We start from the raw sequence: 144,179 nt of genomic DNA on the forward strand, positions 1-144,179 counted from the left end.
CCTCGTCATTACGAGTGTCAATTCTCATTTTCTAACTTTCTAAAAGTGAAAACCCTAGTTCAGTGCACTTTCTAAATTTGGAAACTTCCCGATTTAGAAAGTCCACTTCAACGCTCGCCTATTCTTTTCCTTTTCTTATTCTCATTCGTAATTCCAAATTACGAATGTTGGACTCAATCGTATTGACTTCCAATTATGCAAAGATAAACTATTTTATCTCTGACCGTTTATTCAAAGATCTCATGTGCACGAGCAGTGTGACCCTCGATGGTTCAGGTGTAAGCTAGCCGTGGGCCCACAACTCTTTGTGGTCAAAACTCGTCCCTTAGAGTTACGATTAAGATGAAGCTCGTTTCACCTTAATCACCCAACGAATCAAGATTGGCGTCTAGCAACTACGCGCCATGATTCCCTAGATACAAATGAAGTGCCTGCAAGAACCTTCAGATATAGTTAACGTACAGTACGGTCCCTTCGATTCATATGTCCCGATCGAACTAGAGGCATTGGTTCATCGAGACCTCTTTATATGTTCGATGACGGTGTGATGGTTCCAAGTGTTGTAATCGTTACGTGCATGACTTAGAGAATCGAATTCTCTAATCATCACTTAATCAGCTCTGGCCAGAGACTTAGAATGATTACAAACTTTCCGAACACACAGGACATCCAAGACTATTCTAGCGATCGAATCCCCGACTACAATGCACATACCTCCCACTAGATTTCGGACTGCACGAACACTGGCCCTTGGGATGGTCCTCGGTGGAACTCAGGGACAGGTCACGATACAGCTGGTCCTCTAGTGAAGTCACGGTGATGTCTAGGTCATAAGGACTAATGGTGTACAACTATACCATAGATATCTCTACTCGATTATAGGGAACCACTTAGAGATTTCTAGGGTGAGGGAGTTCAGTGAACTTGTCAACTTACGAGCACCCACTTATGCATGCCGATATCACAATACCGTTTACTGATGAGATGCAGTACACATACACTAAGTGCTAGTCTTAATGGGAAAGGCCGATATCCTCATTAGTGGCGTAACCCTTCGACTAGGAACACGTTTAACAGTTATAATACTTAAGTAAATATCTCACGATCCTAACGATCAACTACTAGTACTTTTAATAACTGTAAGGACTATATCTATGCTTGTGACAAAGGGACAAAGATATAGAATGCCAAGGTGTTTTATCATTAATACGAATAAAGGTTCGTTTATTACAATAATAAATACGAAAGACCACAGCCACATGTTGGCTTATTGGTCACCTACTCTAACACTTTAGTCCAAGAAACCCCCAAGCTCGACAGCTCGAAAGACTAGGACGAGGTGCACCCAATGGGTTAAGCTCGAGTCAGAAAGGCTGGGAAATCAGAGCGTGAATCACAACAATACCATATATATATATATATATATATATATATATATATATATATATATATATATATATATATATATATATATATATATATATATATATATATATTTTTTTTATAATATAACAACACAATAACATAACATAAAGACGAAAAGACCATTGATAGAACTTTTAGCCAACAACTCGAATTGTGAACACATAATTCAATTCTAACTCGCCCCCCGAACCTCAGACTATTATACCCCTCAGAAAAGTGCGCTCAAGCTTAATCGGAAAGGATTCGAAAGGCTATCCACACAAGTTGCAAAAACGCAGTCGGAAGGTTCATCTATTATTAGCAGGTTATGCACAATTTCAATTTTAAAATCAATTAGCCAGTCTACTAATTCATTAATTGCTTTGCTTCAACAGAATCCGGAAATGCAACTTACACTCGATCCTAAATGAAATGCATGTGACAAACATAACACAATTACGAAAATCGAAATACATAAAATGAAACTAAATTATATGATATGCATGCAAAAGACCAAATCAAAATAAGCTAAACTCACCCCCAAACTTAAATCATTCATTGCCCTCAATGCGAAAAATAAAAGATATGAGAAAGAAATACGTTCTGAACAGTCGTGCCGCAGATTGATCAGTGTTCTACGGTTGCGAAAGTGTTCTTTGGTTGCAAGGGGTGCCGTGGATTTTGGCACCGAGGGCGAATTGCCGGAGTTGTCTAGACTTCCGAACTTCTTACTCTTCTTTCCTTGGGGACGAGATACCGGCAAAAATCAAGAAAGATGGGTGAAATTTAGATTTAAACCAAAAAATGCAAAAATAAAAGAAAACTAACAAAATAAATGACGTAAAATAAATAATCGGTTGCCTCCCATTCAGCCCATGTTTTACAGTCGACGGCTCGACACAATTTTGACGGATTATGTCCAATCCAAAGCCTTGTAGATTGCGCATCCATCTGTCAGTCTTGATGCATACTTTGCAATCATAGCATGGACTAGACTGCAATCTTGTAATGACCATCCCAACCCATGGTACTTTTCGTTTGCTTGGGAAATCAGTCGGTAGGAGACTAGGATGGGTTGCTTGCCTACCGATCTCTCAAACTCGTATACAAGATATTCGAGCTTTGGAGAAAGCTCTACCTCAAATTTGAAACTCGTCTCCTCGCTCACACTCAAATCCGGGGTAGCAATGTGGATAGGATGTTGTTCGTCAAGTTCCTCTACCATCATCTTCATCCCACTCTCATCACACGCAAAAGTATCTACAGAACTGGGATGAATAATTCCCTCAAGGTGCTCAACCTCATCGCTTATACGAAAATCTGTAAATACCTCGTTGTCTTCATAAAGGATGGTCGGATGTGGTTTGTGAATGTGACATCTCTGAAAATTTTCGAAAATATTTGCCAGAAGGTGGAGTTCGTCTTGTAAATAGCACAAGTGCTCATTTGTTTGTGCAATTCCATTTTCTGGGTTCAACCTTCGATGTCTTTCAATATCCTCCAACTCTAGTTGAATGTAATCAACTCTGGATTGAATCTCGTAAAGAGAGATATCATAAATCGAGGCCATCAATGTATACAAATCTGCTAAAACATAAGAAAAAAAATCAAAACAAAAAAAAGAAAGAGAATTTTTTTTTGTCTAAAGTAAAGCAAGGATAGTTGGTAACGATATTAGTAAATTCAAGATTCACTAATTCCCCGGCAACGGCGCCAAAAACTTGATACGCGTAAAACCTACGTATGAAAAACCGCAAGTGTACAGTATCGCGTTATGTAGAATAGTGAATTCCAGATATCGATCCACAGGGAATTAAGTTCCTAAATTTACCAAGTACCGTAATTATACTATCCTAAACTTTATTTAGACATACGAACGAATGGAGGATGAAATGAAGCTAGAAGAAAACAATAATAAAAACAACGGTCCGCCAGTAAAAGCGAGAAATTCCGACGTGTGAAGGCTTCTAGGGTAAAATCCACCAGTGTACTATAGATAAAGATCTACAGATCCGAATCTATTGTCAATTCTATGTTCGCTAACCCAGACACTAAAATACCCTAACCCCTGTCTCCAGTGTAGTTAGAGTCTACCCACATGTCCGACGTCTCCGTTCAGAACCTGATATTAAGAGAGCATTTAGGTCTAGTCCTTAAGGGCTACCCGAGGTGCATCACGTCTCCGTTTCCACACCCGAGCTATGTTTTCCTAAAATCAAACGAGAAATCCTCTCTCGAGTTCATTCCCATTTACAATCAATTCAACTGTTAGCCAAACAATCGAAAGCATTTAATATAGGAAAACATAAACAGAATCAAAGAACGACAAATAGATCACAGATCTGGAAATCAAAATCAATATATACAAGGTTTCATTTTCCTAAAAGAAAATGCTTAGTTCATTACAAACATAGCATCAAAAATGAAGAACACGAGAAATCATAAACTAAACGTAAAGAAAAAGCTTATAAAAAACCCGAGTCGAAACCCTCGTCGAAACTTCCGCGAAAAACTGGCGAGAACCGAAGAGAAAACCGAAGAAGAAGTCGAAGAGTCGGTCTAAGAAGTTCTCCTTGTTTTATGACACAAGGGGTTTGTATTTATAGTAGGGCAAATTTTCTTGAGGAAGCTTTGCTTTTTTAGATATTTTTTACGCATCCCAAGGCCATATCGCGATATGGGAAGCAATATCGGGCGATATGGTAAAATTGCAAGCTCTCTGTTTCGTTTCTCCCCATATCGCGATATGGCAAAAATGCAAGCTCTCTGTTTCGTTTTCTCCCATATCGCGATATGGAAGGTAGTATCGCGATATGGTCGCTGCAATAACTTCAAACTCTGTTTTGACCCTTTTTTAGCCCGAATTTGACAAAAAATCATTTCACAAAAGTTGTAGCCCTTGAAGTTGGCTTTCTAAATCCACTTGAATCAGATCAATCGGAGGTCATATGAGAGAGTTATACGTCAAATACCGAACCCTTTCCTAGTCCGCTAAAATGCAACTTTGCACTTGTTTGGTTTGATTCTCGGCTTCGCTTCCAAAATCGTTTCGAATCGGCAAAAATAGCTTCTCTTTACCTATAATAGAAATAAAACAAGAAACGCAATAATATGTACAAATAACGCCGAAACTCGGACGAACGAAGACCAAAACTCGAAGATTCGATACGTAAAAAACATGCAAAATGAACACTTATCAAGCTTCGTGCGCACATGTGGCCACATGCCCATTATCTCTAGTTTGATAATGTTCCGGAGGTACACGCCGATGTGGATGTTCTAGAGTCTTCACATAGACGTGGCGGACAAGGGGGCCGACGGGGACAGTCCAGGGTGATTAGGGGTAAATATCAGTAGTTGGTGTCCCGTTTCTTTTCAGTCTATTTCTGTAAACCTAAACTATTTGGAATTCGTGTTTTGAAGTATTTTATTTATTATTGTTGTTCTGTAAACACTAATGAATTTTAAATATTTCGTATTCGTGTTTTCAAGTATTTTTTTTCTTTCCATTTTTGAAATTAGTAGTTCATTTAAGTTTTAGAAAATAATATATGTATTGTTTATATTTTTTTTGTTTTTTTTTTTTTTGCCTTTTTTTCCTTATGGTATTATAGTTGAACTAAATATTTAAAATTATAGTTACGCAATGCGCCATGGTGTTTGTCTACTATTTACGGTTAATTTTGATGGCAATATCGGTTGATGTTGTATCTGCTGAAAAGAGGCATACTCTGGTCTTTAAACAGGTGTGCAGTTCTGTCTGGGTTACAAATCATGCAACACTTATATTGCAAGCAATGCCCAAAGCTGAAGAACTATATGCATTCTATTTGTTACGTTATTTTACTTACATTGATCAATATCGATAGTCGAGTTACATAAGTGATATCGAAAGCCTTTTTTCTTGGCCATATTTGTAATGCTCTTTTTATATTTGGTCATACCTGTAGTACAAGATACAAATAAGGGGAAATAAGTTGTTTAGTGGAGATGAGAGGAGTAAACAACGGTTAGTACTGTATACTGGCGATATTCACGAGGCATACCATATATTGTTTCAGTTACGAGTTTGTAATATTACATATATCACAGTTCATATATTACATTTAAAATTTACACCCTCACAAGTAACCAAAAATCCAACAACCTCAAACGAAACATGTACCGGTATTGCATTTTTGTGCAATGCAAAAATAAAATAAAACGATATTATGAATAGGCGCTAAAACTGTTACACATGGTACGGATATTTGTAGACTCCATCCAAAGGTGATATAATCCAAAATTTATGGAATACCTCCGTAGCAAGAAAAATGAGCATTTCTCGTTACTTTGAAAACAAATGAGAGACAAAATCCTTTTTAATGTAGCTAGTTGTTACCCCCTTAATCGGTGATATCGGTTATGACTTGAGTGTGGCCGAGTCATGACCGATAAATGGTGCAAGTGGGGATTGGCACAAGGCAGCCACACAACCGGCCAATGAGTGGTCGGGTGTTCGGCAAGCATTTGGGGTGCTTGGCCGAGAAAAGCAAGGATCGGCTTGATTCAAGTGGGAACGGTGATCGAAAGTACTTGTGGCTGGCACGGGCGTTGCTCGGCAGCAAAGACGGACAAAGCGTGGGCAATAATCGGCATGCGGCCGATAACGTGGGCAAATGAACGTTCGAGGGAAATCGACCACGACTTGACAAGTGTGGGCAAAATTGGCAAGGCAAGCAAGGCAGCCCGATGAGCGGGCGTGCCGATGACCGTGTAGGCAAAGAACTGGCAAGTAATCGGTAAAGGCAAGTAAACCTGCGGAAAAGGCAAGGCAGATGGGCTGCCTAGCAACTGGCCGGGCTGTTTGGGCCGTTTGGCGCGCACGGGCGCGCCCGGTCAAGTTGGGCTTCGAAAATCAGCCTTAGGGGCGGATTTGAGGGCAGTTATGGAGCGGTTGAGGCCTGGAAATGCAAGAAAACTGCCCCTTATTACTTGTAATAGTTAGCCAAGTGTCATGTTTATATGCTGCCATGTGTCCTTAGGTAGTTTTATGTGAAAACTACCTTTTCCTTGTATTTAGTTGGCTATGAGTGCACAAATCCGAGGTATCTAGCATATGAGAGTTCAGATTGCAATTGTTGGGCAATTCTGAGTGAGGATTTTGTGTGTGCACCTTAGTCTCCTTTGTATTCGTTGTGGGAATTAATATAAAGGTTGGGCATTGCCCGTAAACGTGCTTGTGTGTTTGATTTCCGCTGCATACTCTTGTATTCGTTTACGTGGCTGAAGAGACTTGTGTTTGTGCGTGTTTGTGCGAAGAAAATCGTGAGGAAGGCTGACTGATTTGGTGGGCAAATCAGGCCGTACGGGCGGAAAATTTCGGTGATAAATTAACCCCTGTAACAGTTGGTATCAGAGCCCGGTTCAAGGGTTCGGAACGTGTTGCTGTTCGGCATGGCTGAAGATTTTGGTTCTTCGACAAATCCAAATCCTACTCGTGTGATGTTGCTAGATCTGGAATCAAGGCTGCAACGTCTTGAAGCCTTGGTTGGGCCGCCCCTAGATCCAACGGATCCATCGATCTTACAAAAGCTTGCTGATGGGAAGCGAGATATCGATCGTTTGTCAAGATCGTTGGACGATCTGCCTCAATTTGTGGAGAGCAGATTCACGTCCGTTGCCGAGGAGATGGGACTTCTCGTTGATGCCATTGAGACGAAGCTTGATGGGATGCTTACTGATTTGACGGTGCTTAAGAGGGCTGTTCGAAACGAAGGATCGAGTTCTGAGGGCAGAACGTCCGGATCTAAAGTTCGTGTGCCGGAACCGACTGCGTTTGATGGTGTACGCAGCGCCAAAGAAGTCGAAAACTTCGTGTGGGATATGGAGAATTACTTCGAGGCAGCGAAGGTTCCGGATCGCGAGAAAGTGACCATTACAAGTATGTATCTTGAGGGTGATGCAAAGTTGTAGTGGCGTGCTCGTTTGTCAGACGATGCAAGTGCCCACCGAGTCAAGATCGAGACTTGGGAGGTGCTGAAACGGGAGTTGAAAGAGCAATTCCTACCTTGCAACGTGGGCTGGATCGCAAGGGAATCCCTTCGGCAATTGAAGCACAAGGGAACCGTGAGGGAGTATGTCAAGGAATTCAGTTCTCTGCTCCTTGACATACGAGACATGTCCGATGAAGATAAGCTGTTCAACTTCATGGCTGGATTGCAGCCATGGGCCCAAACCGAGTTGCGGAGACAAGGTGTGAAGGATCTGCCAAGTGCTATCTCGGCAGCGGACCGACTTGTCGATTACAAGGTGATGGGGGCCGATGATTCCGATAATGAAGGCTCGAAGAAGGATAAATCCAAGGGGAAGAAGTTCGGTGGCAAAGGTGGCCGTAATTGGAAGCAAAAAGAGAGCGGTGATGGCGAGGGATCCACGGCACATGCCAAGACCGGTGGACAGCCCGTCGTCAACAAACAAAACCGTGGGTGTTTCCTATGTGATGGCAACCACCGAATGAGGGACTGTCCGAAGAGGAGCAAGTTGAATGCTTTGATGCGGGAGTCGGATAGTGAAGAGGATTCGGACGAGACGAGGCGTGCCAATCCAATTCAATTTTTGAGTGCTTTGGTCGTGGACAAGGCACCCAACGGCACCAAGGGATTGATGTATGCTTCGGTGCTGATCAATGGCAAAGAAGTGAAGGCGATGGTTGACTCGGGAGCAACTCATAACTTCGTTGCCGAGAGAGAAGTCAAGAAGCTGGGCTTGAGTCTCTCGAAACATGCAAGTCAAATGAAGGCTGTAAATTCAGAAGCGGGGCCGGTGAGAGGCAGAACCGATGTCGATCTAGCGATTGGTTTGTGGAAAGGGCAGTGCGGGTTGACTGTCGTACCACTTGATGATTTCGACGTGATATTGGGGCAAGAGTTCCTACTTGCTGCCAAGGCTGCGGTGATTCCGTTTCTCGGTGGGCTGATGATTATGGACGAAGAGCGTCCATGCTTTGTCGAATGCTCGTACGTGACAAAAGAAAAGGCGGGAAAGAAACCGGTGGCTATGTTGGCTGCGGTGCAATTGGGGGCTGAATCGAACGACGAGGAGTCATCGAGGCTAATTGCAGCCGTTCAAAACAAGACGGTGGATTCTCGGGCTGGTTTGCTTGTACGTGCATTGCCGAGAAATGAGTCAAGGGCCGAAGGCAAGTTAAGGTATTCATTTGGGCTTATGAATGGGCATTGTGGCCTTACTTTTGTTCTAAGTTGCTGCCGTGCGTGGCACAACTCGTGGGTTCGAAATGTGGTATTTTCTGAATTTTGGGTGCATGTTGTTGGATTGTTGATGGGCTGGTTTCTGTTGTTGATGAAATGGAAGCCGTGCTTGGGTGATTTCCGTGGGTTGGTGATCTCCTTTCTTGATTGGCTGGGCAATCGAGATAAAATACTAGTTGTGCCAAAAACTAGTATTTTCACTTGTTGTTGGGTGCTGCCGTTTGAACGTGACCGGCGTTCGTTTTTCCGAGGGCTGAAAGAATTTGTGGGAAATTCGTGGGATCAAACTTGGGATATTTTGGGTTTCGATGTGGTGCTGGCGCTAAAGCACAATCGAAGACGGTGGCAAGACAAGTGGAAAGCTGAAGCCGATGGTGTCGGTTCGACGAGGGCGTCGAACACCGTTGGTGGGGGAGGTCTGTTACCCCCTGAATCGGTGATATCGGTTATGACTTGAGTGTGGCCGAGTCATGACCGATAAATGGTGCCAAGTGGGGATTGGCACAAGGCAGCCACACAACCGGCCAATGAGTGGTCGGGTGTTCGGCAAGCATTTGGGGTGCTTGGCCGAGAAAAGCAAGGATCGGCTTGATTCAAGTGGGAACGGTGATCGAAAGTACTTGTGGCTGGCACGGGCGTTGCTCGGCAGCAAAGACGGACAAAGCGTGGGCAATAATCGGCATGCGGCCGATAACGTGGGCAAACGAACGTTCGAGGGAAATCGACCACGACTTGACAAGTGTGGGCAAAATTGGCAAGGCAAGCAAGGCAGCCCGATGAGCGGGCGTGCCGATGACCGTGTAGGCAAAGAACTGGCAAGTAATCGGTAAAGGCAAGTAAACCTGCGGAAAAGGCAAGGCAGATGGGCTGCCTAGCAACTGGCCGGGCTGTTTGGGCCGTTTGGCGCGCACGGGCGCGCCCGGTCAAGTTGGGCTTCGAAAATCAGCCTTAGGGGCGGATTTGAGGGCAGTTATGGAGCGGTTGAGGCCTGGAAATGCAAGAAAACTGCCCCTTATTACTTGTAATAGTTAGCCAAGTGTCATGTTTATATGCTGCCATGTGTCCTTAGGTAGTTTTATGTGAAAACTACATTTTCCTTGTATTTATTTGGCTATGAGTGCACAAATCCGAGGTATCTAGCATATGAGAGTTCAGATTGCAATTGTTGGGCAATTCTGAGTGAGGATTTTGTGTGTGCACCTTAGTCTCCTTTGTATTCGTTGTGGGAATTAATATAAAGGTTGGGCATTGCCCGTAAACGTGCTTGTGTGTTTGATTTCCGCTGCATACTCTTGTATTCGTTTACGTGGCTGAAAAAACTTGTGTTTGTGCGTGTTTGTGCGAAGAAAATCGTGAGAAAGGCTGACTGATTTGGTGGGCAAATCAGGCCGTACGGGCGGAAAATTTCGGTGATAAATTAACCCCTGTAACACTAGCCATAGATGTATCAGGAAATTTGAGAACAAAGTTACCGCATTGGCAAAAAAATAATATGTTTATAAATTGTAGCTGCTAACATTACCCCTGACTATGCATATTTAGAAAGACACCTAAACTAAAATTTAATACGAAAAATTACTTATGTACCTGATGTATTTTTACTGGTTGGTTTGAACCAAAAATCCTCATTGACATTCATAATATTTTATAACTCACGGTCGTAAATCGTAATTGATGTCTATCTTAGTAATACACACACCCATATATATATATATATATATATATATATATATATATATATATATATATATATATTGATAAAAATATAGTTAGTTTGTAGTAGCGTAGCAAGTTATTTATATAATATTGTTTGATAATCTAATTGATTAAATTAGTAGTTGAAACTATAAGAAAAACTATTTCATGAAATCTTGAATAATATATGAAGGGCTTGAGGCTTACAAAATGTGAAATATCAATGTACGCGTGAAAATCGTGAAGGAGCTCTTTCTTGCAGACACCTCTGACAAAATTCCCTTCTAAAAAATACGAGGCCTTGAAATGTTGTCACGGTTTTCCTGTATAAAGACAACCAAAATAATTAAAGCAATGTGTACTGGAAAGAAAATCATAAAATGATACTATCATCACTTTTCCAGTATAGCAAAGGTAAATACGGAATAAATAACTTATTTTAAAAGCTCCAACGTTTGATAAGATGTTTTAAGAGCTGATAAGTTGTTACATCTTATTATTAGAATTAAATTTTAGAGTGTCTGGATAAAGAGTTTATTTCCTGTTTTTACTAGTTATAACATCTTAAATAAAAATGTGGGGTAGAGGTACTTTTTTTAAAAAAGATCTTATTTGCTCTCCAACAACTTATTTAAAAACAAAAAGATTTTATTTTTAAAATTTACCAAACACTTTGGAAGAGCTTATAAGCTCTTAAACATCTTACATAAGTTAATAACGTTTTTTTTACCATGAGTCATATATTTCACCACTTATAAGCTCTAAAACATCTCCAACTAATTTTTTTTTTTTTTTTTTTTTTTTTTTTTTTTTTTTTTTTTTTACCATCAGTCATATATTTTACCACTTGTAAGCTCTAAAACATCTTCAACTACATTTTGTTTTTCTTTTTTTACCATCACTCATATATTTTACCACTAATAATTATTTTTTTATATATAACTCCCACCGCGCACACACACAATCTCCAAATCTTCCTTGCAGGTTAACACCTCTCTCTCTCTCTTTGGTTGTAGTTGATGTTTTTTAGAAGTTACATTTGACTGGTGAGGCTCATTTTCTTTTTGGTTGAAGTTTTATGTGGTAAGCGGTTGGCTCCTAAGTCTAAGAAAAACATCCCAAGTGGATGGGGTTCTAGTTCCAAACAATCGACAAAACCCAATGATGACGTACGCAAAATTTGTCTATAATATATCTATATCATAATTAGTGCTTAATTAATTTATTTAACTAATTCAATTTTCGTTGTAATTTTTTTTTTCATTTCCTTAGGAAATTCGTGTTTTCAGTATGCAAGAGATACTGAATATGACAACTGGTTTTAGTGACGAGTGTGGTTAGTCACGGCCATGGGCCGGTTTTCGGCCAGGAACCGGCCTGTTGACGAATCGGATTGGCCCGTTGACCGGTCAACAGGTCCCGGAACCGTGAACCGGCCCGTGTACCTCGGGACGGGCCCGGTTCTAGAAATAGTTGAAACGTGAACCGCCGGCCCAACCCTGCAGTTCACCCGTATTTAAAAAAAAATAAAAAGAAAAGGTAAAAAAGGTTTGAACCGGCCCGGTGAACCGGCCGTTATTTGTTCTTTTTTGAATTCCTCCCCCCATTTTTCCTATAAAATTAAGTTCAAGTCCTTTTATTTATTTCCTTTTGTTTTTTTCCTATTTAAAAGTAATTCTTTTAATTTATTTATCCATCAAGTATTTTAAAAAAATATATATATATCAATATAAATTTTTGGGCCGGCACGGAATCTGAGTGAACCGGCGGGCTGACCTGGCCTGCCGAACCGTGTGTAGTACGGGCCGGATCCGGTTCCAAAAAAAGTGAACCGCGGACCGGAGTGAACCGGCACAGAACCGGCCCAAACCGGCTCATGGCCTTGTCTAAGTGTGGTGAATGGAGTTACGCACGTGTCTTTAGAGGTGAGGCACTTAGGAAATTGAGACATTGTGAACAAGTAATTAAGTTGATAGGCACGAGCGTTGATAAGAAATTCTATTGCGTTGTCATGGATTACACTCCCCACACCCTAAAACAAGTAATCCAAAATGAAGGTCTGTACATATTTTTAAATTTATCTATGGAATTATATTAGCTAATTAATAATTCATTATTTTAATTTTATATTTTAACCATTATTCCATGAATGAAATAAAAGAACAATAGATTGTAGAAATCCAATTTGTCAGCTATATCTAGATATCAGAAAAGAAGATAGGAACAACACGCAGCAGCTTGGAAAAAGAAATGGGACATAATGAAATAACCCATATCAAAGGCCACAATTCCTGATTTATCCAATTCCGGATGTGATTGAAAAGGGAGAAGTCTGCAATTGGATGAAAAAAGCGGTGGGAAGTCCGTGACGTTATATATATATATATATATATATATATATATATATATATATATATATATATATATATATATATATATATATATATATATATATATATATATATATATATATATATATATATATATATATATATATCTTACAAAATACTTTTCATTACATAACAATAAGTTTTTGAAACTAGAAGCTCAAAATTTTAGAAAATTACGAAAAACAGAAAATATTTATAAAGAAATTAATTAATTAATTAATTAGTGCAATGAAAAACAAATATAATAATACAAACCAGAGCATCATGTGCTATATGGATAATTGTGATTCTCTTAACGGCAACAGGTTTGGAATGAAAATCCCCGACCGCTTCAAAGGAAGTTCACCTCTAAAGACACGTGCGTAACTCCCTTCACCACACTTAGATACGGCCATGGACCGGTTCGGGCCGGTTCACTCCGGTTCGCAGTTCACTTTTTTCGGAATCGGAACCTACCCGTATTACACACGGTTCGGCGGGCTGGGTCGGCCCGCGGTTCACTCCGATTCCGGGCATATATATATATATATATATATATATATATATATATATATATATATATATACACAATCTATCTACGGCAATTTGAGGCTCCTAGAGTACAGATTTGAGATAATTTTTATACTTTTACAAAACTGGAATCATGAATTTGTCGAAAATTAAAAAAAAAAAAAACAAATTTTGTGAGTTCCGTGTAGATCCACACGGATTTAGTAGAATATGTTCTGTGTATAAACGGAACAATTTTTTTTATAATTAATTTCGAATTATTCCATGTGATTCTCAACGGAATGCCTATGTTCTCATATACTGCCCATTGGGACTTTTAGACTGTTTTATCAAATACATACTATGACCAATAGCAGTTTCTTTCGAATAGTTAACGAATTCCTCTCTACTATCGAACACAAATGTAATATCGAAAAATTGATTGTAGTCGGTTAATTCATGCATGTTCCAAGGGCTAGGGTGGACTCAAGCCCCCCATCACTTCCAAAACTTTCCCATATATATATATATATATATATATATATATATATATATATATATATATATATATATATATATATATATATATATATATATATATATATATATAAAGGAAATAAATAAAATGTAAAATGACTTTAACTTAATTTTATAGGAAAAAATGGGTGGGGTGGGGTGGGGGGGGGGGGGGATTAAAAAATAGAGCAAATAACGACAGGTTCACCGGACCGATTCAGCTTTTTTCAGTTTTTTTTTAATTATTTTTTTTTTAAATACGGGTGAACCGCTGGGCTGGGCCGGCGGTTCACGGTTCACCTATTTCTAGAACCGAGCCTGTCCCGAGGTACACGGGCCGGTTCACGGTTCCGGGACCGGTTGACCGGTCAACGGGCCAGTCCGATTTGTCAACGGGCTGGTTCCGGGCCTAAAATCGGCCCATGGCCGTCTCTAACCACACTCGTCATTAAAACCAGTTGTCATATTCAGTATCTCTTGCATGCTGAAAGCACGAATTTCCTTAAATGAAAAAAAAATTACAACGAAAATTGAATAAGTTAAATAAATCAATTAAACACTAATTATGATATAGATGTATTATAGACAAATTTTGCGTACGTCATCCTTGGGTTTTCTTGATTGTATGGAACTAGAACCCCATCCACTTGGGATGTTTTTCTTAGACTTAGGAGCCATCTGCTTATCACATAAAACTTCAACCAAAAAGAAAATGAGCATCATCAGTCACTACAACCAGAGAGAGAGAGAGAGAGAGAGAGAGAGAGAGAGAGAGAGAGAGAGAGAGAGAGAGAGAGAGAGAGAGAGAGAGAGAGAGAGAGAGAGAGAGAGAGAGAGAGAGAGAGAGAGAGAGAGAGAGAGAGAGAGAGAGAGAGAGAGAGAGAGAGAGAGAGAGAGAGAGAGAGAGAGAGAGAGAGAGAGAGAGAGAGGTGTTTTTACCTGCAAGAAAGATTTGGAGATTGGTGTGTGCGCGGTGGAAATTATATATAAAAAAAAATATTAGTGGTAAAATATATGAGTGATGGTAAAAAAAAAATGTAGTTCGAGATGTTTTAGAGCTTATAAGTGGTAAAATATATGACTGATAGTAAAAAAAAGAAAATGAAAATTTAGTTGGAGATGTTTTAGAGCTTATAAGTGGTAAAATATATGACTGGTGGTAAAAAAAAATTATTAGCTTATATAAGATGTTTAAGAGCATATAAGCTTTTCCAAAGTGTTTGGTAAATTTAAAAAAAAAAAAAAGAAAAATCTTATTTTTTTTTTAAATAAGTTGTTGGAGAGCAAATAAGATCTTTTTAAAAAGTACATCTACCTCACATTTTTATTTAAGATTTTAAAAAAAGACATTGTGAACAAGTAATTAGGTTGATAGGCACGAGCGTTGATAAGAAATTATATTCGTTGTTATGGATTACATTCCCCACACCCTAAAACAAGTAATCCAAAATGAAGGTCTGTACATATTTTTAAATTTATCTATGGAATTATATTAGCTAATTAATAATTCATTATTTTAATTTTATATTTTAACCATTATTCCATGAATGAAATAAAAGAACAACTGATTGTAGAAATCCAATTTGTCAGCTATATATAGATATCAAAAAAGGAGATGGGAACAACACGCAGCAACTTGAAAAAAGAAATGGGACGAAAGGAAATAACCAACATCAAAGGCCACAATTCATGAGTTATCCAATTTCGGGTGTGATCGAAAAGGGAGAAGTCTGCAATTGGATTAAAAAAGCGGTGGGAAATGGCGTGATGTTAGCGGCAGGGCAGTGTGCATCAGGCGGTGCGGCAGCAGCGGTCTTTCCTTTGTTTTGGCTTTTTTTTTTTTTTTTAAAAAAAAATTACAAATTATTTTTTATGATATAACAATAAATTTTTTAAAGTTCAAGTTAAACTAAATTTTAGATAAAATTCCTATTGTAATTGAACTAAATATTTATAATTAACTAAGTATATATATATATATATATATATATATATATATATATATATATATATATATATATATATATATATATATATATATATATATATATATATATATATATATATATATATATATATATATATATATATATATATATTACAAAATACTTTTCATTACATAACAAATAAGTTTTTGAAACTAGATGTTCAAAATTTTAGAAAATTACGAAAAACAGAAAATGTTATAAAGAAATTACATTAGTGCTTCAATAAAATTTAAGAAAATTTACAGACAAAATAACGTGCCTTACATGAAAATAAATAAACGCCAAAATCTAGTTAGACCTACTTACTATATGCCACAAATCAAGTCGAGCTTGGTACACATTGGAGAGATGTTTTATATTTGTAGTTGCAAAATATCGCCACTGGGGATAGATGGGAGGTAAATGACCATTCAACATTGTTTGGGCTAAGATGTAGTGATTTCCTTCCAACACAATAGTGATAATTAGTAATAATTTGTTGCTCCCAAAAAGAGGGAGATTCGTAGAACACCATCTTGGAGATAATAATACTACCATTGCATTGTAGTTGGTAGCTATCACAAATCTCAAATCCGAAAAAGCCATCCATTTCCGTTGTGGACAAGGATCTTCAGGCCAAGTGCATCTAAATATAATACCACAAACTACTTCCTCACCTGACGCTCCATCACCATTCATACTCGCGTACAAATCAAAATGCTCATACAACTCAACAATTAAGTCCCTTCTCACTTCAGGCCATCTTTCTTCATTCGTGCACACAGCTTCGGCAATACATCTCTACCCACAGTTACCATCGGGCATGACATTAACATATGCCGTTATGGTGGCCGCGATAAAATGGGAGAGGAATGAGCAAAAATTGATTTCTTGTGTACGTGGGTCCGTAGTGGAAGTTGATTCATTCATGAAATTGTTTTATCATTGCTTCAGTCCTGTCAGGTTGTGACTTAAGTGATTTTTCTTCTTCTTCTTCAATACTCATGGTACTCCAAAATCAATGTATGTCTGCGACGGTAAAAGTATCCTTGTCTCAATTTTTTTTGCAACTTCGCTCGCGCACGGGAGTCCATATGTACGCCTAAGACTGTGTACACAACCAACAACATTTCAATGCATCATGTGTCACATTGCATATTAAACCTTGAAAACATGGATAGCGGCACAATGCAATCGGATTTTGGCTGATAACGAGAAATCCACCTTCAACTGATTGTTTTGACTCGAAACTAGCAAATCAAGCATGGTTTGTGCAGTGTCAACACCTCCAGTCAAAGATGCAAACCAACCTTTGGACGATGAATGGTTTCTCTCCACCCTATTCCAATACAACCACAGTTAATATGGAACAAAAATAAAAATTATATAAATTGATCGTATGTTGATTGAACGTGTACATGTTAGTCGACGTATTACGAAAATGTCAGAAATCACGAGTCCATGCTCGAACAAATTTCTCCTTGTAAATTAACCATGTATCCTCTAGGTACGTTATCAACCTCGTATTTCCAGCAATGATTTTCATCAGTTTGTAGTAATTTTGCGCATACTCTTCTTTGGTTTCCGAATTTACTAAAGCCTCCCATTATTTTTTCCGAAACACTACACCATGCTTCATGTTGCCTCCCATAAATCTCATCGCATTTGGCTCAACGTTTCTGTTTATATGAAATAAACATAATATGTGGTTCGACTACAGAATTATATGCGGCAATGCTTTCAACAACCCAATTCCCGTTCTGACAAAATCACATGTGGATCTACACCATCCAATAATTCTCTCAAACACCATAAAGCCCACGAATACGAGTTTGTGTCTTCATGCGACAAAAATGCAACAACAATCGTGAAGTTCCTTCCAACAGGAGTAACACCAATTATTTCCAATAAAGGCATCAAGTACCTAAATCAAAATACAATAATAGTGTTATCATTGTGAAACACTACACACATTTTATATTAAAAATTAAATACCTATTTCATGTTGGTTTTATAAGTGCAGTCCATCAATATAACATGCGGAAATAAACGTAAAACTTTGATCGAATCGGGGTGCGCAAACGTCACGTCGGTCATAGATGTTTTTTCTATTCATCAGTAACATTGGCCAAAACTTGATGATGTTTGCAGTTAATGCATGTGTAGCAACAAATTCTTATCTACGATTTAGACAAACAAGAAAAACTTGCACAAAGGTAATTTATTGAATTAAAATAAAATATTGCGGGTTACAAACTCTAATTTAATCCTCTGATTCTTCTCTCCAGAACAATCTGTGTTTGACTTTGAATTTCGGAGACGGGTCGTTGACTTGATCTTCTCCGGATTTGATTTGGATTTGAATAACGTCTTCCGAGGGTCTTGCGACTTGAATCTCGGATCGAAACGCTGAAGAACGCCTTGAATTTGATGAAGAACGACTTGAATATTGTAGAGAGAATTTTCTCCTACGGTTTTTCTTCTTCTTGAGTTGTATTTTGAATTGTGTAGAGAGGGTTCCTATTTATAGTGGTAGAATAAGAGTCCTACTTAAAGTCTACTTGATGACGTGGCGCGATTTGATTGGCTCTCTTTAAATTGATATTTATCTCTTATAACTTGGAAGAGAAGAAATAATCCTATTGGCCAATAATTAATTGATAATTATCTCCATAACTTATTTTGTAAGATAAATTATAATTTAATTTAGACACAATTTAATTGGCTAATTTAATTAACCAATTAATTAATTTTATGTGTCTACAAATGCCCCCTCGAGACTTGTTCACGGACAATGCATCTTGGAGTGGATGAGTCTCGATAATTGCTCAACTTTGATTGCAGCTTGATCTAGCAAAGAACATATATCTTTTGAAATCATGACTGAACTTAAGAGATTCTAAATTGCCTACGTACCCTATAAAGGGATCATGTCATAACGTAGTTCAAAATATATCCTTTTGAGGGATGTCGTGCACAGTTTATACTCATGTGGACAAGGAGAAACATTTGCAGTTTAAGCTCGTACTGAAGGAGCATTTGACTTGAATTTGTAGATAGTTTATGCTCGTATCAGGAGGCTTGACTTGATGTGGACATATAGATAGTTTATGCTCGTATCGAGGAGCCTTGACTTGATTTGGATATGTAGATAGTTTATGCTCGTATCAAGGAGCCTTGACTTGATTTAGATATGTAGATAGTTTATGCTCGTATCAAGGAGCCTTGACTTGATTTGGATATATAGATAGTTTATGCTCGTATCAAGGAGCCTTGACTTGATTTGGATATATAGATAGTTTATGCTCGTATCAAGGAGCCTTGATTTGATTTGGATAGTTTATACTCGTATCAAGGAGCTTTGATTTGATTTCAACTTGTCGACACTTTAAACTTGTGTTAAGGAGCACTTCATTTGATTTGGACATGTAGACCTTTTAAACTCGTGTCAAGGAGTATTTCACTTGATTTGGACTTGTAGACCTTTTAAACTCGTGTCAAGGAGTATTTCACTTGATTTGGACTTGTAGACCTTTTAAACTCGTGTCAAGGAGTATTTCACTTGATTTGGACTTGTAGACCTTTTAAACTCGTGTCAAGGAGTGTTTGATTTGGACATGTAGACCTTTTAAACTCGTGTCAAGGAGTACTTGATTTGATTTGGACATGTAGACCTTTTAAACTCGTGTCAAGGAGTGTTTCACTTGATTTGGACTTGTAGACCTTTTAAACTCGTGTCAAGGAGTATTTCACGTGAACTTGAATTTGATATGTGCTCGTAGACCTTTTAAACTCGTGTCAATGAGTGTTTCACTTGACTTGGACTTGTAGACCTTTTAAACTCGTGTCAAGGAGTGCTTCATTTGATTTGGATATGTAGACCTTTTAAACTCGTGTCAAGGAGAATTTCATTTGATTTGGACATGTAGACCTTTTAAACTCGTGTCAAGGAGTGCTTGATTTGATTTGACTTGTCATATTGCATAGGGTGTTGTTTCTTCAAAAGACTTGCCCCCATCCTCGTGATCTTCTTGTTCTTCTTCGACATGTTCTTCATTGAGCTGGTACGACTTTTGGAATGAAGGTTCTTTGACTTCATTTGCAGTTATGCTCAATTCCATATCATGTGCTCGAGTGGCCAACTCTTCAAAACTTTTAGGTTGAATTCCTTGAAGGATATATCGGAGTCCCCATTGCATTCCTTGGATGCACAGTTCAATAGCTGATGTCTCGGGCAGTCGATCCTTGCAATTAAGACTCAAATTTCTCCAACGGTTGATGTAGTGGATGACAGGTTCCTTCTTCCATTGGCGGGAATTGGTGAGCTCAATCATACTGACTGTTCTTCGAGTGCTGTAAAAGCGGTTGAGAAATTCTTCCTCCAAGTGCTTCCAACTATCAATGGAGTTTGCCCCCAAATCGATGTACCAATCAAACGCGTTGTCTTTGAGCGATCGGACGAATTGCTTGACGAGGTGATCTCCGTACGTCCCGGCATCATTGCAAGTCTCGACGAAGTGTGCCACATGTTGCTTGGGGTTGCCTTTGCCGTCAAATTGTTGAAACTTTGGAGGTATATAGCCCATTGGCATCCTTAGATCATCAATCCTTTGCGTGTATGGCTTGACATAGGTTGATGGAGACTTCGAGCTTCCTTCCAACTTGTCTTTGATGGTTCCACTGATCAGTGTCATCACTTGATCTACATGAATCATCCCTTCTGAAGAAACTTGAAGTTCTTGAGCTGGAGCCTTCTCGTTTTCAACTGATTGTTGCTTTGTGGATGTCTCGACTTCGTCTTGAACCTCTATCTGATTCTCCACAGCTTGACTAGCATCGGCTTTGTCCATCTTGTTGATCAACTCGGCAATTTGAGAATCTCGTTGTTGAACATGCTTTGCGAGTTCCTCAATGGCCTTTGTCAAACTTGCAATTTGCTCCTCCATGGTTGTAGCGTTTGTTGTCATGACGGATGCCACCTCTGAGTAGCTTGATGTTGAACGAGGCGTGGGCTGTGAAATCTCTCGTTTTGAACATTCCACGTCTGCGCTTGTGTTGACAAGAGGTGGTAAGCCTCTCTGAATGGTTTGAGGCGTCGAGTTAGTCTCGGAGGATGCTTGCAGCTTCTTAGCCATACTCATTGTACCCAAGCCCACACTGGATGAATCCGAAGTAGCAATCTTCATTGTGAACGTAGAGCAGTCACTGCAACACTTCGAGGATCTTCGAGAGAGAGAAGAGATGAGAGGTAGAGATGTCCCACCGGGCGTGCCAAAATTTGTAGCAACAAATTCTTATCTGCGATTTAGACAAACAAGAAAAACTGAACAAAGATAATTTTTATTGAATTAAAATAAAATATTGCGGGTTACAAACTCTAATTTAATCCTCTGATTCTTCTCTCCAGAACAATCTGTGTTTGACTTTGAATTTCGGAGACGGGTCGTTGACTTGATCTTCTCCGGATTTGATTTGGATTTGAATAACGTCTTCCGAGGGTCTTGCGACTTGAATCTCGGATCGAAACGCTGAAGAACGCCTTGAATTTGATGAAGAACGACTTGAATATTGTAGAGAGAATTTTCTCCTACGGTTTTTCTTCTTCTTGAGTTGTATTTTGAATTGTGTAGAGAGGGTCCCTATTTATAGTGGTAGAATAAGAGTCCTACTTAAAGTCTACTTGATGACGTGGCGCGATTTGATTGGCTCTCTTTAAATTGATATTTATCTCTTATAACTTGGAAGAGAAGAAATAATCCTATTGGCCAATAATTAATTGATAATTATCTCCATAACTTATTTTGTAAGATAAATTATAATTTAATTTAGACACAATTTAATTGGCTAATTTAATTAACCAATTAATTATTTTTATGTGTCTACAGCATGTCTGTAATATCTAAATTCATCGTGGATAACTTTATTCTTAGCTTGTGAAAGCAATGACATATATGGTCTTGGCATTGTTGGAAAATCAGCCAGACCCTTTTTTGTTACTCCATAAAATATTCTCTATTTCTATAAAAACAATTTTTTTCAAATCGTCTTCACTAAGATGCAAATATGTCATATCACAAAGATATAACAAATATTAGATCTAATATAAAATATGATATTGATTATGTTAGATATTTAATATGATCTACTTCACACAAATAAGTAAAACGAAACTTTAATAATATCACCATCAAATATGAGTGTTCTGCTTATGAAGAATATCATCACTCAAGTATCGTCATCTGTTGTTCCAAACAAATTTTGATTTGAGAACAATAAGGTTGCAAATAAATTTCTCAAATAATCAGATGATAGCCGCTGACATGCTTTTCGTTATTCAATCAATGTATTCTTTGTCATCACCCAACAATCATATAGCATAGCAAACATCTCTAAATGTAGGATAAAAAACTCAATCTATTGAGTTCAAATGAGAATAAGAAATATACATCTTTGATGTATTCCGAAATATTCTCAATTAATATATTTCACCACTTTCAGGGCATACGTAATGAATCCTCCCAACCAAAAACCCTTACTTTCTCGGATACCACTCATATAGATGTTCTTTCTATACGAATTTCATATAAAACTGTATATTTTTTATTTGGAGATATTTTTATTTGCTTCTGCCAATGCCAAAAAATTGCCCATAACTGATTCAATGGGATCATTATCTCTAAAATTTAAAATTTGCTCTTCATGCAAATAAAGGATTAAATGTTCAGCGAACGACTTTCAATAATGAATAGCGAAAGAAAATAGTAGTCATACCGCCTCACATAGTGATAAATATTTGCAATCATAATATAATTTTATTTTATATTGACATTGCGATATATCGGTTGTCAGTTGAACTTTGATAAAATTACACAGTGCCCCGATCATGACATTTATTCACATACTTGATCAACTACTCAATTGATCTTGGTTCATTTATATGGCATTGAATTCCATGAGCATATATGTATTAAAGGGAACCACAAATCAATTATCAACGATAACAACACATTTGTTGATGCTTACCCGATTGTATCTCCTTCTATAAAGTGAATATCCATCTTCATCGTGCGCAATCGCTAAATGTTTTTGGAAAATACTTGGCACAATTTACATCGTGCATACATGGGGAAGATTTTATATTCACCACTTAACATGGAACATGTATCATAATAGATTTAATTACACAATCGTAAAGGTATGGACCATCATGTTCATACGGAATGTTAGCAAAAATAATTGTCAGTATCTTCTGGATTTGAATATTTGTAATCCCGATGCAAAAAATGAGTATATGAGCATGCAATAATCCTCGCTTCTGAAACACAATATTGCATGATAAAAGAACAAATCAGTTAATATCAAAACTCTATGAAGCTATTGTTTGTGAAACGGCTAAAAATTGAAAATTATATCCTGCGTCAGAGGTTAAAATATAAAATTATTTCAAAAGAAATTAAACTCCGTAACTTTTTCATATAAACAAAATAAATTACATATGGGTTTATAATTAGTATAAAGTAGACATCTCTGGCTTATGGCTATTTAAGATGCAATATCAAGTCTAATATTTTTATGCAGGTACAATGTGGTGATGTGGAGCTTAAGAGGAAAATAGATGTGAAGATTGACCATCTTTGTAACAAATATTGAAAAGCAAATAGATAGAGAAAGTTATAGCCAATATCTTAACAGGATTGTTCACCCTTTTTTTTCCCTAGAAGTTGATTTAAATTTAACATTATCTAGCTAATATTTTTCCTTATTTTTTTTGAAGTGAATATTTTTCTTTATTAGTGCGTATGGTTTTATACTATGAGACTATGAGTTATCAGTATAAACCACCTTTAGCATTTTATTAATAGGAATAAGTCCAACAACTTTTTTCTTATCAGAGCAACTCCAATGCTAAATATTAAAATTGAATTATCAAATATTTATTTGATATTTGAGATCATATTTTAATATTGATTAAAATTCATCTACTCCAACCATGGTTATGAAATTAATTATCAATTGGAAGTTTATGAGTGATTTTATTTGTAACTGTCACATGTCAACTTGTGATTGGATGTTTAGATAGTAACATTTTTGATAACTCAATTTCCAGCAAGTATATTTACATCCCAAGATGTGAATTATCAAAATAGAACCCTCATTTGATAACTTCATTGGAATTAAAATTTTCTATTTTTTAGTGTGTATATGGTGGTTAAAGGTTTTGATATGCCTAATTGGATCAACCCAATGGGCCTACAATTTCTTAACGTACTGGGTCACGGGCCCAACTTTGAAGTCCATTACAACGAAGACCCAAACAACTTCAGATAATATTTGGGCCCGGCAATCTCAGTTAATTGACTTCAGCTCAAACAACAAGGTATTTATAAATGTTTTAACTCATTTATCAAGGTACGCCCTTATTATCTGAGCAAATACTACAATTTGTATTCTCTCAACTACATCTACTATCCGCACGTCTGACTTGAGTGTTGGAGGGGATTCCGCCGGATCAACCCCCGGCCTAGTTCATGTGTTCTATGTTCGCAGGTATCTCAGGACCATCTAGCTCGTGAGTTAGTGATCCAGTTTGCTCTCCCAACTTATCCTACCTCAATTACTTAAGGTGATCTAACTTTAGCATCATCAAGTTTGAATACTCTATCTGATAATCCCATTGGCGTTGCTCTTAGAAGTAGATCCAACCCTTATTTTATTCTAAATGTATTTTTCACTACTATTTCCTACTCATGACCCACTATTTGATGCTCTTTTCAATTTTTAATTTTCATCTATTTAATTCAAAACAATATATTTAATTCCCAAAAAAGAAATTAATATTTTTCTTCAAATTCAAATATAAATTTTCTGAAATCAACTACAAGTTTTTCATCAACTACAAGTTGATTTTTTTTCCCTAGAGTCTACCATAAATTACCTTAAACAACTATAAAATTGTAGTGTTCAACAGCAGATTTACCAAAATTAAAATCAACTAACAATTATCGAAATCAACTACCAATTATTGAAATCAACCATAAAAAATATTAAAATCAACTAAAAAATTAGCAAAATCAACTAAATGTTATCGAAAACAATTACAAAACTATTGAGAACAACTACAAAGTAAAGATATTTAAATCAACTATACTTTTTTTTAAACGACTACAAAACAAATACCACAATAATTCTAGCGAAACAAATTCCAACGAATACAACAACAAAAACACCATCTTCGTGAATCACCTTCGCCCCCACTCTCCAAAAAGGCACAATTCTCATTACCGACCTCAAGAATGTGAATGTAAAAAAAAAAGAAGATAAATCAGAGATTAACCATTGGAGCCTCACTAATGGTGTTATCAAAAACCCTACCCTCTCTAATGACTTTGGCGGCTGCAGCGGAGAGCGCGACGGGCGGAGGTGAAAGGGAAGAGATGGAGGCGGTGTTCAGGTGGAAGGTAATACACCTCCGAAACACAAGTCACACATCCAATGCCATAGCAATTCCCAAGCAACGACTTCTCCTGCGGCGGCAGGATGGACGGAATTGACTTTTTGATTTCTTATGTTTTTCATCTCTGCTTTTATTGAGATCTTGTCGCCGGTGTTGAATCTCAATTGAAACGGAGTGGTGGTGGTGGCGATTAATAAGGGCAAAAACGGTGGGACACCGGTGGCTGAGATAGAGAGCGGCGGAGGACCTATAGTTTTAAAACTGAATCTGGCGAAAGAAATAAGGTGGTTGGTGGCGAGAAAAAGAAAAATGGGAGAAGAAAAATAGAGTTTCACGTAATAACATATCTAAAAAAAGTATATGGCATGTGAGGGCAAATTATATATATTGGGTATTGTTTTGCTGATTATTCATTTAGTTATACATAACACGTATATAATTGAATATCCCCATCTCCCATATACACACTCATAATTATCTCTCTATGCGTTATTGTCCATTTGCATTATTTCTCTTTCTCTTTATTTTGTTGTTATTGTACTTTATTTTATGGGTCCATTTGATATACACCCTTAAGATGGAAAATATATAGGGATAGGTCCACCCCTAAAATTCTTCCTTTGAGATAACCCCCTAGAGAGGCAAAAGTACTATTGTGCCCTTATATCCAATTTTTACCCAACTGCATTCAGTAGTTTTGCTAACTGCATTCAGCATTATGGTCAACTGCAATTAGCATTTAGACCTGCATTTATCATATTATCAGATTTTTTTAATAAAAAATTATAAATTATTATTTTATTATTATTTTTTATATATACCTCTGTTGTATTTTTAATTTTTTAATTTTTTTAATTTTTTAAAATTGTTTAATTTTTTGTAATTTTTTAATTTTTTAATTTTTTTAAATTTTATTTTTTTTAATTTTGTTTCAATTTTTTAATAAATTTACTGTATTGAAATTGTTTTTTTTTTTGATAATTACTGTATTGAAATTGACTACACATGACTATTGTATATATATATATTACATATGATTATATAAAAAAAAACTTCATCTACACCAAAAACAAAAATTCACAATTTAAATCTTGATATTATAAATTAATTAATACCCAACAAAAAATTGGAAAAACGCAATCATCAATATCACTATACATCAGAAAAAACACATAACTTATATAGCTTATATATAACAATATATTACTACGAGTTACTACACGTGACTATATATGACTACATCATGTATATGACTACACATGACTATATATGACTACATGTATATGACTATACGTGACTATATATGACTACATGTATATGACTACACGTGACTGTATATGACTACATGTATATGACTACACGTGACTATATATGACTTGATAACGCAAATCTCTCCTACACTGAAACAAGTACAACCAAGTTACGATCGGGAAAAACATTCTGCAATTGCATTACCCGTGCTCTTATTGGAAAAAAAAAACTATAAATCAAAAATCGTTAGAAACATGGTAAAAAAAATTATTTAAACGAAACTAGAATTCACACGAGCCTATGGCAAAAAACTAGTAAACCTTCCCATCAAAAGAAATGCAAGGAGGGCGGCTCAAGCTTGTATACTCATTTTATCTGCTTCTTTCTCTCTCCGTAACACGGATTTTTCATCATCCTGCACAACAAAATTTCATATGTCAAAGACACTGTGTATAACATATAAATTTGAACACTGTCTCACCGAGCACAAATATTTTTCATCGGCTCGATTAGCCAAAAAGATAGAACACATAAGAGAAATCACATCCACTTGATCCTCAAATTTCAAACCATTGATTCAAAATATAGATCAAAATACACAATAATATATGCATATGTTCTTCAACAAAATAACAAATCATCATCATCATCACTCTACATTAAAAAAAAAACCACATAATCCAGACATGACTATATGTTACTATATATGACTATCTATATGTTACTATATATGACTATAGTAACATGTAGTAACATAACTATATATGACTATATATCCATAGTGCCCTATAGTCTGAATGAATTTCACTTCATAGCATAATTTTCCCCATAATTCCTTACTGTATAGAAGTAGTAAAAACAACAATCCATGTGACAAAAAAATACGAGTTAGAGAAAAGGAACATAAAAATGGAAAATGCAATTATGCACATTTGAGAGTTGACTTTTAAGGACATAATAACCATTAGACACTTCAGCCAATAACAGCCAATAATAGAGAAAACCACATCATTTGCATCTTCAAACTCCAAACCTACATTGAGTATCTCTATTTTGTTTGGAAGCAAAGAAACACAATAAGATCGGACTTCTGATTCCCACATTACACTTAAAAATAGTATTCTCAACAAAATAAAAAATAAAATCCTAGATCTAGTGTACTTCACCAACAATCAACCATAAATAAACATGTATGATGCTTATTATATACACACATATACACGTTTTAATGCGTGTAATATGTAAATAGAGAAGAACTGTAAGAGAGTGTACCAGAGAAGGGTGATTTAAGATCACTGAAATCGATGTCGAGAATAAAAAAAGAAGTATTTGAAATCTGATCAATAGTTTCTCAGTAGCGGCTGCGATTGGAGGGGTCCAAGGCGAACGGATCCGCCGGAGGAGAACGAATCTATGAGGTTTGAACATGTCCGACGCCATTGATACGACACCGTTCTTCATCTTCTCCGTCGAAATCGAAGAGCGGCGCTTGCGAAATCATGCGGATTTGCGAAGGGTGGATCGGCAGCGACGATGGCGGCTTTCCCTTCTCTAAGGTGAGATGGTTTGCGGCGGCGACGACGTGTATGGAGGTGGGCGGCGGTTGTGGACACGGGGTCGGATTCATAAGGGGGGTGTGGTCGGACAATATAAAGGGATTGATTATTGCTTTATGGTCCATCATCTTAATCGGTGCAATTAAGAAAATGGATTTAACAAAGCTAGTGCTTCTGGTGTCAGGGTAATAAAATTCTACCTAATTTCTAGATGGTGGAGCAGCTCTTGGAGGCGGAGGAGATGTGGGTGGGGAGAAGATTAGGTTTTATCTGGAGAATCAAATGAGAGAGATCGGGAATGACCTTATTTCCCAAAAACTGCACATTAGCCTATTAAGGGTAAATCAGTCATATCACATGGTCTCAGGGGGGTCTGACTAATTAAGATCAAAATTTGGGTTTTTGACTAGGATAGAAAAAATCATTGGACCTCCTCATATATATTTCCAAAACTAGGGGGTTATCACTCATTTACCCTTATTTTATAAATCATCGAACTAAAGAGCAATTAGCCGATTTACTACACTACCTTATTTTTAGTTACTATAACTATAAATCTTAAATTTATACTATGAACACTTAAGTGTGCTTTAAAGGTAAGAAAATAAGAAGTTGAATAGATACCACACATTCTCTGTAAGGGGCCATTTGATATACACCTTTAATATGGAAAATATACAGGGCTAGGTTCACCCTTAAAATTTCTGTCTTTGAGATAACCCCTAAAGAGGCAAAAAGACTATGCTGGCATTATATGTAATTTTTGCACTAACTGCATTCAACATTTCCCACCAACTGCATTTATCATTTTTCGTCTTTTTTTTTACTTTTTAATAAGTTTTTTTCTTTAAAATAATAAAATATAAATTTAATTTTTTTTATATTTTTTTTTATGAATTGTTTTCCTGAAAAATTTATTGTTTCGAATATGCTATCTATGATTATATATGACTATAGTCAAATATAGTCATTTCTTATTTTATATTACATTTTTTTACATTTTCAACTTAAAATTGTATAGTCGATTATACAATATAGTATAGTCATATTTATCAAATTATATAAAAAATGAATATTATTTACGAAAAAAATCTGTCAACATCACTGTACATTAGAAAAAAAACCTACATATCTTATATATAAACTATACATGACTGTAGATGGATACAAATGACTATATAACTATAGATGACTACATATGACTAAATACGAAAAACAATGCATCAACCTCCCTGAAGAAGCATTCTTCTCCGTTTTTGTTGTGGGCCCCACTTTGCTACCCTGTTCTTGAGAAGGTGGTGTAAAGAAAATACAAAAGATGAAAAGAGTGAAATTATTTTCCAATATTATTAGAAAAAAATTAAAGGAGATAATTACAGCAATGACTACTACGTCCACATAATCTCAAACCCTGATGCTACCAACCCCGTTTTAGCATCTTCAATGAAGGCATGAACTTCGATTTCTCTTTCAATTCGCCCATTACACACTCTTATTCTCAAATTCAAACCCTAGATCCTCAGTTTTTGCTCCGACGGAGAGGAAAGTGGTGTTTTTGGCTATGTCTTCATATTAGCGGCGGCTACTGTTTCCTCTTCCCTGACTTTAGCTTCGCATATAGAGGCGGCGGTTTGAAGCAGTTGGCGGTGGCTGAGCTCGACAAGGAGGTGCGGCAGAAAGGGAAGCGGCGCTTGGAGGGTGGAGGGGGAGCGAAGGTGGGCGGCGGAAGACTATGGGTAGAAAGAGAAGAAAACCGAGATTTGACAGAGAGAGAAACGAATAAACAAGATTTGGGAGAAAGACGGTTGTGTATAGAAAAATATAGTTCCACTAGGATTTATACTTAAATGCTATGATTGAGGGTAAAATAGTCACATCACAATCCTCAGGGATCTCCCAAATTAAAATCAGAATTTGGTTTTTAAATAAAACGGAAAAACTCATAGGACCTCCTCATATATATTTTCAAAACTAGGATTTTACACATTTGGCCTCTCTATAAAATACTACAAACCAAACACATATTCAACTAGTTGGTTTATTACACATTAATTTATCATTCCATCCAAGACATAATTTTGAAAGAATAACTATAACACTTATGCCACTGAAAAAATCAATAGAAATTGGCTCAAAATCCAGTCTCCCAAAAGTACTATATACAACAATTGTAACAACTCAGATCAATGAAAGAAGTTAAATGTGCATATATTTCCAAAGAAGAAAAACAAAATGATGAAATAATAAACCATTTGTATTCAAAAGCTATCCTCATCCACAAACCCTAACTTCCCTTCCCCAATTAAACTTCTGGCTACACTCGAATATCTATATATATTACAATTAATTAACCAAGAAAAAATTTGCCACGTACAACAGGCTAATGCACAATCAAAAGAAAAAAAAAATATGAATAGCCTAAAAGATGCTATAATACAAAACAAAGTGAAAACAAAAAATCAAATCATAGCTAGCAAAATCTGAGACCAAATGGGGAATGTAGCGAAAACGATGAATACGATGACGAGCATAACGGCAATATAAGTCCACTTCCTCGAACCCTTTTGGTACTCCCTGGCTTCTTGTAGCTGCTCGGTCCCCCGCCGCACGAACGAGCTAGCATGCGCCACGTGGCTCTCTATATCGTTGAGCTGCTGCCCCTGCGCCTCGACCAATGCCGCCATGTCTAAGAATATCTGGTGTAGTTCAAGAAGGTTCTTCTCTATCTCCTTCACCGAGTCGTGCCTTTCTTGAATCTCGGATATCGCGTCCAATATCTGGCCCCTACCTTGCTCCTGTATCGCCTTCTGCAAAAAGCTCTCGCTCTCACCGCTTGATATCATGTTCTCTATCAACTCGTCGTCGGCTTTTTCTCCGGTGACTGTGAAGTACCGCCTCCCGACGGTCTCTTTGTACTCCTCGTTCATCCGGGCCCGCAGGCCTTGGAAGTCGTCCATTATGTCCTTGAGCTTTTTCCCGAGGCCGCTCACTACGGAGGTGCGGGTCCGGTCCGCTGACGAACCGGGCCCGCACCCTGGGACGCGGCGGTGGCTTGCGTTCGACTTCTCGAGAGCCTCCAACTTGTTCTTTACGACTTTTACGCGTTTGAGGACCTGCATGTGCATGGCGACGGAAACTTAGGTCAAAATTGCTCGATACTTTGAGAATGAGGTTAAGAACTTCGTTCGAGCTTCACTCGATTTCAATTGTTGAATAAATCGGATTTTTTATTAAAATGTGAAGATTCGTTCGAGCTTGACTCGACCGGAACAAAATGATAAAATATCCGCAAACTCGATTCATGTTCGGATCGGTAAATGAAACTAAACACGAATAAAAAATTCACACAAGTTAGAAAAATCATGATTTCGGCTCGACTCGATTCGTTTACACTCCTAGCTACCTGATTAACGTCAGCGTCCATTCGGGCCCGGAGTTCTTTCATTGTTTTTGCGTTATGGACGGTTTTGCTCTCCTCGTTTGATTCTTGGAGCCGTTTGTAAAGCATCTCAACATCGAGCATGTCTTTCTTGACGCTCTCAACGTCGTCGAAAAATTTATCGAGGTTGACACCCTCGGTTCGGCCCGCGGCCCCACCGATTTCGATGTCCTCCATTGGGCCTTGGGTCTTTACATCTTGGTATTTTTTGAAAGAGTGTGAAAATAAATCATTCATCTTTACCGGTTTTTTATTTTTTATTTATTTTTTTAAATCAAAAAATGGGGTTGTTCCGGCGACGCGGCTCCGGCAGGGAGGGTGGGAACGAGATAGGTTGAATTTATTGCTTGTCCCAACGGCTTTTCTTTCTCTCTCCGGTCGGTGGTGATGGTGGCGGTGGTGGTGGCAGTTGCATGGCCTGTTGGAGGGAGAAGAAAAGGTGAGAAAAGCCAAATTTTCAATAAGAAATAGAGTTTGATTCATTTGTTTAGTAAAAGAAGGGGAGACTAATATTAGAGGTATTTAGACACTATTAATGGTCAGCCAAAACTATCCTATGGATTATCTATAATATAGGAGCAAATATTGGTTGGTTCTCTTTTCTTTTCTTTTTCCTTCATTTGTTGACTTGTCAGTTATTATGATATAGTGATATGACCATTTTCATATATTTTAGCAAAAATCACTTGCGTGGAAATTGGAATGACATTTTTGAATTCCGTCAATTTCGATCTGAAAATATTCGAATTTGGAATAGTAATTTTCATTTTGAATTTCCGATTCTTCCTAAATTATTTGGAACGGAAATGAAATGGTATATAAAATTTTTTGTTCCTTATCTATTATTCTACTATATTTTTTTTTACATGCCTTTTTTTTTTTTGAAGGTATTATAGTGAAAAATGACTTTTGGAGGGACACGATAGATTGGCTCCTCATATGGATGGGGAAGTTTCATCCGAAAGAATTAAATGTTTTAGAAGATTTTTTCAATGTAAAGAGAAGCGCACGAATGCAATTGATGAATTTGCTAATTTCTCTCTCAAGACTAGGTCCATCTAGAGATCCGGATTGTGAGTAGATATGATATTGAGCCTAGGAAATGATGAGCATGTTATGGTTCGGGTGCTCCTTTACTTCAAAAGTTGGCTTTCAATGTGCTTGGACAACCAAGTTCTTCATCTTGTTTCGAGAGGAATTGGAGTACTTATTCCTTCATCCATTTAGAAGGAATAAGTTAAATCATAAACGTGCGGAGAATTTGGTCGTCATTTATACCAATCTTCATCTTTTGTATAGAAGTAGCGCTCAGTACTATGATGAGAAGACAAAAATGTGGAATGTGGGTGGAGATGATTTTGACAATATAGAAGATGCAGGAGTTCTTGATATTGCTCAACTTTCACTGGATGAACTCGAATTGAAAGATGTAAGTTTTGCCGAAGATGTGAAGATTGGGAATGTGATGGAAGATGCTTATTGAATTTTATTATTGATACACCTAAATGGGCCACTTTTGGCCATTTAGATTATAAAATAATGTGTGCCGAAATACTAGGGTCCAAGGCCCGCCAGATAAATAAATCAAGCTCATTCTCTTATTTGGGCCCCAATAAGCCCACTAATTATGCTCATATTAATAAAATACCTAATTAGAGTCATAATTAAAGAGAAACTAGGTTACTGCTCTAATTAGGAGTCCTCTATTAATTAAGTATAAATAGCACCTCAACCTGAGGAAAAAGGCAATGTTTTGAAAACCGGACCGGACATCGAACCGGACAAGTAACTGGGTCATGGTTGGACCATTTCAAGCGGGGTCCAACCGGGTTTTTTACTTTTTTTTTAATCTAATTATTTTATTAATTTAATACCTAAAATATAATATTTTTTTATATTTTTTTCCCACTTTAGTGAATCATCCGAGCTTAGTCAATATTTTTTAAGAAAATAAAATAAAATAAATCAATCATTTTATCCTCTATCCTCTCTCTCTCTCATCTCCCCTCTCTCTTTCTTCTCTCTACCTCTTTCTTTCCTCTCTCTGCTACTTTCTAGTCTATTTTCACAGAGCCTCACATCCCATTATCTAATTCTTCCTTTCTTCTTTTCTTCTTTTTTCTTTTCTTCTTCCTTCATTCTTCTCCGGTATATTTTTTCTTCTATATATGGCAACCACCACCTTCGATTGGGTCACATTCGACCCAGATCTGTCAGATCCGTTCACCCCCAACCATCTCCGACAAGATTCAGTCACTTAAGACTACCATCTATGCAGATCCGGCCATTTCGAGCTAAAACCCGGTTCTCGGACTGGTTTCCGGGTTTCCCAATTCTTACCGGTCGAACCGGGTTTTTGATAATTGACCCGGGTTTTTGAACTTTTTGGGTTTTTACATGTAACCGGACCGGACACGGCGGCGGTTCGCGGTTGAACCGGTCGGACCGGCCGGTCCGGTCCGGGTTTCAAAACATTGGAAAAAGGTGTTGGGGTAGTAGACTAAAAGTCTCGCTTTTAGCTACATAAATTTATTATTGAATTAATAAAATAGTATATTATCATTTTAGGAGAATCTACACAAGGGTCTTCAATGCATTTAATTGATTGTTTGTCAATTAATTAAAAGCATAAGTCTAATATTCTAATAGTATTCGAATTGGTGTGTTACGGCGCACAGCAAGATCATTTCGAAAGTTCGTTTAGAATATAAAGATAAACATTCACAATCTAGATGGAAATGGACTAACCATTGGTAAAAGATTGTAGCACAATATTTAAGTGATTGGTCTTGATCACAGTAAACAGACAATAACTTTTGTAGTTATTGTTTTAACTTATTGTGCTAGCACACCCGGCATGTGTTGAACCGGACAAAGTGAAATAATTGTTTCATCACTGTTCATAAATGAAACTGTATTATTTCTAGTTGACAGTAAATTACTTTTACTCTCTTAATCTCTAGATTATTAACGTACACATTTAATTGATGGTCTCTACTTTGGTGTCACAATGGGAGATATTCCTATATTGAGTCAAATGGCCCCCGGTGCGTTGGGTAGAGACATTAAGAATTAATAGGTGGAAACTAATTATCGAAAGGAATCCACATCTCTGAAATATGGGATTGATAATAACCCTTGAGTAGCTTATAAGATTTGTTTATGTCAAGTCCTGGCCTGGTGGATTTCGTATCCGGCATACTCAAATAAGTTAAGCGGGTAAGACTCATGAAAAGAAATCATTTTTAATTTATTTAACAGTGAATAAATTATATGGTGGTTATAACATATCTTAATGTGGGGAGAATCTAAGTAATGATCGACCAGAGCTCGAATGTAATATTTGAGAATATAAACGGGAGTTCAATAATTATTTGGTAGTGGAAAATAAATAATTATTTAATGATTGATTAAATGAATCCTTTTAAGTGTTTTGATTTAATTAATTATTAGTTATCCGATTTATATTTTCTCCTTTAGTCCCTATTGTAGCTCAATGGATTTTCCAATTAATCGAGAAAATTAAGTTCAACCAATATTATATTGGAATTAATATAGCCGAAAATTAAGTCCCCATTGGACTGCAATTTTCGACTATATAAAGTTATAGAAGGATTGGGATTTGTTTTCATATAATCCTCTCTAAGTGTGACTCTAATTCCTTGTGCTATATATAATAGAGATTAGGTTGATAAGAAATAAGTTTTTTTTGTTTCACGCCTATTTCACATGAAGAGAAAATATTTTTTTCTTCTTTTCTCTCTAAGTTTCTCGATTATAGTTTTAGATTTCTTCAAGTACAAGTTCACTATTGTAGAAGAATTATTAATCCGGAATATACAATAGAAGACTATAGGTTAATAGAGCAAACATTTATTCCCAAATTTTCTGAGCAGTCCTGCGAAGTAATTCGCCATAAATCAACTGTTCATCCGATAGGCTCGAAAATTTATACAGTAGCTTCCTAACCCATAGTAATATAATATGCCCAAAGGGCTTCTCCATCAGATTAACCATCACGAAGATATTGGTGAAGGAAGAAGGCTGTAAATTTCTGGACAACAGTTTTTCGAGGATTGAAGCTTGGTGTGGATCCTCGTTCGTGCATCTGCTCGCGAAAACTATAAGTTGCTGGATTAAATTTATTCCGCTTTAAAAGAATCTAATCTGAGCATGTTAATAAAATTAAAACCGACTAATCTAGAACCTCTTGCGAATTTTCATTGACTCTTGGGCTTCACTTCCCAACAAAAGGTACGTTCTGAAAAAATTCCTCGAGTACTATTGATATCGTGTTCTCTACTATATTTTTTGTGCTAGCATCTGACTTGAGTGTCGGAGGGGTTTCCGCCGGATCAACCCCGACTTAGTTCACGTGCCTTGATTTTGTAGGTTGGGCGGTAAAGCGTCTCTCTCTGCGTGGTTGGATCATCTACTCGCGTGCTAGAAACCTACCATGTGTTCCCAACTAAATCCAACAAGGTGATCTATACATCATCAATTATGGTTTTTTTTTTTTTAATTAAGACTCGAATTAAGTATTTTTTTTGAAGCACTCGAATTAAGTATTTGAATGTTGAAATTTTTAAGCGTTATCTTTTGGATTTTGGATTTTGGATTTTGGATTTTGGATTGTTCAATGTTTGATTATTAGTTGATTAGTTAATTACTTGTTTGTTTGCTTTTTGAATGTTAAATTGTTAATTGTTCAATGTATAAAAAGAGTATACTAGTGTTGCCCACATTTGCTGCTTTATTTCCTGTGGGAATTCAGTCACATATTTGCTCATGTTGTTTATTCTTTCATGATTTGGTGTTTTACACCAAATCATGAAAGAATAAACAACATGAGCAAATATGTGACTGAATTCCCACAGAAAATAAAGCAGCAAATGTATACCTCTATATTTTTTAATATTTATAGATATACTCCTATATTTTTAATATTTACGTGTATCCACCATGGTGTTCGTATCTACGTATCATGATGTCCGCGTATCCGTGTCTGTGCTACATAGCGAAAAAGTACATGGAAAATCATAAACGATACATCAGAAAGAGAGGGTGAAAGAGGAGGAGCGGCAGAGTCAACGAGGAAAATTAAGGTTGGGGATGGCAGATGTCAGCTAGCTATTTAAGTGGGTGGATGAGTGATCAGGATTGTCCCATTTATAAGGACAAATGGCAAATAGGCCCATGACAAGGGCACTTAATTAAAAGAGGGACATCCAACTTTTTTATCTTTCAAATAAATCTAGGTCATTCAAACTTATTTGCAAATAAGGAAAATCCTTTTATATATACCAAAATTACCCTCAATTCATTGAAACCCAATTCAACTCCAATTTTATGATTTACACCCCAATTTAGCTCAATTTCATCAATTAACCAATTTTGACCCTAATTTCAATTTTGACCCGCCACCACCGGAGACCGGCGGTCTCCGGTCTCCGGCGTTGATTTTATTTTTTTTCTCCGGTAGGTCAACCGTCGTTGACCGCCGGGTCTCCGGCATTGACTTTTTTTTATATATAATTTTTTTTTCTTAAAAAAATATTTTAATTAATATTACTGTCTTGGCTACTAAATTACTGTCTCCAACAGTTACTTAACTTTCGGAGACAGCAATTTAACTGTTAATTGACTTTTTTTTTTCTTCAAAAATATTTTAATTAATATTACTATCTTAGCTGCTAAATTACTGTCTCCAGCAGTTATTTAACTTTCGGAGACAGTGATTTAACTATTAATTAATTTTTTTTTAAAATATTTTAATTAATATTACTGTATTCGTTGCTAAATTACTGTCTTCGGCATTTTTTTAACTGTCGGAGGCAGTAATTTAACTGTTAATTGATTTTTTTTTCTTAAAAAAATATTTGTAATTAATATTACTGTCTTGGTTGCTAAATTACTGTCTCTAGCAGTTATTTAACTGTCGGAGACAGTAATTTAACTGTTAATTGACTTTTTTTTTTGAAACTTTTTTTCTTAAAAAAGATTATTTTAATTAATATTACTGTATTGACAGCTAAATTACTGTCCCCAACAGTAATTTAACTGTCTCAAACAATAGTATTAATAATATCACAGTTCGGTAAAATAATATGCATAATATTACTGTCCCAAACAGTAATATTACTGTCTTAGACAGTAATTTAGTAGCCAAGACAGTAATATTAATTAAAATATTTTTTTCTAAGAAAAAAAATTTCTAAAAAAAGAAAAAAAAAAAGTCAACGCCGGAGACGGCGGTCAACGGTGGTTGACCGGCTGGAAAAAAAATTCTAAAAAAAAATATTCAAAAAAAAGTCAACGGCGGAATCTGGCCGAAAAAAAAAATGTTTTTCAAAAAATTATTATTTTGGGTGTTAGAGCATATATTTAATGTGATGTATTTGTTTAAATCCGGGGTCAATGTGTAATATTAAAAAAGTTAGAGCATAATGGATGTAATTGATAAGAATTATATTATGGAGGGTATTTTAGACTAAAGACATTGGGATGGGTTTATTTGAAAGACTATTTTTTTTTTCGTGGACCAATGTGCATTTAAGTCCCATGTGATGGGTCTATTTGCCATTCGCCCCATTTATAATGGACAGTTGTTACCCCCTTAATCGGTGATATCGGTAATGACTCGAGTGTGGCCGAGTCATGGCCAAGAAATGGTGCCAAGTGGGGATTGGCACAAGACAGCCACACAATCGGCCAATGAGTGGTCGAGTGTCGGGCAAGCATTTGGGGTGTTTGTCCGAGAATAGCAAGGATCGGTTTGATTCAAGTGGGAACGGTGATCGAAAGTACTAGTGGCTGGCACGGGCGTTGCTCGGCACCAAATGCGGACAAGCGTGGGCAGTAATCGGCATGTGGCCGATAACTTGGGCAAACGAACGTTCGAGGGAAATCGACCACAACTTGACAAGTGTGGGCAATTTGGCATGACTGATTGGCAAGTCAATGAAGGCAGCCCGATGTGCGGGCGTGCTAAAGACCGTGTGGGCAAAGAACTGGCAAGTAATTGGTAAAGGCAAGCAAAAGTGCGGAAAAGGCAAGGCAGATGGGCTGCCTAGCAACCGGCTGGGCTGTTTGGGCCGTTTGGTGCGCGCGCGCGCGTCCGGTCAAGTTGGGCCTCGAAAACCAACCTTGTGGGCGGTTTTGAGGGAAGTTGCGGAGCGGTTGAAGCCTGGAAAAGCATGGAAAACTGCCCCTTATTACTTGTAATAGTTAGCCAAGTGTCAAGCAAGTATGCTGCCAAGTGTCCTTAGGTAGTTTTATGTGAAAACTACATTTTCCTTGTATTTATTTGGCTATGAGAGCACAAATCCGACCCATCTAGCATTAGAGAGTTCAGATTGCAATTGTGGGCATTCTGAGTGAGGATTTTGTGTGTACACCTTAGTCTCCTTTGTATTCTTTGTGGGAAATTAATATAAAGGTTGGGCATTACCCGTAAACGTGCTTGTGTGTTTGTTTTCCGCTGCATACTCTTGTTATCGTTTACGTTGGCTTAAAAGACTTGTGTTTGTGTGTTTTGTGCGAAGAGAATCGAGAGGAAGACTGACTGATTTGGTGGGCAAATCAGGCCGCACGGGCGAAAATTTCTTGAGTAAAGAAACCCCTGTGACAGTTGGTATCAGAGCCCGGTTCAAGGGTTCTGATCGTGTTGATGTTCGGCATGGCTGACGATTCTGGATCTTCGACAAATCCAAATCCTACTCGTGTCATGATGCTAGAAATGGAATCAAGGCTGCAACGTCTTGAAGCCTTGGTTGGGCCACCCCTAGATCCAACGGATCCACCAATCTTGCAACGACATGCTGATGGGAAGCAAGAACTCGATCGCTTGGCAAGATCGTTGGATGATCTGCCCCAATTTGTGGAGGGAAAATTCATGTCCGTTGTCGAGGAGATGGGACTCCTCATTGATGCCGTTGAGACAAAGCTTGAGGGAATGCTTACGGATTTGATGGTGTTGAAAAGGGCTGTTCGAAATGAAGGATCAAGTTCTGAGGGCAGAACGTCGGGATCCAAAGTTCGTGTGCCGGAACCGGCTGCGTTTGATGGTGTGCGCAGTGCCAAAGAAGTCGAAAACTTCGTGTGGGATATGGAGAATTACTTCGAGGCATCCAAGGTTCCGGATCGCGAGAAAGTGACCATTACAAGTATGTATCTTGTGGGGGATGCAAAATTGTGGTGGCGTGCTCGTTTGTCAGACGATGCAAGTGCCAACCGAGTGAAGATCGAGACTTGGGAGGTGCTGAAACGGGAATTGAAAGAGCAATTCCTTCCTTGCAACGTGGGCTGGATTGCAAGGGAATCCCTTAGGCAATTGAAGCACAAGGGAACCGTGAGGGAGTATGTCAAGGATTTCAGTTCTCTGCTCCTTGACATATGTGATATGTCCGATGAAGATAAGCTGTTCAACTTCATGGCTGGATTGCAGCCATGGGCTCAAACCGAGTTGCGGAGACAAGGTGTGAAGGATCTACCAAGTGCCATCTCGGCAGCAGATCGACTTGTCGATTACAAGGTGATGGGGGCCGATGATTCCGATAAGGAAGGCTCAAAGAAGGATAAGTCCAAGGGAAAGAAGTTCGGTGGCAAGGGTGGCCGTAATTGGAAGCAGAAAGAGAGCGGTGATGGCGAAGGATCCTCGGTGCAAACCAAGACCGGAGGACAACCTGTCGTCAACAAGCAAAACCGTGGTTGTTTCCTATGTGATGGCAACCACCGGATGAGGGACTGTCCGAAGAGGAGCAAGTTGAATGCTTTGATGCGGGAGTCGGATAGTGAGGAAGATTCGGACGAGACGAGGCGTGCGAATCCGATTCAATTGTTGAGTGTTTTGGTCGTGGACAAGGCACCCAACGGCACCAAGGGCTTGATGTATGCCACGGTGCTGATCAATGGCAAAGAAGTGAATGCGATGGTTGATTCGGGAGCAACTCACAACTTCGTTGCCGAGAGAGAATTCAAGAAGCTGGGCCTGACTCTCTCAAAACATGCAAGTCAAGTTAAGGCTGTAAATTCAGAGGCGAGGCCGGTGAAAGGCAGAACCGATGTCGATCTAGTGATCGGTTCTTGGAAAGGGCAGTGCGGATTGACTGCCATACCACTAGATGATTTTGATGTGATATTGGGGCAAGAGTTCCTACTTGCTGCCAAGGCTGCGGTGATACCATTTCTCGGAGGGCTGACGATTATGGACGAAGAGTGTCCATGTTTCGTTGAATGCTCGTACGTGACGAAAGCAAAGGCGGGAAAGAAACCGGTGGCAATGTTGGCTGCGGTGCAATTGGAGGCAGAATCGAACGACGAGGAGTCATCGAGCCTAATTGCAGCCGTTCGAAACAAGACGGTGAATTCTTGGGCTGGTTTGCTTGTACGTGCATTGCCGAGAAATGAGACGAGGGCCGAAGGCAAGTTAAGGTATTCATTTGGGCTTATGAATGGGCATTGTGGCCTTACTTTTGTTCTAAGTTGCTGCCGTGTGTGGCATAATTTGCGGGTTCGAAATGTGGTATCTTCTGAATTTATGTGGCATGTTGGGTTTTTGTTGGGCTGGTTTCTGTTGTTGATGAAATGGAAGCCGTGTTCGGGTGATTTCCGTGGGTTGGTGATCTCCTTTCTCGATTGGTGTGTCAATCGAGATAAAATACTAGTTGTGCCAAGAACTAGTATTTTCACTTGTGGTTGGGTGCTGCCGTTTGAACCTGATCGGCGTTCATTTTTCCGAGGGCTGAAAGAATATGTGGGATGTTCGTGGGATCAGACTTGGGATATGGGATTCGATGTGGTGCTGGTGATCAAGCACAATCAAAGACGGTGGCAAGATAAGTGGAAACGAGGGAAAACTGAAGCCGATGGTTTCGGTTCGACGACGGCGTCGAACACCGTTGGTGGGGGAGGTCTGTTACCCCCTTAATCGGTGATATCGGTAATGACTCGAGTGTGGCCGAGTCATGGCCGAGAAATAATGCCAAGTGGGGATTGGCACAAGACAGCCACACAATCGGCCAATGAGTGGTCGAGTGTCGGGCAAGCATTTGGGGTGTTTGTCCGAGAAAAGCAAGGATCGGCTTGATTCAAGTGGGAACGGTGATCGGAAGTACTAGTGGCTGGAACGGGCGTTGCTCGGCAGCAAATGCGGACAATCGTGGGCTGTAATCGGCATGTGGCCGATAACTTGGGCAAACGAACGTTCGAGGGAAATCGACCACGACTTGACAAGTGTGGGCAATTTGGCATGACTGATTGGCAAGTCAATGAAGGCAGCCCGATGTCCGGGCGTGCTAAAGACCGTGTGGGCAAAGACTGGCAAATAATCGGTAAAGGCAAGCAAAAGTGCGGAAAAGGCAAAGCAGATGGGCTGCCTAGCAACCGGCCGGGCTGTTTGGGCCGTTCGGTGCGCGCGCGTCCGGTTAAGTTGGGCCTCGAAAACCACCCTTGTGGGCGGTTTTGAGGGAAGTTGCGGAGCGGTTAAGGCCTGGAAAAGCATGGAAAACTGCCCCTTATTACTTGTAATAGTTAGCCAAGTGTCAAGCAGGTATGCTGCCAAGTGTCCTTAGGTAGTTTTATGTGAAAACTACCTTTTCCTTGTGTTTATTTGGCTATGAGTGCACAAATCCGACCCATCTAGCATTAGAGAGTTCAGATTGCAATTGTGGGCATTCTGAGTGATGATTTTGTGTGTGCACCTTAGTCGCCTTTGTATTCTTTGTGGGAAATTAATATAAAGGTTGGGCATTGCCCGTAAACGTGCTTGTGTGTTTGTTTTCCGCTGCATACTCTTGTTATCGTTTACGTTGGCTTAAAAGACTTGTGTTTGTGCGTTTTGTGCGAAGAGAATCAAGAGGAAGGCTGATTGATTTGGTGGGCAAATCAGGCTGCACGGGCGAAAATTTCTTGAGTAAAGAAACCCCTGTGACAACAGTCAAGATGAGTCTTCCACTTAAATAGACCGGTTCATACTTAACAAATCGGGTCGACTCTAGTATTGACGTGTCCGGGAGAAAAATAAGACAAGGGCCCAGTTCACTTAAGAATATGTCATTTTGGCCCACAAGCTTAACAAAAAGAAGCTTGTATCAAAAGGCCGAGGCAGTCCACCAAAATGAGAACCAGCTTGTGCGAAGTCAAACTAAAGGTTGTACTGTGTGCTCAGAGCAATATATACAGAGTTCGGAGGAAATCATCAACAACACGCTGGAATAGGTGGAGATCCTAATCACGACAAATAAAAAAAAAAAATTGCATTTTTAGCGTAGTCTGATGACGGAAGAATGACCGGTCGAGTTGGTTCAGCCACATAATACGATACATTATTTAATATGTTATTTAATGAATTGTTTAGTTAGTATTTTATTATTAATTAATTAGCATAGTATAATTAGATTGAATATAGCCTTATGGTTGTTTAGAGTTAGGAGGATTAGGGGATAATTAAGTATTTGATTAGAATAGGTAATTAGTTTTCCTGGTTGGATTAGGATTCTAGGGTTTTATTATGAAGATAAATAATAAAGAAGAATTTTCTTACGTTTAGTAAAAAAATCTGATGATACTCAAGAGAACGCATCACCACACCAAGTTATTGAAGTGGAGTCTTTATCATTCTCACTTGAATCAACTAATTTAATTCAAGGGATAATTAGTTGGAACCCCCTTATTTGGAACTTATATGACTGAGGGTCCATTTTGTTAGTTGATTATAGCTATAGGTCCCTTGACCAATAAATGTAATATAAATTAAATTAAATTATTTTTCTATTGACATTAATACCCTTAATTATTATTTATATTAAGGTAGTTAGTTATGGAAAATATGAATAAAATCCCGCATTTCACTCTCACATTTAACTCATCTCTCTTATCCCTCACGTCTCCCCCTCCCTTTCTTTTCTCTCATTTAACTCTCTCTCTCTCTCTCTCTCTCTCTCTCTCTCTCTCTCTCTCTCTCTCTCTCCCTCTCTCTCTCTCTCTCCTTTTTTTTCTTTTTTTTTTTTCTATTTTATAACAGCAAAAATAAATAGCAAAATTGCAAAATACTTGTGTCAAGTTACAACAACAAATTGCAAAATACAATTAGCAACATACAAACTGCAATTTATAACAGCAAAAATAAATAGCAAAATAAATATAATACGGAATCACCTACCATATGGCAAAAATATTATTTTACAAATGTCTTTTCACAACAACACAATATAGAACTAATGATAATTTGCTCAAACATCAGAGGTTCAAGTTTATTCTTCCTCGAACAATATAAAATATTTTTAAAATATAAAATATGAAATAAAAGATTATATAACAAACCAACAAACTGTTTTTATTTATGAATAAATCAGTACATTAAATACAAAATATTGTTTGATACAAATCAATAGATACAAGCAGTGTTGCAATATAGTCAATGAACAAAGTACAATATATCATAATTGATTATGACTGGGTTGATGTCATAACGGACATAGTCTCAACGTCCGACTGAATTCACAACTTCCAAACGTCATCAGGGATCTTCTAGAAACATGATCGTGTCAGTAGCATCAACCTCTAATGAATCTCTTGTTTGTTTTCTTTTGGCCTATAGTTGTAGCGACAGTAAACTACGAGTTCAACCAAAAAGCTTCCAATTAAAATATGCACAAATTTACATCAATGCATATTACAATATCAAAACGCATTATTGAAACCCTATATAGAAATACAATGTTCGAAGTTGCAACAACGAGATGCAAAAAATACAATTACTCGCAATATGCAGTACATTATTAAATGACAAAATACAAAAGAAAAAAAAGGCACACACACATTAACTTTAATACGAGTTTAGGAAGAGAACCAAAAAATATGTGAAACCTTTCATAGTTATTCCCAAAGAAGGAAAAAAAAACTAATATTAATTTGCAATAACGAGTGTCAAATTAAAATATGCAGAAACAAAAGCGAAAATGAAAACCATTTAAAGGGACAACATCAACAAACTTCAAGTTGCAGACAACAACATAAAAAATATAAACTTCAACAACATCAACAAAATAGTGGCAACAACAACCAAATAATAGTATGCAAATAACTATATCCAAAAGCAAATGTCAACAACAAACTGCAAAGTGCAAATGATACAGTGACAATAAGTTATTTTCAACAAGTATTTTGTTATGATAGATGAAACCATTTATTACGACACCAAACTGCAAATATTTCAGTAAAATGCAACTTACACTATGATAACAACAAAGTCGAAATGAAATATAATATAAAAGCAAAATACGCATCATATAAGCAAAATCCAAAATAAATAGTAAAGTGCAAATTATACAAAAAACAGCAAAATCAAAAGCAAGAAACCAATAACGTGCTGCTGTTTATTTTGCACTTTGCTGTTATGATGCGAAAAAACCGATAACATGTTGCAATCGACATCAAAAAAAATATGTAACAAAAACAGCAAAATCAAAAGCTCGAAACCAATAATTTTCACATAAAAACAGATATGGTAATTGGGGTCGAAAAATTAATATCAACATCTTTCGATCCATTGATCAAAATTTTCATGACAATTCGTGAATACATAGCCATCAAAAACATAAAAAAATAGATATAGAAGAGCAAATCACCTGTTACTTTTCCATCTTTAATCATTGTCTCTCGTTTTTTTTTTTTTTTGAGATTTACATCTACGAGACGTCGATAACAACGATATATTAGAAAGATCAATATCACGATTTTTTCTAGGGTTACAGTATTTGTTTCGCATAAAAAGGGAGAGAATTTGTTTGTTTCTAGGAGAGATTCAACGATCGAGATAATCGCGGCTCTATTTTTGCTAGATGGGTTCACGGGGGAATAAATTTGCTCATAATTGATTTAAGATTAAAAATTTCCTATTTTATTTAAGGGTATATTGGCCATAGTTAATTATAGGAGGTTCTAGCAAAATTTGACTTATGAGTTGGGTTAATACCTATAGAATTTAGTAATGGGGGTCTATGCCCGCATGGGTGTAGCTCAACTGGTTCCGGAGGTGGTAAGTTGGTGCAAGGTCCTAGGATCGAATCCTGGCAGCCGCAGTGTGGGAATTTCAACTCCAAATGAGGGTTGCTTCCTTGTGGACACCAGGTCCGGATCCGCTATCTTAACGGGCCGTTGAGGTACCATAATTTACATCTTCCATCAATCATTGTCGGGCCAAGTGATAGAGGCCCTGGGAGCGAGGGATTCGCCTTTTGGTGTAAAGTAATGGGGGTCTATAGAAAATTACCCCTTCATTCAATTGATATCATCCAAGTCATCTGATTTATTTCAATTGACTATGTCAACTGACTTAAATCAATTTAGGGACTCCACTTGAATCAAAATTTAATATGTACTTTACTCAAAAAAAAAAAAAAAAAATTAATAATATGTACTTTATGATTTTGTACATTTTAGAAATGTACTTTATGATTTTGTACATTTTAGAAATGTACTTTATGATTTTGAACATTTTAATATGTCTAAATTACACATATTAAAATCATGTAATTTTCATGACTTTAGTAAATTACCTCAAATTTTTTTTTTTTTGTAAATTTCCATTGGATGTCTATAAAATCATGTCTGGCTTTAAGTACATTTCTTTTTTCTAATTTTTATGATACTAATTCTACAATCGTACTTAGTTTAACTTTCATACTTTTGTATACACATATTGCAATCAACATGTATAATATATTTATGAAGTATATGTTATCTTAAGTATGTATTTCATATTCTTAATTTGCTACTGTATATTATAAGTAAAATAACATTGTTTTACTTAGACGGTGCAGAATGAGTCGGGTTCTAAAGAAATTAGAACTCATCTTAAACACAAACGCACGGGTAGGGGTGAAAGTCGGATGAATCGGATCAGAATTAGCCTTTTCGGAAAATTTCCAAAAAGTTTCGGAAGTACAAAATCAATTCCAATTCCAATTCTAAAATTTTCGGAATCTAGAAATTCATTCCAATTCCAAAAGGCCTAGAAATTTCGGGATTTCAGAAAAAAAATCGGAAATCACATAAGCTTAAAAATTTCAAAAACTTAGGGAATATTTTCTTAAATGTTCATAATTTTCCAAAAGTAAGAACATCCACATCGATAAAAGTAAAACTAATAATTACTAAATTTCAGTTCAAAAAATAAATAAAAATAAACACAACATAATATCTAATAAAACTTCTAACAACAATTCATTATGTCAAAATCCTAAAACAAAACTTATAGGTGTATTATTTGGTATTTATTATTTATAGGTGTATTTTCGGAAAAAAAAATCGGAAATTTTCGGAATTAATTTTGGAAATCAAATCGGATCGGAAATCGGAAATTCCAAATTTATTTTATATAATTCCAATTCCAATAAAAAAAAATCGGAAAAATTCGAAAATCGGAATTTCGGAAGTCGGAATGAAAAAAGTTGTTCCGAAATCGGAACTTTTCGGATCAGAACCGGGTGAAATTGGAATTTCCGTTCCAACTTGCACACCTACGCACGGGTTTTCTTCCATAATAGATTTTCACGGATTTGGCACCCTCACTCGGGCCCTACTAAACAAAACAGATCAACTTCAAACATGCACGAAGACGCACAAAAGAGTTACATAAATCAGATGGATTTTTTTGTTTACTATTTGTTCAAATTCCAAGATTAATAATACTCCATCATATCTAATTAAGCTTTGTATTTTGACATTCATATATATGATTATATGTTAATAATTCTGCCAGGATAAATACATACAAGTGAGAAAGACAATGTTATGCAAATTAGACGTATGGTTGCTGTTGCAATGTCCTTAACTGCATGATGCTACCCTTCAAGCTCCGCTCTTCTATCTGCTCATGCATAAATAACAACCAAATAAGAGAGAGAGAGAGAGAGAGAGAGAGAGAGAGAGAGAGAGAGAGAGAGAGAGAGAGAGAGAGAGAGAGAGAGAGAGAGAGATTTGGTGACCTCTAATGCAGAAATGTTACTGAAAAGCTCAAAGCATTCTTGTAACAGCAGCTTCTCTTGTGAGACTACCGTTGCTAATTCAGCCACCACTACTACTGTTTTCTCAATCTAAAACGACCAAGACATAAGCAAACAGAAACACACATTCACACATTGCACAAACATGATATATATATATATATATATATATATATATATATATATATATATATATATATATATATATATATATATATATATATATATATATATATATATTAAAGCTTTAACGATAATCAAATTACCGCCGGTGAGAAAGTAGTTATCATCGTGTCGATGGATGCTGCAACATGTGATGCATGTCTCACAACATTGGAAGCTGATTCTTGTTCGACCTGAATTCATGACCATCATGATCACATTCTCAATTTCAACATGTTTTATTTTATCAATTCACAATTTTGATCAAGATATGTTCTAATTATTTGACATTGAAGAGGTTAAATATCATCTTGAATTTAATCATCATTATATGACATTATCTCATCTAGCAACAACTATGCAGTTGTTTTTTCTTATTCGGATATATTCAACACTCATTCATTACAATAATTTAACGATAATCAGATTTTGTCTTTCTTGAGTATTTTGTGTTATCTAACAGTTCATGTAACTTCTGTATTTATTATTTTATAAAATATTTAATATCCCGCTAAATTAATATTTTTTGTCACTCCAAGTGCTAAATTGTATTTGAAAAGATGTTCCTACAAGTATGTGTATGCATATTAGTCAATATCCCGGTTAACATCCTATAGTTCTAAGATTTTACGACTTTACCACTCTTTACGTTTTCAAATCATAATCAAGTCACAATCCTTCAATATTCAGAGTAAAATCATTTAAATCTACCATTTTATTTAAAAGATACATTATTATATATTTTGAGGCTTATATAACATGCGTGACATGCAATTGTATTTAAAAGATATTTAATACTACCAGTTTACGATTACGATTTTACAATCTCTTTGTGATTCTACTTAAATAAAATCCCAACCATATATATATGTAATTTATTATTTATCATATGTATACCTTAGCTCCGTCAACGAGGGGTATTCTGCAAACAACCGAATGCAGATGGTTTTTGGTAGTAGAAATGGCTGATAAATGTCGTTTTTCCATATTTCCCCACATTTCGAGTGCCTTCATCTGTAAATTTTTAATATTAATTCACATAAAATCAATAAAAAAGAATTACAACTTTATGATATAATTAATTATGATTGCTATATATATACTTACTTGAGAGTGAAGAATATAGTTGAGTTTCATTTTGAGCTTCTCCTTTTGTAGCTGCAATTTCTTTTGTAGGACAGATTGCCGAAGTTTAATCAGTCCATCCCACACATACACCAACTTTCTCTGCACAAATAATATAAAATTATACTTATTTTCTTATTACTATACAATACTTGTCAACATTTGTTAACGCTGACACATTGAGACCTCGTTTGGTTGCTAAGAAAATTCATATTAATCAAAATTATATTAGGTGGTGTTTCATATTTGGCTACTCTATTAACTTGGTTTATCGGGAAATTGTCTATCGAATGTCTGGAAGTCTAATCGATCAACAAATTTTGGATTCAAGGAGTTGTAACCATGCTGAAGTTAGAATCGGATGAATTAGTAGTTTCTTCGATTGTTCGAATTCTCAAAAGATAAAAGAAAAAAAATCATCCATTTTTAATCAAACTTAAACTATGCAATGAACGAAATTATGCTGATTTCGGCATTTGGCGGAGCCAACGTAGGGCCGGTGCATTCTCAAGTCTCTATTATAATAAAAAAAATTGTACAATAGCATTAAGGGCCCCCTAATAATTTTTTTAATGCGTTACGCCCCTGCGAACTTAAAATCCTGGCTTAGTTAGTGATTTCTGATGGTTTTAGCTTGTCTCTTTAAAAATTAAATTGCAGTTGTAAAATCTTAGCTTATTTAATCATTAGGAAATCCTAAGTATACGAATTTTCTTTACTACAAGTGTATACAAAAAAAAATGGAAGAGTACAATATAATTCAAACCTCACATGCTTCTTAAGTGAAATTTTGTTTTCCATCTTTTGAAAACAAATTTTTATATATATATCATCATGTTTTTTTTATCATTGATCTCTTCCAGTCCAATGTGTTGCATTCTCAATTGACTTTTTTCATTGGTCACGAATGACTTGAATATTTAGCGGAAATACGTGAACAAGATTAACAAGAAAAAAATTAAAAAGTATGTATCTTCTTCTTATTTTAATCTTGCTAAATCTTGTTGAATTACAAGTACAAACTTCACACCTATTTATACTAGCCTACCCATATACTCAGGTATTCAGGTAAATGTATCGATCGCATTAAATAATATTCATCACGAATCCTAGATAAACATATGTATCGAATGATTATGTACGTGCTCATGTATCTTATCATACATTATACATGTACGTGGGATCCACTTCAAGAAAGTGCTTTAATGTTAATATTTCAAGAGAATCTTAGCTATATTTATTTAACATATTGAACATGTGAAAACAATTAATTAGGTCATAAAAAACAATAAAAAAAACAAGAAGTTAATATATATATAATATATATATATATAGACAAACATACCTCAGCCTGTTGAATGACATTCCCATTGACAAGTTGAGCTCTGGCATTAGCGTACCTCCATTGCATCAAACTGTTATGCAACAACCTTAATTCATGAACCTTCTCAACCGACCCCGGCCCCATCGGTGACGTTGCGACGGCATTATTATTATTATTCAAAGAAGAAGAAGATTTCTTCCCTTTCAACAAATCAAAAATCCCCATACTTAGAATATTTCCCACTCCTTTTCTTCCCTTTGAAGGACTCGTCGGAGGCTTCGAATTCGTCGGCGAAAAATCCAAACTCCCATTATTATTAGTAGTACCCTTCATCGCACTCTTCAACGAGAAAATCTTCGGAGAATTATTATTATTACTACTATTACTATTACTATTACTATTATCAGCGCTCCATCTTCGTGACCTGGACGATGATAGATCGTGCATGAATTTCGAAGGAACTTCGATGCCGTGTTTTCTCGAACTGACGGTGGGAGCCATGTAGGACGCCGCGGGGGTGTCGAAAATGGTGGTGCCGCCGCCGGCGGATAAAGCATCACTGTATTCGGATTCGGAATCGGATAAAAACCCTCGGGCGGATGATTTCCTTCTGATCGCCGTCTCGTCTACGGAAAATCTTCCTGGAACGACATGATCGATATTAATATCGTTCTGATCGTTGATGGAAGATTTGGAGGAGGATTTCGCGGGAAATTTGAACTTCCCTGTTGACGTGGCAGTATATCTCATGGATCCTCCTCCGAAAACGGCGGGTTTGTGATTTTCTTTCTGGATCTTTTTGTCGTCGTCATCCTCAAATCTGCTGAATTCTGTGCAGCTTCTTTGTCGGCCGAGGGAGGACAGTGCTACTGGGTTTGGTTTTTGTTTGGTTTTGCGTTGTTGTTGAACGAGGTTGTCTGTGAGCCTGTCGTTTCGTCCGAGGTGGTCGGCGGGCTTTGAAGAGGGCCAGAGCCCGCGTAAAAAGCCCGAAGAGTGGTCGAAGCTTTTGTGCTTTCTTGATTCGGTGGAAGATCTTGCTGCTGCTGGTTTATGATTAATTGGCTTTAATGGCGAAAGGCTGCTTGGAGATGACGAGTTATTATTATTGGAGGTTGGTGAGAGGAATCTCGAACTCACTTCTCGAGATTTGGGCTTCTTCCCGGGCTTCGGCGATTGATCGGCGGCTGCTCCGCCGTGGCTCTGCATCGGAAACCACCCGCAGAGAAAAACACACACACACACGCACGCACTGAAGGGTGAAAGAAATTGAAAGAAAATGAGAGTGAGGATGTAAAACAAATGTTGCTTGAAAAAAGGCGGCAAGATAGATACCGAAGCCGGCGATTCCGTGGATTTCTGGTTTTTATTGTGAAATGACGTAATTGCCCTCGTGTTGGAATGGGAGTTTGGTGGTTTTGAGGGGTGGTTTGGGACTTTAGTTGGTTGGTTTTGACTGAGTTTTGAGTAGTGGGATAGTGGAGACAATGATAGAATTGTGACAAAATGAAACTTATGCTCTTTTTTTTTAAATTATAATTTATGTTTTAATTTCTATTAAAAAAATGATTTTATTTTTTTGGAAAAGGAGTGTTGTTTGAGGATTGTGTTGTTTAGCTTAGCCGGCATATTGAGTGGGTTTTAATTTGGGGGGTTAAATAGCTATTTGCCACGAGTCAGTCTCGATTTGTTTGGGATTTGCTTTTTATTTCTAGATATTGACAAAATAATTTGAGCTATGATTTTCATTTTTTTTTTTTTTTTGGGAAACAAAGATATTTCATTATGCTATGAAAGCCATTTTTTAGGGAGACAAAAGCAATCGAACGTGTTATGGTTCGTGGAGTTCGTCAAAGTATGAGCAAGGCCAATACATTATCTCTTAACAAATGAGAAAACACAAAAATTAAAATATCAAAGTAGAAGAAGACAACTTTTAATATAAGCGCCAAATGGAAGAAAGGATGGATCTCTTTCCTGCAGTGAATCAATGACATGTTTGCAATCGCCTTCTACAATCAACGACTTCCGACCTTCGGCCTTCCATGAACTCTCTCAACGCTTCACCAAATGCACTGATCTCCTGTCCAGATTTGCACTACCATAGCTATCATAAAATAGTCTCTTTTTTTTTTTTTTTTCAGTGGAGACCAAACATCAAAATTAACCTTAATCTGTCCTCCATTAGGCGGAGTCCATCAGCTTTGGAAAAACTTGTATTTATAAAAAAAATGGGGGTCAAAACATATACATTTACAAACAATAATGAAATTACCTAATGTATCTGCCGGCTTTGACACTCAATTCAAATATTTTGGTACAATACAACAAGCTTATAAGGTTCGTCGTATTAACAAACGATATACATAAAAACTATGACAACCATATAATATTTATAATTAAGGGCATTGCATCATGTATTCCCTTTTTATTTTATTTTTACTTTGTAAAATTAAATTTTGTCATACAACATTTTGAATAGGTAAAGATAATAGCCTTTGAATTAACATGATGTTAAACAGGCATACTAGTGATTGTGATCACACTACAATTAAAATTGAATAATGCACTTTTGATCCGAATCATTGTCTTGCTAATTTATCTCACTTCAATAAATAAATAAAAAACACTTGTGAGAGATTATGTGGGTTCTAGGCATTAAAGATTCTTAACTTAGCTTATCAATTATTCTGTAAATTTCGTCAAACCTAATTGTAATTTCAATAAAAACCAATTGTTTGTACATGTATAATTACTTTGTGACTTTTAAGAGTAGAAATTTTGTATATGCTTTGACTTGATTAGAATACACATTTCATATGGCATACATTGACAAGGACTTCTTGATGAAATCTTATTTAGTTCGAAAAAAATCAATTTTTTTTAAGGACAAAACTTATTTCAATTCCAATCACAATTTTTTTGAAATCTAGAAGTTTATTCAAATTCCAAAAGTTTTGGATATTTCAGAATTTCGGAAATTATATGAGTATTAACAATTTTTAAAAAGCTTGAAAACTTTCATAAATTTAAAAATGATAGCAAGCACCACGTGCGTTGCATGTGATTACGTATGATTTTACTTAATATATAACTTATGACTACTTAATAAAAGTTACATACTATATTTTACAAAAAATATATTTTTAAATAAAATTAAATAACTACAAAACTTCATGTTCTACTTATGTATCAAAACCTATGATGAAATAAAATTATTCTAAAAGTGAAATCAATAAGAATATAAAACCACAAGAAAACAACTAATTAAAATAAATTGTTATATATTAATTCATGCATGGAAAATTCTCACATTAAAATTTCTGTTATTTCATTGTGATAGTTGATAATTTTTATTATCTTGAATTTTTCTGCATGATTACTGTTTGAAACAATCAAGTCCTTTTTCGTGTTACTCATATGTTATGATCACTTTGGTCAAATTTACAACACATTTCCTTAAAGAAAGTGTGAATTTACTACATTATGACACTGATATTTGGTGTAGTTACAGCCAGACTGCATCTAATTTAAAAAAATATGCATCCTCCATTTCGTCTAATTATACGTATACACCCTTATATTTACACGTCTATTACTTCACTTTTTTCTTTATTTTCATAATTTTTTTAAATAAATTGATATTTGAGTTACAATATACTATTTATAAAATTTACTTAAGTAAAAAAAACAATAAGACTAATTAATAAGTACCCCATCTATCCCATATTGTTGTCTTTGTGTTTTTTTCCCCCCAAATTATTTATCATTTTAGAATTCCAATAACGCATTAATGCATTTTTATCAAATGTGCCCCTTATCACTCTTAATTAAAGGGTGTTTGGCTAAACTTATAAAATGTTAAAAATGGTTTATAAGATGTTTAAGAGCTTATAAGCTCTTCCAAAGTGTTTGGTATTTTGTTTTTAAAAGATCTTATGTTTTTTTTTTAAATAAGCTGTTGGAGAGCAAATAAGATATTTTTTTAATCAGTATCCCTACCCCACTTTTTTGTTTAAGAACTTATAATGAATAAAAATGACAAATAAACTCATTATCGAAACACTTCAAAAATTAATTCTAAAAATATGAAGTAACAGTTTATCAACTCTTAAAAATAAAAGAAGTAACATTTGGGTGGAATATTAGCTAAGGGAGTTTTCTTTAATTATTTTTGGAAGGTGTGTTTCCTTAACTCATTTCCCTAGATGAGGAGGTTCTTGCTAATTATCCCATAAATATATAAGAAAGTTATACTTTATTTTGTTTTACATAAATTTAAACATATATGATTATGAATTCAATTTAAGAGGTATATTTGATTCTACTGATATAAATTGGGCTTAATTCCACTTTGCACCCTTAAAATATACCATTTTGGCAATTTGCACCCTTGAAAAACAATAATAGCACTTTGCACCCTCAAAACACAATAAATCATTCACAATGCACCCTCAATTGAATAATAAAGGCAATTTTATTTTTCATTAGTGTTTTTCTTTTCGGGGTACAAAATTAAAAAAAAAATTGTTATTTTCTTGAACCTCAAAAAAACCTAATTTCAAGCGAACAAAGTGCGAAAAAATAGAAATTACACCAGATTATTTAAAAAAACTACATTATCTTACAAAAGAAAAATAAAACATAAGCTTTTATCACTAAATTATTCGATTGTGGATCTTTTATGTAACTGCTTGAAAATATTCAGTGAAAATATTTGGAAGAAAATATTAGGTGAAAATATTTGATAACCGAATAGCTGAATGATTTTTTTTCGTAAAATATTTTATTTTGATAAAAAAAATGTAATTTTTAAATATGTTGATGGAATGTATTTTCATTTTTGAACTTTATAGTTTCAAAATGATTGATGAGCTTCCTAAAAAAATATCACTAAAAATATTAAATTTATATTTTTTAGCTTTAAAAATTTATTTGGGGTGCATTATGCATGATTTATTGTATTTCAAGGGTGCAAAGTGTTATTAATTTATTTCGAGGGTGCAAAGTGCCAAAATGATATATTGCAAGGGTGCAAAGTGGAATTAAGCCTATAAATTGCAGTCATATTTGATTGTTTTAATAGTTTAGAAGATATTTAATGCAAGTTCTCAAATACAAAGTATGTTTAACCGTAAACTATATCCACAATACATGTTATTATCTTGAACATAAAAAGATCTTCATTTAATTACTGCATCAAAATAAGGGAGGCATTACAAGCTTTATAGGGGTTTATACTATTCAGTCTATTTCTACCATTAATATACACACAAACACAAACACACACCCACACCCACATCGGTGTGTGCAAATCAACAGTAACAGTCCGCCCAATATAACCACAGGTTGTAGCATAGAAATAACCCATATACATCGATCAAAAGTACAGAAGCGATCCTTAAACAAAAGTTCTTACAAAAACGTAGGGATAGTGTCAAAAGTACACAATAGAGATGTTATTATCCGAAAGCATATAAGTTTTTCGGTAACAAACACTATTATTGCATTCTCTATTGTTCTGCATCGATAATTATCGATCAAAGTTTCGAATTCCAACTCAAATGTACCGAAAAGGACAACAATTCTATAGCCTATGTATATAAGAACAACTCCAGAAATAATAGACAATTGAATCATTCAGTGCAAGTTGTAACAAATAGAAACCCTTTCTTTTTTTTCTATACAACAATTTGAAGGGTAAATATTATCTTCCAACATCAAACAACAATTTATGGGTAACAAAATCTACATGCCCTTTAGTCACAGTTTTCACCTCTTCCATCATCATCCAATGATATTTTCAAGATAGGCAGAAAAAGAAAATAACTGCCAAAAAAATTGATTTTGCGTTTCGAAAACTAATCCTTGACAAGCCATCTCCGCCCATGAATCTGATAACCACCAAAGATCTGATCGCTGCTACTTTCACCGCCACTTTCAGCACTCGTGTAACCAGATTTACGCCTACGGTGCTTCTTTCTCCTCGAATTAGCACTGTCGCTAAAGCTCCCGTTTAAGAGTGGGTCGTCTATTCCTCTTATCAATTTACGTGTCGGTGAAGATGTGGTGGCTATGCAACTGTCGTCTTTCGTTCTTCTTCCCTTTTCGTGCCTTTTTATGTTCTGAGATATCTTATGCTTGAACTTTGTTATCCCTTTCTCTACTGGCTCCACCGCTTGTGTCACCGTAAACTTCACATCATTCACAATCTGCATACATAGCCAAGCACATTTCCATAATATAAGATTTGCAAATATCTTCCACGGATTTGATAAATTTTGTAATATATTATCGAACTTACATATTCGCCACCACCGATAAAAATATCTCGAACACTTTCACGGATGGTGGTCCCACTCCTAGGTTTGTAGTCGGGCTGTGGAAGGCGGAGCTTAGTGGGGCGTTCACTGTCTCTAACCTCGTCAGGGTCTAAAGGACAATCAACGGAAGCATAATCACCAAGAACTGCAACGCTTCCAGAAAATTGATCTCCCATTAACTCGTACGGCTTTGCAGGGAAAACATAGAGGTGAACCACTGAAGCAATGCCCATCTGTCCTGGATTAACACATATACATACCTTTTAAACTTATAGACAACATTTTACAAGCAAATTTTAAGCCATGACGGTCACGAACGGGGAACAGATTTCGTAAGTGAAAGAAAAGCATTGTAAAGTACAATTTCCCGAATCCACATAAAATCAAATGAACCCATAATTTACTCGTTTGATCCCGAGTGCCTAATCAAACTACCGCCCTTACTTGCAGAGTTAAAATGTAGAAATGAATGCTTTCTCTATCCACATACCCGACGTGAGTTCAGGTATTGAGATGTTGGGGAATACTTTGCTAAACAATACTCTCTTGAGTTAGGAACAACAAATAAAAGGAAGGCAATTCTATCAGATTGCAGGTTTTCGTACAACTACTATGTACTCATCACTTTAGATGTAAATGCAACCAAAGCAAAGACCGAGACAGCAAAACAAAACAAAACAAAGAAGAAGTGCCTTTCTAGGATTTTCAGAATCGATCTCCACTAGGTTGTTCATAAGTTCTTGGCATCAAAAGAGAATTTAGATTTCACCAAAAGCTCTATCACTACTTTCTAAGGCTTGGAAGAAAAAAAAATAAGAAAAAGGAAAACTGGAACAAGAACCCTGCTGCTAAGAATGGCTTCAATTGTTCCATGAAGGAAAAATAGTAAAAGTTTCCGACCATTTTGATACTGTAAGGATATAAGTGACTAGACATCTGATGGACACAGAACGATGTGTATTTCTTACTAAAGAACAAGGCTTCATTTATACGTATCGATCTATTCATTGTCAATACTACATCCTTTTTGAGAAAGGATGGTAGTGCGTAGTGACTCTGAAATGCTTCTCTAGATTGAATCAGCATTATTTTATGATTTCATCCACAATCTTAATTCCATCAAATAGCAAATTATTTGCCAAAGTCGACCTCCCAGCCATAGCAAGAATACATTGTCTCCTAGCAAGCAATGCGGATTCTAGAAATATAAGTGGAATGGAAGTGTAAACCAGGTCTGAAGAATCTGGTTATGTTAGATCTAAATGGCAACTGGAATTTTCCCACTGAGTTGTATGCTGAATTGCAATTTACCCCACAAGAAAAAGAAATTACACGTTTTTCCCTAAACTCAATTAGTTGTTGAACCATGCCCCAAATTTGCCATTTTTGTCTACTTTCTGGCCAGAAACCTGGATACGTGCGTGACGCATGATTTTTTTAGGGGTAACAGTGTCTTTTAGATGGTAAGTTCAGGGAAAAAGGTGCAAAAACGGCCATAGTTTCTGTTTTGCAGTACTCTGGAAAGAATAGGGTTGGTACACTTCAATACAACCTAAATAGTCAACTACAACCAATGTAAACGCATTTTCCATATCCAAGAGGAAAAAAAAACCTCAAGAAAGGCAGGTAGCAAGCAGAAAATTGTTTCTAACGAACATTCAACTCCTCCTCAACTCTCCTCCAAGAAAAAGAAGTAACTCGCTGCACTAGAGCTAGAATAACTATATAAAAACTTGACTGTCCTCTTCAAATCAAAAATAATATATAATTAACAACCACAGAAATGACTATAATTTGATTGCAAATGACTACTACGTTATTTTTCAAGCTTAAACAGACTATAATTCTGATTGTCCAAGCAAAACAATGTACAATGGCGAAGAAATATTGCCCCATACCTCCAGCCCAAGTTCAAACTAATTTCCATTAGGCATGATTCATGAACTAACATCACCGCCATTGCCAATCAAATGCAATAAATTTATTGGTAGTGCTTGAAAGGCTGTGGATCTATTTATAAGTCCAAACCCAGTATATTGATTTCTAAAGGGCCATACAGTGTCTGCCTGTATAGCATCGGCAATACACAACATATTAATGTTTGATAAGAGCTCCCATTATATGAAAAAAGGCATGAGATAAATCTTATTGGCTAGTTATTTTGAGGCCCCAACTCTTGATTAAAAGGGATACCAAAAGCCTCTGCCTTTCCATCCCTTGGATAGATTTCGAGGTAGGGCAATACTATTGGTTCATGCAATGAAGGGAGTTCTTATATGTAAAAATGGTACTCCGAATGTGGCATGAACATGAAGAAATAATCTCAAGTTAATTTAGAAAGAAACACATAAGACCAACAAAAAACACCTATAGTCAGAAATTTAATTTGCAATTTCCACATCTTTTGAGTTATTGTGTTTGATCGGTAGCTCAAGATTAGTTCCAATAATTTCCGAAAAAGAAGCAGGCAGACATTAACAAAATATGCATATTACAACTTACAGTCTCCACATCCAATAAACTCCGAAAATTTAAGAAAATGGAAATCTTAGCCTTTTGGATGTTATCTGATAGCTCATCCAGGTTTATTCGGAGGCAATTAAAATGTAAAACTGTGTGGTCTTCACTTGCCAGTATGTTAAATAATAAATCATGCAAGTTCCAATATGCTTCCTAATTTTTCCAGCGTATAGCAGTGAACAGACACCAAGTATTGTGAAAAGTGGATGGGACCAGTCACCAGAATAATTTAGCTCTAGCTGAACAGCCGTCAAATCCAGTCTCAGTAACTCTCTGAATGCTCTATATCTTTGATTTAAATCATACTTATTAAATTTTCCCACTTACTTTTCTGCGACTTTAACTATAGTTGACCGCTGTTCAATAAGTCAGAACTATGTTTCAATTATGGTCGATAATTTGATCTTTCAAGTAGCCTGTCCTCAAATAAATTATTCTTTGCTGTAACTAATGAAAGAAACCAATATCAATTAATCTAGATTATGTCCAAAGCATGACCCTAACTGGCAGAAATAGTCACATGATTTCGTGAAGCCAACAACATAACCTTAGGTTTTACAGCAAATACAAAGTCGTAGCAAACAATATCGAATGAAAGCAGTGGCAAGAAAAAAAACTGTATATATACAACTTAAAACAATTACCTCGATGCAAATAATGAAGTCCTGAACACTTGACTTAAACTGCAGTGACTGAGCTATTGGACTTTTAAATAAACCAATAGCATATAGTAGAGCTATAGCAACACCTTGCCACCAAGTTAAGAACACAATCGACTTGAACGTCAGAAACTTGTACAGTGGTTTGATGTGTGCTAATTCATCTTTTGTTATCGTGTAAAAATGAACTAAGCAATACAAAGCCCACGACTGACTGAAATTTAAAATCACAGCCAGGTACGGATACCTACAAAAAAACAAATGACACTGTTAAAGCTGTCAAGTTTCTCTTTATTCATTTAATTTAAGCTTGTCAAAAACGTTGTAACAGATTTATCTTCCATCACTAAAAGGGACAAAAATGGGAGCACATATTCCAATTTGAAGTCACGTCACAATATACATCAAAAGCTTCAACAATGATGGCTGAAAATAAAAAAGTTCTAATATCTACTCTATCTAAAATATCCATAGGACGTAACTTACCCACAGTTCCATTTGAAGTCTCCTTCACAGTATACACCAAAACCTTCAAGAATTACAGCTGAAACGGCAGTAAATAGTTTTATAATCATCTGCCATTGAAATTCACCAAGTTAATCAGTCATGGGCATGATAAAAGAAAAGGGAGGGTTTTGACAAACGAACACACTGAAATATTTCCTGGAAACATGATGACTTACATACTGAACAATTCCAAACTTGATGACCTGATAAACCCATTGACCAAGTTTCCAAGGCTTCAAAAACAATTTCAGTGGAAAAGGATGGTTTACGATTCCCCTTTCATGGCCATGATCTAGCAGCGGTGTCTTTGAACTCGCACGTCCTTCCCTCTTCATGAATCCAATTGCCCTCTCTTCTCCACCTAAATAAATAACCATCGGAAAATGCAATGAGGGTTAGTCAATTTAGGGTAGCACGAAATTCCTCAACAGGGCGTATAAAAGAAGAAACAAGAACTTAAACACATAAAAATAATCCAATAGGGATAATCAGAAGGATTAATTTTGATAAGTTAAGTTTGATTACCCATACCTAAACAAGCAATTAGGTACCTCCCAAAGCAGTACATGGCAAAGGACTCATAGCAATCACGAAGAATCCCGATATCAACGCTAATTGCAGGGTTTACCAACGATACAAACTGCACCCAAATACTATCAATTAAAACACATGAAAATATGCCATTGCCAGAAAGAAACTATCTCATTCAAATTATACTAAAAAAAAAGTCTCTTTCTCATCAATCACCAATTCACAACCATTAAACAGAAAAATAGAAGCTTACTGATTCAATAGAATAGCAAGGCACCATCAATATTACTCCAATCAGAAACTTTTGCTCCTGAAATCATAAAATAAACAACAGATATGAAAAACCCAACCCCAACAAAAAATTAAAATTAAAAAAAATTAAAAAAAATGATAGGGAAAGGGGGAGAAATGATGACCTCGGGGTTCTGGTACATGGATAAATGCTCGAAGAGGAGGTAAACGGAGAGGGTGAGAGTGACGACGACGGAAACTCCGGCGATCAGAACAGCCCATATGGGTGTTGAATACTCGCCGCCGCTGCTCACCCAATTCAAATAATTATTAAAAAATCCTGAATATATGATATTCTTCAGCATCAATTCTTCTCAGCTTTAATTCCAATTTCCTTTTTTTCTTTTAATATTTTATTAAATTGTGGATCAGCAGCAGCTCATATGATTCGCTTTCGTATATCTGTATTCGTTGTTGGAGAGAAGGGGGTGGGTTGAATTGAATTGGAGAGAGCGTACGACTGAATGATTGGTCAGATCAATTGAGGGACAAAATTATGTGTATTTTCCAATTTTTTGAATTTTTTAAATAAATTAAATTAATAATAGAGTTTTGTGCAAAAAGTACCCCTGTGTTATCTTGAAATAGCAAAAACCCCCCTGTGATAAATAAATTAGCAAAAACCCCCCTTGTGAAATTTTATAAATAACACACATGACCCATTACCTATTATCCAGGAAATCTTCATACCTTGTCCCTCAGTATATACAGGAAATCTCTCATCACAATTATCGAGGTTCTCAATATCATCTTCATCTGCTTCACTATACCACCCTGATGGAGATGGATCGATTCTACACTTCTGGATTGTTGGTGTAGGCCTCTTAGCTTTTCTCAACATAGCCTTCAGTTTGTTGACTTGGTCTTTCTTGGTAATATTTTTTTCCAAAAATATATCATCATCCGAAGAGCCTTCAATGTCTTCCAATTCTTCAGAAGGAGCATCTGAGTCAATGTCCACATCATCCTCATAATCATGTTGGATGTAGTCCTCATCTGTTGAATCATCAAATTCAGAAGAACTTTGACGAACTTCATTTGTTAAAGGTTGCTCAGGCTCTTCACTTGTTGGAGGTCTATATGTTGTTAGAGGCTCTGCTGTTCTTGGAGCATTATCATCTACTGAGTGTTGTTCTGTTGTGAAAGGCTCATTTGTTGATGGTGGTCTACACATGTGATTCATCCTGTATAAATAAACAAGAAAAATATAATTAAAAATGAACCACATTTATAGTTTAAAGTGAACAATATTATTAAAATATATACTTTATAAAGTAAATAATTTAACATTCAAAGCACTGTACTCAACACAGCACAATAAACAATTGTCCTTAGTACAATATATTAAATCCCTAAGTTCTGATATACCCCACATATAATTCTTTTGTAGCAGGAATGAGTGAAAAGAGCAATACACAACAAGAATCCAAGATGGATAATTAATAACAAACATTAAAAGCTACAGACAAAAAACCCTATAATTTGCTATCCCACAAAATGTTAGAAATATGAAAAAATTAACCCCACCTAATATTTCACGAAGTCAAAACCCCACCTAAAGTCCAAAGAGGTCAAAAAAAGTTACAATTTTTATTTTCATAAATGTCCAAAAGCAGGACCACAACTCAAAATTCCCATACTCAATTCGTGTGCGTGGGTATATACATACAGGCGTGTAGGTATATATATACACACACACACATATAGCTGTTAATGGCTTTCGATAAAATGTAAAAATAAAGTGCAACTCACCTAAGGAAAAGAAGATGTAAACGGCTTTGCTTTTGTGATAAATCACATTAACGATTTCAACTTTTTTTGAGAATCGAGTGAGGAAAGATGTATTCTGTAGGAATTTTTGGGGGTTTTGGTGAGATTATTTAGGGTTTTCAGGAATACATACGCTTCTTATTCTTCTTTTTTTTTCTTTGTGAAACAGAGAGAATTAAACCCGTTAAACTGATAATTACCCTGCTTTTTACTCAGGGCATTTTAGTCTTTGCATGTTGGGTCAAAGCATAAATAGGTAATGGGTCATGTGTGTTATTTATAAAATTTCACAAGGGGGGTTTTTGCTAATTTATTTATCGCAGGGGGGTTTTTGCTATTTCAAGATAACACAGGGGTACTTTTTGCACAAAACTCTTAATAATACATTCATTTTATTTTGACTGTGGTGTGATAACGAGCAATAAATATCTTTTTTTTCTTTGCCGCATTTTGATAAAAAAACCCTCGTTCAATTTTGACTTCTTGATAAATCCAAATTTTAATTCGATTTTTCATATAAACCCAACTGATATAAACTACCCAAAATGCCCTAACTAAACTTATTAGGTGCATATTACCTCCATTTAATGTCCTTTTGCATTTCTTTATTTTTTATTTTTATTTTAATTTTGTTTGATTTTTATTTTCTATTTTTATTTTATATTAGTTTTTTCTTATTTATATTTTTCATTTTCTCATTTTAATTTTTTTTAAATGGTTTTATTCTATTTTCTGTTTTTTTTTGAATTTCAATTTTTTTAGTTTCATTTTTTGAAATGGTTTTTTTCGATATTTTTTTCCAATTTTTTTGGAAAAAAGGTTTTATTTAATTTTTTGTTTTTTTATTTTGATTAAAAAAATTCTTTTGTTTTTTTCAATGTTTTTTTAATATTTTTTTAAGGGTAAATTACAAACACCCCCCTGAGGTATGACCAAATTACAAAAACACCCCTCTTGTTTGGATAATTACAACCACCCCCCTCAACTCATCAAATTTAGTGGAATCTTCGAGATTATATGGAATATTATCACTTTTGTACCCGTTTTATCCCATTCAAACTCTACATTATGAAGCAAGATGACCATAATATGTGAATTTTAGCTTGTATATATCAGTTTGTGGTGCATCGAAAACTGTATTTTTTACACAAAGAGTACAAACTAGAGCACATTTCACGGAATCTAGATGACTATGTTGAATTTGGCACCATAAAGGTAAGGAAAAATCATAGTTGAGGGGGGTAGATGTAATTATCCAAACAAGAGGGGTTTTTTTGTAATTTAACCATACCTCAGGGGGGTGTTTGTAATGTACCCTTTTTTTAATTTTTTTTTACCAGGTTATCAAATTGAAATTCGCTACATACTTATCGAAATCCACTATAAAGTTATCGAAATTCACTATGAAATGAACATAATCCAAAATAAAATTATCCTAATCCCACTATGAAATTAATGTAATTAAACAAATCTTATAAGCTACTCAAGGGTTATTATCAATCTCATATTTCAGAGATGTGGATTCCTTTCGATAATTAATTCCCACCTATTAATTCTTAATGTCTCTACCCAACGCACTGGGGGCCATTTGACTCAATATAGGAATCTCTCCCATTGTGACATCAAAGTATAGATCATCAATTAAATATGTACGTTAATTATCTAGGGATTAAGAGAGTAAGTAATTTACTGTCAACGAGAAATAATACAGGTTCATTTTGAACAGTGATGACACAATTATTTCACTTTGTCCGGTTCAACACATGTCAGGTGTGCTAGCACAATAAGTCAAAACAATAACTACAAATGTTATTCGCTGTTTACTGTGATCAAGACCAATCATTTAAATATTGTGCTACAATCTTTTACCAATGGTTAGCCCATTTCCATCTAGATGTGAACGTTTATCTTTATATTCTAAACGAACTTTCGAAATGATCTTTTTATGCGCCGTAGCACACCATCTCGAATACTATTAGAATATTAGACTTATGCTTTTAATTAATTGACAAACAATCAATTAAATGCATTGAATACCCTAGGGCAGATTCTCATAAAATGATAATAAACTATTTTATTAATTCAATAATAAAATTATGTAGCTAAAAGCGAGACTTTTAGTCTACTATCCTAACATAATCTATATATAATATAAAAAGAGGATCTATGCCCTCAATGATTGACATGTGGCAAATGGTGATGTCATTTATCAAAATTGCTTAGTTGGAGTTCAATTGATGAGGTGGATTCTTCAATTGATTATGTGACATTTTTATTTAGGTATGTTGTTAAGTCCTTTCATATTTTACATTTACACAATCATTTAATAATTACCACATATTTATATATAATATTTCATGAATTCAATATCCTATCATTTCTACAAAAATTATATTTTTTATAATTTTAATTTTCTGAACTATATTTTTCGCTTATTCTTTTTTTAAAATTCAGAACACTCGATTTTTTAACGAGTATTCGATTTTGCATATCATATTTTACACACTATTTTTTATAGCGAAATAATCATAATTATATTTAGTTATTTATACACGGTTAATTAATTATTTTTATCTCACGTTTTAATTTGAGTTTCCGAAATATATTTTTCGAATGTCTTTTTTTTTTTAAAATAGAACACTCATTTTTTTATGATATATATTTTCGAATTTACTTTTTTTTTAATAATAATAAATAATAATACTAATAATTATTATTTTTACAAATCATTAATAATTCAAATGAATATACCAATAAATTAATTAATCACCATACATGGATTTTTTTTAAAAATATTTTGCCAACTTAATGTATATGTATTAATTTAGTTTTATATATATTAATAACCAATGTTTTGAAAACCGGATCGGACCGGTCGGTCCAACCGGTTCGACCGCGAACCGCCTGCCTATCCAGTCCGGTTGGTTACCAAAACTCGGAAAACCCAAAAACCCGGGTCAAAGGGCGAAAATCCGGTCTGACCGCTAAGAACCGGTAAAACCGAAAATCGGAGAAAACCCCGGTTTTAGCTCAATAATGATTATTCCCGTCGGAATTTCGTGGTGGTTGGTCGGATATTGGCGAGGGTGGTCGGATCTGAATCGGGAGTGGCTGGATCTGAGTCGCGGTGAGTTGTGGCTGGTCGGATCCATGGCTGAAGAAAAAGGACGAAATGAGGGATATATGTTACTTCAAGATGGAGAGAATGTAGAAATTGAGAAAATAACAGTGAAGGCAGTGACTGGATGAAAGAGAAAGAAAATGAGGGATTGACGGGGAAGATGAAGAAATGAGAGAGGAGAGAGAAACTAAAAAACAAAAAACTTAAACTGGCAAGACAAATATATATATAAAAAAGTGTGGAGTGAGGTAGGGTAAGTAAAAAAAAAAAAAAAAAAGAATTTGCTGAAAATATAAAATATATATAATAGAGTAATTTTAAATTTTTAAAATTAATAAAAAAAAAAAAAGCCAAAAACCCGGTTGAACCACGGTTGGACCGGTCCAACCGTGACCCAGTCATCTGTCCGGTTCGATGTCCGGTTCGGTTTCAAAACATTGCTAATAACCAAACAACATTTAAATTCTGAAATTTAAATTTTCGGATTCCAAATTTTGAATTTTAAATGTTTTTTTTACTATAAATTGTCAATCAATTCCTCAATTTTATGTCATATAATTTGATTTCTTACCTATTTAAGTTGATTGGTTTTGATTCATATGGTTTATTCATGGAAAATATCTAATCAACAATAATTGGTTAAGATTATAACATTAAATGTGTATTTCCATAATAACTTACTATTTACTTTTTTATTATATAAAACCTAAGTATAAATACCACTCATTCCAATCCATTTCACTCACTCATACTCTCCACCCGAATTTTACACTCGCATAAAAATAAAAAATAGGTCATGCCCGAAATGGCTGCAAAGAGGAAATGTTGTATTTTTCTGTAATTTTTGTTGTTCATATATTCATAGTTTTACATGTTATTTATTTCATTATTTTGATATAATTAATGTGTCTAATGGTTATTTACACATATACATGTATTTAGTCTAACATGTTATTTGTTGTTTGTTTATGTTATTTTTGTAGATATTATAGATAACATCGACCTATGTGCTATGTGTGACGACATCGGTTGCGTCAAAGTAGTATACAGAATTTCGTGAATCTCATATGAATTGTGCGAGAAAAAATACTCATTTTTTTCATTCCTTAAAAGACCATCATCGAAGTGATAAATGTAAAAAATAATACGCAATTAACAATTTTCTATTCTTTATCTATGTCTGTAATTATTTTTAATACTGTTTCATCAAGCTCATTTAGTATATGGTTATATATGCAATTTCGCTATTTAAAATTTTATATATTTCATTTTTTAATTTGTGTAAATTGGATCATTTGTTCGTTTTTTTGTTTTGGAAACTTATTGTTTTCGTCTTTTTTTCTTAATTTGTTTTACTTAACTTCATTGAAATGTTGAGTACTAATATATCATCACTAATTCATTATAGTAATTATATTGTTTTATAATTTTACATTAATTTATTTTACTAATGCATTATCATATTAATGGAATGGTAATATATCAATTAATTGAATAAAATGTAGTATCGAGTTGTTCTTTTTCGATACTCAATCTTAGGAAATTATACAAATATTAATGGAATAGTAATATGTCAATTAATGGAATAAAATATATTTAAATTGTCATAAATAATTTAATATTTTTTTTTTGAATCCAAAATAATTTAATATTTGGTATATATATATAAGTAATATATTTCAATATTATTCCATTAAGTATTTAATGAATTATTTAGTTAATAAAATGCATTATTAACTAGATTTTTATTTTTAATTACATTTATTTACGAATTAATTATTTTAGTAATTTTTAATTATATAAATTACTTTATTTATTTAATTTTCCTCACATCTTTCACTATGATATTTTTTAATATTTTCCGATAATGTTGTAACATAAGTATTTGTAATAATTATTTTGCATATCAACTTATACTTTAGAGAAAAAAATAATATCTTACATTAACATAAAATAATAATTTGATTTGATTTTTTGATATTCTTATGAAAAACATTGATTTTAAGGATATAATTAATGACTTGATTTGATTTGTTTGATATTCTTATTAAAAGTATTAATTTTAAGGATATGATTGATCACTTGATTTTATTTGTTTATTTATTTTTTATTATGTTTGCCTTTGTTATATACAAATTGATATTATTTAGGTTTCTATTTATTACTGTATCAAATCAATATGTGTATTATGATAAATAAATTATGAGCATAATATTTTGTACCTAATAAACACGTAAAAGTGGTAATATTTTAAAAGCCATGCTTTCATATCTTTAATTTGACTTTGTTATATCCATTACCCAATTTTTACGAGGTAGATTGATTGATTTGATTGTTTGGTTATTTTTGTTATGTTTCCTTGGTTATGTTATTTATGATTCTGTTTAATACATTATTATTTAATGTTATTATCAAATCAATACACGTGATTTGAATAATTGTTTAGTACCCCTAACAATCGCATTTATTTATTATGCATCTCAATAATTTCGGATTCTTAGTAATTCTAATTGTTTGAATTTGTTTGATTTGTTCTAACCAAGTTACACAAAAAATAATAAAATATATTGTTTCCTTAAGGTTATTTTATTAACTTATTTAGTATGTGAAAATTAAGTATAAATACCATCAACACAAACTCATTTATCTCATTCTTTATCAACACATTTTGTTATGATCATGCTAAACGAAGGTCCTCGCCTTAAAAAAAAAAATCATCTTTATGTTTTGTAATTTCATAATGCGATCAGTATTGTGTGATGTGCATGCTCGCTTTGAAGCATTTTATTTATCGTCAAATGTTTATTACGTTATTCGTTTATTAGGTATGCCTATGTATAATAACCTAACGAATCATTGTTTTGCTTTCCTTTTTTCATATCCATGGATAACATCGTGTGTGTTATATGCGGCGACGTCGGTAAGAGAGAAGCATTGTGGTGTTGTGTAGTATGCAAAGATATGATTTAGATATATTATATGGATGGATTTTAAAAAAAAAATACTTCTGGTTTTGCATCTTTGATTATACATTCAATAATTGTAAGTTTAGTTTCGATGAAGAAGAAGTTGAGTTTAATGAAGGTGATAATGCAATAAAAAATACTAAAGTAACTCATGTATGTATTTCGTTATTTGTAATAGAGATTCTTATATGATTTGTTGAATATATTTATATAAATCTTCTTTAGTTTTTATATTTTCATTTTACAATGTTAATTTGTATGTATCGTAATAATTCTTTTATTTTTATCATTTTTTTAATATTTACGTAAAATATTATTTTTTTGTACGTTCATAACAATTTTTTGCTATTAATCTTTTGAATCTTTATGTACATGACATTAGATTCATCCTTCTTCATTCACTGTAATTCCAATATTATGATATATTAGCAACATTGTGCCTAGATGGATTTGTGACAATGTTTGATTTTGTATGTTTTGAAATAGGAATAATTATTTGTGCAAACATATTAGAATTTAGAAGTACTGGTTTTGCAGAAAAACCTATACTAACTAGAGAAATATATAAATAATATAACAAAAAATCTACATTGGTCAGTGAAGGAAAAAAGTCAAAAACACATTAAAAATAATGTGCAAAATATATAGAAAAATATACATATGTGAAAATGGATGTTGTTAGTCCAGCGAGGACATTATGTGTGTGTATTATTTGGATCATTAAAAAACATTTTAGAGAAATTATTTATTTCCCTAAAACAAAATGGTTTGATATTCCAATGTAAAGAAATCGACATGCAATATTACGAGATTGATTTTTATGAAGTAGGTCTCGATTACGGATTTGTTGAGATTGCAAACTGAAATTTGAAGAAGATCTAAAATCTCATTTCATGTTAAGAATTCGAGTGTCTTGGACGAGATAGTTTTACCATTTGGGTCAAATAATGTTTATTTTTTGTGTCACAATTTTATAATTTCTTATAATTTATTTTATCATTTATTTTGTTTAATTGGTACTTAAATCAAATGAAACATATATTACTTTATAAGTTTTTGGATTATATTATATTTTCATTTTTTTAAATTGTCCCCATGAATAGTATTAGCACACCCTCTTTTCATCCATAGAGGTATTCGATTTATATCCTCGACGTATTTTAGTCATTAATACATTTTAATTTTAGAATAGATTCCCGTGCATCGCACGGGTAAGTTACTAGTTATCTGTCAATTACCTACCCAAACCGACCACCCAATTTTGCTGAATATTGAAAACCATACGGCCCGGCCATTAGGGTCAGATAATGGTTGGCTATGGACTTTGTCGGATAAACAATTTGTTGAATATTTTGACTTTTGAAGTCAATTAAATGTTTCGACTTTCTTAAACCAATTCTATTTATTTATTTATTAATCGAATTTATTATTCATAGTTGGTGGGCGGTTATTTTTAGCTTAGTGGATAATTATTTTAAATCATGTTTAATTAATTCACGGCTTAATCCCACTTTGCACCCTTGAAACATACAATTTTGGCAGTTCGCACACTCGAAATATATTAATAGCACTTTACACCATCGAAACACAATAAATCATGCATAATACACCACAAAATGGTTTTTTAAAGCTAAAAAATGTAATCTAATATTTTTAGTGATATTTTTTTAGGATGCCAAATGTCAAATTTTTTTTATTCACCAATCATTTTGAAACTATAAAGTGCAAAAATAAAAATACATTACATCAACATATTTAAAATTATATTTTTTTTATCAAAATAAAATATTTTATGAAAAAAAATCATTCAAAGTTATCTGAAAATCACATTTTCTTCTAAATATTAGTACCTAATATTTTCAACTAGATACAATAAAAGATCCATCAATCAAATATTTTAGTGATAAAAGCTTATTTTATTGTTTTTTGTGAGAAAATATAGTTTGTTTAAATAATCTGGTGTAATTTTTATTTTTTCGCACTTTGTCCGCTTGAAATTAGGTTTGGAGGTTCAAGAAAATAACAATTTATTATAAAAATGACATTTGCTTTATTATTCAATTCCTGGTGCATTTTGAATGATTTATTGTATTTTGAGGGTCCAAAGTGATATTATTATTTTTGAGGGTGTAATGTGCCAAAATTGTATATTTCAAGGGTGCAAAGTGGAATTAAACCTTAATCTACTAAGGGCCCTTTTGCTTTTAATGATGGGATTAACTCCCCTCTTATTGATTACTATAGCCTACACTGTTTGGATTAAGTAAAAAATTATCAATCTCATATTATGATTAAGAGGGTGTTTGGCTAAGCTTATAAGATGTTAAAAGGAGCTTATAAGATGTTTTAGAGCTTATAAGCTCTTCTAAAGTGTTTGGTAATTTAAAAAAAAAAAATCTTAATTTTTTTTTAAAATAAGCTGTTGGAGAGCAAATAAGATCTTTTTAAATAAGTACCTATACCCCACCTTTTTACTTAAGATCTTATTTTGAGTAAAAATAGGAAATAAGCTTATTATTCAAACACTCTAAAAATTAATCCTAAAAATAAGATATAATAGCTTATCAGCTCTTAAAACATCTTATCAGACGTAAGAACTTATCAGCTGTCTAAAATAAGCTTAGCCAAACACCCTCTAATAGACAAAGAAACTTGACTATTATTTAATCCTTCCGTATCTTCCACTATGTCCCTACAATTTACCTTACTATGTTTGTTAATAACCGAAAATGTCCTCCATTACATTTATAAAGGGGTCTTCATTTGTGCTTCTAACTGAGTATGTTGAACTATTTTTGAACTTTTTATTATTATTATTATTATTATTATTATTATTATTATTATTATTATTATTATTATTATTATTATTATTATTATTATTATTATTATTATTATTATTATTATTATTATTATTATTATTATTATTATTATTATTATTATTATTATTATTATTATTATTATTATTATTATTATTATTATTATTATTATTATTATTATTATTATTATTATTATTATTATTATTATTATTATTATTATTATTATTATTATTATTATTATTATTATTATTATTATTATTATTATTATTATTATTATTATTATTATTATTATTATTATTATTATTATTATTATTATTATTATTATTATTATTATTATTATTATTATTATTATTATTATTATTATTATTATTATTATTATTATTATTATTATTATTATTATTATTATTATTATTATTATTATTATTATTATTATTATTATTATTATTATTATTATTATTATTATTATTATTATTATTATTATTATTATTATTATTATTATTATTATTATTATTATTATTATTATTATTATTATTATTATTATTATTATTATTATTATTATTATTATTATTATTATTATTATTATTATTATTATTATTATTATTATTATTATTATTATTATTATTATTATTATTATTATTATTATTATTATTATTATTATTATTATTATTATTATTATTATTATTATTATTATTATTATTATTATTATTATTATTATTATTATTATTATTATTATTATTATTATTATTATTATTATTATTATTATTATTATTATTATTATTATTATTATTATTATTATTATTATTATTATTATTATTATTATTATTATTATTATTATTATTATTATTATTATTATTATTATTATTATTATTATTATTATTATTATTATTATTATTATTATTATTATTATTATTATTATTATTATTATTATTATTATTATTATTATTATTATTATTATTATTATTATTATTATTATTATTATTATTATTATTATTATTATTATTATTATTATTATTATTATTATTATTATTATTATTATTATTATTATTATTATTATTATTATTATTATTATTATTATTATTATTATTATTATTATTATTATTATTATTATTATTATTATTATTATTATTATTATTATTATTAAACCTTTATCCTATTAACCCATTATGTCTCCTAGTGTGTTTCTTTCGTGCAGGACAAGGAACTCTCGAATACTATAAAATAGGAGAAGAATTCAGTTCATTCTCACCATTTCTAAACAGAGTTGAGAGCACAAAGATTCGAGTATTGGAACATTTTCTACAACACCTAGTTTTCTTTATGATTTTCTCCCTACAAAATTGAGTCTGTTTTATATCAATATCATTGAATACTAGTTTGTATTCTTAGGCCCCGTTTGGTTGGCAATTAGTCAAGATTAACTAAATAGTAAGGTTTAGTTTGATGTTTGGTTAGCCCTACTGTTTTCTGGGTCGACCCGCCAAAATAGTTTTGTCATGGCTTATCTTGGTTAATTGAGAGATAATTAATTGGACCTTGAGAGGTCCAATAAAATTATTGTGCTATGATTAGATGCGTTAATGATAAAACTGTCCCTCTACCTTTCATTTATTTATCACAATAAAATATTCAATTATTTTTTTTAACAAATAAATATAAAATAAAAATAAATTAAATTCAAAAATAAAAAAATATCGAAAAAAATTAAAAAAATAAGAAAAAATAGTCGATAAAAAAATATCCAAAAATATACAAAAATAATAATAAAAATATTTTTTTCCGAAAAAAATATTATTTTATTCAAAAAAAATGTTCGAAAAATATTTTTTAAAACAAAAATCGAAAAAATTAAATCGGAAAAAAAAATTGAAATATATATTTTTTTTTCCGAAAAAAAATATTTTCTTTTTCGAAAAATAAATTAAATGTCTGAGCAACTGAAGAAAAAATAATTCAAAAAAAAATTGAAAAATAATAAAATAAAAATCGAAAAATAATTTTATTTTTCCAAAAAAAATATATTTTTTTCAAATTTTTTTCCAAAAATAAAATAAAAAATCGGAAAAACTGAAGAAGACAAAAAATTGGAAAAATTAATAATAAAATATTTTTTTCAAAAAAATAAAAAATAACAAAATATAAATATTAAAAAGAAGAAGAAAATACTATATACAACAAGTAAGGGTAATTCGATCATTTTCATGTAATTGGATTGATGTTAAGGAAACCAAACATCAAATATTAATAAATAATGGGTAAAAAATTCAAAATTTGATAACAAACATCTTATAAAATAATAGATTTATCTTGGCTAATCTTATCTTAGCAACCAAACGGGGCCCTAGAGTGCTGCTAAGCAATATTAATGTAGATTCTAGGAACTGGTGTGCGAAAGAACGATAAATTCCACTTTTCACCCTTAAATTATAAGCATTTGGCACAATGCACCCTTGGAACAAAATAAAGTCATTTTGCACCTCAAGTTTTCATAGCTAATTTCAAAGTGCACCCCACTATATATTCCGGCGGAATTGCTTGACGGGAGTCAAATTTTCTGGAGATCACAAAGGGCAATCTCGTCAATTTCTAATTTCCCTATCTTTTTAACTTGATTATATTTTTCTAGTAAATTATCACAGGACTCTTTTCTCTTCAAAATAAAAAATACCATTAAACTACTTCACACCCAAATTGAACTCTTCATATGGAAACACAAATTCTCTATTAACATTAACAAAGTTTGACACGTTCATTTTTCTTATCTTTCTTCAGCATAATTTTTTTTAAATCTTGACAATGCATCCCAATAACTTAATCCGGACTCCATAAAAGTACTTGTCGATTAGCAAAATAAATTTACTTAAAGAACTAAAGACAAATGACATCACTCAACAATTTAAACAAAAACCACATAATAATTTCAAAAAGTTATAAACTTTCACCACCAAAAAATTCAATCACCGTAATATAATAGCAAAATAAATTGTCTAATGACAAAAACAATCGATTCAACTCATAGAAATAAAACCAAACTATATTTTGAAAAATCGGCTCAATCCTATACTATCCAATCTTCCACGCATGAAATACCATAGACTTGGTAATAAGTTGTTGAAATCTCCATCAATTAGCCTCACCTTCATGTAACCAAAAGAATATATATAATAAGTACAAAACGCTTTACCTAATTATATAATTAGTGATATAATAAGCTAATTAACCTGGAAAACGTTTGAAACTACTGTACGAGTAGTGGAATTTAGTTTAAATTGCTTTTTTTTTACCCGCATTGAGTGAAAAATAGTGACTTGATATATATATATACATTAGACGATGAAAAATAGTGGCATTAGACCATGAAAAGAAACGAACTCAGAGGTAAGATGATCCATACATGCAACTTTGACGAGTTTGAAGAACAACCATAACTTCCCTTTGCTTGTTTAGGTGGTTTCTTGCATCCTTTCTTATTATGTCCAACTACTCCACATTTAGAACAAACATAATTCAATCTATTCCTCTTAATTTTTTTTCCCATTTTGTTGTTGTTGGACCAACTCTTCAGTTTCTTTTCTTCTTTCATGCAGTTTCGGCCTTCTACGTTTTTTTTTTTTTTCATTTTTCAGGCCATGGCACCAGTGGTGGAAATGGGGACTTGGGCCACTCATCTTGGCCCTTAATGGCCTCAATGCGACGACTATATGCCTTCAAAAAAGTATCTTTTGTGTACCAATGTTCGACATAGGTTTCCTCTCTCTCTTTCATTGAACAAACATGCTACTGCATGTGTTGGTGGAAATACGTACACGCAAGTGCATGTATTGTACAAGTAATATAGTGGTCAATTAAGTCCGGATATTAATCCGAAGAGAAATATTCAACTATCTGATTCTAAACGCTAGATTATCGCAACTATGACCAAGCTCACCTTACACAGTCGAATTTGGAGACGATTAACTAAATTAATAAAATAAAAATAAGAAAAAGCAAAAGAAAGTAAACAAATAAAACGAATATTGTCCAATTAAACGAGCCTAGGATTTTATCTCCCCGCTATGTGATTATTAATCCCCCAATTCTCTCAATTGCGCAAGCAAATAATTTGGATTACTAACCTGAAATGCTAATTTAATCATAACTCACTTCCGCGTGTATTACGATTCTATTATTCAGGACTAAATTATTGTATTCCGCGGTTCAATCCAAGAACAAAGCATAAAGCACAAATCTCAATAATGGCTACCTATGAGGTTAATTATATTGCTATGATAACACAACAAATGCTCTTCTACCATAGTTCTAAACTTCTAATTGTTGAACCGATCTTCCGATTCATGCATTCAACAATAACAATAAGCACATAAAGAGATCAAGTTCATGCATTCAATTAATCAAGTGGAAGAAATAATCAAATTAATACTTGCGTAAAATCATAGAATTGAGTTCACAAATCCCACATAGGGTTCGAATAAAATCGTAGAAATAAAGACTTAGCAACTCGTAATTCTTACGATAAGAAAAATAAAATTAATAAGAAAAACTATGCTTGAGTCTTCGATCTTCGTACTTCGCGTTCTGTGGTGTAAAATGTCGTCCTTGGTTGCCATTGAATTGTGTTTATATACTGGTTAGGACTTGATCAAAAGGAAAGAGCTTCCTTGTGCAATTAAAACTTTCAAACTGTGCAGAATCGGGGTCTCGGACGGCCGTTTGAGATTTCAGGTCATTTTGGGACGACCGTCTCAATTTTCGTAGCCTACTACTCAGCTTCGCATCATGGGACGACCATCCCAGATTTTAGTACAAAATTGGGACGGCCGTCCGAAGCTTTGTCTGCACTTTGGTCGGTTTTGAATTCGATTTTGACCAATTTGGAGTCCGAATTTGGGAATTTTACGTCATATGTCGGTTTTCCTTCTCCCCAAAGCCATTTGTTATAAGATTGATGCTTCCTTTATGAAGTTTTGGTGGGGTGTTAATGATAATGGTCACTCTTTTATGCCAAAGTGTTGGGATGCTATTTGCCTTCCCAAAGCAGCATGTGGAATTGGTTTTAGGAAGATTTTTAATTCTAATCTTGCTCTCATCTCAAAGCTCTCTTGGTCCTTAGCATCTTCCCAATTTTCTGCTCCTGATCCTATTTGGACTCAACTTCTCAAAGCCAAATATCTTAGGCAAGCCAACTTTCTCCAGGATTGTGACAACCCTAATAATGCCTCTTGGATTTGGAAGAGCATTTTAAAGACTAAAGACCTTATACTCAAAGGGGCCTGTTTTTCCATTTATTATGATTCGAATGTTCTTATTTGGGATGACCCTTGGATTCCTACTATTCCTGGTTTTAAGCCTTCTCATCTTCTCCCAGATTCCATTCCTTCTCCTGCCTTTGGTCTTGTGAAAAATCTTTTTTTGGATGGTTCAAACTCATGGAACATAAGTCTTTTAGAAGAGCTGTTTCCACAATCAGTGGTTCTAGAGATTAGGAAAATTAAAATTTCTCCTTTCTCTAAACCAAAATCCCTCTTTTGGTGCCCCTCCAAGTCAGGGGAATTTTCATCAAAGAGTACTTATCTCACAGTTATTGCTCATAGAATTTCTCATACTTCTTGTCCACCATCCTTCCCTTGGATTAAGATTTGGAGTGCCAAGATTCATAATAGGCACAAACTCCTCATTTGGAGAATTGTTCATGACCTTCTGCCTACTAAATCTAAGCTTAATTCTCTCTTTCCCATTACTGATCTGATGTGTCCCCTTTGTGGTTTAGAGGATGAATCTTCAAACCACCTCTTCATTAAATGCAATTTTACCAAGCAACTATGGTTCTCATCCAAATGGAATTTTAGAGTGGAGCCTTTCATTAATTTGACTTTCAAAGATTGGATCACTCTTATTCTTCGTAAAAATGGTTCTTCCCTCTGAGCTTTTGAGAGAAGAGTTCCTCGTTTATTTTCCTATAATTTTGGATTTGATTTGGTCTAAACGTAACTTGGTCACTCATGGATCTCCTTCTCCTCCTTTACAGGTTTCCCTCTCAAAACTCTCTGGAGCTGCGTCCTCTCACTGGAACACACAACTGACAAAGATGATAAAAAACGGGAAGGAATTCTGCCCCTTCGGGTCCAAGCCTCGTCTTAACTGGCTCAAAGTTAATTCGGACTGCAGCCTTGTTAATGGAGTTGCTTCATGTGCTTTTTTGATCAGGAACCACAATGGTTCCATCCTCTTTGCTCATTCAAGCACTCACATCTGCCATGATGCCCTTGTAGCTGAAGCTATAGCGGTGAAAGAAGCCTGCCTTTTTATCTCGAATGCAAAGCTGAGCAACGTCATCTTTGAATTGGAATCCCTCAGTGCTGTCAAATTTATCTCCGATCAATCATTGGACATTGACTGGACTGCTGTTACTCCTATTCTTGAAGTCATAATGTTTTGGAAACTCTGGCCCAAATGGAAGTTTCGTTTTTGCTCCTGCAACACAAATTTTGCAGCACATCACCTTGCTTCTTGGACGTTTGTATGCAAATGGGAGGGTCCTATTTCTATTAATTGTATTCCTATTTCTTGCTTTTGTGACGGGGGATTTCCCCTCTTAGGCTTTTTCGATTTTGGTGCTTAATATATTTTCTTTACTTATCAAAAAAAAAAAAACATTATAGTCCCTGCTTAATTGTTGACAATATTCAAGTCTTGGATTGGAAGATCAAGAAACCATTTCCAAGACTTTGTGTTTTCTTTCAAACCATGGCGTATGCAATAGAGTATATACTATTATGCCATCTATACCAAAGGCTGTCACAAAACTCTGCCCCTAGATGTCTTCAAGTGTGCGTTGGGAATTTTATTTAATAAAATAAAATTATTTTTTGAATGAAAATAAAAAAATATTTTTATGCACCTATTTGATCAAATAGGTGTGACAATATGAAGAGGTGTGGCCACACCTCTTCACTTGTTTAATTTCCTAAAGGTTGTGTTCTTTAATCACAACCATTGGAAACTTATAAATATAAACTCCACATGTTTGATTTTATATTAACATAAAAATCAATTCAATTCTATAATTTTGTTCAATGGAATTCTTCCTTCTTTAGCCCGGAAATATTCTTCGTAGAATATTTTCTTCCGTATTCAATTCGAGAGTTTGAGACACAAAGTAACGTTCGTTGTACTCGGGATTTTGAGTGCTCATATGCCGAGTTAGCCGTTGTATCTTGGGAGACACTTGCCAAATAACCATAAGCACTGTAGCGGGGCAATATTGTCTTAAGGAAAGAGTTTTCTCGCCTCGGCTAATCTTTTCGTATTTCGACTAATTTATTTGATCATTTTACTAAATCACTACCCGTTTTATGTATCGGGAACAACAGTGTGTACCATCAAAACCAATGACTGGCCAACACCCTTCAACAAATCCTTTTTTCAAAGGCCCCCCAACATATATATATCTTGAAAGTAGGTGTTGGAGTACCTAAAATATGGTTGCATTTGGTTTTTATTGTGGTGGCATGATCTATTCTTTTAATCTCATCACAATAGTCCCAAAGCTTAGCATATTGTTCTAACTCAGACCTTTCATTCAATTTGCTAGCATGTTTCTTAACTCTGTACAATTTTGAAATTGACAAATTAATTATATTCTCCATTTTCATGGTCTCATGCATGGAAAGGACAGGCCACTCAGGATTACTTCGAATATGGTGTTGATAGTTCTTAGAAAGAAACTTTGACGTGCAATGTTTGGCATTCGGAGTCCTAGAACAAGTATGTTCACCTTTTATTGACTTTACTTGAAAAAATTTATCCAATTTTGATAAGTAAGAAGCATATATCACCCATCCACAATTACAAATTTCTTGAATCTTATCACTATAATGTTTTTTTTTTGACATCCAAAGGTTTCCCCTGCTTGTTTGAGTACTTTCTAATTGTTTCTATAAATTATGTTGCAGTTTTAAAGCACAAACTAACTTCAAACTCAAAGTCTGAATCATCTGTATTGTTTTGGTACACTGGATATTGTGAACTTTTTCCTTTGTGTATCTTGAACTTTTGCCTTTTCAAGCTGATTGCACTTGAATTCTTAAAATTATGGTTTCCCACGACTTTCTCTGTATAGCTTTCTTCTTGAAAACCAATCCATTCAATTTCCTTATCGATATTCTCATCATATAGATGGTCATTAAAATCAAAATCACTATCTTCAAATCCATCTGGAGTACGAAGAATAACTCTGATCAGACTCAGAATATGTATTGCTTCATGATGATTCGCTTCGGCCTTCAAGTTGAATCATTCCACTTTCCACTTGTTGTACATATTGTGTTTCCTCGGAAAATTGATCATCTGTACTGACTTCATTTTCCATGGCATCCACATATTTTTCTTCAAAGTCTTCTTTATCAGCATTATACCCAACACCAGGAACTCCTTTAATAACATTATTTTGATTTTCCACAAACAAATCTGATTCAACATTATCAACAAAAATCTCTACCATTCTTTCATAATTCATAGCAAGTAACAACTTTTTCAACTCATCATCATTAACTAAAAGAATAAAATTGTTGCTGCCACTCGGATCAGTTATGTTATACTGATAAAACTTCAACAGATTTGCATGAGCTACTAGCCTGGCCATATCATGCAACTCACTAATTGTAATCTTTAAAGAGTTACAACAATCAAAGTAACTTATTTTACCGTGACATAATCATTTCTATTCAAATCCATAAAACAAGAATGATGCACTTTTTATTGTAAAAAAATTGGATGCATATCCTACATGATCAAAAAAAAAAACAATACATCATCAGCAAAATAAAGGCTACACATTTATAAAGTAAAAAAGTTACAAAACTACATATTATATAAAAGAACATATTTTAACTAATTTTGCTATTAAAAACAAATAAGAGTCCGTTAGAAATAGTATTAAAACTATTACCATAAGAGGGAGCCTTGCATCCTTGAGATAAGTATATGCTATTCTCTGTTTCTTGCATCAATAACCATCCCGTTGTGCTTCTTAATGCTTATAACTGAGTTATCTGTTTTTTTCCGAGAAAAAAAAGAGCCGCTAGATCATTAGTGTTATGACTGTTTTTGTTTTTTTTTACTCAACAAACCCTAGAATCAAATTAGGGAAGAGAGTATGTTGTATCTTTTTTGGCGCTGAAATTCCTCACGTAATTTATTCTCCTATAAGAAAACTACGATTCTGACGAAATTACCCCTGTGATATCTTAAAAATAAAATTTTCGGTGAAGAATTCTACCGGAAAATATTGTGGGGTGCACTTTGAAATTAGCTATGGAAACTTGGGGTGCAAAATGACTTTATTTTGTTTCAAGGGTGCATTGTGCCAAATGCTTATAATTCAAGGGTGCAAAGTGGAATTTATCCACGAAGGAATCAACCTGTAATTTCTTCAAAGAAGAGAAGATCTTGGCTTCTCATTAGTATTCATTTTAATACTGGTTAGTGGAGTTTTTCATCCACAAGTTATTAACTTGTGGATAATCATTTAAAACTTGTGTCATTTATATTCCGCTGCACAATTTTTCTCAACAAAAGTTTTTGTTTATTATTTAAAAGATATTTCTGATTTTATATTTATTTATATTCATTTACACGAATTCAGAGGCATTGAATTCTTTCAAAATTGGTCGGATGGAGGTATTATCAGCCATCTATTTATTTATAATTTTTTATTTTTTTTTATAGTATTAAGATGTTTTTAAAAGTTTTTTCAAAAGATGTTTAAATTTTGTATATTAAGAGTCTTATTTTAATTAAATTTCTACAAATAAGTAAATATATACTGAAGAATGTATAATAAGAATTATAAAATAGAAATAATACGCTTATGTTTATAGATTTCTATCTTGAGTTTTAACTTTTTTTATATACTATTTAAACGTTAAAAAAATAAGAATTACAATCAAATACTATAAATATTTGTTATTAAAAAAGTTGATTGTCTGATTTTACTCGACCAACCTACTTTTGAATAAACTTAAAATTACCGCCCGACCCATTTATATATGGGTTACAGGTCCGACAACAAAATCATCGGTCGAAAAAAACGGATCGAAAGTGGATCGGTTGGCCGATAAACCGATCCATGCCCAACTCTAGATTTATCCCAATAGAATAATATGATATTAGACATAAACATTTTTGTTCAATTCCCATCTTTAAGACAATTTTTTACTAACATTTATGACATATTCAAACCAATTTTTTTCTAAAATCTTCTCACAATGATCTGAAACCCTTTGGTTGATCTGTAAATGTGCATATCTTTAGATTGAAAGCTTCTGCGAAAACTATTAACGGCATATGGCAATTCAAACCAAATATTTATACTAAGTGCGTGGTTGGCATCTATCTTCACTCTTTAGTTTAAGATTGAAAGGAGTTTCTCCCAATTCAATTAAAGCATCTCTTATTTCGATAGGTTAACTTTGGATGACTTTGACACTTTCAATATGATTTTCCCACGTATTTGTGATGATGAATTAAATGTTAATTTTTTTACTTTGTCCGTCAATATTTTTCACACTTTGTAGAACTAGAAAATAGTAATATATGTTGTATAACTCAAATGAAAGATATAGCTCTATGACAAGAATTAGTCATGTCACAAATTACTAATTTGAGACTATAACCCCCACAAGGAGTGTAAAGTGTTCTAAGTTTTATATTTAACAATCTTCGTAGGACACCTTGTTCTTTACTTTTCATATTTGAACTGTTGTCATATCCTTGCCCTCTCACATTATCAACATCAAGTTCAAGATCTTTTATTACATTTAAAAGTTTATCAAAAATACGTTTCCCCATTGTATTATCTACTTACAAAAAAATCTATAAAATTTTCTTATATCTTATTTGGAGTCGTCGCATTCACACTTCTTAAAATAAGAGACATTTGTTCGAGGTGACTTATATCTGAAATATAACATATTTAACAATGTTATTTCTAATCCTTTTAGCATTTTCATTTGACAATGTTTAGCATTTTAATCCTTTTAACAATGTTATTTTTTAATTCACACACTAATATATGCACCATTTTATTTCGTATATTATGCCCAAGATAGTGAATATGTATTTTTCCCGTCTTTAATACGCCTAAGGTGTTTTTGCATTATAGGATTGAATTACGCAATTATTTTAATTAGACTTAAAAAAATTCAGTGTTATTGACATAATTTTTTTTTCATTGTCCTATATAAATCCAAGTTATTAATTTTAGCTAAAGTTTCCACAACCTCAATAATTCTTTTTAATACATGCTTCCAATTTCCCAATACTATAATCAATTGCTTTATTATTATGTAATCTTACTTCTAAATTCCTTCAATCATAGATGTTATTGATATGCTTATTAGATTTCTCGTGAGTTTTTAAATATAGCACTACTTTTTTTTTCAATTATTAATTCCGAATCAATTTTTCACTTGAAGTAGGTCTAACGTTAAATAACTTTCAACAAAAACTAAATACTCTATGTTGACGCATAAAAATTTATACAAATTAAATTGTAATAAATTAAATTTCAAGATTATTGACTTTTCTTGCAAGACAAGTCATGGAGATAAATTTCAATTAATTTGTGGTCTATGACTATTTCATCTCTTTCAACCTCTAAGAGATAAATATCAAATTAAAAAGGGTCAATCAAATTATTTCATGCCATCAAAGAGGTTTATTAAAGACTCTTATCCCACCACTATAAGTAAGGACCCTCTCTACATAATTTAAAACACAATTGAAAAAGTAGAAAACGTATGAGCAAATAATCGCTACAATACAAGAAGCATGGAAGAAGAATTTGTAGGAGATAAATTTCTCTCTCCAAATTCAAAGTGTTCTTCATCAATTACATAGTAGATCCGAGATAACAGTGCTACATCATCGGATTAACGTTAGTAACTTCAAGTCATGATCGTAGGAAGATTGAAGGGTCAAATCCATCAAGAACTCCAAGATCTTGAAGTCAAAGTTCATCAAAGTTCAACGTTTGATCCGAGATCTAAGTCACAAGACCTCGAAAAACGTTGCTCACGTTTAAAATCAAATCTAGAAAATATCAACTCAACGACCCGACTATGAAATTCAAAGTCAAGCAGAAGAACAAGTTAGAGATTGTAACCCACAATATTCTATTTTGATTCAATAAAATTATATTCGTTCACTTTTTCTTGTTTGATAAATTCGGAAATAAGAATCTGTTGTTACACTCTATCTTCACTTTTTCAATATACGAGCCATCTCCTATCATATTTCTCTGTAATTTCGAATATAACTTGAAATAGAAAAATGCTTACTATCACTATCTTTTGGGAAATCTACATTACAATAATTCTAATAGGTAAACTTTCCACAAGTAAATCTCTTGGTTTTATACTCATATTGGTCCAATCTGCTCAAACAAAGTTATCATTTGCTCCAATTTTATTGAGATCTCTAACAATATTTTCATTTTGATTATTAACATAATTTTTATTTAGTTATTTCATACAAATTTCAATTTGATCATTAATAGAATTATTGTTTTGAATATCTATTAAATTACTATTATGAACATCAATCAGATTATCAGTTTGAATATCAACAGGATTATCATCATGAACATCAACAAGATTATCATTATGATTATTATGAACATCAATGTGATTATCATTCTCAACATTACTAGGAATTTTTGTGAAATGTTTGACATGGAAGCGTTAAATAACAGTAAGAATTGGCGGGATCACGAAATTCTGCATTTTCCCATCAGAGAGAAAAAAAACTCTGAAAAGTGTGAGGCCACAACAACATCAAATGCAGTGATCCAAATATGGATAAAATGTTGTTTCTCATGAGTTTATTGATCAAATTTATAAAAAAAAAATATGAAGATCGTTATATACAATATAGTACCAAAATTAAAAAAGTTATTCGTCTACCGCCTAGTCAAATTTGATTATATAAGACGATTACACTTGACGCTTATTCTCCACGTGAGGGGATAATATAAGATAATACAATTCTTTAATATCCTAAAGTTCAAATAAACAAGATGCGAAGCTTAATTGGTGCTTCATTGGTGTAAAATAATAAAAGTTATTGGTCAACTGTCGGTTATTCGTGGAATCGACTCATGTGATAAATTTAAGAAATTTTGGACACATAAGATGTATCGTGAACATAAATTGGATCCTAATGAACAGTCCCTAAACGATGTATTAACTGTTGGATACGCTAAGGAATGTTGTCCAAAGTTTTAGTACATTATTAGGAATTCTTGGGGTAGTGATCGGGGTGATGGTGGGTATGGCTAAGGAATGTTGTCCAAAGTTTTACTACATTATTAGGAATTCTTGGGGTAGTGATTGGGGTGATGGTGGGTATGCTAAAGCTTCTGTTAACTTGATCAAGCATTGTAGTGTCAGGGAGACTTAATTATTGAAACGAGCAACACAGTTGTCTGCTTCTTCCTCTTATCATTCTTAAGGGAACTTTTTTGTAAGCGTTATGAAAGCAGAGCTCAAAGAAACCGGAAAATTTTCTAACCGTTTTTTATAAGAAACATTGGTATCTCTTAATCAACAACTGATAGAAATATGTGTTCTTAGTTTTTTTTAGGTAAATGCAGATGTTCTTATGGTTCACATATTTTTATGTTCTAGAGTTTAATCCAATTATATGTGTGGGTGTGAGAGAGAGAGTATAAATGCATGTTTGTTCTTTTTTACTTTGATTCTTTTATCTTACTATTTTTTTCATAAAAATATTCATTAATCATCTTCATATTTTGACCGCCATAAAATTGTTGATTTAATTCCGTTTGAACCGTCAACTTATATTTTTCTTATATAAACTTGGTAATATTATATGAACCATTTGGAAAATTGATCCGGAAGAGCAATCGTCATTGGTTCATAAACTAGCTCGTAAATCATCAAGATCGATTACAGTTCATGATGCCGCAAAGGTCGAATGGTTGGGCGATCATTGCCGAATAATTTTTTTACCGAATAATCAAGTCATAGTTTACCACCAATACCCCATTATATTCCTATGGAGATAATACACCGTAGAAATAGATATTTACTTGTTTTTTATGGAAGATTTTTCTCTGTGCGTTTTTTCACGATGAAGTAGAAACACAATATTTGGGGGAGATTACAAAAGTTAGAAAACAATATACTATTTGTATTAGTGCTAAAAGATTATCTTATTTTGATGAAAACTGACGACTTATTGAAGAACCCTGTGCCGACTTTCCAGTGAACTTCATCGTCGAATGTTCCACGATTGTTATCTCAACTGTCTCGATCAACCAATTTCATCACCATCAATAGCTAACAAACCGAGTTATTTAGTAATAGGGGAACAAATAGATGACACTTGCTTGGCCATAAACTTCAGCCTTTACAACCGTGGAGTGAAATCAAGAAAGCCCATTAATAAAATGGATTAAAAAAACTTACATAAAGTAATTATACAAGGGGAGCAGAAAAGTAAAGAAAAACATGGCAATTCAAACCTTGAGCAACATATTGATTTTTTGGTGGCATTCGAGGTGGAGATAAAGAGATTGCTTGTTTGAATATGATATTGGAAAAATTAAATAATCTCAAATTAGTATGTATATGAACATCAGAATAATCATCCTCTAATGCTATCTTGTCGACGCCTCGACTTGTGAAATGGAAGGCGATTAGGGATGACAATGGGGTTGCTTTGCGGCGGATTTTGAAATCCCCATCCCCGCCCCGCTATGGAAATCCCCATTCCCACCCCTGTCAAAATCCCCGAACTTTATAAAAAGAATCCACATACCCATCCCATAAAATTTCCACAGGTACTGGAGCGGGTAAAAACCCGTCTATTTTTTTTAATAAATAAATATGCAATTTACTTATAATTTGAACGATTATTTCAACAAACAAACTAATATTTAATTATAATGCTAATATGTAATTATATAATCGAAACCTATAAATCCCCATTTGTAGCTAATATTTAATAGGGGCTTTAAGATATTGGTCCCTCGTGACAAAACTTATTAGAACTAAATGACAAGTCCAACTAAACATTTGCTTCACATCCTTCATAAAATTTATTCCAAAACTACCCTTCAATTCACAAATTCAAAATTTGCATTAAGTAACATTCAAACTGAGAGAGAGAAAGAGAAATGGGAGATGAGAGAAGATCATGATTTCTTATTAGTTATTGTAAGGGTATTTTCGGGTTAAAAATAAATTAAAAGATGTGTATCAAATTTTATTTTAAATAAGGATTTAGTTAAAATGTTCTAGTTAAGGTTGTGCCTCACATCTAATTAAGTTTGATTTGAGGATTGTCTCCAATATTAATTCTATTTAATATATTACTACTATTTAATTATTTATATTTAATATAATAATTAATATATAATATATCAAGAATGCGGGTGGGTACGGGGCGTAGTATGACACATAAGCGCGATACATATTGCTTTAAAATAAAAGCCGAATGTCATTCACTAAGGCAAAATAGGATTTAATTTTTTATATTTTATAGATATATAATAAGGGGAAATTGGCTAGACACCCCTAATTCTAGACTTATATAGGTGGAGATCCATTCAATTAGATTAATATAGGTGTAGGTCCTTGATCAATTTAATTAAATTAAACTATTAGTGTATAGACATAGATACCCCAATTAATATTTATATGTAACTAATTATTTTAGTAATTGAAGGAACAAATCCCACAAATCTCTCACTCTCTCTCCTCTCTACACGGTCAAACACACTCTCTCTCTCTTTCTCTCTCTCTCTCTCTCTCTCTCTCTCTCTCTCTCTCTCTCTCTCTCTCTCTCTCTCTCTCTCTCTCTCTCTCTCTCTCTCTCTCTCTCTCTCTCTCTCTCTCTCACACACACACACACACATCCCCTCTCTCTCACAGACACCTATTTCTCTCTCTCAAGGCAGCTAAATGAAATTAATTCTTCATTTTTTCTTAAAAAATATTTAATTTTATGTACATAAGTATTTTATAGCAATCTTCAGTTATTAATTTTATTATAGTTATTAATTATGTGTTGGACAATATTGCATTTTTTGTTTGCATTTTCTAATTAGTTTTACTTCAACAAACAACAAAATAAAATAAAAATTGAATAACAAAATAAATTTGCAACATAAAATAGAAAACTGCAAATTGCAATTTATAACTGGAAGTTAAATTGTAAGATTATTATATGATGTGCATCCGAAAAAGAACTTGAAACAATAAAATGATTTAAATCATGAAACGATACTTTTTTTGGCGAAACGATACTTTTTTTTGGCGCTCTAGAGGACCTTGTATATGTTATCAACATGAACAAAAATGGATCGTCATTCTCTTTTTCTGGGCAAATACGAGTTGACACGCTCTCACGAGTATAATATTTATTACACACAAGGACTGTCCAGTTCCGAAGTTTGACAATGGGACATTCACAAGAATGCAGCGGGAAAAGAAAGTAATGAAAATCGCTCATATTCTCACACCGTGAACTTTTTCTCCATTAACATTGATTTCTTGGACGTCCGTATGCATTTAATATTGCTTTTCCTTTCTTCAATGTTGTTGACTTGATCCTTTTTTTTTCTTTTGCAAAGGTTGTTGAATGTGAAACAAAAAAAGATGATGATTGTACGATACAAAATAACAAATGTAATAATTACTAATATTAACAACCACAAATTAAAAACTGCAAATACGAACAGTGAAGGCAAACTGTAAACAAAAAATGATAAAAAATGAATTACAAACTGTAAACAGTGAAGTATAAACTGTAAACTCCGAAGTATAAAATGCAAATACAAACAGTTAATAATGAATGGTAATTAAACTGCAAACAAACAAGATAACAACAAACACAATAAACTTTCAAAATAAACCAAAAAAAATAAATGCTAACTGCAACTTTTATGTCTAATGCAATTGAAATTTGATGAACAAATAATTTTCTATAGTCAAAAATGAAGAAAAAAAATCAGTATGTACACTACTACCCTACATCATAGCATGTAGAATGCAATAAAAAAGAATAGCAAATAAAAGTCCGACGTACAACTACATCGACAATTGTAGCAACAATTAAATCGATAATCCCTAGCAAAAAATAGAAAATAGCAAACAAAAATCAGAGCAACAATTTTCAGACTCTGGTATTTCACCTATTTTCATTCTCGGGCTTCCAAAACCACAATTTGCAATCTTTAGACTACCTAATAAACAACAAACCACAATTTTCATTTTTCAAACTACCTGAACTCAATGGGCTACCTCAAAATACCCAAAATATGCAGATTTCATACAAATGACACTCAAACTCGAAAAATTAAATCGATAAAAATCATAGTCAAACAAGAAATTCAAAATGCAGACTGCAAAACCAAACTTATGACATGGACAAACCCGGAATGCTATATCCGATTCGGTGATTCATAGACGTTATCTAGGTTCGTTTCCAGTGAAAAATAATGGTTTTCGAATGAGAATCGAAAAATTCGGATGTATAAATTGGTGCTTACTGAGACTCATACTTGTTTGAACCGTCGTTAGATTTTTTTGATGGTTACCTAGTGTATTCTCTGCCCGTTTGTGCCAGCACTGAGATCAGGAGTGAAAATCTCAAACACCAAACAAAGCAAACACGAACAAATACTCCAAAATAGCTACTAGAGTCTCCTAGATTGCAAACGAACAACGAGCAAACAATTACCAGCAAACAACAAACGAAATTTAGGAGATTGCAAACGATCCGAAAGCCCTACTATGGCATTCGCGATACAATTTTCTGCTAGGGTCTTTTATTTCTCAATTCGGTTTTATGGATGGGTGGCTACTGCATTCTTTTGGGATTTGGGAATTTGAATGGATCGCTGATTAAGGATCTTCTATTATATAGAGTAGATTTTTAATTTCCATATAATGTTAGAGGCATTTCAGACACAATCAAAATAATATATTTAATAAAAATAGGAAATTATTAGTAGGACTTTTACACATAAAATCTACTATGGGAGGACATATAGCAAATTGCCCCGTATAATAAATAAGATTAAAGAAATGGTGAGTGGTATTAAGAAGTTTAAAAAAATCGACCGGCATAGCCGGTTACCGCCTTGTTTTTAATTATTAATTTTGACCGTTGCATCTTTTTATTATTTAGTTTTTGAAAACCAATTGTTCAAGTTTCAACATACAGAATATCTATAAATTAATGCAGCCGGCACTAGGAAAATTCTATTAATTTAGTGAAATATTAAATTATTGAGGTAATAATTTAACACTTTTTCTCCGAGTCCGGACCGAGAAAAATTATTATTTAATCGAGATTATTAATTTATCGAGGTTCTACTGTATATGTAAATCTGAAACAAATCTTATGGGGCGATTCCAATTCCGGTTCCAGTTAACATGATCGTTAACCCTGATGTTCCAGTTTGAACCGGAACCGCGGTCATATCTTAACAGAGAATAATAAAATATAATTGTTTTGGGCCTTTTTTATTAATTGTAAAATGTTGGAAAATTTTCTATTTTAAAATGATTCACTTATGTGTTATTATTAATACCAGAATCTGGTTTGGGCTATGATTAAATAATTATCCGCGCTTCTGAGATTTTGTAGTCAATGAAGCATAAAGATAAACAAATAATGGTTGAATTTCTTGATATGAGCTACTCAATCAAATACCCAAATTTGAAAAAAAAAATTCTTGTTTATTATTTTCGGTTTATTTGTGGTTGTGAATATGGTTATCGAATCGAAAAATATCGGCGTATCGTTTTCCTCCGTGTATCGTATCGTATTGTCAGATATTTAACCAACTATTAAAAATAGTAATATATATATATATATATATATATATATATATATATATATATATATATATATATATATATATATATATATATATATATATATATAATAATAATAAAAATACTATAAAAATATAAAATTTAATATTTTAAAGTCAAACCACTCATTTCTAAGTTCATAAAAAAAATAATCAATCATTAAAATAGGACAAAAGTCATAACTGTTCATAAAAATAACATCAACAAAGTTCAAATTTTGATCCCTAATTTGTAAAAAAACTAATCTATCACTCATAATCTTCAAGATCAATGTCACTTAAATTTTTTTCATCCACCAATTTCAAACGAGTGTCTTCATCCTCATGTTCATCACACTCTTCAACTTCATCAGCTCCAACTTTGGCTTTTTCTTATTTTCTCTTATCAATATCAAACTTGGCGTGTAAATTTCTTGGATCTAATATATGTAAGAAAAAAATTTAAATAATATTGAAATTCGTTTTCAGGCAACGATAATGTGAATATTTCGTTTCCTTATTTTTCCTTTTATTTTTTTAATTCTTTTAACTTTTTTTTATTTTTTTAATTTTTTAATTTGTTTTAATTTTTTTTAATAATTTGACTAATATCGTAAATTTCGTATCGTATCGTGATATGGTCATACGATACTATATCTCGCAATATTTAACGGTATTTATGCTTAATCGATACATATTATGAGTTGTATCATTTTGATTGGGACCGTAGTGACTCGCGATATATATTGCGGTATCTTGCGATTTTAACTAATATGGTTGTGATGGTTTGTTTTACAGCTAATTATGCCAGTTCTGCTTCTGAAAATCCTTGATTGATAAGAGCATCCACAGCGGTACTCCCTAGAATCCCTCCCTAAACTGTGCACCCCACATGCCACCTATGCATTTTTACTCCTCTCTAAACTATGGACCCCACTTAAGAACTCCCCAAATTTCAAAATGCTCCAATAGGTGGTTTTGTGCATCCTTACAATGGCTTCCTAAATATTAAATATTAATAAAAAAATCATTATAATATAATAATTATAAAATTATATTTTTAATTTTTTATATTTAATTAGTAAAATATATTTAATTAGTAAAATATAATTATGAAATTATATTTATATATTTTTAATTATGAATTATATTTATTTTTTTAATTCTATAAAGATATAAATAATATTTAAAAGATTCAAAAAATTTACGGATAACATAAATATTAATTAGCCAAAAAACTACAAATGAGTTGAAATAAGATTATTAATTTGATGAATACTATTTTAGAAATGATAAAATTATCTATTCATGAAAATAATAAAAATAATTTAAATTTACGAGTTAATTTTTTTTTTATTACAATAAGGCTAATTAAGTATAAATAAATGGAAGTAATTAGTAATTTTTATTTAAACAATTATTAAATAGTACATTATTTCCTTAATGTACATACCGTAAAATAAAAACAAAAAGAAAAGCAAAAAAGATAATAATTTGAATAATAAAAAATAAATAAAACAAAAGCAGGCCCCACAATATTTGTTAATGCACTCCTATCTGTGGGGAGTTAGTTAACATTTCTCAGGATTTGAGGAGTCATGAAGAGGCCTAAAGTTACCCACTAGTCTGTGTTTGGGCGTGCTAGCAAGGCAAAGTTACCCACTACAGGAGCTTTTCCTCTCCAAATTTAAAGACAGCCTAAAATCTGACACAAAGAATACATTTAAAGAGCCCATTGTGGATGCTCTAAAGCAGTTTCATATCTGAGCCTCCTCTTTTTCATTAAATATATATTATTTTTATTCATTTTAAATACGACCCTGAAACATACACACACAACAATAATTTTTGGAGTTTTCGAGTTTTAGGGTTTGTTGATATGTAAAATTTGTGTTTTATTCCTAAATTAAATATATGTCTAGTTAGAATTTGTGGTCCGTGGTCGACTGGTCGTAACTTGTAACGGGTAAATAGCATAAAATCCCCTTGTATTAAGGAAAATATGTGCCAAATTCATCTTTGTTTTTTTTTTTTTTTTTTTGAGTAAAATCTGCTTGTGTTTTATTTTACTTTGCCCGAAATCTCCTTTTCCGTTAAAAGTTAACGACGTTAACTATATAAGGGGTTTTATGCAAGATTTTTGTAACATAGGGGGATTTGGTGCATATTTTCTGCAATACAAGGGGATTTTATAAAAAAATTAATTTATTTGTTTAAATTTCATATTATTTTCTGAAATTAAGTTGAACACATTTATTCAATTACAATATATAAAAAAAATTAATAGGTGTGGTGAATGTTTTTTTGAAAAAAAAAATCAATTTTTATATAATATAATTTATTAATGTATGAATTTTGATTTTTTAAATTATATAATTATTTTATTGGATTTATTATATATGTTTATAATTTATTCTTGATTAAATTATATGTGAAAAGAACATAAATAATTTGAGAATTCGTTCCAACTTCCATCTCGAGTATTATTTTCTTAGTTTTCAAATTTTAAATTAATAGATATATTCGACTTAATTTAAGAAAATAATTTTGAATTTTAAATGAATAAATTAATTTGCATAGACTTCCTTGGTTTGCATGCACCAAATCCCCTATATTACAAAACACTTGCATAAAACCGCATAAAACCGCATAAAACCTCCTCTATAGTTAACGTCGTTAACTTTTAACGAAAAAGGGGATTTCGTGCAAAGTAAAATAAAACACAAGGGAGTTTTACGCAAGAAAGACACGGAGGGATTTGGCGCAAGTTTTCCTTAACGCAAGGGGATTTTATTCTGTTTACCCAACTTGTAACTGAGCTTTACTCTTTGCCCTTTATATAATTGAAATAAAGGGTCTGAAAAACTGGTAAATTGTGTGTTGTTGTTAATCAGCTTCTTCTCTTGAATTTACCACGAGAATATCAGCACAACATGTTACACTAATGCTTGAATTAGGCTAGTAATTATTATTGTTTTATTCTAATTAATTGTGTTTTGTTTGCCTAATTTATTGCATTGCAGGTTTTTATCAACTCTCATCTAGTGTTTGAAGTTGTATTTTTTTTTATAGAAATTGTATTAAACAATGTGAATCAAAATTCTTATTCATTAGTTTTAATCAACAAAATTTGCATTTTGTTTTGTCTAAGAAGACCATAAATTGTAACGACCTACTTTTGTTCATGTGGAACCAGTTTTCAATGTTTTTTTCTTTTCTTTTGATGATTGAGAAATTGCATTAATTGTAAAAGGAGTACAATTTAAAGTCAACAAAAGAAAAACAAACATTATAAAAAGAGGGGTAAATTATGGTCACCTCTGTCAAATTATTTAAAATTTACTCGTGTTTGCGTAATTACAATCACCTTTCATCTATGAATCTTTTTATACGTTCATTCATACGGTGTCAAATTTAATTGAATCTTTAAGATTGCGTGGAATGTTCTTTAGTTTGTACTTGTTTTGTGCAAAAAATATAGTTTTTGATGCACCATAATGTGATATTTACAACAAGAGACACATCTTATGATCATCTTGTTTCAATATGTGGGACTAGAATGGGATAAAACCGATACAAAATGAAGAATATTCCATGTAATTTAGAAGATTCCACTAAATTTGAAAGATGAATGTGTGAGAAGATTCATAGTTGAGGGGTGGTTATAATTATCCAAACTTAAAAAGTTTTTTTGTAATTTGATCGTCATAGTTGAGAAATGGTTGTAATTATCCAAACATAAGGAGTTATTTTGTAATTTGATCTTACCTCAAGGATGGTCGTAATTCACCCTAAAACAAATGGTGAAGTGCAAATACTCCCTCGTGATTCGTGAAAGACAAGTATGCACTATTTGGTTCTCGTGAAGAAAATATCGAAAGTACCCTCGTATAAATTTTTCTGACATCATACTAGATTGGGCGGTCGTTTGCAAAAAGACAAAAATTCCATGGGCGCTTTTGCAATAGAAAATCTAAAATAAATTATAAACTCCATCTTAAAAGTTATTTTTGATATAAGATATACCTTTTTTGTTGTTTCTTAAAATAATTTATTAAATGTAAGAGCTTATAACATGTTTAAAAATAAATTTAGCCAAATATAATACTCTTACTATTGTTTAGTTAATTTTATAGTCTTAACTTAATCTTGGATTATAAGTTATAACTATGAGCCTAATCAAATATCAAATATCGTAAAAATGATTTTTTGTTTCTCTTTAAAGGTAAGATTTTGAGCGAATAATTTCTTCTATCAAACTTATTTTTTCTTCCTTGAAGTTTATTTTATATTTACATATACCTTAGTGATAATGTATTCTTCTTTTCATAGCTACAATTTAGATATTTTACATTTTTTTTAGAATTTTGTGATGATCTTTAGTTTGATGTAATTTCATAAAAAAAATGTAATTTCAACATGAAATTTTTTTTGGGAACAAACTTAATTGTTTTATTATAAGGACATCTCATGAGAGATAATATTTTGAATCCTATCCGGTAATACAATCAACCAGTAAGACTCATTCTTAGATAATGCAGCAATTTCATGTGCTAACTTATTACCTTCTATCACTATATGTTAGGCTCCAAACAACTCAAAAGAAGCTCCTATGCGCTTTATTTTGGGGTTCAGGGCAGCGTCCTGGAAAAAAAATTTAGGTCCACAAAACATTGCAAAAAATAAGTTTATATTACTAAATTTTAATTAAAATATAATATATATTATAATTATATCATATTTTAATCATCACATAAAATTCTAAATAAATTCAAATTATTCTAATAATGGATTGCACTTAATATTTTGGGGATTCATGGCACGATCTCAAGGCATTGATAAAAAAAATTCAAAAATAAGTAATATTCATAAATTTTATTTAAAATAATACAAGTTTTAAGCATCTTATTTTATATTTTATATTAAATATGATATACTTATCTATAATTTATATAAAATTATAGAGAAGAAACAAAAAAAAAATAATGGGTTAAGACACATTTACAAAAATTTTGGAGGGCAAAAAGTAATATTCAAAAAAATACAATACCAAATACCTAAAAAAAAAAAAAAAATTCTTGGGGGTCAAAAGCACCGCCCCTGGTGACAGTAGCGTCAAAATTAATTTTCACTACACCAGCAACGTGAATTAGATACCCGATCTTTTATTGTTTAAAGTATGACGTTGATGGTGGTAATTATGGTGTGAATTATGCACGAGAATTCTAGCTCGCAATGTACCTCCTCCGTCGACCCTTTTCTTGTGCCTCTCCGCCTTCATATATAGCTCTGGCGTGGTCAGTTCGCTACAAAATGACGGTGAAGAGAACGGGATTCGTATTCCCCCGGAGGAGTTTTGGTGCAACAAATGGAAGAAAGGGAAGAGATGGTATATAGAAGGTTGTGGGTGAAATTGTGTGAGTGAGCTAGGGTTTGTAATGAAAATGGTAAAATATTGTTAATACAATATTAAGGGGTTCTTACTAATTAAAACTAAGATTTATGTGTGAAAAAATGACTAAAATAAATGGTAGTTAGTACAATGTATTTTCCAAACTAGGGTATTGCTCAAATTTTTATGTTTTAGTCAACTATTATATCAAATATATAATAATATTATGTTCAAAATGTGAATTTAGGAGAGGAATTGGAGTTTTTGGAATATTTTTAAAAATTAAAATCAAATTGGAATTTAAGGTATATATTCCAATCCAGTTCCAAAAACCGGCCAATATTACCTAAACCATACAAAACTGTAGATGGAAAATCAACATTTGCTAAATTCAATTATCATATAAATATCAGGATTCATAACATTTTTAATGAAATATAATCATTTAAGTATGTCCAAATGTTGCAAATAATAGCGAAGAGAAATAACGCGAAGAACAAATGACAAGTATATTAAAGTTGATAATTGTGAACGAATAATAAAATGGTCATTGTTCAACTATGACAGCTTTTGTACAGTTTAAACTTTATTAATGTCAACAATGAGCTGGATTTTAAGACACACTAAAATCATGTTTCTTTCTGTTCACTATCACTTTGTTTTGTTCCATCACGATAATTACATAACACAAACTATGAAATCAGCAAGCGGGGATAGCTCAGTTGGGAGAGCGTCAGACTGAAGATCTGAAGGTCGCGTGTTCGATCCACGCTCACCGCAATCTATTTTTTGTATTATCTATTTGCTTCTAATATATATTGGGTATATTACAAATAAATCCATCAATAGGTACTTATTCATAAGTCTACACATGGTCCAGATTTTTGTAAAGCATTAAAATAACCCCTCATACTTTAATATGCTCCAATTTCATCATTAACTTAATTTAACTTCAATTTGACCAATTTTGACCCAAAACATTTTTTTTTTCAAAAACTTTTTTTTCACGCCGGTCTCCGGCGTAGACTTTTCAACTTTTTTTTCTTCCGGATTTTTTCGCCGGAGACCGGCGTTGCCGGATTCCGGCGTTGACTTTTTTGATTTTTTTTTTTCTTCTTTTCTTTTATTCTCTAACTTTTTTTTTTCCGTTTATACAACAATATTGCTGTGATTGACAGTAATATTAACTATATTACTGTTAAACACAGTAAAATTAACTAAACTATAGTTTAACACAGTAATATTGCTATATTAATCTCTAGCACATTAATATTAACGCAACAAAACTCATTATTATTGTGTAATAAAGTACTATTACTATGTTGACCGTTCAACAAATGTAAACATAATAAAAAAAAAAACCAAAAGAATTAATATTACTGTGAGTGACAGTAATATTACTATAACAATAGTAATATTACCGTCAACCACAGTAATATTACAATAATAGACAGTAATATTATTACGTTACTCCGTGAATAACTCAAACAAACAAAAAATCTAAACAAAATAATAATATTGATGTGGTTGACAACAATATTACTATAACAACAGTAATATTACAATAATAGACAGTAATATTATTACGTTACTCCGTGAATAACTCAAACAAAACAAAAACCCAAACAAAATAATAATATTGATGTTGTTGACAGTAATATTATTGTGTTTACAGTTATTTTGCTGTCAACGACAGTAATATAATAAAAAAAAATAATAAAATAAAAAGTAATAATATTACATTAATTTACTGTCAACGGCAGCACAATTACATAAATGTAATGTCAACGGCAGTACAATTACGTTAATTAACTATCATTGACAGTATAATTACGTTAACTTACTGTTAGTGACAGCATAATTACGGTCAACGTTTAGCGGCGGACGTGGAAAAACAAAACAAAACAAACAAACAAAAAAACTTAAAAAAAGACTAAAAAAAGTCAACGCCGGAGACCGCCAGAAACCGGCGAAAAAATCCGGAAGAAAAAAAAAAGCAAAAAAAAAAATAAAAAAAAAAGTCCACGCCGAATACCGGCGAAAAAATCCGAAAGAATTTTTTTTTTTGAAAAGTCAACGCCGGAATCCGGCGGCAAAAAAAATTGTTTTGAAAAAAAAAATTTTTAAAAAAAAATTGGGGTCAAAATTGAATAATTTGTGAAATTTGGGGTCAAATTGAGATTAAATTAAGTTAAGGATGAAATTGGAGCATATTAAATTATGCTAAAAGAAAAGTCAAAATTGAATTTTTGTGGTCAAAATTGGATTTTTGTGGACGGACAAAATTGATAAATTGGGGTTACAATTAAGAATTGGGTATAAATGGTTGAGGGTAATATTGGGATATACATGAATGTTTCCTTTAGTTATAATAAATATTAAATGGGTGAGCTTGTCGGTGAAAGAGATATATCCCCTAAACCTAGAATAATAAACATATTTGGTTGGGGACTTATGCATAAAAACCCCATATATTTATTCCTAGCATTTTCTACTTTCTATAAATCAGTGTGATTTTTTTTTTTTAAATTTGTTTGTAGGGAAATAGATGTTCCTAGCATTTTCTACTTTCTATAAATCAGTGTGATTTTTTTTTTTTAAATTTGTTTGTAGGGAAATAGATGTATTCTAGCAACCGATGAATGGTAAGAGCAACTCCAACAGTCATATGCAAATCTATTATTTACAGTTTTTACAAAATTTGAACTCCAAAACAGAGCTCCAACAATGAAATGGAAAAATGCAAAATTAGGTAAAATCTGGCTTTGGTTTCTCAAAATTGAGAAACCAAAATTAAAATATAACAAATGTGTAAAAATAATAAAATAATAAAATAATCACCAACCATCTATTCCAATCTCTAAATCTACAAAATTCAACCCCCAGCTGGTTTAACTACCAAATTAATTTAATCATAAATAAATTCTAGGTATATCCGTGAAACTACATTTTGTTTTAAAGCCAAAATGTTTTAATTCCAAATAAATTCTTATAAAATAATAGAACTACATGTATGTATCTATTTGAGGTTAAAATTATAAATTGATGAAAGTATTTGTGTGCAGATGGACTAATTCTAAATTTAATTATAAAAATAATAAAATATAATTATTGTGTAAATTATAAACAATGTTGTTGGAGTATATAGTAAAAAGTGGTGTTGTATAACACTGTTCATTTGTTAAATTATAGTTATAGAAAACCGATTTTAAAACAACTGTTGGAGATGGCCTAACGAGTAAAGGGATGCGACGATGTATATGCTCTCGGTGATTGTGCTACTGTAGATCATAAATGTATCATGGTCATTTAATTGAGCTAATAGCAAAGACCCACTGTGTTATTTTTAATTGTTGAAAAAGACTATGTGTTAAAAAAATTAACAAAAACCCCCCTATGTTTTATTTTAAAAAATACAGAGCCCCTTATTTCAAAATTAGTTGTTGACTTACGTGAAATGACTCTAATATCCCTAGTTAGTTTTTAATAATATTTTAATTTTAATAAAACAAAATAAAAGAAAATATAAAATTTATATAAAAAAAATAAAATAAAAAAGGAAAAAGAAAATGGACTATATCTTCTTCCCATCACCCAACCCAACGCCTCAACCCAACCCACCCAACTTTTCATACCACATCCGCTTCCGTGCCACCACATCCGCCGCCGCACCACCACCACTTGAAACCCATTCTTCTCCATTGAACTTTGGGTTATCGAAAATGGTGAATTTCAAGTTTTGGGTTACCAAGAATGGTGAAGTTGAAGGTCAAAATCAAAATTTTTTCTTCCAAATTTTTACATGGAAAATGGGGCTTAAGCTCTGTCCTCTTCCCCTTGTCTTCTTACCTTTTATTTTTTCTGGATTTGCAACAAAACTGAGCTTGAGAATATGGATTCGATTGATGTTTTTTACAGGAAAAAAAAAAATCAGAAAATGGGTCTAGAAAGATGGCCTTTTTGAATATAAGAAGGACCGAATTGAAAATTTTTAAAACTTCAATTTGGTGCTTAAAATTCTAGGGTAAGTCTGTAATTTTTAAGACTTCTAATATGAACTATGAAGGATATTTAGGTCATTTCAGGTCAAAAAACACACCCCCAGTCCCAGACGCACATACGGCGAGTGTAGCGCACGATAACCTGTCAGGGGCCTTTTTGGCTTTGACTAACTTTTGTAGGGGGTCCTTGCTAATTTTTTTAACATAGGGGTGTTTTCGGCAATTAGAGATTTCACAGGGGTAGGTTTTGCAAAAAACCCTAATTTAATTAGCTACGCTGCTAGCCTACATTAAAGTTCATCGCACCATTTTAATATTCTACACTTGATATTCATTCCGTTTGATGTAACAATTCTCGAAAATAAGTGCATTTTCATGGTGATGATTGGTTTATTTTTCGTTCAGGAAGATATATCGGAAATATTTAAAGCTGCTGAAAAAGACAATTCAGGAACGTTAACGACGAAAGAATTTCAAGATGTGATAGAAGATACTGTAATTAGGAAGATATGCACGGTAAAGATCGATAAACAGACCAAGAGCAATGAAATCTCTCTCTCTCTCTCTCTCTCTCTCTCTCTCTCTCTCTCTCTCTCTCTCTCTCTCTCTCTCTCTCTCTCTCTCTCTCTCTCTCTCTCTCTCTCTCTCTCTCTCTCTCTCTCTCTCTCTCTCTCTCTCTCCCTCTCCCCCACACACACTGCATATATATAAGACAATGGTAGATGCATAAGGCAATTTGAAAAGATGAATGCTTTAATCAATTTCCCTTTGTCAATTAACGAAAAACGCAGCACAAAATTGACGAATTCACAATTTCCACTTGCAATAATATCATCATCCACCATCACAAGGCATAGAAAAAAACAATTTCGATAGTAAAAAGATCCAACTTTCTTACATACAAAAAGCACGAGTATGCTCGTTGGCCACAGTCTCAACATATTAAAAAAACCACATACAGAAAAGAAAAAAAAAACCCGAGCTAAATCCACTTACTTATTCGAGCTTTCACAACAAAAGTAGCAGCTTCTATATACTAACTACATTACTCAACACAGAAGCAAAAACAACCCCGCTCGCAAATGCGTCATCAAGAATCGATGATGAACGGGAATTTATTCTTCGTCTTCGTCTTCCCCTTCCCCGTAGAAGCTAAGTGCTTGACAAACCGATGCAATGTCCGTTTCCTCGTCACTCCCAAAAAACGACTTCTTTCCAATCAACTCGACCACCTTTTTAGCTGGCCCGGAGTCCCTTGGGCTCTCGTTCTTGCACCGACCAATCCTAATCCTCGGAAGCAATTCCGGCAAATAATCCGCCTCAACCGCACTAGTACTACCATGAACCACAATCTCACTTGGATTAATCTCCCACCGTTTCTTCACACGGCTTTCCGTGCCTAAATTGATCTTCTTCTCGTTCGCATCATCACCCGATAAAGACCGTTTCTTTTCGTCTCTCTTGCCCTGTTCCAAATCATTCTCCGGCAAAGACCTCTTTCTCATTACTACCGATGCACTCTGATTACCGTTAGTTGTCGTTGTACTCTGATTGTACCTGCTGGACACAACTCTCCCCGGCCTTATTAACGGCTTCTTATTAGTAGGTGGGACCGACTTTTCCCCATCTTTGAACAATTTCTTGGGATGAATCGAGCTGATAACCGCATCTTCTTTCTTCAGATTCTTTCTCGATGAAATTGTGGTTACAGCCTGCCTTGAAGGAGTCTTTGCTGCGAGTTTTCTCGATTTGGGACTTAAGCTACACCTCTCCTTCCGCAGCACCGCTTTCTCTTCGTCAATCTCTTGCAACTTGAAGAAACAAGATTTTCTTCTACTCTGAAGAGGGGTGGTTTTGATCATCGTATCTTGCCTCGATTTCGTCGCTCCGAAAATCTCGGTGGGCCCCATACTCATCCCTCTTCGCCCGCCGCCCCCGGCAGAAAGAATCTCGGCGGGCCCTAAACTGATTCCCCTTCTCTGAACCTTTGTTCTTGCACTACTCAAACATGGAACTGAAATCTCTTCATTCTTAGCACTCTGTTTCTGCTCCATAAACTTCGCCTGCACAACTCTCCCTCCTCTCTTTTCGACGGCTTTTACGGTCCTCTCGATTTTCTCGAGCCTCAGAGCCTCCAATCTTGAACTCAATCTACAAATTTCAGACTCAACCTCTTCGATCTCTTCATCAATTTTCTTCTCATCCCTAATTTTCAACTTCAAAACTACATCTTCATCAACAAGACACTTTTTAATCCTCGATTTCTCGACAGCCCGATCTGCGTTGACCGGCTTGAACGGCGTTGTGGTTGAAGACTTGTTGAGAGAAGAAGAAACAGACGAAACCTGATTCCCCAGAACATCATTCCGATTCTCTTTATCGGAAACGGAATCGAACGACGATTTAGGGTTTGCGAAGACCGACTTCAACGAACCCCAAGATTGCCTACTCCCCGTCAAATCTTCAGAGATTCCTCCGTTATCGAAAGCGGCGTTGTTCCATATCTGAACATCTGCGGAAGAAGAATCCATGGCTTCTGGAAACTGCACCACACTCATTTTTTTCTCTCTCTAACTGGTTCGAATTATCTCAGTGAAAGAAGAAATTTCAGTAATCGATGATCGGAAATACAGAGAATGGGGGATGAATTTTGGATTGGAATATTTGATTTTGATTTAGGTTCGATGATTGAAAATATAGAGAAAGGGGGAAGAACTGTATTAGGGAAATTTTTTTGATTGGTTGAATTTTTCGACCGTTGGGGGAACAGATAAACGTTATGGAAACAATCCGCTCCATCGTGGCCGTTGGCTCACTAAACGGCTATTACACACGCTCCGATTTTTAAAGGCTTAATTAATCCCACTTTGCACCCTTGAAATATAGCATTTCAACACTTTGCGCCCATTAAACAAATTAATATCACTTTGCACCCTCAAAATACAATAAATGATGGCTAATGCACCCCAAATGATTTTTTTAACTTTTTTAAAGCTAGAAAAGGTAATTTAATAATTTTAGTGGTATTATATTTTGAAATACATCTCATGAACATATTTCAAAATTATAATTTTTTTTCAGGAAAAAATATTTTACAAAAAAAATGCTTCCACTGTTTTGTTATTAAGTAAATTTAAAACTATATTTATTCCAAATTTGTATGACTAATAAATCCACAAATTACAATAAAAGATCCATCGATCGGATATCTAGTGATAAAAGATTATTTTATTTTATTTTATTTTGTAAAAAAATATAGTTTTTTCGATAATTCGATGTGATTTTTATTTTTCGCATTTTGTGCGCTTGAAATTAGGGTGGGATTGAAGAAAATAACAATTTAATCGGTATTTTGCATCATGGAAAAAAAAGTAATATAAAATGAAATTTCTTTTATTATTCAATTCAAGGTGGATTGTGAATAATTTATTATATTTTGTGGGTGTAATGTGCTATTATTAGTTTTCAAGGGTACAAAATGCCAAACGACTCCATTTCAATGTGCAAAGTGGAATTAAGCCGATTTTAAAAGGTTTAATCTTGGAATCGACCTCGAGGAGCTAGCATGCCTTACAATTTACATTGTTCTCCAGGCAAATTGATATTTTAGAATAAAAATTAATTAAAAAGCTGATTTAACATCACTTAGGTTTAGCCTAAGTGGCATTAGTAGAGTCAGAATTTTCAATGTGATGGATCGAACGTATTAATAATATTATGAAGGGAGGCCGTTAATACTACGGTACACAATATTTTTATATTATTTTTTATAAATTAATAGAGATTTGAGAAGTGCTAGAGGGGCCATGACCTCCCTTGATCTTGCGTCACTTCTACGTGGTATTTTTCCCCACTTTAGGTGTGTGCGGGTGTGGTAATGAGCATTTATAAAGCCATGTAATAATAATAATAATAATAATAATAATAATAATAATAATAATAATAATAATAATAATAATAATAATAATAATAATAATAATAATAATAATAATAATAAGAGTAAACTGCAAATACTACCCCTGTGTAATTTCGAAATAGCAAAAACCCCCCTGTGATAAATAAACTAGCAAAAACCTCCCCTGTAAAATTATTTAAATAGCAAAAACCCCCCTATGGAACTATTTGAGGGTTGACTTGATATAAAAAGACACAAATACCCCTGGAGTCTTGCAATTAATAAATTCTTATATTTTATAAATATTTTAATTATTTTATTTAAAAAATAATCAATTTAGTTGTTTACTTTTTTTTTTTTAATTTCTAAACAAACAAATTAAAAAGAATAAATATACATATAATATGTATATTTATTTTGAGGGACAATTTTGTCATTTCAAGTCTAAAAAATCAGCTAGGGGGGGATTCTGCCTTTGACTAAATTTCACAGGGGGGTTTTTGCTAGTTTATTTATCACAGGGGGGTTTTCGCTATTTCGAGATAACACAGGGGTAGTATTTGCAGTTTACTCATAATAATAATAATAATAATAATAATAATAATAATAATAATAATAATAATAATAATAATAATAATAATAATAATAAAAAAGTAAATGGATTTTAATAAATAAATGATTTGTAGGTAGATTGAACATTATATATATTATTAATTATTGTAGGTTTATATGTTAATTGGCATAATTTTGTATTTCATAATTCTAAAAGTATATGATTTTGTAGCTACTATGGAAGTCGTAAACATTTGATTAGAAAATTGCACGTTAGATACATTTCTTTCATTATAATATTGAATCATAAGAAAACAATATTGAACATATATATGAATACTATAATAATTTTGGAACATTTAATTTTATGTTTGAAACTCATTTTTTTCTGCAAGAAGTCAGAAATATTTATTTGAATAAATTCTTTTGTGACTGTAAAAGAAAATGGATATACAAAAAGAAGATCAGAATATATACGTTTAATAAATCCGAAAAGAATTTTTAGGTAATATTTGTTTTATGTTTAAGTAAAACCGAACCGTTAAATAAACCCGTAATCCAACGACTATTTTGGTTCCATGAGATTAACAACTCATTGACCTGATTAACTGCATATTGACCATTGACTAGCTCTAATCGAAGGTTGAGTCGAACCGAAATTGAGCTACGTACTGTTCTCTTCGATTGCTGATTTTCGATGCCTACCCGCTGCATGGAATATTATCCAATATTATCCCTTATGCCCACCATTACTCAAACATCGTAGAACAAACGGGTTTAGTAGACTACAACATTAGTACAATAAACTTTTAAATTATTATTTCAGTGTTTTGCTCATAAATCTCTCATCTGAACTCCAAATGAGTTTAGTCAAATTTTATTTGAAATCCAAAAAAATTATGTTTTGATGTTTAGAGCTTCAATTCTAACATGGACAAAACTAATCAATTTAGTAACTTATAAAAAAATCAGTACATGAAACTATTTCAATTTTCGTTTCACTGTCATTGTTCGTTGTTTTCCGTACTCTCTCATCCAAATTTTAAATTCATCGATTCATATTGCATTAGAAAAATAACAAAAAAAGTCTATAACTTTTATGTTTTGATTGTATTGAGATTCAGATCCAAGCATGGACAAAGTAGGTAAGTTTAGTGAAGTAAAAAAATATTCTAGCACATATATGGTCATGGTGTAGAATCTACACCCTCAAGATCTCCTTCCAAGTCCGACATCCTTGACCGCCAGAAAACCCATCGAAAGCTGGTCTTTAGCCGGAGAAGATGAATTCGACGAACGGATAGTATACATTTAAATAGACATAGAGAGAGTTTGGAAGAGAGTATAGAAGTGTTATTGACGATTATTGAAATCGTGTTTGTAATTGGGTCTTTACATTTATTTATACAGACAATTGTGTGTGGCTATTTCCTAGAGACGTGCTATTTTCACGCTCAAAACATCTTATTTCACAACCAAATTAAATATATTTTATATTTTACCCATATTATGAATAATTCATAAATTGTCCACCACCAAACTAATTAGGATATTCACAAAAAAACTCTACCATTTTCCACAATAATATTTACAATCCCATCTCTACCTTAAGTGAATGATACCTTCGTCAGAGAAAAACACCCGAACGTCAAAAGAGCAAGAATTCACGTTCTTGAAAAAAATAAATTAAGAGCACTCTTGTAGAAAAAAAAACCAGAGATTTTTGGTGTATTAAAATTTGAAAAATAGGTTACTTTTCATTCATCACAATTTGCCCAGAAACTGTTCAAATTGGACGATTATTAGAATTTTGTTTTTACCCTTTTAGGTTTCATTGCAAAAAAGAAAAAAAAAAAAAAAAAGAAGAGAAGAAGAAGAAGAAGAAAAAAAGCTTAGAATAGAGGAGGATCAAGCGAATATAAAGGTGGGTGGTGATTTATAAATTTGAAGGGTATTTATGATATTGTATATAAATTTGTGGTGAATTAAGATAATTTGGAGGTGGAAATAGCACCACTAATTTCCTTATCTATTTAGAGAAAATATTTCCCAATCTTTATCTTCTATAATTCTCCTTCAGCTCGCTACCTACCCCTTTTATTGTCTGTTGCGAGTTCGGATGAGCTGGCGAGCCCAATAATCGCATATCGCACGGGCATCGTTTATCGAGATAGGTACCAACGAACTTTCTTCCGGTGCGAACTTCTAGAAGTCTCCATGTCGTTGATGCATATTGGGCTCAAGAAATCAATCTTGGCCCACATGCTCTTGTCTTTGTATTGTTTAATAAGCCCAATATCGAGAGTTTCACCCAACCTTACCGAAGTGGCCCCCATCATCTACTCTGCCGTATTCTCAAGTCAACCTAGCGAAATGGTTCACTGGAGAATATAAAAGTTAAGCGATTGTCCAAATTCCTTGAATGTTTTTTACGAATGAATTTTTTCTTACGGAATTATTTTCAAGTGTTTTTGTTTTTGACTCGCTTTCCTGATTTTGGCCAACAACAAATTTTGACTTAGAGCGTCAGCGTGTTTGGACTTCTCATTGGAGCTAGTCTTTTTTACATTTGTTCATGTGCAAAATGTTTTAGCTTCCTTGAGGTGATGGCCAAGGCGAGCCGGGTACAAACATTTTACTTTATTTTCGGGCAAGCGCCCTGAGGTGTTTGAACCCTTGCGAGTAGGTGACGAACTTTTTTTTGTTTTCGAGCAAGAGCTCTGAGGTATTTTAGCCTTAATGATCACCTCCCGAACCTACTACTAGTTATTTTCGAGCAAGGGCTATGAAGTTTTTCAACCTTAGCATGTAGATAGCTGACCTTCTACTTTGGTTCACCTCGCGGACCTACTATTGTTATTTCTGGAGCAAGGGCTACGAGGTTTTTCGATCGTAGCGTATAGGTCGCGGGCCTTCTACTTTTTGGTTTACCTCGCGAGCCTACTACTGTTATTTCCAAAGCAAAGGCTCCGAAGTTTTTCGACCGTAAAGTGTAGGTCTTTGCGGGCCTTCTACTTTGGTTTACCTCGCTGTTGGCCGAAAACCTACACGCAAGTGCACGTATCGTACAAGTAATAAAGTGGATTTTTAAGTCCAAGTATCGATCCCACAGAGAATATTTAATTATCTAATCCTAGACGCTAAATTCTACCAATTATTATCAAGCTCACCCTACACAGTCGACTTTTAGAGAGAATTAACTAAATTAAACTAAAGCAATTAAAAAGACAAAAACAAGAAAGCAATTTAAAACGAAGATTTAATCAAGATAAGCAAGCCTAGGATTTTATTCTTCCCCCTATGTGATTATTACTCCCCCAATTCCTTCAATTATGCAAGCAATTAACCCGGATTATTAACCTGAGATGCTAAAATAATCATAACCCGCTTCCGCATGTATTACGATTCTAATACTCTAGATTCAATTACTATATCCCTATGCAATTAATTCTAGAACACAGCATTAAACACAAATCTCAATAATGGCTACCTAAGAGATTAACTATATTCCTATGTTAATACCACAAAGGCTCTTCTACCACAGTTCTAATTATTAACCCGATCTTCCGATTCATGCGATTAACAATAACATAAAAGCACATAAGTTGATCAAGTTCATGCACTTAATAAAACAAGTAGAAGAAATAATCCGGAATTAAAACTTGCATAAAATCATAGAAAAGGGTTCATAAATCCCACATAGGGTTCCAAATAAAATCCTAGAAATAAAGACTTAGCTACTCGTAATTCTTATGATAAATAAAATAAAATAAATAAATTAAATAAGAAAAACTATGCTTGAATCTTCGTTGATCTTCTTTGCTCTTGAATTTGCGTAAAAAGATGGATCTCCAATTGTGTGCTTGGCTTGGTCTTATATAGGGTGAAGAACTTGGGGAAGAAGGCAGTTTCCTTGTGCAATTAAAATTCCTTTACTGCGCAGCTTCGGAGTCTCGGACGGGGGTCTCACAATTTGCACTAAAACTGGGACGGGGTCCGAGCTTTAAATTTTCAGAATTTTGATATTTTCACTTTTGACCCATATTTTCGCCAAAATTGCAGTTTTAACCCCATACTTTTCCAATTCTTCAATTTGTACCTAAAATACAATAAATCAACTTTTTAAGCACCAATTATCGTTAAAACACACCAAAAGCTCAAATAAAAAGATACGATAAAGTGTAAAAATATACACTTAACACACCCCCAAACTTAAACTTTTGCTTGTCCTCAAGCAAAATTTACCAATAAGCAAATAACTCAACCATAACATCTCATCACATAGATCAATGATCAATTTCACGTTTTCAGAACTTTTAATTATGATGACAATTCTTAGGCATTCGCAAGCTCAAAATTCAACAACACTTAGTCACTCACCATTACCAAAAACCACAATTCATACAATTGCTTCAAGCATCCAATATTTGCAAATTAAAGATAGAAAGAATTTATACTTACATGCATATGCTTGACTCCAAATACTCACCAAATTATTCTACTCTACTAATATCGAACATTAAGCTATTGGTATCATTGGGGCTTTGTGGCTTTCAATTGTTAGGCTCTTTGGTTCGAGGTAGGAAATATGGGTATATGTGGCTATTCTTCTTGAATTTAGGTGTTACGCCAAAATTTGAAAGATAGACGTTTGAAACAATGAATTCACCTCTACGGACTTTAATAAACTCGATTCTCAAAAGTTCAAAAGTCCACTTTTGCTTTTGAGACAATAGATCGAGTTTTCAAAAATAATTCAACAACTAGTCCTTATTTCTCCCTTCTAGTCTCTTCTTCTTCTCTTTTTTATATATATATATATATATATATATATATATATATATATATATATATATATATATATATATATATATATATATATATATATATAGAAGCATAGATGTTTGTCTTCTTTTTATTTTTATTTTTTTTTTCTTTTTTTTTTCAAAGAAGAAGAAGGACCTTATAAAAAATTTCGACCGAACTCCAAGGGGTAATTTTTCAAGAATCTCCACCTATTCTACCTTACACATTGGCTAAAAGAAAGAACACCTTTTCTCCGAGGCTCAAATCAAGGTTCTAAGGATAATTTCGATAAAAAGGTCGGCTTGAAAAGCTCAAACGGTTCAAAGAAGGCCCAAATCATATCCCAAATCACTCACTACTTAATACTTCGTATCATAAATTTCCTAAGGTGAGTTCTAAAACCGAACATAGCATGATCTAGCACAAATTAATTCCAAATTTAAAATACAAAAAATTCAACCAAAGCAATGCACAAAATGCGGTTCCTAGCAATAATTCGCTTCTAAGTCCCGTTGAATCGAAAACTAAACAAACATCAAATCCTTATCTAATAAAACAAGCAATTTCATCATCAAACATTGATCATCTCTCATCATCATAAATCATCGATGCATTCGACTCAAGCAAATTTTTTTTTTTTTTTTAAATTCCGGAAAAACGAGAAAAACAATAAAAACGAATAAAACCTAATGCATGCAAACTAAAACAAATAAGCACAAAAATAACATGTTTTTCACCCCAAAACTTAAAATTTTCGTTGCCCTCAACGAAATTAGCACAAAGTTGAAGGATAGAAAACACCTGATTTAGTCTGAGTCGATGTGATCGGGGTGTTCCTCCCTAGCTATCTCATGCTACTCATCATCGGAAAGCTCTCTCGCTCCATCTTCATTCGGAATTGTCGATCGGCACGGGAGATTGAGGCTTCGGGGTCGTCTCGGGCTTGAGGAGCGGCTTTGGAAGAGGAATCGTCGTTTTGGTGGCACTTTTCTTGCCTTTTCCTTTGCCTTTAGAAGATGAAGCTTCACTCGTGCGGCTTCTTTTGTTGGAAAAGAAAGTTGGGAGAGAGGTTGGAATAGATTCGGTGAGAATTGGTTGACAATCGAACTCAAAATTTGGTTGGAGCAAATTATCGAACACCTTGTGGGCGTGCCTTGAAATAGTAGATTTTGAAGATTTTGGTTCGATTCTCTTGCCTCCTTTGTGTGTGGGAGTTTGAGAGAAAGAAAGAGGAGGGTTTAGAAAATAATGGGGGAGAAAATCTAATTTTTTTTTAAAGCTAAAACGCCCCAAAACTAGTCGGACGGCCGTCCCGGGTTTTGTGCTGATTTTCTGACGGCCATCCGACATTTTTTCCTCTTACTGGTTGTGGGACGGCCGTCCCACATTTACACCTATTTTTGGGACGGCCGTTCCATAGACAGAGATGCCAATTTGATCGTTCTGTTTCCCAGACGGCCGTCCGGAATTTTGCTTGCAATTTCGGACGGCCGTCTCGACCCCCTGACCATGTTTTCGACCCTGAAAATTAAAATTCAAATAAATTAATTAGATTGCATGCCTATGACAGTAAAAACGAAACGAAAAATTAAAGAAAACTACGAAAAACAATAAAGCTCGGGTTGCCTCCCGAGAAGCACTAAGTTTAAAGTCTTCAGCCGGACGTTGCTTCTTTAATTTCAAGCAAAAGTGACCGAAGTCACTTGGCAATTGTTAAGTGTATATTTATACACTTAATTGTACCTTTTAATTGGAGCTTTTGGTGTGTTTTAATGATAATTGGTGCTTAAAATGGTTGTTATTTGTATTTTAGGTGCAAATTGAAGAATTGACAACTTATGGGGTGAAAACTGCAAATTCGGAGAAAAAGTGGGCCAAAAGTGAAAAAATCAGATTTCTGAAGAATTGAAGACCGCGCGGCCGTGCGGATTTCAGGCGTAAATCTCACACGGCCGTCCGGATGGTCGAGGTGGCGCAGTGAAGGAAGTTTAATTACACAAGGAAACCCGCCTTATTATATTTTTGCACCCTATTTAAAGGCCAAAAGCACACAATTAGGGATTACCTTTTATCTTTTAATCTTTTATCTTTTAGTTTTCATCTTTTATTTTCTACACGCAATCAAGGAGCAAGAGAACGAAGACGAAGACTTGACGAATCTTCATCATAGTTCTCCCTTTACTTTTATTTTTATTTTTCGAATTTCATGAACTTTCGTATTTTTATGATGCTTTTCGTAGAGAACATGAGTAGCTAAGTTCTTGTTCTAGGATTTTATTGGAACCCTATGTGGTAATTCGAACCTATTTTTCTACTTTTATGCAAGTTTAATTCTTCGATTATTTCTTCTATCTTGATCTTATTTAGCGCATGAACGTAGCTAATTTATGTTGCTATTTGTTATTGTTAGAATTGATTGACAGATCGTTTTAATAATTAGAACAGGGATAGAAGAGCCTTCGAGTAGTTTTCACCGGATGAGTGTGTTAATTGCATGTATTATCGTAGACATACAGATAATACCTTAGGTAGCCGTTTACGAGACTTGTTGTTTAATGCGTTATTTATACTAGGTTTGCATAGACATATAGTGAATCTTTTATGAATAATAGGCTTATAACGCAGCGACAGCTGGTTATGAGTAATTTCGTGTCTTGGGTTAATAATCGTGAATCGTAACTTGCATGATAGGAGATTAATTGGGTGAAGAATTATCGCATAGGGGGAAGATAAAATCCTAGATCCGTTTTATATTGATATTTTCTCTTGATTAATTTCTTTCTTAATTAGTTTAATTTATATAGTTAATTAAATTGACAACCCTGCGTAGGCTGGATAAAAATTGTAATTGTTAGGATTTGGTACTTAGGATTAAATAATTTGCGTATTCCCTGTGGGATCGACATCCGACTCTCACGAGTCTACTTTACTACTTGTTTGCGATACGTGCACTTGCGTGTGGGTATTTAGCACCCAACAGCAATCTTCACTCGCTTCCCAATACGGTTTGAGCCGACTCCGTTTTACGTTGAACGTATGATTTGAATCTCGCTCCTTTATTTTGACCACCTCGTGAGGAAGAATTTCTTGGACAATACACGGCCGCGACCACTTTGATTGGCGCTTCCTTGGAAATAACCAAAGACGGGATTTGCACAATAACACCAATTGTCCTTTGTGCAATCCCTTTTTGATTTTCTCCTTACGACCACAATAGCTTGACTCATCTTTCTCTCGTGACTTGCTCGAGTCTTTGGGTGGCAACATCTTCCTTGCATTCTCATCATCGTTTTGACCTCGACTCGTATGATTTTCTCTCGGAGGAGTTGAAATTGAGTCCACAAAGTAAACTTGCTCCGTCCGATTCCCGTTTCTGCCATCATCCCCAGCACTCAAAGATACTTTCCCATTGTCCAAGTTCAAAACATCAATTTTTTCATGAGTTGTAAAATCCATAAGTTCAATAGCAAAACAATCATTATTATCACATGGATTTTTATTAGCACTAAAAACATTGAATTTGATTGTTTGATCATGCACAGTCATTGTAAGATCACCACTAGCACAATCAATTAGCGTTTTCGACGTGGCTAAAAACGGTCTCCCTACGATAAGAGGTATCTCCCTATCCTCATCTATATCAAGTATAACGAAATCGAAAGGGAAGATGAATTTATTGACTTTCACTAGCACATTCTCTAAAATACCTTTTGGGTAGACTAAAGATCTATCGGCTAATTAAAGAGTTATAGCCGTCGGTTCAATTTCTCCTAACCCAAGATTTTTAAAAGTAGAGTACGGCATAAGATTAATGCTAGCACCTAAATCAATGAGCGATCTAAAACTTTTACCTCCTATAGTACAAGGAATAGTAAACTTACCTGGATCGCCGAGTTTTTGTGGAAGAGGCCGAGTAAGAATTGCACTAATTTGCTCCGTGAGTTGGATCATCTCGTTCCCTTGCAATTTCTTACTTTTCTTCACGAGGTCCTTGAGGAACTTCACCCACTTTGGCATCTTTTGAAGTGCTTCAATGAAAGGAATATTTATGCGAATTTCCTTCAACTTGTCCAAAAATCTTTGATATTCGGCATCGAGCTTCTTCTTTATAAACTTTTGAGGATAAGGAATTGGAGGGACTTGTGAAGGCACCGTTGATGGTGGCTCTTCATGAGTTGATTCTTTTTCCTCATTCACTTTCGGCTTCTCGATTACCGTGTTTCTCTTCTCTTTTCGTGGGGCTTCCTCCAATTGCTTACCGTTCTTCAGGGTGACTGCTTGGCACGTCTCGACCTCGATCTTTTTCGTTAGCAACCGTTGTGGATATGGGATTGGTTCGACCCATTCGGCTACAGTGACTTGCGGCTTGACTTGAATTTCTTCCTTTTTCTCGATCTTGAAATCGATAGCTTGGCACGTCTTGAACTTTTGATTTCGAGGATCTTCCGTATTCGATGGCAATGCTCCCGGCGGGCGTTTCTCTTGATTCACAACGAATTGAGCGAATTGATTCTCCAAATTCCGCAACGAGGCTTGGGTAGCGGTCATGAATTGGGCCAAAATCTCCTCCGTGCTTGATTTTTGGGCCGGTGGATTGTTGCCTTGAAAACTTTGTTGAGGAGGGGCTTGATTTTGGAATTGACCTTGAGGTCTTTGATATCCTTGGCCTTGTTGATTTCCTCCATATTGCCCTTGTGATCTCCACCCTTGATTTTGGAATTGGCGAGGCGCGTTATTGACGTAGTTGAGCGATTCCACATCTTGTTGGCATTGGAGCGTGTAGTGATTTCCACCGCAAATTTCACAACATGGAGATTCAACGGCTTGGACTTGTTGTGGTGGATTTGCTTTGATGTGCTGGAGAAGGAGTTGATTTTGTTGAGCAATTTGGGTCACTTGAGCTTGAAGGGCCGTAATTGCATCTAACTCTAACACTCCGGGAACTTTCTTGGCTCCACTAACCGTCCTCTCGCTCGACTTGGCAAACCGATTTTGAGCAATTTGATCCAACATGATAAAAGCATCCGGTATCGATTGACTCATAAAATTTCCCCCGGTTGATGCATCTAAGACCGTTCGTGCATTCTCGTTAATCCCTTGGTAGAAGATGTGGATTTGCCGCCATTGTTCGACTCCATGTGTTGGACATTGCCTCAAAAGGGTCTTAAATCTCTCCCATGCCTCGTACAATTGCTCGCCTTGCTCTTGGACAAAATTATGAATTTCTCGTCGGATTCTCTCGTCCTTCTCGGGTGAGCTATAAACTTTCATGAAAAGGTTGAGGAGTTGAGGCCACGACGAGATAGAGTGGGGTGCTTGGGACATCAACCACTGGCGAGCTCTTCCTTGTAAGGAGTGCTTGAAGAGAATTAATTGAAGCGCCTCTTGGGAAACGCCGTTTTGACGGTGGGAATTACAGGTATCTAGAAAATTGACAATGTGAAGATGGGGATCTTCACATGCCAACCCACTAAATAGCCCGTTATTTTGGAGCATCGTCAAAAGGCCTTGCTTGATCTCAAAATTGTGCGCCTCAATCAGTGGATATTGGATGCTCGGGCGGAATCCATCTAGAGTTGGGATTATGTAATCTTGAAGTGCCCGTGGCCTAACTGCTGGCTGTAACGGAAGTTGAGGGGGTGGGTCTTGGATTTGGTTTCCGTTGGCATTGAGTAAATTGCCCGCTGCCCTGCGTTCTTCGTCCTCCATTATATTGTTTGCGCGTTGAAGTCTCTTAGCGGCTCGAAAAGTACGTTCGATTTCGGGATCAAACGGTTCTCTAGCAAGATCGAGTCTCCTGCGCATACAAAGTACCTATAAAAAAATAAAACAAAAATTAAATGGGTGAATCGTAAAAATTGTTCAAATCTAGAGCTAGAATAAAATAAATAATTAAAATATTCCCCGGCAACGGCGCCAAAAACTTGTTGGCCGAAAAATCTACACGCAAGTGCACGTATCGTACAAGTAATAAAGTGGATTTTTAAGTCCAAGTATCGATCCCACAGAGAATATTTAATTATCTAATCCTAGACGCTAAATTCTACCAATTATTATCAAGCTCACCCTACACAGTCGACTTTTAGAGAGAATTAACTAAATTAAACTAAAGCGATTAAAAAGACAAAAACAAGAAAGCAATTTAAAACGAAGATTTAATCAAGATAAGCAAGCCTAGGATTTTATTCTTCCCCCTATGTGATTATTACTCCCCCAATTCCTTCAATTATGCAAGCAATTAACCCGGATTATTAACCTGAGATGCTAAAATAATCATAACCCGCTTCCGCATGTATTACGATTCTAATACTCTAGATTCAATTACTATATCCCTATGCAATTAATTCTAGAACACAGCATTAAACACAAATCTCAATAATGGCTACCTAAGATATTAACTATATTCCTATGTTAATACCACAAAGGCTCTTCTACCACAGTTCTAATTATTAACCCGATCTTCCGATTCATGCGATTAACAATAACATAAAAGCACATAAGTTGATCAAGTTCATGCACTTAATAAAACAAGTAGAAGAAATAATCTGGAATTAAAACTTGCATAAAATCATAGAAAAGGGTTCATAAATCCCACATAGGGTTCCAAATAAAATCCTAGAAATAAAGACTTAGCTACTCGTAATTCTTATGATAAATAAAATAAAATAAATAAATTAAATAAGAAAAACTATGCTTGAATCTTCGTTGATCTTCTTTGCTCTTGAATTTGCGTAAAAAGATGGATCTCCAATTGTGTGCTTGGCTTGGTCTTATATATGGTGAAGAACTTGGGGAAGAAGGCAGTTTCCTTGTGCAATTAAAATTCCTTTACTGCGCAGCTTCGGAGTCTCGGACGGGGGTCTCACAATTTGCACTAAAACTGGGACGGGGTCCGAGCTTTAAATCTTCAGAATTTTGATATTTTCACTTTTGACCCATATTTTCGCCAAAATTGCAGTTTTGACCCCATACTTTTCCAATTCTTCAATTTGTACCTAAAATACAATAAATCAATTTTTTAAGCACCAATTATCGTTAAAACACACCAAAAGCTCAAATAAAAAGATACGATAAAGTGTAAAAATATACACTTAACACTCGCGGACCTAGTACTACTGTTATTTCTGGAGCAAGGGCTCCGAGGTTTTTCGATCGTAGCGTATAGGTCTTCGCGGGCCGGACCTACTACTGTTATTATCGGAACAAGGGCTCCGAGATTTTTCGATCGTAGCATGTACGTCGCGGACCTTCTCGATGTGGACTTACGTGCAAATTATATTAGTCCCAACTTTTAGCAGATCTTTAGTTTATTTTGCTCATCTATAAATGTAAGCAAAGTTACTCAAATAGACATGTTTTGCAAAGGCACGTGTGAGTATAAGAAGTACGAGCGAGCTCATAATATTTGAAGCGATAAATAATTTCGGTATAAGAAATCCAAAATAGAGGACCCATTAGAAGCATATGAGCTATTAAGCGAGTTTATTCAAAAATTCTATTGAGTGACGCGCTCGAAAGACTTGTATGATACATACATACATTACACTGTTGTCTGCAACCAATGAAAAAAAAAATGGAATTGCTGCTTCTTATCTTATTATCATGTAACATATTTAAAAACTCATTCTTCTCTTTTTTTTTTTTTTTTTTTTTTTTTACTATATGTTAAACAGTAACTTTAATAGATGAGGACATTTGGTCATGTCGTAAATTTGACATCTGAAAGTTCAAATTCATTTTAATGCATTATGCAATTTGGCCAAACACAAAGTATACCAAAGCAAATTGGCATACATAATTTTGATCAAGTTCACAAAAATTAAATAGATTCCCCAATAAGTATTTTATTCAAATATTTTAACAGAAATCTTCAAATAATGTCATTAAATTATGTAATTAAGGCCATTAAATTATTAAGGAAAATTAAATAATCAGCAATATATAATGGGCAAATCAATAACAAATAAATAATCATAATAACTAATTATGATTGATGCTATACAAAGGAAATGGATCCCAACAAACTATAATTGATGATGAAAATCAGCATAAACCATTATAATATGATTTTTTATTTATTTATATGCGTATAAATGATTTTTTTTAATCAAGGTAGTGGCGTATACATCTTATCTCTTTTGGAATATTTACAAGTTGTATTGCTATCTCGTGCATCACTGATTGGACAACAATAATGATAAAGTTGCAGGTTATTTGAATCTCTATTGCGTAACTTCCCTGCTACCTCGTGCATCACTGTATTCGTTTGTTAACTCAGTTATTTTCCATAAGATTCACATAGTGTAGTAGATTGCATTATGTGAAATAGTTATACTAATATTTAATTGCATTTTATATGTTCAAATTCTGAATAAAAGATAAATTTTATCTTCCTTTGATTTTCTTTCATTTTGTTTTATTTAAATTAGATTTGTTACGAATACATAATCACTTAGATATTATTATTTTTTTCATTTTGAAATTGAGTTTCATGCATCGAACAAGTGAAATACTAATTTGATTAAAATGATGAAATAGCAGCGACAAAATTAACGAAATAGACTAGTGATAAATCCCCTCACCCAATCTCCAACCCTCCATTCTCCGTCAACAACAAATAATGCAAAGGGATCGAAGTAATTAGAAGAAATATACATGAATAAATATGGTAAATTGAGAAGACTAATCATAGAAGTACGTATGGTCCAACTTGAAGAGAGAGAAAGATAGCAAAGTGGCATGAGAGAAATATAGAACATGACAAATTAAATTAGGAAAACGTAGCTTTATCTCACATTAATTGTTAGGCTTTAGGGTTTGTCTAGGATGGGAAGTCAGCAACACAGCTCATATGAGATAGGCCGCTTAAATTGGGTCACATGTCTCAGTAACACAGTTGAATTGTTAATGATTTGTGTATTGTTCACAAGGCCCTTATTATAAATGTTTAATTGAGCACTTTACTAATAAGTCCGTCAATGAATACTTATTCATAAAATGATCCATACAAAAAATGTTTCACAAAAAAATACACACATTGCCAAGAGGTTTGTAAAATACTATAATAGCCCTCACATTTTAATATGCTCCATTTTCATCTTTTAATTTAATTTAACCTCAATTTGACTCAAAATTTCACAAATTATTCAATTTTAACCCAAAACACAATTTTGAGTACAATTTCGCCCGTCGCCGTCGTTGACCGCCGATCTCCGACTTTTTTTCCTTTTCTTTTCTTCTTCCTGATTTTTCCGCCGATCTCCGACGTTGACTTTTTCGATTTTTTATTATTTTTTAATTTTTTATTTAACATCATTTTGCCCCGTTTATGGGGATGGCAATGGATACGGGTTTAGCGTGTCTTGGACCCGGAACCAACCCGTTTGGGGCAGGTCTGGGTTAGCTAAATGGTTTTGGGTCGGGTTACGGGTCTTATTGAAACCGACCCAAAACCAACCCGTATATATATATATATATATATATATATATATATATATATATATATATATATATATATATATATATATATATATATATATATATATATATATATATATATATATAATTTTGGATTTCATTTATCAAACTATCAATTTTCATCTTGTCTATTCTCATCTACCTATTTTCACTGATTTATTTTTCGAATCTCATTTCTCGTGACTCTCGTGAGTAATATTTATCACTTGTCGACCACCGCTAATTGTCTTGCATTTTGAATTTTACTTATTATCGAAGTTAAATATAATTAATTGTAATTTTATTGTTCATGTTATATCACTTGTAGAGATTTTTTTAAATATTGTATTTTAGTATTGAGATTATTTCGTAATAATATACAAGCAAAATGTTATGAAAGTTAAAAAATATTAAACTTTTTGTATGTTAATGGGTCTAGCGGGTCTGGTGGGTCAAAACCGTTTAGATAGGGTCTGGGTTGGGGCGGGTCTGGGTCTAAGCTAAAACGAGTTGGAGGGGGTCTTGGGTTTATATATTTTTCGTGGGATGGGTCTTGGGTTTGGGCAAACCCGGCCCAGAACCAACCTGTTGCGATCCCTACCCGTTTAAACAACAATATTGTTGTGGTTGACAGTAATATTAACTCTATTAGTGTAAAATAAAGTAATATTAACTATACTACAATTTAACACAATAATATCGTTATATTAACTTCTAGCACAGTATTAACACAACACAAGTTATTATTACTGTGTAATACAATAATATTAATATGTTGATCGTTCAACAAAGGTAAACATAATAAAAAACCAAAAGAATTAATATTAATGTGGTTGACAGTAATCTTACTGTAACAACAGTAATATTACCGTCAACCACAGTAATATATTGTGTTTACCGTAATATTATAATAGTAGACAGTAGTATTATTACATTACTCCATCAACAACTCAAACAAAACAAAAAAAAACAAAAAAAATAATAATATTAATGTGGTCGACAGTAATATTATTGTGTTTACAGTTATTTTACTGTCAACGACAGTAATATAATTACGTTGACTTGTCAACAAATCAAACAAAAAATGAGAAAAAAAACCCCCAAAAATAATAATATTGTCGCTGACTCTAATTGTACTGTCAGCGACAGTACAATTACATAAATGTACTGTCAACAACAATACAATTACGTTAATGTACTGTCAACGACAGTACAATTACGTTAATGTACCGTCAGCAATAGTATAATTATTGTTAATGACAGAACAATTACGGTGAACATCTAGCGGCGGGTTAAAAAACGTATAAAAATTTTAGGAGAAAAAAAATCACTAAAACAAGTCAACGCCGGAGACCGGCAACCAACGCCAGAAACCGGCGGCGGAAAAAACAGATAGGAAAAAAAATCGAAAAAGTCAACACCGAAGACCTGCGGTCAACGCCGGAAACCGGCGGCAGAAAAAGCAAACCAGAATAAGAAAAAAAATCAAAAAAGTCAACGTCGGAAACCGGAGGCAAAAAATAATTTCAGTTAAAAAAAATAGTAAAAAAAAGTCAAAATTGAATTTTTGTGGTTAAAATTCATTAAATTGGGTTACAATTAGGAATTGGGTGTAAATGGTGGGGGTAATTTTGTCATATACATTAATTTTTCCTCAATTTGAATTTGTAAAGTCAAATATATCATTATTCGTAAAAGTCATTAAACCACCCGTCCAAAATGCATCATCTGGATCTCAAACTTGTAACCATCTTAAAGCATACAAGAATACTTACCATTGAGACACAACATATTATTGGAAATAAACTAACAATATGCTTACATATCATAAAGCTACAATATATAATGATTATAAAACTTATGTAAATAATGTTAAATGAATTACTAATTATCATATATTAAAAATATCCAATATTAACAAATTTATATATAATATATCTTAAAAATCTAAAGAAATGTTGATCTAACTCGTGTAATTTAAAAATGAACTTCGAAAGAATTTGAAGTTTTAATTGAACCATAATTCGTAAGATTTAATTAAATCGTAAGATTTGAATCAATTAAGCTCATGTGCTTTCAATTCGAAAACAATATTCAAAGATTTGAATCGATTAAGCTCAAGTCATTTCAATTCGTAGACAATATTCAAATATTTGAATCGATTAAACTCAATAATTTACAATAGCATATTAATCGAACTATGTATAGTAAAAGTTTAGTATCTTTTTTTTATTGAATTTTATCATAAAAATATTAATAAAATTTAATTTGTAAAAATCGTAAGATTTAATCGATTCATGGTCAGATTAAATCTTACAATTTACGATTCGTTTCTTACAAATTTACGAATTATTATTATTATTTTTTTGTTAAAATTGAATTAAAAGGATATTAGACTTTAATTATAAATAGTTAGCTCGATTAATACGTTCTTGTCAATTGTTGAACTTAATTGATTCAAATCTTTGAATAATATTTACAAATTAAAACGACTTGTGCTTAATGGATTCAAATCTTACGCTTCAATTAATCTTATGATTTGATTCTTACGTATTTTAGGAATTTTTTATTTTTATTTTTATGATAAAATTTAATTAAAAATATATTACACTTTAATTAATTATAGTTGATTTGATTAAGACATTCTTGTCAATAGTTGACCGCGCTTAATCGATTCAAATCTTTGAATAATGTTTACGAATTGAAAGGACTTGAGCTTAATTGGTTCAAATATTACGATTTACGATTTGATTCTTACGTGTGTTAGGAATTATATTTATTATATTGTATGATAAAATTGAATTAAAAAGATATTAGACATTAGTTGTAAATATTTAAATAAATTATGTAATACGTTCTTGTCAATAGTTAAGCTTATTCGATTCTAATATTTGAATAATCATTAATAATTGAAATGATTTGAGTTTAATCAATTCAAATATTGCTATTTGATTAAATAATATTAAAAAATAAGTTACAATATAGTATTTGGAGTATATAGTTTTATTTTAAAGTAAGAAAACTAATTGGAATGAGTTATAATTTATTTTTTTCTAAATAACATATTATTTTATTTTTTATTTGGATCTGTCACACTATCAATTTAATAACATAAGTGAACGACTTAGATTAAGTTATATATTTATTTATATTTAATTGAGTATTCTTTATATTTTTAAATTATGGAGTTTATTAATATTTTTAATATTATATAATTAATGATAGATGTAAGATAAGATGAAAACTCAACCAAACATTGGCTAAGTACACCTCTCCTCACCTCTATTTATTAATCAGTGCTATAGAAGCACTCCATACATAAATAATATGAAGTAATAGTTGTAGTAGTTAAAAGAGCATAGAGAGTTGTAAAATCCATATATCGCACGTACGGCGTAGCTGTGAGTTCAGTTCCTCTCGTCGTTCCAGTTCAGAAAAGCTTGGCCTCGCGCAATTCCGTATAATGGATGCAGAAAAGCTTGAGCACTGCAAAATTCAGCCTTCACCATGCACAGATGATCAAGAGCTGTCTCTCTCTCTCCCATTAACACATTTCGACATACCATTTCTACTTTCAGATCCAACTGTGAGGTTAATCTTCTTCAATTCTCCCGCGTGCTCAAAATCCCATTTCGTGGACACCATTGTTCCACAACTCAAGAGATCTCTCGCCACCACCCTCACACACTTCCTCCCTCTCGCCGGAAAAATAATCATCCCCGGGGCCGGCACCACCCCTCTAAGCCGATACGTCCCCGGGGACTCGGTTTCTCTGACAATCGCTCAGTGCGACAAAGATTTTGACAATCTCACAGGAAACCATCAAAGATCAGCCGACGAATTCTACGCATGCGTCCCCCAGTTGCCACCCGCGTGCCGCTTGTCCGACGACTCCTTGGTGTTTTCTGTCTTGGCACTTCAAATCACACTCTTTCCGGGGAAGGGAATCTGCATTGGTCTGTCAAATTATCATGTTGTGGCGGACGAGAGCAGTATTATCAGTTTCTTGAAAATATGGGCCGTGGTAAACAAATCATCATCATCGATTGATCTATTAACGATCGCAGATGTGCCTGATTTTGATAGAACCACTTTAGTAGTACGAGATCCAGGCGGGAAATTAGTTTCCAGGGCCATGGAAATCGTGAAGAAGAATTCCAGGGGTAATTCGGCTGTCGAGTTATCATCAACAACAACATTTCCCATTAAGACCAACAGAGTACGTGTCACTCTCGTGTTGACCGATACGGTCATCGAGAAAATGAAGACGTACGTTTCGGTCAATAGACCAAATTTATCTCACGTTTCGTCTTTCACGGTTATATGTGCTTATATCTGGAGTTGTTCCGTCAAATCGGAGGCTGCTGTTGGAGAAAAGACCGACGAAAACGAGCCCGTCTGCTTCACCACCGCTGCAGATTGCCGACCGCGTTTGGTTCCACCTTTGCCGGCAGCTTACTTTGGCAATTGTGTAGTATTTGTGATTGCAGAATCCATGCATGGATTATTGTTAAAGGGGAATAATGAGGGTTTCCTAATTGCTGCAGAGTCCATTGGAAAGGCTATTAGGGAGACTTTGGACACTAGTGATAATGATGGAATACTTGATAGTGCAGATTGGCCGGTGGATTTCGCGAGATTTGACGGGAAACGGGTGATGTCGGTGGCTGGTTCGCCGAGGTTCGATGTGTACGAGGTTGATTTCGGGTGGGGGGGAAGGGCGAAGAAGTATGAATTTGCTCATCTTGATACGGAGAAATCGATGTCGCTTTGCAAGTCGAGGGAATTCGACGGAGGATTTGAGATTGGATTGTCGAGGACCAAGCTCGAAATGGATGCCTTTCAAGCTTTTTTTCGCCAAGGCCTCGAAATTATTATGAGAGTTTCCGCAAAAATTCATTACCAAAAAAAATATATTTCTATAAATTTATTATATGCACGAGTTTGTATTAATATCGAAACCTAAAAATGTCGAATTGGTAAGTTTACAACGACATATTCAATAAATTAAAGTAGATTTTTATTTTAATAGGAATCGATCATCTTAATAAAGAATTTGATACTCCCTCTTTTCTATAATAGTTGTCTCTTTTTTAAAATATTTTTGTTCCATATTATATGTCACTTTAGATTTCCAATACTGCATTAAATGCATTTTTCCTGTTTTAACCTTATTAATGAAACTCTATTCATTAATTTCTCTTATAAATCATTTAATATTAAAGGTTGTAGTTATTTTTGTTTGATTTTTTTAAAATCAAGATATATTTATTGAGATTTTTAATCTTTGTGAAAATTGAAAAGTGACAATTATTTAGTAACGGAGGGAGTAATCAATTTGCTCCACAACATAGAAATAAACTTATTCACAAACTTACGTGTAAACTATGATTTTAATTACTTTTATTACAAGGATGGTTATGGTGAAGAAATTGTGAACGTAGCCCAATTATATTCCTTGCATACTAAACATTTAAATTGTTTGAGAAAATGATTTATTAACAAATTAATTGACGAGTCGGAGTGTGTAGACAAATTAATTGTGTTTTGTCCTGTGTACTTATTGTTATGATTGCTAAAGTGGTGGCTCGTGGTTTACAAGGAGAGAAGGTGTCGATGATACACTTATTTACAGCCAGACAACTGAAGCAAATGCGAAAGTCATTAAACACATTTTCGACATATATATATGCCACGGTCTCGAGACAAGAGATTAACCTTAATCTAGTAAAGTTTGAATACCCCAAACATCTATCATTAATTATTTATTGACAAATTTAATATAATTTTTAATCTTAGGATATTTGAAGTATCGGAAGACATTTTAAAAAAATGAAGAAATTCAAAATGACAAAAAGAAAAGGTTTTATTCACAAAATTAAAAAAAATAAAAAAAAAATCTAAGCAATTAGATGTTTTGGAGAACCCGAGGATCCGGACCCGAGACCCATCAAGTCAACCGAGAATATCCGGTATCCGATTTTTTTGTCCACAAATTGAGCATTGGGGGATTCGAACTCGGGAAAAAAGACAAAGTTGGGCAACTCTAACCACTAGGGCAACCAACATACTTGAAAAAATATAGACAATAAATATATAAATATAAAACGCTAGTGTAAAATGATAAATATGTTAAATAAATTATTAATTTTTATATTAATTATTATTAAATAATTTTAATTAAATTATTTACAAATGCAATATAAGAAACTTTTAAAAAATATATAGAATCGCGGTTCAATACTTCAAAACATCTTTTATTAATTATTATATCTGACCCGGGCAGAGCCCAAATATGCAAAGCCCAATAGAGTTGGCCCATACCCGAAGGAGGAAATAGGACGACATCGAATCCGAGCTTACTGGCCCATTTCATCGGATAACGTCCCAAAACATTGAGCCCACAGGTGCAAGGCCCAAAGATAATAATACATTGTTAGTAAAGACGACTAGGTGACCCTCGACGAGCTGAAGACCTCTAAGCGAGCTGAAGGTAGCTCACGAGTGCCGAACGTCGAATGACGAGTGACAATACGCCGAGTGTCGAGTGTCGAGCGACGAGTTTTCGAGTACCGAGTTGCCGAGTACCGAGCGCCGAATGCCGAGTGCTGAGTGCCGAGGGCGAGCGGAAAGTAACAGACGTGTCGAGTGACGAGCTGCCGAGTACCGAGCGTCGAGTGATGAATGACGAGCTGAAGGTGCCACCTCATGACTTAAACACTAAGGCATATGAAATATCTTCATTACTTAACCACTAAGACTCTCATAAAGTGTCATGGACATCAAACGACTCTATTAACCGAATTGGATAAAATGAGTGACATTTGAAAATCCTCTTCTATAAATAGAGGGTTCATCACCCTCAAGGTAAGCATTCTTAATCTTGACACACCATTTTCTCCCGAATATATTTTTCTCCGAATCTTTGAGGTATTCTAACTTGGGCGTCGCAGTGCTAACGCCGAGAGCACATCTCCCGGTCCCTTTTGCAGATCCGCGATGAACATGCCTAATATGGAACGGACTTGAAGATTCGAATTTCTTGAAGCGGTCAACCCTGCCGCATCAATATCAATATAATCTTCACTATTGAAAAATATAAATTATTGAATCAATTCAATATATAAACAAACGCGTTGACTTAATACAAACTCACTTATGATATTAAAATCGATAGTGTGAAAAATTCGAATGAAAAATAAAATAAGATGTTTATTTAAAACAATAGATTATAACTCATTTCAATTAATTTAAATCGATTAACCTCAATTGTTGACAAGAACTTATTAAAATTATTGATTATTTTATCAAAAAATAATTATTTTAAAAATATAGATGATGTTTATTTTAACAAAAATAAAACTATACATGACGAGTATAATTAAAATATTATGATGTGATTTCTCTTTTAATAATTGGTTTAATTTGTAAAAATCGTAAGAATTAAATTGTAGGTCATATGATTTAATCAATTTTTTTTACATTTATATTTTATTCAAATATCAGAATCGAATCGTAAGATTTAAATGGATTAAGCTCAAGTCCTTTCAATTTAATTTATTTTTTTATTATATTATATTTGTTAATAATTTAAATAAAATTATTTAACAATAATAAATATGATAATTAATAATCTAGTTAACATTATTTATTATAATCATTTTACATCTTTTGTTTATGTCATATATATTTCGTGCAAGTAATTTCACAAATATTTGTCTTGGCTCCTTGATTTGGATTGCCATTTTGTGTGTAGGAACCCAAGTTCGAATCCCATACATCACACATTTTGAACAAAATTTAAAAATCCGGTCCTGGCCTGGACCCGGCCCAGAACCGGGTGGACCCGAGTGGACCCGCCCCGGACACGGACCCGACCCGCCCCGTGGCCGTGTCTACATACATCTATCATTAGTTATATAATATTAATAAACATCACTATTAAAAAATATAAAGAATATTCAATTTACTTAATAGAAGCTCACTTATGTTATTAATCCGATAGTGTGACAAATTCAAATAAAAAATAAAATAAGATGCTTACTTAGAAAAAATAGATTATAACTCATTTCAAATTCGAATAAAAAATAAAATAAGATGGTTACTTTGAAAAAATAGATTATAACTCATTTCAATTAGTTTTCTTACTATATACCAGTGTTCTAAAAATCGGCCGAGGCGGTCCAAAACCTTTACGATTTTAGTGTAAATGTTTGAAAAATCGGTTTTTTGCCTGTGAGGCGGTTTTAGGCGGTCTGAGGCAGTCAAACCTTTAAGGCGGGTCAAACTCCGTGGCAAAAATCGGTCAAAAATCGGTTTTTTTTTTTTTTTTTTTTTTTAATAATTCAAAATAAAAGTTGGATTTTAATAAAATAAAATATGAGTTTATGCCTTATTTTGTTTATGTTAATTATTATTGTTAAAGAACTGAATAAATGTTAATTCAAAAATTTTGCTTTTTTATTTATATTTTATAAGGATATTTATGTATTATGATCTTATAATTATTAAACTTTATTATGTTATTAGGATATATACATGATGGAGATATAACTATGTTTAAATATCTTTTTATATATGTTTGGAGTATTTATAAATAATATTTAGAAATATATTATATTAAATTTTAAAAACCGATTTATTTCCGATTTATCACCGATTAATCACCGCCGCACCGATTAATCGTGAGTCGGTGCCTGACCGACTCGGACCCGATTACCGCCTTTTACAACCTTGCTATATACTCAAAATAATATTTTGTGATTCTTCCTTCAATATTTAGTTTAATGAAATAGTATGATTTGAATTGATTAAGCTCAAATCTTTTCAATTAGTAAACATTATTCAAATATTTGAATCGATTAAACTTATATATGTTACTTAACTTGAATTAACTATTTCTAATTAAAGTCTAATATCTTTTAAGGTCAATTTTATCATTAAAAATAGGGATAATTTGACAAAACTCCCTCATCACACAAGTGCAATTACAATGAGCCCAAATTTATTTTGTATTTTTAAGATAAATCCAAAACATCTTTTATTAATAAAAATTAATTATCACCATTATACCCTTATCTTATTATAAGGTATCTTAGGGTAGAACATAAATATACGTAATATTTGTTTCACTGTTTTTTCTCTCTAGATCTGATTTCCTCCCTTTTTTTTCTCTTAGGGTTGAACATAAATATACGTAATACTCCATCTGTTCCTAAATAATTGTCACTTTTCACTTTTCACAAGGATTAAGAAACTCAATAAATATATCTTGATTTTAGAAAAATCATATAAAAATGACTAAAACAGCCCTTAATATTTAATGATTTATAAGAGAAATTAATGAATAGAGTCTCATTAATAAGATTAAAACAGAAAAAATGCATTTAATGCAGTATTGAAAATCTAAAGTGACAGATAATATGGAACAAAAATATTTTTAAAAATAGACAGCTATTGTGGAACAGAGGCAGTATTTGTTTCTCTCTTTTTTCTCTCTAGATCTGATTTCTCCCTTTTTTCTATTGACTGTTGCGCCTCTCTCCGTTCAACCTCCGTTTTGTCTCTTCTCTCTCCACCGGCGCCGCCCCCACCCCTCTTTCCTCTCTCGCCGTAACCTGTGAGCGAGGCGCCGGAACAGCGGTCGAAGACGAAGCCTGAAACGTGAGCTTCTGCTCCATCTCGCGGCTAAGTGATGCTGCGGCGAGCGGCATCGGAGACTGCTCGAACAGAGCCACATAAGCTGAAGTTGAGTGCTCCGGCGTAGCACTGCTACCGCGGCCTCGACCGCCGCCGCGCGATGGTTGTTTTTGGCCGCGGCCGGTTGGCTGCTGCGGTCCCCTTCCGCCGGCGGCATGTGATCCTCCTCGTCCTTCTCGCCCTATTCCCGAAACCACAAAACAAATCATATGTCAATTTTTTTTATATATATATATATATATATATATATATATATATATATATATATATATATATATATATATATATATATATATATATATATATATATATATATATATATATATATATAAATATTTGAATAGTGGATTTATGTATAGTGAATTTACGTTTTTTTCTGTTTGTTATTTTTTAGTTGTGTTACTAGTGGATTACTTATGTTTTTAGCATGGTAGTTAATCTCGCGATATACCGCGATATATATCGCGATACGCTATGTTTCCAATCAAAACGATACAACTCGGGTTTTGTATCGCTTATTGATAAATACCGTCAAATATCGCGAGATATCGTAACATATCGCCGTATCACGATACGGTACGATATTTACGATATTAGTCGACAATTAAAAAAAAAAAGAAAAAAAGAAAAAAAAAAGGAAGAAATGCAATCTAACTGCTCTGAAAAACGGTTTTGAATAATTTTTTTCAATATTTCATTCTTATTTTACACTTTTCTCTTCAAATTTCTTCACCAATCTTCATAATATCGCAACCCTAATTCAATATATATATATGGATACTTACAATTCAAGAGCAATTCAAGGCCTTTTTACTGAGTTTTGCGATTGATGATGATGAATCGTTCAAAATTGGTAGATGAGGATGACTTAAGTGACATTGATCTTCAAAATTATGAGAGATCGAATATTTTAGAAATTAGTTATTTGAATTTGTACTTGGGCCCATTGGCTAAGCTTCTTTTGAACAACTGATAAGCTCTTACATCTGATAAAATGTTTTAAGAGCTGATAAGTTGTTACATCTTACTTTTAAAAATATTTTTTTCAAGTGTTTGAATAATGATCTTACAAATTATTTTTACTCATTATAAGATCTTAAATAAATAGGCGGGGTAAATGTATTTTAAAAAAAAATTATTTGCTCTCCTCCAGCAGCTTATAATATTTTGAATTTTTAAGATCTTTAAAAAAAATTACCTAATACACTGGAATCGCTTATAAGCTCTTAAACATCTTATAAGTTATTGTTAACATCTTATAAGCCTAGCCAAACACCCTCTTAGATGATGTTATTTGATAAATAATTATGATTTTTGTCATATTTTATAATATGATGTTGAAACTTGAGTTAATATCTATTTCAAAATAAATAGTTGTATTAAATTTTACATGTTTATAATATTTTTATAATATAGATATATATTTTTTACTATTTTAATAGTTGGTTAAATATCTTACGATACGATACGATAACGATACGGTACGAGATATGGAGCAAAACGATGCGAGATATTTTTACGATCCGATAACCATGGTTTTTAGTGGATTTCGATAAGTTTGTTATGGATTATGTTAATGTAAAGTGGATTACGTTATTTTACAATGATTTTTATAGTAATTTTACAACGGTTTTCGATAAATTTGTAGTAGTTTCTAATGAGTATATAGTGGATTTTAATTTTTGTAACCCGGGTGGAAAAAAATTAAGTTCATTTCACTAATTTAATAGTGGTTTTCGATGAAAATGTAGTGAATTAAACTAATTTAACAGTGGGTTACACTAATTTAATAGTGGGATTGCATTAATATTAATATGGATTATGCTTATTTTATAGTAATTTTTACTTTATTTTCATAGTGGTTTTCGATAAATTTAGTGATTTTCGATTATTATATAGTGGATTTTTTTTATATAAAATATGAACGATTTAAAAACTAAAATAAAATAAAAAATAAAGAAATAAAGAAATAACAAAGTTTTGTTTTAAATTTTGAAATAAAACAAATATTAAAAAAATAAAAATAAAAATGGAAAACACTAAAATTGCGTGCGTGAGATAGGGAGAGAATATGGGGGGTGGGGTGAGATAGTGGAGAGAAATAAGGGATTTGCCATAATAATATAAGGGAGATAATAGATTTGTTCGACCCTACACCCGGTGAAAAACATCGGGTGGGTCTTCTGCTGCCACGTGTCTCTTTTTTGTATTTTATAATAGATTTTCCGCTAGGGTTTACCTTTAGGGGTTTTAGAAAAAAAAAAAAAAAAAGAACACGTGGCAGCAGAAGGGTGTAGGGTCGAAGAAACCGAGAGAATATGGGGGTGGGGTGAGATAGTGGAGAGAATATGGGGTGGGGTGAGATAGTGGAGAGAACGATTTAAATATTTTTTAATGATTTTCAATAATAATATAATATGGTAATTTTGACTAATAGTAAATAGGGGCATTTTGGATAATTTGAGTCAATTGGATTTATAACAAATATCAATTAAAAAAAATGAATTTATTAAGAAGTTAAAATTGAATGGAGGGGTTTTGTCAAATAGCCTCTTAAAAATAATAAATTTAATTCCTAACATACGTAAGAATCAAATCGTAAATCGCCAGATTTTATCATAGCGTAAGATTTGAACCGATCAAGCTCAAGTCCTTTCAATGCGTAAACGCTATTCAAAGATTTGAATCGATTAACCTCAACTATTGACAATAACGTATTAATGAGTTAACTATTTATAATAAAAGTGTAATATATTTTTAATTCAATTTTATCATATATAAAAAAATTTAATATCTAAAATAAGTAAGAATTCAATCGTAAGATTTAATCAAAGATTAATATTTGAATCAATTAAGCACTGGTCCTTTTAATTTGTAAATATTATTCAAAGATTTGAATCAATTAAGTGCAACCATTTTAATTCAATCGAGTCAACTATTTTAATTGAAGTCTAATATCCTTTTGATTCAATTTTTAACAAAAAAAAAAAAAAAAAAAAAAGAAATTCGTAAACATCGTAACAATCAAATCGTAAATCGGAATATTTGTTCTAACCGTAATATTTTGAATCGATTAAATCTTTGAATATTGTTTACGAGTTGAAATGACTTGAGTTAAATCAATTCAAATATTTTGAATATTGTTTTCGAATTGAAATCAATTGAGCTTAATTGATTCAGATCTTAAGATTTAAGATTCGATTCAAACTTCATATTCTTTCAAAAAAATTTTTTTTTTTAAATTACTACATGAGTTGATTTGCAATTCTTTATATTTTTAAAATTTATTATACAGTTAAACCTCTAAAAATTAATACAGTTGGGACCATCAAAATTTCATTAATTTAGCGAAATATTAACTTATCGATAAATTAATAATTATTAATTTACATATTAATTAATAACTTATTAATTTATGAAATTATTTTTATTATTATTTTCAGTAAACACATTTTATTTTTATTTTTTACGTGTATATTATTCGTTGTACCATTAGTTCAATACACTATAGAGCCTGTTTCACGAACCGAAACTCTTAAAGCAACAATGGTATTGAACAATTTTCTGTTGAGTTATGAGAAAACTATACAAAAAATTCTAACCATATTAAGAAAAAGGGGTAATATGCATGACACCCCTCAAACCAAACCTAATTAGATCTGGGGACAAACCCAATTAGATTTTTTTTATTAAATCCTGAATTCTGAACAAAAATTGTTACACATCCTTTTAATTTTTTTAAACCCAAAACTACCCTTAATATAATAAATAAAAAAAATACATTACTCTCATTCTATTATTTTTTTCTCTTTCTCTTCCTCTCTATTCTTCCGCCGCCCACCTCCTCTTCTTCTATCTCTTTTTCTCTCTTTCTCTATTTCCACGCCCCACGCCCCAATCTGCCCAAATCCTCATCTTCTCCCTCTCTCTCTCTCTCTCTCTTTCTCTCTATTTCTCAATTTCCGCACCCTCTATCTCATTCACTTTTTTTTTCTTTTGCTTTCGTTTTCTTTCTTTTTAATTATATAATCTGAGGTTTTAATAGATCTGCAACGGGATGATGGTGGCCAATTCAGATGCTCTTGTGCGGCGGGTCGATGTCCTTGACTCGCCTTGGCCGGGGAAGTGGCGATTTCATCACGGAAGGGTTGGCGAGATGTGTGCCTGCATATGTATTTTCGTTGTTTTTACAGTGGTGGCTAGGGCTGGCAATGATGAATTCATGGTATGTGTGCGTTTAGTTGCGTATACGGCGAGACGGCCGACGGCGGCTGGTATACGTTTGCTAGCGATGCTAGGGTTCTAAATTGCAAAAGTAGGGTTTTGAAAATGACTCTAGTTGTCTACGAGTGTCTAACGGCGTTATGAATCGAAGAATCGGCTGTTATTGAAAGCTTTTTTTTATGTTAAAAAAAAAGGAACATTTTTTTGGCTAATTTGACCGCTAGAGTTTGGCGGCAGCTGCGTTTGGCTGCGAGTGTTGGTGACGGCTGGGAGTTATTGGCGGCTAGAGTTTGATAGTACTTCATAGTAAAACATAGTATACCATAGAATACAATAATACTATACTATAATATATTGTGGTATACTATACTCTACTACATAAAAATATGTATATTCGATTAAAAAATGAAAAAAAAAAAAAAAAAGCAGGCTTTTGTTTTTGTAATAATAATATAATATTATGTAGAAAAGAAAAAGGAAAAAAATAATTTTATTTTATAATATTGTATAAATGCTAAAACGAAGAAATAAAAGAAAACGACAGTAAAAATGAAACTATTAAATGTAGAATAAATAAAATATTAAATTTGTGAGTGGAAGGGCATTTTTGTAATGAATTTTATAAAGGATGTGAAGCAAATGTTTAGTTGCACTTGTCATTTAGTTCTAATAAGTTTTGTCACCAGGGACCTATATCTTAAGGCCCCTAAGAAAAATGAGGGATGAGATTGATGGCAATGTGAACTTCATCAAGAAACAAGCAACAATTAAAATATATTTTTTGAGCCTTCGTAGATCTATAAAATATGTATTGTACCATGTAATTTAAGAATTATTTTTATGCATTATTAATTTATATATTATATGGGGCTTCTTAAAATTTCCTGTTGAGGTGCAAACAATGTCCCACATCGGTTAAATATGGGAAAGATCTATGGTTTATATGGAGGGGATAGTAACTCCATTGGTATGAGGCCTTTTGGGGAAACCCAAGAGCAAAACCAGTTGGGCCCGGCCCAATCTGGACAATATCATACCAATGTGGAGTTCGTGCTATCCCCGCGGGGGCCCAACAGTGGTATCAGAGCCATGGCCCAGACCTAACCATGTGGTGGAATTGCCGGAATCTGTGTGGAAATTCCCGAATCCTCGGTGCTGAACAAAAATGGTGAGCTCCCGGTGCGCAAATGGCAGGCGGCTCGACGAGCTCCAGGTGGGAGGCTCGGTGTTCCTTTGTTCGAGGCTCGGTGCGCTCTGTAACAAAGATGGTGTGAGCCCCAGGCGCAAATTGAGGGGAGGCTCGGTGGTCCTTTGTGGTCCGACCTATGTGGTACTTTGTTCGAGGGGAGGATTGTTGAGGTGCAAACAATGTCCCACATCGGTTAAATATGGGAAAGATCTATGGTTTATATGGAGGGGATAGTAACTCCATTGGTATGAGCCTTTTGGGGAAACCCAAGAGCAAAACCAGTTGGGCCCGGCCCAATCTGGACAATATCATACCAATGTGGAGTTCGTGCTATCCCCGCGGGGGCCCAACATTTCCGGATGTGTATTATCTTATAAATTTAGCGAATTATTAATTTAGCACGTTGTCCCCGAGTCGGAACCGGGAAAATTTATTATTTAAGCGAGGTTATTAATTTATCGGGTATTAATTTATCGAGGTTCTACTGTATATAGATTTGTTAATAGTGGAATTTATATATATATATATATATATATATATATATATATATATATATATATATATATATATATATATATCTAATTCCAAGAATGTGTTGTAGACTTGTAACTTCGTCTTGTATGCTTTAATGGGTTGAAAGGGTCATGAGTTCAAATGTCACATTTTTGGAAGTCCCTGCAATTAAACTTTTCTTTTTATTGATCATGTTATAATACCGCGATTCCTTCTCTGTAACTTCATCGTTTCGATACTGTAATTATTTATTTTATATTATTTTTAGAATTGACTTGAATGTATCTGATGCGATCTCTCGAGTATCATAAATATTTCTTACGAAACGTAAGATCTATTCTTTAATATTTCTCTCTGCATTATAAAATCCTAGCACAAGACGACTATTTAAAGATAATAAAACCCTAGAATCCTAATCTAACTAGGAGACATAATTAACTATACTAATAAAATACTTAATATCTAACCTAACCACTAACTCACGGCCATATATATATTATAAATATACTAATCTAATTAATTAATAATAAACTACTAACTAAACTAATAATTAAATAATATAGTAAATAATATATCGTATCAAACCACCCCTCTTGAAACGAACCTTGTCCTCAAGGTTCTGCCCAATAATCGTCTCTCTTTTCTGTGTTTCCATCTATGCTTGACGCCATCGAATTGCTTTCCGATTGAATCCGAAAAACATGATGAAAAATTGAGCTCTTTTCCAAATATGAGTCCATCTGCCCGAACGAAATTTCTCAATCTCTTACCCGACAAATCAACCGTCGTCTCAATTGTCTTTTCAAATATGCTTGACGCCATCGAATTGCTTTCCGATTGAATCCGAAAAACATGATGAAAAATTGAGCTCTTTTCCAAATATGAGTCCATCTGCCCGAACGAAATTTCTCAATCTCTTACCCGACAAATCAACCGTCGTCTCAATTGTCTTTTCAAATTTTGTTTCCTTCACAATTACTGACGCTTCTTCGTCTCTTTTCTTTTGAACACCATGGAAATCTCCTAATATCCACTGTGTCTCTTCGTTCTCCTCCCTGGTTAATTTCTCGTCTTCATCCCACTTTGCCTCAGTTGACTCCGATTCTTCTTCTTTCGACTCTTCGTCCCACTTTATCTCAGTTGAATCCGATTCTTCTTCTTCCGGCGAACTCACAAAAATTTGGAGTTCTTCGAAAAAGTCATCGTCGTCCTCTTCCTCTTCCTTCGGGAATAGGCTCGGCAGCGGCATCGACAGTGGCGGTGACGGGCGTCGGTCCCTTCGGCTTTTGTGATGGCGTTGACGTCGTCCTTGACTTTGTTCGAGCAATTTTTGAAAATCAATCCGTAATTTCTCAACGGATTTCTCCAATCGCTCCAACCGTCTTGTTTCTGACATCATAATTTTCACAAAGTTTTGATGTGATCTCAACTTTGCTCCAGCTTAGCTTTGATATAATCTCTACTTTGCTAACGAAGCGTTGGTGTTATCGCAACTTCGCTCTGATACCAATTGATGCGATCTCTCGAGTATCATAAATATTTCTTACGAAACGTAAGATCTATTCTTTAATATTTCTCTCTGCATTATAAAACCCTAGCACAAGACGACTATTTAAAGATAATAAAACCCTAGAATCCTAATCTAACTAGGAGACATAATTAACTATACTAATAAAATACTTAATATCTAACCTAACCACTAACTCACGGCCATATATATATTATAAATATACTAATCTAATTAATTAATAATAAACTACTAACTAAACTAATAATTAAATAATATAGTAAATAATATATCGTATCAGTATCACGCTAATTGTACATGCATTGCTGGTGCTTCCAATTGAAAGCATAAAAAGAAGAGGCATAAATTAAGAATCTTACAAATTAAGTGAAACCTAAATCTTCGATATATATAAACAAACAAACTGCTTGCCATTAATACACGTCATCGCCCCATCCTATTTTTAGGGGAATCAATCAATTCACGTAAGAAATGTTTCAAAATTTATTTCGAAGTCCTCCATCTTTCAATGTTTGCTAGTGCAGCATCAACAATTATATATCAACTCAGTCCTTACTGCTCCATTCTCCAAACCAAGAGTCAACTCGGTCTCAGCACTGCATGTGAAATTACGTAAAAGCCCTCGTCGGGCAGATGAATGAAAACCACAATATAATGATGCATGCTGCAACTACCCCTGACCCCAACAGTTCAAATACATGACTTGGCGGACAGACTCGATCATCCGCCTGACGAGCGGAGCTCAGCCGATTCAGGGCGGCCATGGCCGGAAAAGAACCGCTTGCTGCCGCCGCCGCCGTTGCTGATGGATTTCAGCTTCTGCCCTTGATTAGAGTGACTGTTCACCGCAGCTACACTGGTTGCCATCCAAAGTCTGCTCATATAACTCATTCTTTAATTCTTTTCTTTTATAAATATTAATCTTGATCCACGTTTTGTGTTATGTAAGAATAGGTCTGAGAAGGAATGTATTTTATAGTAGTTCAACGAGGGGTAAAATGGGAAAGTGACACGTGGCAAGCATATCCTTAATGCGTTGTGCACGACTCATTGCAATTTACTAAATTGTAAAGTTTGTGAAAACAAAACGTTGTCGTTTAGTGGATAAGTATATCGGGTAAAGTGCGGACCCATGGGGGCGTTGGCCAGAAGTTCCAAGAAGCTAGCCCATGCGGCGTCACGTGACATTTTCAGTAATATTATATTATTAATGCATTCTACATTTATCTTTTTTTAACAGATCGGATAATACTTTGGCTCCACGCCGACATCTTTGTTATTAATCTCATTCAAGGAGCTCTATACATACGGGTGGCGGCATATGTGATATGTCGGTTTTATCGGCCAACAATTTTCGACATGCTTCTTTTGGCTGATATTGGGTCTATAATTTTAACAAACCCACATATAAATAGAGTGGTCGCTCGTTTTCAATTTACTCTAAAATACATTGGTCGGATAATATTTATCAACCAACTTTTTTAATATTTTTTTATTACGGTGGTTTTCAGTTTATTCAATATTAAGTATGTTGATCGGATAACATCTCTCAACCAATTTTTTTAATATTTTTTATTATAAATATTAATTGTAATTCTTAGTTTTTTTTAATATTAGAATAATATATAAAAGAATTAAAATTCAAACAAATTTATAAACCTCCGAGTAATATTTCTATTTTATAATTCTTATTTCATATTCTTCATTATATATTTACTTATTGTAGAAGTTTAATTGAAAAAAATCTTAATTTGAAGTTAAGATTTTTACGGTATAAGTTTTCTCAAAATTTTGAATATCTTTTAATTTTTTTTTTTAAAACATCTTACAAAAACAATAAATAGATGGCCAATAATACCAACCAACCACCCATTTGTTACACGACAAAGTCAGTTGCCAACCTTTACCCGACCCATAATGATCGAATCGGTAATGGTTTACAATTTTCAGCAAAATCAGATAGTCGAGTCAGGTAGGTAATTGGCGGTAATTATCCGACCATGCCCGTCCATGTTTATACATACTCAAAACCAAGTGTCACTGGTGCTAGAAATATATTAAAAAAAAAATATTGTAATAGAAATTTATGTCAACAACGATTATTTTAAGTGATAGTTCGTAAATTTTTTTTAGTGAAGAAATTAACTAAAAATTCTTTATATATATATATATATATATATATATATATATATATATATATATATATATATATATATATATATATATATATATATAAATCACACAACATTATATCATGTCACAAAATGTATTCAAAATTTCATCCAAGTGTTTTCGAAATGGGTGTAATAAAAGTATAAGTAATGCCTAATAAATATGATAGACTAAAAGTTTGCGGGATTTTGGAGACAACGTCCAATTTATTATTATAATGTCCACTTAAAATTAGTAAGAACTAAGAAGTTCTAAATTAACAAAAGCTCATTTCCAATTTCTTTGGAGAATGTGAGAATCATTAGAAATATTTGGAGATGAAATTGGTGAAAATGTATCGCATCGATTTTATATAAAGTCCAAAATTAAATATTTGGTAACGAAGTGGGTTTGAAACATTTACCTCACACTCACAAGTGCAAGTGAAGCAATTCCAACCATTTGAACATTTTTATAAAAAATATTTGGTAACCCAAATTCGAAATTGATCACATGCAAGTCTATATAATATATAATTATCTAGGGAATATTTTATAAAAAAAAAAATCTAAGGGTCTCCTACTGCAAATCCAGAGTCAAGATTTCAACTATATTTATTTCTCGATATACAATATTAATCGAGTTTATAGAAACTTATCTTTTATTTTATTTCGTAGTTGTATGACTCATGAATTTGAAACTGAAAAAGTGAGTAAGAGGTTAAATTATAGTAAAGTGGACAGATTGACTTTTAAATTTTATTTACTGGATATGCAATTGTCGAAAATTGAAATAATGTAAAGTCCGGATGGTGGTCGAGTGCATACTCGCAATTTTTAATAGGGTAAATTGCACTTAACCCCCTTGTGGTTTGAACATTTTGCACATGACCCCCTCATGGTATGAATTTAGGCACATAACCTCCTTGTGGTTTTGTCATTTTGCACATAGCCCCCTTATGGTATGAAATTAGGCACATAACCCCCATGTGGTTTTGAAAATTTGCACATAACCCCCTTATGGTATAAAATTAGCACATAACCCCCTTGAATAAAAAACTGGAAAAGACTAAATTACCCCCATCAAGTCAAAAGTTCTTGTTTTTATTTAAAAATAATTATTTTATAAAATGAAAAGCTTAATGTATTTTTTTGTAAAATGAAAAATATAACATATTATTGTGTTTTTTTCTATATTACCGCACATATATTTTTTAAAATTTAATTTTCATTTCAACTTGAGAGAAATGTTTTTTTTGGATTTTTCCAAAAGAATAAAATAAATAAATATTTTGTTTCTTAAAAAAATTAAAGTTCGGTGACAACTATAATATAATAAATTATATAGAAAATAGTAATATAATAATCATAATTAATGACAATGTTAAAGATTTTCAAATAGATTTTTAAAATTAAATAAATTCTCAACCGTACAACAATTAGTATTATAAACCTTTTGTGGTAAAATTAAAAAACACAATAATATATTATATTTTTTATTTTACAAAAAAATACATTAAGCTTTTCATTTTATAGAATAATTATTTTTAAATTAAAACAAGAATTTTGGACTTTATAAGGGTAATTTAGTATTTTCCAATTTTCTATTCAAGGGGGTTATGTGCTAATTTCAAACCATAAGGGGGTCATGTGCAAAATTTCAAAACCACAAGGGGGTTATGTGCCTAATTTTATACCATAAGGGGGTCATGTGCAAAATGTCAAAACCACAAGGGGGTTATGTGCCTAAATTCATACCATAAAGGGGTCATGTGCAAAATGTCCAAACCACAAGGGGGTTAAGTGCTATTTACCCTTTTTAATATTGTCACATCTCACTAATTCTATTTTTTCTTGTACTCTGATTTGAAATTGTTTAAGCCTCTAAAAACATATTTTCTCCATTTTTAGTAATATTTAAAATGGCAAATGGCAAAAAGGTCCATCACATGGGACTTAAATGCATTTTGGTCCACAACAAAAACAGTCTCTCAATTAAGCCCATTCCCATGTCTTTAGTCTAAAATACCCTCAATAATATAATTCTTATCAATTCCACCCATTATGCTCTAACTTCCTTAATATTGAACATTGACCCCGAATTTAAACAAATATATCACATTAACCCCCAAAACTTTTTTGTTTTTCAGAAAATAATTTTTTTTTCTGAAATGTTTTTTTTCCGGCTTGATTCCGGCGTTGACTTTTTTTTTCTTTTTTTTTTTTTAATTTTTTTTTCCTGAAATTTTTTTCCGGCCGGTCAACCACCGTTGAATGCCGGTCTCCGGCGTTGACACTTTTTTTTTTTGAATTGTTTTTCTTAGAAAAAATATATTTTAATTAATATTACTGTCTACTAAATTATTGTCTCAGACAGTAATATTACTGTTTTGGACAGAAATATTATGAATATTATTTTTCCAAACTGTAATATTATTTATATTATTGTCTAAGACAGTTAAATTACTGTTGTAGACAGTAATTTAACATCCAAGGCAGTAATATTAATTAAAATAATTTTTTTTAAGGAAAAAAATTGAAAAAAAAAGAAGTCAATTAACAGTTAAATTACTATCTCCGACAGTTAAATAACTGCTGGAGACAGTAATTTAGCAACGAATACAGTAATATTAATTAAAAATATTTTTTTAAGAATAAAAAAGTCAACTAAAAGTTAAATTACTGTCTCCGACAGTTAAATAACTGCTGGAGACAGTAATTTAGCACCGAATACAGTAATATTAATTAAAATATTTTTGAAGAAAAAAAAAAGAGTCAATTAACAGTTAAATTACTGTCTCCGACATCCGACAGTTAAATAACTGTCGGAGACAGTAATTTAGCAGCCAAGACAGTAATATTAATTAAAATATTTTTTTAAGAAAAAACAAAATTAGAAAAAAAAAAAAAAAATCAACGCCGGAGACCCGGCGATCAACGGCAGTTGACCGGCCGGAAAAAAATTTCAGGAAAAAAAAAAAAAAGTCAACGCCGGTCAACGGCGGCGACCGGCGGTCTCCGGTGGTGGCGGATCAAAATTGGGGTCAAAATTGAAATTAGGGTTAAAATTGGTTAGTTGATGAAATTGGGCTAAATTGGGGTGTAAATCATGAAATTGGAGTTAAATTGGGTTTCAATGAATTGGGGGTAATTTTGGTATATATAAAATGACTTTTCTTATTTGCAAATAAGTTTGAATGGGCTGGATTTATTTGAAAGACAAAAAAAGTTGGATGTCCCTCTTTTAATTAAATGCACTTGTCATCGGCCTATTTGCCATTACCCCTATTTAAAATTGTAATAACTTTCAATAAGAAAGTCAAAATTCAATTCCGTTAATTAGACAATTATTAGAATTTGAAATTAGAGGTAAGATTAGGCTTTGATTTTGTTTAGCGATTTATGGTAATTTTACATATTTTTTATCGTTTAAAAGTTATTATTTTTAATACAAGTTTACAGTTTTTTTATAACTGCAACACGCTAACAATTAACTAGAGAAATATGTTAGTGAATCAATGGAAATCGATTTTATTATATAGAAGTGATTATTAGAAAATCTAGGATGAAAATTGACAGAGGACTTTTGAAAATGGCTGAAGTTTGTTGACAACGGATTTATGGAATTGACTAAAAATGGTATCGAACTTTTATAACTTCAAGATTTTAACATAATAATATGGTAGTGAACTTGTAAATATTAAAAGTAACTTTGTGAAAATTGAGTATTTTTTAAAATAATATGGTAGTTAGCTTGGAAAATTATAACTTGAAGATTTTAACATAATATGGTAGTGAAATTATAAATATCAACAGTAAAATTGTTAATATTGAGTATTTTTTTAAATAATATGGTAATTAATGAGATGGAAAATTAATTGGAAGTTGGCAGTCAAACTTATTCAATTGTATAAAGTCACAGCAAAGTAATGAAATTGGCTAAATAATAGAGAGTAAAGTTGGAAATAGGTGTATTATTGAATTATATTGGACAAGCGCCAAAAAATGCGAGTAAACATCTAGCAAGCATAAAGTAAATTTCAATGAATATCAGTGCACTAGTGTACTATTTTAATCCTAACTTTTTCATATTAAATTCACTTCCAATAATTCAAGTTGAATCGGAAAGCTAAAAACTAGAGCTATAATTTTCATATGGGTAAAATTCATTTTGCACCCCTGTACTATGTGAAAGGTATCATTTACCCCCCTAATGTATAGAAAACATCAAACACCCCCCTACTTTTAATGGTCAATGGTCAAAATTTTAACGGTGTTAAATTTTGAGTGCCCAATGACTCGTTTACCCTGTTTTTAAGTTTGATGTAATTCCTAATTTTTTCTAGGCATATTTTTTTGTGGATTGTTGACGATTTCTAGCGTTCGTTCAAATTAGGGTTTTTTGTCGATTTTAGGATTTAATTTTATTCTTGGTTTTCTTTTTCAAGAATTTTTCATTATAATATGAAAAGCTTTGTTTTTAATTTGTGATTCTTTCATATGGTTTGATTCCAATTTTATGGTTTCTTTTACATTTCAGGACTTTTAGTTTTCCTTTTTGTGGGTTTTACATTTATAATTTGCGAAGCTTCATTCTTATTTATCGACTATTCAGCTTTTTTATAAGAAAAATGGTTGAAAATGTAAAAAAAAAATGATTGAATAAAGTGAAAAAAAAGGGCGGAAAAAAGTGAAAAATCCAGTGAACATTTGTCAAAACGAAGCATCCTATATTTAGAAATTTTTTGGGGTATTTTCGTTAAAATAAATAAAGCCAACATTTCTTTGCAATAATCGGTCAAAGGGTTTGACTAACGGAATTAGAAAAAAAAAAAAAAACACTAACGGCAGGGGGGTGTTTGATGTTTTCTATACTTCAGGGGGGTAAATGATACATTTCGCATAGTACAGGGGTGCAAAATGAATTTTGCCCTTTTCATATTTGTCCTTGTTTCAAATTTAGATTACTAATTTCAAATTCATCTTACACCAATGTGAAAATTCACTATAAACATTTTACAAGCGCAAAATGAACTTTTGAATAACTGAAAATTAAGTACATAGAGGCAGTGCACTGATGCACTAATGTTTATCATTTCGAATTTTAATTAGATCAATGTCAAAAGTTATGCAACTTACAATAAACACCTTAAAAATGGTATTAACTTTTCAAAGCGATATTTTTTAGGGACTTTCGGCTAATAAAAAATAAAAATAGGGGTATAATGTAAAATGGACATGCAAGGAATTTTAGTAAAATATATATTTTTTCCCTTGTCGTTTATGGGACGTTTAGCCGCCTTGCCATCAATCATCATCTACCCAACATCCAAAAAAAAAAATATATTAAAATCGAAAAAAAGAAAATGAATTGTAATTATCTACCCAGCAAAATAAATAAGAAAAATAAAAATAAATAGAGAAATCACCAACTCACAGAATGATTAATTCATTTCACACTTAAAAGAGGTCAATTAGTTCGTCACATTAAAATTCTAGATTAAACAACTTCAATTATTTTTCCATAATTTCGCCAGTTCATAAACTTGATCATCTCCATTTTCTAATTATTTTTTTCATTATATTTAATTAATTTATTCTAATTAAGCGACATTAAAATAAATCAGTAGATTACCTTTTTTTAATTGAAGCACAAAATAAAGAACTGAGGCAAGAAAATGAGATAAACAAACTTGAATCTCTGATATATATAAACAGTTTCGCTAGCCATAAATACACTTCTTCGCCCCTAAAGAAAATTTCACAGAATTTATTTCCAAACCCTCCATCTTCCAATATTTCCCAATTCAGCAACAATATTTATCAAATCAGCTCTTGCTGCTCCATCCTTCGTTCCATACCAACCCGAGTCAACTCGGTCCCAGCCCCTTCAAAACTTCCAAAGTCGAAGACGATTCAACTCTTCCGACCGAGTCCGAAATTACGTAAAAGCCCTCGTGGGGCAGCTCGAATTTACAACCAAAACCTAGCCCTGGCCCCAGCAGTTCAAATACATGACTTGGCGGACTGACTCATCGGCCTGCTTCCTCCGGTCAACGCCGCCGACGAACCCTTTGAGCTCGGAATTCACGACGGCGGAGCACGACCGGAGGTCCGCCGCATCGGAAAACAAGAGCTTTTTGCCGTGGTTGATGGATTTGAGACCGGATTTGAGCTTATTGCCTTGATCGGAGTGGGTGTTCACCACTGCTACACTCGTCGCCATCCACAATCTGCTCATGTAACTCATTTTTTCTTTATTTCTTTTTCTTTTTCTGATTAAACTTTATTGATTTGTGAATAAATAATATCTATTTTAGGGGTGTATTTAATTATTTATAGAGGGTTGGAAGAGGGGTAA

The 144,179-nt window shown here is 33.4% G+C and overlaps 6 protein-coding genes, 1 long non-coding RNA gene and 4 other non-coding genes across 11 annotated transcripts; 5 read left to right on the top strand and 6 right to left on the bottom strand.

Moving 5' to 3' along the window:
- Positions 1 to 19,617: 19,617 nt before the first annotated feature.
- LOC148768582 (uncharacterized) lies at positions 19,618 to 20,897 on the bottom strand. The gene has a single exon (XM_088821280.1). The coding sequence runs from the start codon at positions 20,895 to 20,897 to the stop codon at positions 19,686 to 19,688; it is 1,212 nt and encodes a 403-aa protein (XP_088677406.1). The 3' UTR covers positions 19,618 to 19,685.
- Positions 20,898 to 26,256: 5,359 nt separating this feature from the next.
- Positions 26,257 to 28,035, bottom strand: LOC148768583 (uncharacterized). Its single transcript, XR_016033167.1, has 2 exons — positions 27,689 to 28,035; positions 26,257 to 26,831 (listed from the first exon to the last, which is right to left on the bottom strand). It is a non-coding gene; the product is annotated as an uncharacterized LOC148768583 (long non-coding RNA).
- A 2,124-nt stretch (positions 28,036 to 30,159) lies between these two features.
- Positions 30,160 to 31,903, bottom strand: LOC105970574 (syntaxin-125). The gene is made up of 2 exons (XM_012995405.2): positions 31,376 to 31,903; positions 30,160 to 31,085 (listed from the first exon to the last, which is right to left on the bottom strand). The coding sequence occupies exons 1-2, from the start codon at positions 31,646 to 31,648 to the stop codon at positions 30,432 to 30,434; spliced, it is 927 nt and encodes a 308-aa protein (XP_012850859.1). The 5' UTR covers positions 31,649 to 31,903; the 3' UTR covers positions 30,160 to 30,431.
- A 15,140-nt stretch (positions 31,904 to 47,043) lies between these two features.
- LOC105970532 (QWRF motif-containing protein 3) lies at positions 47,044 to 51,329 on the bottom strand. Its single transcript, XM_088821133.1, has 6 exons — positions 50,051 to 51,329; positions 48,688 to 48,807; positions 48,478 to 48,594; positions 47,685 to 47,774; positions 47,401 to 47,508; positions 47,044 to 47,282 (listed from the first exon to the last, which is right to left on the bottom strand). The coding sequence occupies exons 1-6, from the start codon at positions 51,233 to 51,235 to the stop codon at positions 47,214 to 47,216; spliced, it is 1,689 nt and encodes a 562-aa protein (XP_088677259.1). The 5' UTR covers positions 51,236 to 51,329; the 3' UTR covers positions 47,044 to 47,213.
- Positions 51,330 to 55,593: 4,264 nt separating this feature from the next.
- LAZ1 (organic solute transporter ostalpha protein (DUF300)) lies at positions 55,594 to 61,404 on the bottom strand. The gene is made up of 8 exons (XM_012995433.2): positions 60,983 to 61,404; positions 60,820 to 60,876; positions 60,567 to 60,675; positions 60,212 to 60,396; positions 60,015 to 60,103; positions 59,514 to 59,775; positions 56,331 to 56,582; positions 55,594 to 56,238 (listed from the first exon to the last, which is right to left on the bottom strand). Exons 1-8 carry the CDS (start codon positions 61,160 to 61,162, stop codon positions 55,888 to 55,890), a joined length of 1,485 nt encoding a protein of 494 aa, XP_012850887.2. The 5' UTR covers positions 61,163 to 61,404; the 3' UTR covers positions 55,594 to 55,887.
- Positions 61,405 to 90,162: 28,758 nt separating this feature from the next.
- LOC148768584 (small nucleolar RNA U36a) lies at positions 90,163 to 90,258 on the top strand. Its single transcript, XR_016033329.1, has one exon. It is a non-coding gene; the product is annotated as a small nucleolar RNA U36a (small nucleolar RNA).
- Positions 90,259 to 91,184: 926 nt separating this feature from the next.
- On the top strand, positions 91,185 to 91,276 carry LOC148768585 (small nucleolar RNA Z223). The gene has a single exon (XR_016033344.1). It is a non-coding gene; the product is annotated as a small nucleolar RNA Z223 (small nucleolar RNA).
- Positions 91,277 to 93,247: 1,971 nt separating this feature from the next.
- On the top strand, positions 93,248 to 93,350 carry LOC148768586 (small nucleolar RNA snoR97). The gene has a single exon (XR_016033361.1). It is a non-coding gene; the product is annotated as a small nucleolar RNA snoR97 (small nucleolar RNA).
- Positions 93,351 to 96,512: 3,162 nt separating this feature from the next.
- TRNAF-GAA (transfer RNA phenylalanine (anticodon GAA)) lies at positions 96,513 to 96,585 on the top strand. The gene has a single exon. It is a non-coding gene; the product is annotated as a tRNA-Phe (tRNA).
- Positions 96,586 to 100,664: 4,079 nt separating this feature from the next.
- Positions 100,665 to 102,587, bottom strand: LOC105970619 (uncharacterized). The gene has a single exon (XM_012995451.2). The coding sequence runs from the start codon at positions 102,362 to 102,364 to the stop codon at positions 100,922 to 100,924; it is 1,443 nt and encodes a 480-aa protein (XP_012850905.2). The 5' UTR covers positions 102,365 to 102,587; the 3' UTR covers positions 100,665 to 100,921.
- Positions 102,588 to 121,821: 19,234 nt separating this feature from the next.
- On the top strand, positions 121,822 to 123,594 carry LOC105970572 (malonyl-coenzyme:anthocyanin 5-O-glucoside-6'''-O-malonyltransferase). Its single transcript, XM_012995404.2, has one exon. The coding sequence runs from the start codon at positions 121,979 to 121,981 to the stop codon at positions 123,479 to 123,481; it is 1,503 nt and encodes a 500-aa protein (XP_012850858.2). The 5' UTR covers positions 121,822 to 121,978; the 3' UTR covers positions 123,482 to 123,594.
- Positions 123,595 to 144,179: the final 20,585 nt, after the last annotated feature.

Source organism: Erythranthe guttata, chromosome 8, assembly GCF_056151865.1.
Source record: "Erythranthe guttata isolate IM_541 chromosome 8, IM_541, whole genome shotgun sequence".
NCBI classification, from domain to species: domain Eukaryota; kingdom Viridiplantae; phylum Streptophyta; class Magnoliopsida; order Lamiales; family Phrymaceae; genus Erythranthe; species Erythranthe guttata.

Bases quoted from the DNA above. Each gene is read 5' to 3' on its own strand.
- LOC148768582 (XM_088821280.1), bottom strand. From the start codon at position 20,897: ATGAAGATTGCTACTTCGGATTCATCCAGTGTGGGCTTGGGTACAATG.
- LOC105970574 (XM_012995405.2), bottom strand. From the start codon at position 31,648: ATGAATGATTTATTTTCACACTCTTTCAAAAAATACCAAGATGTAAAG. The intron at 31,086-31,375 runs GTAGCTAGGAGT...ATGCACATGCAG, and splicing joins TGGACGCTGACGTTAATCAG to GTCCTCAAACGCGTAAAAGT.
- LOC105970532 (XM_088821133.1), bottom strand. From the start codon at position 51,235: ATGCAGAGCCACGGCGGAGCAGCCGCCGATCAATCGCCGAAGCCCGGG. The intron at 48,595-48,687 runs GTAAGTATATAT...AAAAATTTACAG, and splicing joins ACTATATTCTTCACTCTCAA to ATGAAGGCACTCGAAATGTG. The intron at 47,775-48,477 runs GTATACATATGA...TCATGAATTCAG, and splicing joins CCCTCGTTGACGGAGCTAAG to GTCGAACAAGAATCAGCTTC.
- LAZ1 (XM_012995433.2), bottom strand. From the start codon at position 61,162: ATGCTGAAGAATATCATATATTCAGGATTTTTTAATAATTATTTGAAT. The intron at 60,104-60,211 runs GTAAGTCATCAT...TTTCAATGGCAG, and splicing joins AGTTTGGAATTGTTCAGTAT to ATGATTATAAAACTATTTAC. The intron at 56,583-59,513 runs GTAATTGTTTTA...AATCCAGGACAG, and splicing joins ACTTCATTATTTGCATCGAG to ATGGGCATTGCTTCAGTGGT.
- LOC105970619 (XM_012995451.2), bottom strand. From the start codon at position 102,364: ATGAGTGTGGTGCAGTTTCCAGAAGCCATGGATTCTTCTTCCGCAGAT.
- LOC105970572 (XM_012995404.2), top strand. From the start codon at position 121,979: ATGGATGCAGAAAAGCTTGAGCACTGCAAAATTCAGCCTTCACCATGC.